At 41.5% G+C, this 144,179-nt stretch overlaps 5 protein-coding genes across 7 annotated transcripts in view; 2 read left to right on the top strand and 3 right to left on the bottom strand.

Moving 5' to 3' along the window:
* The first annotated feature begins 18,331 nt into the window (after positions 1–18,331).
* Positions 18,332–24,366, top strand: slc31a2 (solute carrier family 31 member 2). Of its 2 annotated transcripts, none has more exons than XM_071909682.2 (4): positions 18,332–18,979; positions 20,669–20,735; positions 21,960–22,215; positions 23,898–24,366. In XM_071909682.2, exons 1-4 carry the CDS (start codon positions 18,971–18,973, stop codon positions 24,067–24,069), a joined length of 504 nt encoding a protein of 167 aa, XP_071765783.1. In that variant the 5' UTR covers positions 18,332–18,970; the 3' UTR covers positions 24,070–24,366. The 2 variants fall into 2 exon arrangements, with proteins under 2 accessions (XP_071765783.1, XP_071765784.1); XM_071909683.2 differs by having other exon boundaries at positions 18,332–18,975.
* A 1,644-nt stretch (positions 24,367–26,010) lies between these two features.
* niban2a (niban apoptosis regulator 2a) lies at positions 26,011–64,742 on the bottom strand. Its single transcript, XM_071909678.2, has 14 exons — positions 64,406–64,742; positions 57,227–57,357; positions 54,572–54,700; positions 53,833–53,938; positions 52,917–53,084; positions 42,207–42,322; positions 36,087–36,191; positions 35,786–35,948; positions 33,449–33,636; positions 32,564–32,719; positions 32,122–32,235; positions 31,068–31,175; positions 30,490–30,601; positions 26,011–29,391 (listed from the first exon to the last, which is right to left on the bottom strand). The coding sequence occupies exons 1-14, from the start codon at positions 64,458–64,460 to the stop codon at positions 28,427–28,429; spliced, it is 2,616 nt and encodes an 871-aa protein (XP_071765779.2). The 5' UTR covers positions 64,461–64,742; the 3' UTR covers positions 26,011–28,426.
* A 1,219-nt stretch (positions 64,743–65,961) lies between these two features.
* stxbp1a (syntaxin binding protein 1a) lies at positions 65,962–100,411 on the top strand. 2 transcript variants are annotated; one of them, XM_071909670.2, is made up of 19 exons: positions 65,962–66,080; positions 79,255–79,304; positions 80,544–80,625; positions 81,150–81,226; positions 81,645–81,723; positions 82,745–82,848; positions 85,858–86,006; positions 87,626–87,710; positions 88,623–88,753; positions 89,674–89,781; positions 90,027–90,087; positions 90,763–90,828; positions 90,901–90,981; positions 91,336–91,474; positions 92,424–92,533; positions 92,883–92,984; positions 93,926–94,011; positions 95,460–95,614; positions 97,192–97,301. In XM_071909670.2, exons 1-19 carry the CDS (start codon positions 66,044–66,046, stop codon positions 97,299–97,301), a joined length of 1,812 nt encoding a protein of 603 aa, XP_071765771.1. In that variant the 5' UTR covers positions 65,962–66,043. The 2 variants fall into 2 exon arrangements, with proteins under 2 accessions (XP_071765771.1, XP_071765772.1); XM_071909671.2 differs by lacking the exons at positions 65,962–66,080; positions 97,192–97,301 and adding exons at positions 71,067–71,082; positions 100,302–100,411.
* Positions 100,412–102,101: 1,690 nt separating this feature from the next.
* On the bottom strand, positions 102,102–121,690 carry akna (AT-hook transcription factor). The gene is made up of 22 exons (XM_071909675.2): positions 121,276–121,690; positions 120,103–121,072; positions 119,638–119,941; positions 117,306–117,380; positions 113,132–113,297; positions 112,721–112,842; positions 112,183–112,242; positions 111,972–112,078; positions 111,675–111,846; positions 111,009–111,196; positions 110,578–110,742; positions 109,956–110,205; positions 109,391–109,497; positions 108,860–109,143; positions 108,287–108,443; positions 107,286–107,438; positions 106,744–106,889; positions 106,462–106,587; positions 105,362–105,478; positions 104,953–105,057; positions 104,492–104,654; positions 102,102–103,839 (listed from the first exon to the last, which is right to left on the bottom strand). Exons 1-22 carry the CDS (start codon positions 121,688–121,690, stop codon positions 103,557–103,559), a joined length of 4,635 nt encoding a protein of 1,544 aa, XP_071765776.2. The 3' UTR covers positions 102,102–103,556.
* A 13,458-nt stretch (positions 121,691–135,148) lies between these two features.
* The window catches only part of whrna (whirlin a), a 130,202-nt gene continuing 121,171 nt past the window's right edge, over positions 135,149–144,179 (bottom strand). Inside the window, exons 13-14 of the mRNA XM_078288759.1 lie at positions 143,431–143,553; positions 135,149–135,331 (exon numbers count right to left, since the gene is read on the bottom strand). Of these exons, the coding sequence (XP_078144885.1) occupies positions 135,149–135,331; positions 143,431–143,553 (306 nt within the window). The remainder of the gene's footprint in view (positions 135,332–143,430; positions 143,554–144,179) is intronic.

The following is a 144,179-nucleotide window of genomic DNA, read 5'->3' on the forward strand; positions in this document are numbered from 1 at the left end:
TTTTGTGGTATTGAGTTTTGTTAAATAGCTAGAGGCAGGTGTAGGCAGCCATGTTAGAATTCTACAGGGACAATGTCAGTTGTAAATACCAATCTGAAGTACCGTTTCTAGGTTTTCTTGGAGGTTTTTCCTTGTATGCGTTGAGGGTCTAAGGCTGGTGATGTCGGGTAGGTTTATGTAGGATAGGTGGGCTGTTATGTCTTGCTAAAATCTGCTTTTGTGTGTCTTGCCCTTTGTTCTGCATCCTTGTGTTTGCCCTTTATCATTCTGTTCTATGGTTGATCAGTTAGATCTAGTTAGGCTCATTTTCTGTAAAGTCCTTTGAGACATGCGTGTGATAAAGGGCTGTATAAATAAACACATTTGAAATTTGTTTCTAAAATGGCCACACTACATCAAATTTGAATATTGCTGTTGTTCTGCCATCCGATCCCTGACCAGCCTGCTGTGCATAAACAGTTCATCATAGCATCATATAGGCTACATCACACGTTAATATAGACGAAAATTGGTTCAAGTGTAAAACAGGGCCATCAAGCTGGGGAGCCAGCTTACCTACCTTAAACTTATACATCAAGCCAGACAAATCAGATGAAACATGGAGGAGAAGGAGCAACTAAGACACTAAGATGAAAGCTGTTGGACTTGTGATAGATTTTGTGAGATAATACAATGCAACCTTTATTCAGTTTATTACTCAGTTTATCTGTTTAAGCAGTGATAAGCAATGTGTGACACGAAACCAGCAATGCCCTGTTCTTTGTCAGTTTGATAGGCTTATATTTGTAATAATAGCTGAAAACATTATTATTTTGTCAAAACAATTTGAAATGGCATCATATTATCAAATCATTCGAGCTGTGAATAGGATTTTAATGGAGTTTTCCAGGGACAAGGTCTTCCTGCAGCAGGGGAGGTGGCAGGCAAACCTGGGAGTGGAGGGGGGCAAAAAAGCAAATGATGAATAATTGGACGCAGACCTCTAATTGGGGTACACAACTTCAAACAAGCACTGATCATTTTATAAATGATGCACAGGGACATTAGAGTTAACACCTTACGGTCGAGCTGAAGGCCTCTGTTCTAGGTTTACTTTGCTAAAATAAATAGTCTTGTTGTGGTTGAGATGCCGTCATATGAAGCTGTGTAGTCTAATGTGCTTTGACCCATAGTGTGTCTTCAAAATGTGGTGACTGCATATCAGGCAAATTCTCATCTTCTCTACTTTACATTTCAAAGAAGAATATAAATCTCCTTTTTTATTTGTTCACATCACAACTCTAGTATAGCAATGGCCTATGTTTAATGTGCTAAAAAGAATGCATTTTAAATGAAGGAGGTCTCCCAGTTTTCACAGGACAAGCTTTTAATAGTTCCATTCATGTTAGATTAAATGAATAGCAAAAAGAGGAAAATATAAGAGCAACAGAATGGCACAACATGCTGGGCATGGTATGACATATTCTCAGTAGAGGAAGGGAAAATCCCAAGAATGCACAGCAGTGACAAAAACAACTCTCTCTTAAATGACCACACAATCTTTCATTCAGGCAAGAAAAAGAAAACCACAAAATTGCAGTTCCATGTTTTTTTTCCCAGGCAGAAGCAATATTTACTTGGATCCTGATGAAGAAAGGCAAAACTACACAAACAAAACAAAGTCGCTGTCTTGGTGACGGAGTATCAAGAAAATATGGATGTGTAAAATAAAACAAGACTAGGTCAAAACCTAGTATATGGCTGGACCGTGTATGGGTGTGCCACGTGCCACGGCCGACCAATGGTGTAACTTCATCACTCAGTCAGTCAGTCAGTGAGTGACAGACATTCGTGTTTATAGGGCTGGCCCTGCTGTTGCGGTCCAGCCAACAACATATAAACTATGGTCAACTCCAAAAGACTGTGCAGGCCCCTTTGAACGGTTTGTAGGAGAGATGGAGCTCAAACCCCTTATACTGTCTCACTGCCTTTTATAAGATTTGAACTAGTTTGCTATTTTAGCTTTTTAAAACACAATACTCACAATCCAGGTTTTTAAAGTCTGGTGTGTTTTTAAATTACAGGAATGTATACCATAGCGATTTAACAAACAGCACAGAAAGGGAGTGAAAGTGGCAACAAGGCATATCCATAGTGAGCAGCTCAAATGAAAGCAAATTTGAATTGTTAAGTACAAATAGAAAGAAGAAAAAAACTCTGGTTGTGGTTCAAGGGACATTTTGTCATTTATGACATATCAACCTCTATCAAACAACCAAGGAACTACAACAGCATCAACAGCTCTGGCACAGTTTACAATGGTCTGTAATTGACATAAATAATAAAGTCAAATTGTCTCAGTAGAACAAGTAAGTGAGCTTATTAGACCAGAGATCCAATAGAAACGTCTAGTGAAGAGATAATGGTAACACTTTACAATAAGGGTCACTAAGTTAAGGGTTAGTTAATGCTTAATAAGCATTGACTAACCCTTAATTAACAGTTAACTAATGTGTCTGGTAATCATTTACTAATGGTGTTCATGTTAACTAAGGTATTAATTTATACATTATTTAATAGTCATCTTTATAAACTATTAAATAATGTATAAATTAATACCTTAGTTAACATGAACACCATTAGTAAATTACACATTAGTTAACTGTTAATTAAGGGTTAGTTGATGCTTATTAAGCATTAACTAACCTTATTAAGCATTAACGAACCCTTATTAAGCATTAACTAACCCTTAACTTAGTGACCCTTATTGTAAAGTGTTACCGAGATGATATATCACCATGCTAAATACTGCAGTAATAAGTTCAGAAAGTGAGTTTTTGAAAGCCAGAAATCTCAGCACCTGGCAAAGTAATGGTTGAGTCATTGGTATTGATCAACACCCTCAACTGTTCACTGTTACAGGGACAGGGAGCAGTAGAGAAAACAGTAGACTCTTCAGAACTTTAACAATAGATATGCACACTGGTGGGAGAGAGTCAAGGGGAAGACCAACACTTTCTAAAGGAAGAAAAAAACCAAAAGAAAAATAGACTCATGTTGGGAATGCAGAAGTGTCTATAGCACTATTTTAAACACACACAATATCTAGATGATTATTTACTGTATTTGGGTTTTGTGAGATGAGAAAAAGGTTAGAGTTTCTGAGAAGAAGGTCCACCAGCATATTGAGGCAGTGATGCAAAGCCGGGTAATGGAGCTGAATGTCGAGCTCAAGTAAACTAACAGGATCCTGGTGTGGGAGCCAGGAGTCTCTAAGCATTCCAAGTCTAGGCTCATGTTAACTGTGTAATCCACTAAGCACTTCATGCTTTGGCCTATAGGCAAACTGTAGGGGGTTGAAGAGTGGGTCAATAATCCATTCAACATCGGACAAAGACAGGTGACTCAGAGGGCTTCATCACTGCAGATGTTGGTGTCCCGCTAGCCTGAAGATACTGAGGCATGTAACTTTATCCTTCTTGGGAACAGAGACCAAAGTTCATGATTTGAACCACACTGGGTTTTGCAGCAGCTCAGTGCAGTATCTGACGGTTCAAGACTCTATCAGGCCCTGCCGATATGCCACATGTCTTTTGATCTTCTGGAGTTAGGTCCACTCACAAGAATCAGAGGCTGACCTTTGTGTAATCGTGTTTATTTGAACTTTTACACCCAAATGAGCATTATTTTGTATTATAAACAAGAGCACTGAACCAGAAAATGTGTCCATAACCACAGAAAATCGCGTCCAGAAAGTCTGTCGGTCATTCATCTAATTCACAACTCCTTCCTTTCCCTGTCCTGCACTGGCCTCTGCAGTGTCTACAAGCAGCCACAAGGTGTCACACCTGGACCTCTCCTGTTATCAGCTGAAAAACCTTTTCATCTGGATTGTCTGGATTTGGCATGTTGATGTAGACAGTGGTGGAAAGAGTACTAGACTGTCCTACTCAAATAAAAGTATTGTTACCTTGCTGAAATTTTACTTCAATAGAAGTAAAAGTATTGGTGTAAAAAATCTAAAATGTCCCCAGAGTAAGAGTTTCTTTTTTAGAAACGAGAACATTGTTACATTTGATCTTTTCCATGCAATTCTAAAAGGATGAGAGGACAAACTAGATTCTTTTAATAAAAAATAATAGAAAAAAAATAGAAATTACAAAACAAAGTCGACAAAGTAAAGCCAGATTACTCTTCTCTTCTTTGCTGACTGATTGTTCAATGTGAATGGCCCCACAATTGACCAATTTATGACAGTCCAGTTTCTGTTGCTTATGGAGAGCCACAAAATGTGTACTCTGTAATGGATGTGATGTAATGTAGCAGTAAAAACATACTTAAGTAAAAATTACTGACTCAATTACAGTAATGGCAGTAAATGTAATTAGTTACTTCCACCCATGTACTTGACCTTGCAATGTATGTTTTATCCTAAATTTTACAATTTTTAATTTGATCATATAATATCAAGCCACTCTCTATTGGATCTACTTCAAGGCTACAATGAAGGATGTGTGTGAAAGGGAGAAAAATGAGGCTCTAATGGATATTAAAAATCTGAATGAAATACACAATAGTGCAAACAGGACTGAGACAAGCTTGCCCATACAGGTTCAGCCTGTATGGGTCTATAGCCATATGAATAAATACTACACTATACTATAGTGAAAATACTAGGCTACTACATCATTCTACTCTACTACTTTTACTATAGAATGTGTAGTATAGTAGTATTCTATAGATTTTTAAAGCTTACATACAAAAATTATTGGATTACCATAAATTTTGTATGTTAAGCATGTTGTGTGTATTTTTTTTATTTTGTTTGCTTTGAAGCGATGTCCTTAAATCTCTCACTGGTGATGTTTTCTAAGTGTTTTTCTTGATTTAGGCTTCTGTACTCCTCCTTTTCTCTCTCTCAATGTAACTCCCTGTAGGAGACACATCCGACAACTTAGATAGCAGGATATGTAGTTGTTTCTTAAGGTTGTGGTGTAGCGGGTGTCAGGACAGGTGAGTGTACAGTTTCTTAATTATTCACTACCATCTCTCTGATACACAGCTGTGGAGTCTTATAAATTGCAGTCTGTTGGTGGTGAGTAAGTCTGTAATCCAGGACACCATGAGGGCATCCATTTGCAAGAGCTGCATACATGTTTTTGTACTGGAGAAATGAAGGAAAATATGACTCAAGCCCTATCCATGATAACATTAGCAATTTGGATGTGAGCCTGGTAGAAAACAGACAAATAACTAAAGTTGTAGAGTTGTTTCTATAATGTAAATACACCTTTTTAATTGGCATCTCTGTATTTTTTTTTAAACCAAAGTATTTGGCCCTATGGTGAAAGACATCAATCCTGTGAAAATCTCCATATGATTGCTGTTATATGGAAAATCGCTGTTGTGTGTAAGCCTTGGTCTCTCTAGTGGTTAATTTCTTTCTTTTGAAACTTTCATTAAATGGCTTGATTTGTATAGCTTGATGTCATAGGAGTTACATCAGCTTTTCTTTGTTAACAATCTCCACACAAGCAGTTTTCCCCTCCCCTTTTTTCCCCTCCCATTGTGCCAATTGCCAAACCTGCACAGTCTGGTCTGTCTTTCATAATGGCAAAAGGGGCAGGAAGTACGCTTCTTTATGCTGAGTGTGCAGTGGTGACCAATAGTCGACTAACCATCTGGAAGCACCAGCACAATTCCTGATGGGCAGGATGCTCCAAAGGCCAAAAACAAATCTTTGGCTTTTGAATCCAATGGGGAGAGAGTCCCTCTATCGCCCTCTACTGGCTAGCTGCTGCAGAAAAGCTTGAAACTACTCTCCTCAATATAAGCCAATGAGTGGGACAAGGCCCATCTTATGTAGAAATATGAAGTCTATACTTTTTACTACAAGAAGTTATAGTCGCAATACCTAATTTTATGCCTTCTAATGTCTACCCAAAGTTTGTTTTTCTTGAGTAATTGTGCCATTAGGAAGATATGTGCATGAATGTAAGTGCATGTAAGTGGACGTGTCTGTTTAATCCTGTCCTCTGCCAGCAGCATCAGCCTGGTGTCCTAGGAATTACCTCTGCTGGGTGTGTGGTTACCAATACTTGCCTGATCATCTGAAGCAACCATGAAAATATTACATTACTTTATATTAATACTTTATGGAAGTATTACATTACTTTATATTAGGCCTATTGTGTACAAATCACAGTGCACGTTAACACAGAAAAACAAACAACAACAAAAAAACATAATAAATATATATATATATTTTTTTTTTAAGTCAAGAAAATCCCTATATTGTCTTGTTTGGTCACTGATGACTTGGGAGAGTTTTAATGTATCATGACTGGATAAATCTGTGATTTTTTTTGTTTAATTAAAAATACCAAGCTTTGAGTGCATGCTGTTTCAGAAGCCAAGTACTGAGGTGAGAGGAGAGAGACAAATATAAATTCACAATGACACCACATTTTGAGAGCATCTTGTTTCTTTAAGTTAATGTGATGTATTTCTTGTTGAAACAGGATATTGGAGCGGGAGAAATTTTTCATTAATGATTCGTATTTTTTCATTTCAGTGTGACGAAATGCTAAAAACACTTGTAGCCTATTGTGATATTTGAGATACCTTCATGTTTGATAGCAAAATGCACTTGGCTTTTGAGGGTGACAGACTTCTCATAATTGTGTAATTTCACCTTTATTCTGAAGAAGACGGACCAAAGACACACTAATGTATTCAGATATGTGCAGGCAAATCCTCATGAGCAAGCAGATGTTCTGCTTACATGCAATGTTTCAAATAGGCCTAACACAAAAACACTTTTGTTCTTTGTTCATAATCAGTATAAACAAATGCAAATATAGGAGTGATAGTATGTTTGCAATAAGTTAAATCTGATTTTATGACTACAAATTGAACCAAACAGGAAAAGCTTTTATCTGTCTTTCCCTATACAAATACCTCCATTCTATTCAACCAAAACGAATGGCATATGGGCACAATATACTGTAAGTGCAATGTCATACAAGTAATTTATGTGTAAAGTCTGTCCGTGGAGCATATAGCCTTGCCTACCTGGTGAAGACAGATACACTGATATCCTCAAAATAAGTGACTAGGCCTACCTATCAGCAAATGAAATAAGAGAACATCACTTGACCTAAAGAATAGATAGCATTGACCTGTTGATTGATCATATATGCAAACTGTTCTTGTCATGATTCTTTCCAACTTCACTCACCACTTTTATAGCTTTTATATCATGGCGCTGTCATTTAAAAAAAAAAAGAAAATACATACACATAGAATGTAAACATATTATGTTTATTACTATTATCATTATTATTATTAGTAGTAGTAGGCTAATAATACAATCTAGCACAGTGCTCATGACTAGATGACTTCGTTTGACACAGGAAATTAAACAAACGCAAAGGTCAACATAGCACATGGATGGAGGGGCTCCTGATTCAAGTTGGATGTACCTGCGCCTTTAACTAGGCTACAATCAAATGTTATTATTAAATGTTATTCCTGTGAGAGCTTTTCTTTTATAAATTAATTGAAATGTACTTTAAGTGTCCTCATCACTGGTAAATTCTTAAGCTTGTACTAAATGAACATTGATTAGAATGTATACATTCAAATCAACTCAATTCAAATCAACAGCTCCTTATAAGGCTAGAAGACGAGAACGTCAATCGGGTAACGCTTGCTCATTTCACAAGTATTTTAGCTAAACGTTGGCTCGGCTACGCAAGGCAGGCTACTTAACATTAACAAAGCTACTTTAACTCACTTTTAGCTATTCAGTGTAACAATGTGCACTTTAGTTGGTGTAAAACGCCTCGGAAAATGCCAAACGTAGCGTTAAACGTTAACTAATGTTAGCACGCGCCATACACATGCTAGCAGCCTAACTTAATTAAATTGCTAACGTTAGCTAGGGACCATTGCTGCAGTTCTCAACAAGCAAGCTAACTATCTCAACTGTCGTCTAACTTGAGCACGCTACCTTTAATTAGCTACTTTTCGTTGGAACAACTGTGCGATCAACACTCAGCCAAGGTAACTGCTAATATGTGATATATGGTTGAATTAGTTGATATTGGTTAACTAAATAAAGCCTGTGATTTGATTTTTTCTTTTTGTTTGTCACTGGAATTATTCTCCCACCCTCCATTTTTTTTTCTAGCATGCAACCTCATTCATTACATTAAATGACATTACGTCATTTAGCAGACGCTTTTGTCCAAAGCATCTTACAGTAAGTGCATTTTGTAAACAGTAGTCAAACCAACCGTATATCACTCGACTTCATCAGCTAAGCCTTTAGTAGGAATAAGTAGCATTTCAACTAGCAACATGGGACGAAGGTTTGTTTTTGGCTGCGCTTCACCTAAAAGTATTTTCCCAGATGGGGCGACGGAGGTGGAGAGTATTCCTCCACAACCAAGTGTAGACTACAGTCCGCTGATGCTTCCTGCCCATACTTTACATTTCATTTGGAACATCAATACACAGAACAGATCACACTCTCTCCATGCCACTTCATGGTGTCTTTAATAACTTAAAGGCATACTGAGTAGGATTTTGCTGCTTGTAAACACAACTTTCAAAGTTGGCCCCTCCTCCCTGCGGTTGCCAGAACGGTAAAAACCGGTAAAAAAAAAATACAGTGAGGCAAAACGGCAAGCAGACAGGGTTTGCTTTCACCCGTTGGAGAATATTTAAAGAGAGGATGGGATGAAGAGCGACACGGAGTTGGCCTGTTTTCTGTTGGAAAGGTAGGTGCCGGTTAGCTTAGCTGCAGCTTTTCTACTACGCGGAAGCTACGCTAACGGTAGCTAGCTGCCAGCTCACGATACACACTAGCTCTGACCAGTTGCTCTGTTTTAGAGTTCGGACCGCTACCGCAGCCAGCGTGGCTTTTAGATATAAAAGGATTCAGCAGTGGTTTTGGTTGCAGCCGCACACACCTGCTGCCAAAAGGTTGACGCCCAGAAACGTCCCGAACATCCAGGCAGAAGGCAGGGTCTCTGCAAATGCACACACTGTCACAGACTACCAATGGACCACCACCCCCACCATCCAAAAATTATCTCCCATTAAAGTAATGATTGAGTAGGATAATTTTTGGATGAGTTTATGCTATTTCAAGGGGGGGGAAATCCTGCTCAGTATGCCTTTAATAAGAAGCTTTGCATTGTCTAAATGTTCTATTTCTTTCACCTTCTGTAATTCTCACTGTCATATCACCTTGTCACCTGGCGCTTCAACTGTTAGTGATTGCTTCCTACAGCCTTTCTTATTTGGTGGTCTTCTCGAAAACAGGAAAAACCTCGTCAGGCTGTCTGTATCTGAAAAGATTTACTCTGTTCCGCCATTTTTGCCGATTTGTTGGCGGTATTGTTTTCCCCCATGATGGGTGTGGCTTTCAAAGTATGATGTGCTCCGCAATGTCCCTATGCTAACATACGCTAGCTAGATAACTAACTGAGCACATTAAACTAATACCGGTAAGTGCAATTGTTGTGAATTTAGAATATTACAAGCAAATATAATTCATGTGCTTACCTTGCTATATTCGTGCCCAAAGTGGAGGCTAAGATTACTGTAGTCCACACTAAAAGGATAAGTCAAACTCAAATAACGACAAGAGCGATAGAAGCAGGTTTGCCAGGTCATACAAAATTTTCTAGCGCGAGTCACTGAAAACCCGCCCATAAAATTCCCAAACCAGACCAAAATACACTGCTAGCATTTATTTTATTTTTTGATTGAATGCCATTGCAAAAATGTTATTTAGTTAATTAAGTTATTTGAAATAATATTCATTAGCCTACTTAGAAGGGTTTTGTAAAAGAGAGATGAGAGATAAATCAGCATTTATCTTTGACGAGAAATATCAGCAAGGCCTAATTGTGTTTCAGAGCAACGTTGTTTCTCTGATCAATTTGTCATTGTGCCTGTAATTAACCTGTAGTTTGTAGTTTTACAATGTAGATTGTAAGTTTGTGTTGTGTTACAAATTATTGAACTTGTGCATTAATAATGCTTCCTAGGGCCAATAAGGAGCCAGTCTTAATAACAAATAATAACACTACTATGACTACTACCACTACTACTACTATGTCAATTTTGCATCAGCTCCAAAACACGTCCTCTTAAAGTAGGCCTGGTCACCCACACAATACCACAATTCTGGGTCCTAATGTGTCATGCCTGCACAACAAACAATTCAAAACACAAAAAGTATTTACAATAGATAGGCCAAAGGAGCCACTCTAATTCTGACCTTTTCTTTCGGACCTAGGTTTGTGATTGTTGCCTCAAAACTGCACCATGTTTTTCAGTGTTCTCATTTTTTTCTATTTTCATAGAACATTGGAGACAGCACATTTTGGCGCTGTCAGTTCTGTGACGAAATGGAGAAGGGTCCAGAAAAATTTAAATGAGCTGCAAACACCAGCAACTTCAACTCCAATCAACACTGAGATGGACACTGACTCCTACACAGACAGCCAAAAAGACAGGTTTAATGAACTGCCAGATGCCAGCGGCTACTACAATGTGGAGTGACCCAAAATGCTGTTGATGGCCTACTAACCATTCTCAGGAAATACATCCCCACCCTTCCAAAATGTGCAAGAACTTTGCTAAAACACATCGAATTCTGCATACAATTGTCAAAGAATTGATGGTGAAGAGTATGTACACTTTGATCATTTGTCACACAAACAAAAGGGACTACGGTCACAAAATTACACTGTCAATGTAGATGGACTGCCATTATTCAAAAGCTGTCACACAGCTATAGCCAATTCTGGGTAAATTTCGAAAGGAGCCTTTTTTAACTACCAGTTTTTGTGGAGACAGCAAACCACATGATGCCAATCAGTGCCCGAATGATTTTGTGTAAGAGGTTGCCCAGCTGGAACAAGGGTTCACTGTTGATGGAAGGTTGTTTCACTTATTTGTAGAATGTTTCATCTGTGACACACCAGCAATATTGTTCATGAAGCAAACCAAAGGGCATGGAGGGTACAATGGGTGTGATCATTGCACTCAGGAGGGATCGTACCTGAAACTAAAAATGTCTTCTGCAGAACAGTTTGATGAGGATCATCACAGAGGCCACTCTCAACTGAACATTTCAACCTTGGGAATGGTGACACAATTTGTTCTTGACTACATGCACTTAGTTTGTCTTGGTGTCACAAGGAAGCTGCTCAATTTCTGGGTCAAAGGGGACCTGAAGTACAGAATCGGGTATCAAAATATCAGAGTCATCTCAGAAAAACTGATAGGGATGTCAAGGTACATACTGTGTGCGTTTACACGACAGCCAGGAGCTCTCTGAGTTGGACCAATGGAAAGTGACTGAATTCTGTCAACTTCTTTTGCAACAATATGCAAACTTCCTTGCTCTTTCTATTGGCGTATAGGCTATTTGATACTGTGTCCTACCTTATATGCCCACTACTGAGACTATGCAGATGAAATTCTAATGAAATTCTTTGTGGACCAGTACAAAACTTTGTATGGGACTGAGGAGCTTGTGTATGTCCACTGTCTGTGCCATCTAGACCACCTTTAGAGTGTCTGCATTGAGAATTGCATGTTCCAGCTGAAGAGAAAGGTCAGAAAATCTCAACATATTCTCCAACAAATTGCAAATGCAAGACAAAGGCAATACAAATAAAATGTATGAGCCCAAATACAACAGGGACAAAGCTAAACTTGGTGGAATGCACTGCAGCGGACCAACAATTTCCATGATCTCAGGATACCTTATTTCTTCTCTGAGCAGGTCACACCGCCTCCAAGAGCGGAAGGCTGAAGGAAAAGATCTGGCGATGTGGCCAGCGCAAGCAGCCGTACTCTGGACTCTGAGGGGTTTGGTGTCTTGGGTCCAGTGTGACAACCGTCACAAGTGGTTTCATGTGGACTGGGGGAAGGAGGACGATGACGACAGATTTCTGGTGTTTTTAGACTAGTTCCTTTGGCTATTTATTTATGTTTGTTTAATCATTTTTATAAATAAATACAAATATTTCATTCTGGGTATAGTGTAATATGTAAATAAATAAGAATATTGCATTTTGGGTGTAGTGTAATTTTGTCATTGTGTTGGACATGGACATGGACGTCCTGCAGCTTAACAATTTGACAAACTTGTGACAAAGGTGTCTGGCTAACTTGCCATAAAAGTGCGTGTGTATATGTTTTCTAACTGTTGTTGTTGGGCATTCATGTCAAATTTCCTATGGATGCTGGTGGTTGTACATGTTCATTTTTTTTTTTATTTAAATCATACATATAGGCCTACAATCTTACACAATAATTGGACTATTGCAAATTATGTAAATCAAGCACTGCACAATGTGCATGTTGGCCTAGGATTTAATTTGTCACTGATGTTTTCTACTTTGCTCACGCTCATGTATGTGTGTGTTGTTTGTGTGTGTGTGTGTGTGTTATTTCTCACTGTATATTCAAAGCCTCATTACTGGCAAAAGCATAGGCAGAGGCAGGCCACAGGCAATTAAATTTGAGGACTGTTTGGCACTATTACTACTACTACCAATGATAATAATGTGATACTTTATTCATCCCTGTAGGAAAATTCTGTTTTCCCTTTGCCGCCTACACATGGAGGTCAGAGAACTGGGTCAGCTACAGAACAAAACCCCCTGGAGGTGGAGGGGACTATTGCTCCAGGACACTTCAGCAGAGTTGATGCTTGTTGACACAGGGGCCTGAACATCGGCCCTCTGACCCTCTCATCCACTTGTTTCAATGACAACGTGAGGAACTGAGGTTGTTCGGAAGTGTAGCAGGAGGGACCTCAGAGCAGGTTATGCATTTGAATCTCCGCCCGGTCCTTTTCTCCTCCTCTCCTTTTGGAGTTTGCATGTTTTTGCAGTATTCGTCTTCATTTCCCTTCCTATGTCTTGTTCCTGGATGTTCTTCAGGGTCCTGAGCTCCTTGGTAAACCACGACTTAGCATTGTGCCACTTCACAGCTTCTTCTTCAATACTCACTCACATGCCTCATAGGCCTTGTTATAGTTGTTGTCAGGTGAAAACTCAAATTTTGGTGATTTTCCTGTTTTAATTTAAATTGAAGGATTAATTACATTATTATTATTATCTACATGCTCCTCTATGGATTGAAAAAGTTCTATGACCCTTGGGTTTATAGCTCACCTTTTGAAAACTCATTGAATAAATACATGCAAAATGCATCGTCATCAAGCTAAAAGTAAGGCTGTTTTTCTTAATTCTTGAAAAGTTTACATTTTGGGGAATACCCGACAACAGTATTATGCTACCTGAAGTAGGCTATACCAGAAAAAAAGTTATGTGCAGTGTTTCAATGAAATGTTGGAACAAGCAAATACTGAACATATACGTGACATTATTGTACATAATGGAAAGAATGTTGTGGGTTTTTTTTCAACTTTGAAGCTACTTAGATTTAAGGGGAAAGTCGGGGTGCAAGGGGTTAAGACTGTGAGGTCAGACTAATGAGACAATCCACCAATCAAGGGGCTCTCAAAACAACCTGTAGCATTCCTAACATGAAGGTACCAGAATCAGAAAAGTTTTCCAATTTTTGTGCAAACCATGTAAATTAAAAAAAAAAAAATTAACACTAACCAAGAAACAGTAGTGGAACAATTTTATGCAGATAAAATATATAACCCTATCCCAACAGTAACATGAAAAAACAACTAGGGATGAGGGCAATACGAAGGCAACCTTAATAAAAATGAATTGTCTCCCTTGCCTGACAGGATCATTCTCTGTCAGCTGCAAGACATCGTTTCACCGAGGTCTCAATTTCATGATCCCCCCCAGGCAACATCCTGTCGGTGCTCAAGGAGGTTTTATACTAGCCATGAATGTACAGCCAAGGATTTATCATTTACTGTATTAAAAAAACAAAAAAACAAACCTTACACAGCAGAAAAATGGCAGCCAACATTGCAACATAAAGACAAGGACTTATCTGGGAATATGTGGCTGACAACGTCAATAAATAAGAGAGCCATAGATGCTAATCCAATAAAAGTACAAATTTAAACATAAGAAAAGGGGACTTGAATCATGAAATTTCAGTTGTGAAGCACAATGACCTCTGCTACAGTCCTCTGAAATGGCGCCAATTCAAGGCTAGCACTTATATATAAATATACAAGCATTTAACTTTGTTCCTAAAACCACGTTCACGTCACTTTGGAAGACTCGAAAGAATGGGATGACATCTGCTGCTACAACTTGGAAGAAGCGTTCACGTTTAACTCACTCAGCTGTTTAACAGCCGAACAGCTGCATTCAATATCATTTAAAATCATCCATAAATGAATTGCACCAGACATTATTTGCTTTTTAGACTTGATTGTATTACTGTGAATATGCTAATTTTGTTGTTGTTGTTTTTTTTATCACAGACTGCCGACATCAGTGGACTCACTGCAGTGTTTGCCACGTGTTGACACACAATTCACGACGCCAGTGGAAGATATTGGAGCCCACAAAAATGTCCACATTTCCTACTTGTTATTATGACTAGGAGGTTGACGTGAACCCCGGCCGTATTCTGACATGAACTGAATGCAGGGCAACATAAAGGCTTATGTCCTGTCTGTCAATGGTAATATAAATAAGCACAATACATTTAGCTACTGTCAGGTTTGTTGTTAGCAGTTGCTTGCAGTAGCTGGATAGCTGGCTAATTGAAACAAACTGACTGTTCACCTAGCTAAGTTAGCAGATTTCTTCATTAGCCAACTAGTTAGCTATAGCCTTAGCTTTTAGCTATAGACTTATTGCGGCAAATCCAAAATGCACAATATATCAACTTTCCAACACTTCAGAAAAATTATTTCTCCATCCCATACACCCAATGCTGATAATGACTGTTTGAATAGTATACTAAATTGCATTGTAACATACTGTATTTCATTATTGTCTTACCTTGGCTTGTGGAGAGACCGTGTTACAGACTGAAACCCTGCAGCTCATGTGAAGACCGCTGACCTGTCAGACATCACCAGCAGACCTGTATGGCTCTGATCATTGTTTTAAATATATTTTTTCTAACATTACATTGTAAAACTTTTTCAAAAATCCAAATTTCTGTTAACAGTTTTGTTCAGTGTTGGCTTGCTCAAGTAGACCCAGCTAACTTTTTTGCACATTGATTCATGTTCTTTATAACCTACAGATAGTATGATAAGACATGATGATGAAATGCTCTGTATTAATCAATTAGATTAACGCTGACTTTAAAAGCAACAAATATTTTTCAACAAACTTAAGTCAAATAATGGTATCACAAGACCCACCTTTGGGCTACTACAAAATATTACACTATAATTTGAAAATAACTTGTTTCCTGCTTAGACTGCTTGCTACAACTTTTTTCCCAGTGTCACGACCAGACCTTGTAAAGCAGGTTTACAAAGATAATCATGATGAAAACAAAATTGTCATAATCAGTGTTTTGCATGGGTGAGCTGGTAGGGTGGCGGTGATAGCATAGCTTACAATAAATGGCCCGTAATTTTCTAGAAAGTCCTGGGCCATATGTTGCACATCAATTGCTGCATCAAATTGAGCAAAACCTAGGCCATTTTTGGCCCATGTGAGACTTGCGATTGGTGACACTTGACCCAGAATTAAGCCTGATTTGACCCGACATCATCTGCTATCTGGGCATGCACTACACCTGCTTCGAACTTCCCTGGTATGCAACTATATGCTTGCATCATTGACTTGGATAGAATATTGTGTTTTGGAATACGTAACAAACATTACACCAACATCCCAACATTACAAACAACTAGTAATAACAAGTGCAAGGGATTGGGCCACATCATCATCATATGAATGGCTCAGCTGACTGAAAAAAGATGATAATGATCACCACTCCAGAATTTTGGTTGATCTTGGCACTATTAACATAGATTCTTGAATAGTTTGATTTGTAAACATATTTTTTGCCAACTTACAGGGGCCTATACTACGAAGCAGGATTTGGGGTTAGCGAGGTAACTTCAGGTTTAACCCTGGCTTTTCGGTCTCACGAAGGTGGTTCACTTCTAACCGGGGTAGATCACCATGGTAACTTCTGCTGCACGGCTAACCTGCTCCGGAGCAGGTTAAGTTCAGGGTATCGGATCAAAACGTATGAAAGGCCCGCCTTCTGACCAATCAGCTCTCTGGAAACAGGGAGTCACCATTCCTACAGGATCCCGATATGGACAAATATACAAATGAAAATCCCAGTAAAAAACTGAAACCTGTTATTTTTGAATGAACAGACGGTAAGAAGTGCTGTTTGCAGGGCGACGTGTTTACAGACCAGTAGAATCACGTTGTTTTCCATGATAACTTATTATATCGGAGATATAGCAGGTAGGCTACTTAATTGACCATATTATTAATGGATTAAAGTTACTGTGGCATATATTAATTGCGCTGACTTTATTTAATTGGATTCCCGACAGTGTTTGGTTCAATGTCGGCTATTCATTTTCCATTACCGCAGCCCTGAAGAACAAGAGACCGACTTTATGAATAGAAAATCTTTTTACAGCCTCAATGTGTCCACAAACTATTTTATCAATGAAAAATATGCCCACTGTGTCCTAATGACGGGGCAGTTCCTCCAGTAATCCTCTAGCCTTGGACGCAGAAACAACTTTTACTTTTCGCGGTTATGTTTTGTTATATATATATATATATATATATATATGTATGTATATATTCATTATAAGAATTTGTTCTTCTTGAGAGAAGAACCCAATGTTAGTAGCTATCCATTTCTTTCCGATACCCATGTTGAAAATGTCAGCAGGAAATATTAGGACTTATATCATCCTATAATTAGGTCTATTGTTTATGGCTTTTATTGTTTGATTAGCCTATTTTATTATTTTCGCCTATTTTTAGGCTATTACTTATTTTTATAGTTTTGCGCTTATATTCTATGTCCTTTTCCCCACTGAATCATATTACTTTTGCTGCACAACTATCTAATTTCCCCACGGGGATCAGTAGTTTCATTTTATCTTATCCGAATTGTCTGATCTGGATCTGTCTGTTGCATGTGATTGGCTATTTGTTACAAACCCCGCCTCTTTCATGTGAACGCGCTCATAGCTGGATAGGTAAATCCTGGGTTGACAGAGCCAGTTGATAACCAGCTACGTGAGACCGGTTATCAGGATCGCCAATGTTAGGTTTAGTGAAGCCGGCTAACTCAAACATACCATGACGTTGTTGAACTTGCTTCGTAGTATAGGCCCTTGACAGCAGTTTACAACAAACCTTACCTCTTCAAAATACATACAAACTAAGACTCATGTTTAGCTGTCCCGTAGACCTATTGTTAAAGTAGGTAGTTAAACTGCCAATCAATCTGAGAATGATTAAGACTTAAAAATGTAAACAAGCCTGTATGTTCTCCAACAGAATGGCGTATTGCAATTTGATTGCAATATCAAACAGTTGAAAACTGTTTATTTTATTTACTTATTTTACATGGTCTACCCCTCTCTTGCCTTTATTTTCACTCTCCCATTTCTATCTACCTACCTACTGGCCAAACGCCACATTAATCTACAAAAGGGCTTTTCACACAACATTCTTTAAATATGGTTATGAGACAAGTGTCTGTCGACAGTGTCTGAAGACAAAATTGACGTCAAAAAAACAAAAGTATGAGTCGTCCGACAGTGTCTTTGGGGGGGAAATTGCTGCAGGCCCCTCTCTCTCTCTCTCTCTCTCTCTCTCTCTCTCTCTCTCTCTCTCTCTCTCTCTCTCTCTCTCTCTCTCTCTCTCTCTCTCTCTCTCTCTCTCTCTCTCTCTCTCTCTCTCTCTCTCTCTCTCTCTCTCTCTCTCTCTCTCTCTCTCTCTCTCTATTTGAGACAGCTTGTGCAGACGTCTCCCGATACGTCGTTTGCGCATAAACCTAAAACCCTCTCAGGACAGAGTATAAATCAAGCTTAAATGGCTCAGTGTGGTCCTAACTTTTCGTAAGACACCTGTCGACACTTGTCTTATAACCATGTGAAATGGTGAAACCATGTGTGTGAAAAGCCCAAGATTCAGCGTTTGTTTGTAATTACTCCACTGATTGAATATCATTGCATTACCACCGTCGTACGACAGGTGTCGCAACTACACCGTCTGGCGTGAGGACTACAGAAATTATCCTGGCAAAGCAAGAGATTTCACTCCTGCGTACTTCCGTCTTCGTTCAATTCCCGTTATAGGGAGAACAAACCACTTGTGTTTTCGCTGGCAGTGTCTCAGAATCAGTCCAATAGGCCTATATATTTTGTCTGCGAGGACCATATTCGTTAAACATCGGAATGTAGTATTAGTAAGACACTAGCGGTTTGAGACCGCTTGAGACACTTGAAGTTAGTAAACAGTGCTTCTGCTCGCGCATGCGTACTATTTTAACGAATCCTTGGAAGTTCCTTGCATAAATTAGCTGCCGTGTACATTAGCTGGCTATCATGCTAGCTAACGCTTGAATAATGTGCTAATTTTCGTCCGTTGTACGCTATTCTAGTCTCGACAACGTTACGGTTTTCTTTGCGGCTGGAATAGGATATTAACTATCTTGGTTGTTTAGTTCACCGGGGTCTTTGAGCCCTAACGTTACTCCCACCCCTAGTGTAAAACAAACTTCATTTACCGTCAGCCCTCTGTTTATTGTGTAACGTCACGAGGTGGCGATGGTGGTTGCGGTCGCATTCCACTCCGTAACACTTTGTTTGTCGTCTTGCTGGAATAACTGGGTTACTGACTGACTGCTGCTGTGCAGTGTGCACTTCAGGATGCGTCGTGCTTGATTGAGTGCGCTCTCCACATCCAGCATAAATCGGACCGCTCGCCTATGATGGGGAAGCAGAGTCAGAGATAACCACTTAAATTCCCCTTGTTTGTCTGCGTGCTGCAAGTTCACCATGATGTCTGTAAGTCGTGTTTTTGTAATGCTAAAGTATTGCTTTGATTACGTATTTTTGCATTTGGCCGTAACTTTGCTTTATAGGCTTTCTCTCTGTGTGAGAGAGAGTGAAACAGTTTATGGAGCTATCCCCTAATGGAAAATCACAATTGTATTGTATTCCTAAGGGATAGCAGGCATTATTGATTCACATAGGTGGTGCATCCCGTTTTGAGAATATAACACAGCCAAAGATATGTCAAGTTTAGTTTTTGAAACCTATAGTGCACTGGGAATGCCCATAGTAGAAAGAGTTACGGTACTAATGTTTGCAGCCTCTGCACCTATACCTCACTGGCCTTGTTTGACACACACACACACACACACACACACACACACACACACCACACACTCTGCCAAGCAGGGCCTGTTTTTCCTCATTTTGCTTTTCCAGCTATCACTGTTGTGTGTCCCGCATGACAGGAAGGGAAAAGCACAACATGGTGGCATCACATGCTTATGTGTGAGTGCAGCTGGTGACAGACAGGCGTGCCGTGAAAAAGCAAAGACAGGTGGTGAATTCACAGGGAAGATGGAGAGAGACCGGCAGGGATCGGGCAGCTGACTCCCACACTCTCTCTCTGATACAAACACACATTCTCTCTCTCTCTCTCTCTCTCTCTCTCTCTCTCTCTCTCTCTCACACACACACACACACACAGTAAATTCCTCTGTCAGTCACACACCTACAGCAGGACTGCAGAACAGTGTGCGCTTTTGTGGGATGATACACCCTCTTATTAATGTTGGCATGATCAGCTGAATAGATTAGTTCTGCATTGCTTAAATTCAATTCTCTTTGCATTTATGGTATCCATGGCATCCAAAAAAACAAAAAACTAGGCTATATGTCAAGAGTATGTGCTGGATTTAGCATTGTATAGACAAGAGAGTGTAGAGGAAAATCTGCATGCACACTGCATAAAGAATTGCTGAATCAAAAGAAGTAGTATACTGCTTCTCTCATTCTTTGCTCCATCTTATGCTTCACCAGATTCACAAAGAGACATCCCATTTCCACAGAATAAAAGTGTGTAGCTACATCTATTGGGCTAGTAAGGACAAGTAGAAAAGTAAGCAAAGAGGCGGTTAGCTTAGATCCGTAATCAAGGTATTTCTAAGCCATTGCGCTAGAAAATAGTGGAGAAGAAGGGAGGGTGTGATGGACTGATCATCAGACCTCACAATGGCTCTCAGTCTCAGATCAGTGATCATGGAGGGAACAAGGATAAGGTCAGCATTGTTGTAACACCTGGGCCTGTATTAAGTTTCTCAGGAGGGGAATATTGCCTGATCAGATAATAATAACCTCATTTTTATAGCGTATTTTTGAAACAAGATCTTTACAGACATAATACATACAAGCCAGTAAGATAAACGATAAAAACAGCATACATGAATTGCGAAGCAGGGTTAAAGAAGTGTAAAACAAATATGAGAATAGGTAAAAACAAATTATGTAAAAAGCCTTTGCATTGCAGCGTGTTTGAAGAGGTGATGTAAAAGACGACACTGTTTCTGTCAGCCTAAGCAATTCAGGCAGGGTTGGTCCAAAGGTCATATGGTTACGAGCATCACTGGACATCACTTTTGACTTAATTACGACCATATGAACTCTGCTGTTTTAGTGTTTTAACTTTGCCCTGTCGTTGTCTAGATGACCTTCGAGGTGTCGAGCAGGGTGAAGCTGCTGTTTGACTTCTGGGATGTGCATGGGCCTGCAGGTAAGCTGCAGGGCGACGAGACAGCAGAGTCGACTCCTCAGGAGAATTAGTTCTGTCCTGCAAGATTTCTTCCAGTACCGATGACTCCTCCGAACCAGTTTATCTGGTTAAGACTTTCAGTAGTTCTGGGTTTGAACAGATTATTTCCACTTAGGCAACATCACATGACATTGCAGAAAGGTGTGACTTTGAGGTAGAGCGAGTGTTTTTTTTGAGTTGAAATCATACACAAGCACACATTTACAACATTACATTACCCTCACCACTGTTATGATCCAGGGGTCCCACACTCCTGGAAAGCCTGGATAAGTTATGAAAAATGGTAAAAAGGTGAAAAGTTTTGGATAAGACATGACATTTTATTTGTGAAGTTAATGATTTTTTTTTAATACTGTCAGATGTCACAGAAAGCTGTGGCTGGCTCCGAAACAGTCTACACCTCCCTGGTGAAGGAAAATATTGTTGGTTTACTGACAGAGTTTTTTTTATTGACAGAGTTAAAATATTATAATCCTTGATTTTAAAGTAGGACTGGGCCAAATGGTTGAAATTAATATGATAATCACAAGGATTTTTCTCAATATCGATACATATCACGATATGGCTCACGTATGCAAAATCACATGTTAAATAATCAAATTAATGTTCATCCCATTGACCTGATTGGTAACGTTGGTAAGGTGCAAGGTCAAAGAAAACTGAAATTTTCAAATGATATTCCTTAAAATGTTTCATACCTCATTTTCGTTTTAAATAACATTTGCTTGAAATTATCAATTTAGACAGCAGAATTGTATGACTCCACCAAAAGACGTTAAATAATAATACTGAATTAACGCCCAGCTCTATTTTAAAGTGAAAAACAAACTAATGCTTAAAGTTTGTGTAGTTGATGGTTACTTTTTAATTCATTCTCATTAAAAATTGGTCATGGAAATTGTAAACGAAAGTTGTGGGAACCCTGTATGATCTTACATGATTTTACAGTATTCCACTGCACCATAGCACCTTTAGCCTCCCAGGCTGAGTTACCTGTAAATCCCTATGATTACAGTCAGACATGTTGACCAAAGGCAGAAACATAAAGAAGGGGAGAAGCATGTTTGTTTGTTGCTATCCTTAGTGCCAGCCGGCATTAAGGGGATGAGTGAGTCAGTCAGTGGGATGCCAAATTCAGCTGTGTGAGGTCATCGCATGTGTGTGTGTGTGTCTTTGTGCCTCCAGGGATGGTGCTGTCGGTGCTTGTGGTCTTCCTGCTGACAGTCCTCTACGAGCTGCTCAAAGTGTGGCGGGTCTGGCTGGGGAGTCGCTCCAAGCTGGCCCAGCCTCAGTCTCCGTACTCCGTCCCCCCCTTCCCCTCGTTCAGCTCCTCTCCCTCGGTCCGCCACAGGGAGAGCCGCACCGTGCTGAACAGCAGTCCCTCCGAATCCTCTCTGGCCTCCATGGAACCGCTCCCAAACACTCCTACCACCAGGAACAGGTGAGGGTCCTCTTGTAAAATAATCTGGGTCAAGGCAGAATTTAGTTACAAATCATCAGGGAAATCAGAAGTGTCAAAAAAGAAAGAAAAATAAAATAAGAAGAAACAGAGTGCGGGCTATCTTTGTTTATTCCATATTGGCCGAAGCACCAAAAATAAATATCAGAATTCTGTTTTTTTTGCAGGGTTGGGTTGGGACTGTATGTTTTTTTTCCAACATAAAAATCTAGAAATAATATGTTGAGCTGGGCATCCCAGTTGCTCACCAACCGTGCTAAGCTGCGCTCATGATGACATGTTGTCACCTCCCCACTCACTCCCACACTTGCACTTTAAACTATCCAAAAGGCAGAATCACCACTTCAGTTTTGTCATTGACTAACCTGCTTGATATTTATTTAGTCAAACGAAGAGGGTTTCTTGATCCCACTCAGTGTCACAGTGAAGTGTGGGTTAGTGGGTTAGTGCTGTACTGCAACATAACTCCCGAGTTACATATTAGTCCCATTGTTGTCCGTTGTAGCTGTATGTGGATGTATATGTATATATGTGTCTGTGTATGTCTGTCTGTGTTCAGTGGAAAAAATAAGGCCCAAACCCCCCAAAACTAGATGTGTATGAGACTGAGCACCTACCTCCCTTTCTGTCTAGCTGTCCTTTGATTACAAAAAAATTACTGCGGCTCCTGTAAATAACGAATATATCGAATACATCGAATGCAAAACGTATGAAGAATATATGAAGAATTTCATTCCAACACAAGATATGTACCATTTGGAAAAAGTGTCACCTATTCTTTCATAATGGCTGATAAATAAAAACCAAAACCAAATAAAACCAAACCAGCTGCAAGCTACAACGGAAACAAATGATGGTACTTTTTAATGACACTATAACTTGAGTCCTAACTATTTGTTTTGTACAGTTTTTTACTTCATCCTTTTTACCACTGCTGCTTTTTTACGAGTGCTGTCAAACAGAATTTCGTTGTATGACTACAATGACAATAAAGTGTCTTATGTCTTTGTCCAAAACAAAATGGTAACACCTTTAAGAGACATTTTGGCTATACTGAATTAAGGACTTCAGGTAATGATTTTCACATATGGATGAAATGTGTTTACTAACTAATTAACCCTCCAATTATGTTAAAATTGACAAACGCCTTTTATGTTCGGGGTCAGATTGACCCCAGAAATTTAAACCTACAAAAAATGATTGTAATTGAAAGTGTTACCCAAGTTTACACTTCAGAACATCAGCAAGTAACACACAGCAGTTAGTCAATAATGAAAAAAAAAAATAATAATAAGTACATTAGTCACCAAAATAGTCTTTCAAAGAGCTGACAGGACAGAAAATCTTCAGGTGAGATAAAACTCAAAGAGAAATGGTGTGTGTGCATGTGTCTTATGTTATGGGCCCTAAAGCATGGGAACATTTTTGAAAGATCAAAAAATTGGATGGGAAAGTTCCCTCCGTATCAGTCAAAACAAAGAGAAAGAAAATATGTAAAACTTTTATATTTTCTCTGGTTTTATAATGTGTACAGGACCCTGAAAACGTATCATCATGTTAAGTTTTATGTTTACCTGTTTTCCAAATCCAAATCAGGTCAATGTAAGGGAGGGTTAATGTAATCCTCTCCCTCTCCTCCTCCTCTTCCTCCTCCTCCTCCTCAGCTGGTTGCTGCACGGCGTCCAGACGGCCCTCCACATGCTGCAGGTGACTCTGGGCTACATGCTGATGCTGTGCGTCATGTCCTACAACACCTGGATCTTCCTCGGCGTCATCATGGGCTCCGTCTTGGGGTACTTCATAGCGTTCCCGCTTCTGGGTCAGATGCAGATGTAACAGTCTGGAGAATTGAGAGACTGAGGAAAAGACAGAGACCGGCTCCTTTTTTTTTTCTCTTTTGTTTGGATTAAAGGGTGACGAACGGACTAGATGTTAAATTGGAAAACCACTCAGTTGGAATAATTCCTGCATGTTATTCCTCTGCTCCGGGTCAGTCCAGTTAGTATTTGTGAAAATGAATAACGTAGAGAATGAGTTGGGGAACGTGGTTCAGGTGACTGGGATAGAGCGCAGGGTGGGTTTCGGAGAAGCGTACACTGTCTGGTTAAGAACTGGCAATATGCACTACTATCGGAATAAAACTCGTTCGGATTTGAAAACTGAAACGTTCTTTGGGTGCGCAAAATCTTTGTTCCACTCATTGTCCGTCACAAGTTTCAGTCTTCGGACTCTGGCTTCTGGCTTCTGGCTTTGGGACACAGTTCTTCATTATCATAGATATTGTCTACACCAAATACATATTTCCTTGTAAGGACAACATGTTATTCAACAAGTAATTAAGTGGTTCCTCCTTTTAAAAAGGGACATCATGTCCTGTTCCTGGTGCTCAGTGGTAGAAGTCTTAGTAAAGGAAAAAAGAAAGATTTAATGTTCATATTAATGTTGCGGCCATATTGCCTTTGTATGAGCATTAAATCTTTCTTTACGGAGCTGTTTCTTTGAGTCTGTGGTATTTTTTTTTTTGGGCCTTTTCTATAGTCACTTTGCCACTACCAGCACCTCACTGGGACACAGAGGTGCGTTTGTTTTTCGTTCAAGAGGTCTTAAAACCTGGCAGCCTCCCCTGCAGGTAGTCTTGCTTCCCTTCTCAGAGCGTCTCAAACAGCAAACCTCTCAGTGAGCTGGTTAGACCTGAAGTAATGTATGTGAAAAATGGGTTTATAACTCTGTGGGGGGGGGGGGAGTACTGCTTACTTAAACTCTAATGTTTTTTTTGTGGAATTATCCTAAAGCAATATAGATTCAGAGAGAAGAGAAATGCATTTCAGTAATGCTCGGCACAGGCAGAACCCAACACTATATCATGATTGTTTCTGTCATTTTGTGTTTTTATGTTTGAAACCAAACACTTGGAGAACTTCTGTCATTGCTAGACTCAGTTCAGCCAATCTGCATCCCAAAGTGAGATGACTGCCTTCTAGAAAAAGTGATAGCTGGTAAAAAAAAAAAAAAAGATTGCTGACTTGAAAGTAAAACTCATCATGTTGACATATTTATGTTACTGGCTATTTATTGACCTTTGCCTACAAAATGGCAACATTTTTGAAGGTGGAATCATCTATGTAATTCAGTTATTGAGTAATGAATTTCAGTTTGTATGCTTTTTCTCAAAATGGATGTTCTGAAATGAAACCTAAAGTCGGCCTTTCAGAAGGAACAGAGATTTACAGTCGGAGATCATAAGGCAAGGCAATACACAGTTTGAGGAATTGCCACTTTGAAAAGAGTCAAGCATGTGATTTTAGTGTTGTAAACTCCTCCGATGTGTCATCTTGGTTAGCAAACAGATTGCTTACTCGCTCTCACATATATCAGGCGACAGTGAATGTGGGTCATGTGGGTCTGTGGCAATCATTTACAAAGCACAAACCTGCAAAGAAAAAAAAACAGTCCTTGTGCCTTAGAGTTGACATTTCATATTTGTTTTGTACTGAAATATGCCCTTCTTTCAGAGCAGTTTGACAGAAGTATTTTGACCTATATTTGAACTGATTTTGACCATGGAAACAAAAACGATATGAAAGTAAAAACTGTGTGCCTGAACACTCGAGGTTGTTTACTGTTGAATGAGTTCATATGAATATGTTCTTCTCACTAAGGTTTTCTGTCACTTTGAATAAAACTGAATTCTTGAATAACTTGATTATAATAATAAAGAGAAGAGTTGTTAAAATCATCTTATTTATTCATCCATACATATATATATATATATTTATATATTTAAGGAAGATAAAAGCACAAAAAATACAAATAGAAGAAGGTTGTTGACAATTGTGTGTGTATACACCACATATAGGTTTTATAATAAATAAACAGGAGAAGGGGACAGTCAACAGTCCTCCATTGTACGTAATGGATCTTAGGGAGGAATCTCTGACGGCTACAAACTCACAGCCCAGTCGAGACAATTGTGCCTCAAATATATACAATTCAAATTAAAAATAGGAAAGTGTGACTCACATAGAACCAAAGGGAGTTTTGTGTCTCTACAGTTGGGTATAAAACAGTGAAAACAATTAACCATTAAGAGTATAGTTTTGTGTATAGAGCTGCAAGGTGCTGGTGAAAAACTGTAGGTTTGCTGAACAGATAATCAGTCATAGACCAATGTATTTCAATATTTAGACCTATCATTTAAGAGTAATAATGCAAACATGAGAGCAAGCAGTATGTTTTTGATTCGTGATGAAGTCGATTCAATGACAAACCTCCAGTTTTTATAGAACACTTTACTGTCAGCATCCCTTTTATGAAAAACAGTAACAGTTACTGAAACCAAGATTATTATTCACTTTCCCTCATGAACAAATGGCGTGACAGAACAAGCCTTTGTCAGCAATACAGATTTTGTAAGGAGAGGAACTGACGACTAGCAGCTCTGCTGGTTGCATTCATTCCTGGGAAATTCCCCATTCATTTTCTCATTGACAAAGTCATTTTTATATAGATAAGGTTATAAACTAGTCTATAACCCATAACAAAAGTTCATTGCAATAAAACAGTATAAAATTTCAAATTCAAATGACAATAGGCTAAACAAAGGAAGATGTTTTTAAATAGAAATAAAGTCACTGTCATGTTTGACCCGATGTACTCTGCGTTAAGGTTGAATATAAAATTCTCTATAAGGAAGTCGAGTGTTTTCCCACAGAGGTTTGAATGCAACCACCAGGCACCGACATGAAGATTTTCCCTCCTCATACTCAATCATAAAGAGGACGTCTTCAGATTAAAGGTTCATGGAGACCTTATAGAGTAAAGAACAGTCATTTACTGTATCTTGGTCATCTCCACCCACAGGCAAAGCAGCAACAAACATGGAATTTTTCCCACAGATGTAAAAAAAAAAAAAAGATTGTATATAAAAATTAATGCGAAGGTGTCAAGCACTCCCTGACAGTTTGTACTCAAACAATCTAGTGTTGAAACATTAAGGCCATTTGCAATTATAAGAAATGATTCCAAAGTAAACAAATATCACATATTAAAAAAATAGATGTTTAAAAACATACATGGTAAAAGTAAAAATATACAAGCAAATCCCCATACAACTGTATGTTAAGGTTGACTATAGTACCCCCTACTGCCCAGTTAGAGGCTAGAAAGTGATCCCTGCACCTGCAGTTAAAGTAATAATCTGCAACTTTTTCATATAAATAAATTATCTGTCTTTTTGTTTTGCTACTCTGTATTGCCAATTGATACCATACAATAGTGATTCAACCCATATCCAGTTCATGAAAGCTTTTACATTTGCTGTTTTTAACACCTGGGGTCAGGTGGGAAAAATCCTCCGGCACACATGATGCATTTTAGTCTCTGGAAGCAACAACAGCGGTTTGTTTGGAATAAACAGAATAAGAACTGGATAGTTAGCATGAACAGCGATAGGCTGAACAGACAAAGAAAAGAGCGGTATCTACAGAAACTCAAAATTCATCAACAGAAAATTCAAGGAAAAAGAAACAGATGAATTGCTCAGTGGAAGGCAACTGTGCTTAGAAGGAAAGCCACTGTCTCCGAGCCAGAATTAGATATATCAGTATTGTCTTTCAAAGATGAAAAACACTCCAAGATGAGAAGAGACGATGAGGAGCGATATGCAGACATGGCTCTGTTTCTTTTGGACTGGCCACAGTCTACACTGAGTGTCTTATCATCACCAAAATCAAGAAAAAACACAATCTTGCGGATTATCACTTATAGATCTGTCATCATTGCGATGGACCCCCAGCCTTTCTATACAGGGGGGTTTGTAGTGTGAATATTTATACTTGACACAGTAGAGTTTCACTCAAATGATGTCTATAGCATAGTGAGCTATGGTTCCACCAGTAAACACACTGAATTAGAGTTCAGTGAATCAGATATGTTGAATTCAGTGTCATACACAAGATATGAAGAACATTTGCGATGAGATACTGCATAGAGAAAATATGAGACAAAACAATCACCAAAGAAATGTCACAATAAGTCCAAACAAGGATTACTAGGGAAAATCGGTAAATATGTAAATGAACTATAGTTGTGCAGTAGGCAATATCAACAACAAAACAACAATGGAGGATATGCAATGCTTCAAATTGAACCCTTGATTAAAATCCATAAAAATATTTATTCCCCTCTTCTCTCATTAAATCTCACAAGGAACATCTGATGCATACTGAGCCATCTTCTCACCAAAGTTTTCTCCAGTTTCAGAGCCACTGTGCAGAGTTTCGTCTCCCTGCTCTAAAACCACCTCCACTTCTGCCGGGTCGACCATTTTGTCCTCTCCCTTCAGACCATTTGTGATTGGCTGAGGCTCGCCTTCATCCAAACCCTCATTGGTCGGTGACTGAAAACCGCTGTCGTCATGGGGACTGGAGTCTTTCAGTCTTTCGGCGTCCGATTCTGTCGCAATCCGTTCGCGCTCATCCTCCTGTACTGCTATCTCTATTTCCTTGATGGCCGCCTCTTCCTGACGTTCCTTATCTGCTTCCTGCTTCCTGTTTCCTACCAGCCGCTGGACTATTTCCTGCGGGGACACCTTGTCTGACTTCTTGGGGGATCCCTCCACCAGAGTGGTGATGAGCGTCACCTCCTCCTGCACCCCGTCCTCCAGGGTGATGGTGCCCGATCCCGGCTCCGTCCCGTTGGTCAGGCTGGTCTGGTTCTCCTTTTCCGAGACCGGCACCTCCACCACCGGATTGATCAGGTGTCTGATCTCATCCACGCTGTCGGGGGACTTGGGTTCTTCATATGATCCGAGCTCCTCCTCCTCCTCCTCTACTCGGCTGACCCGTTTGACCTCAGAGACCTCGGGCTCCTCCTCGGGGATAAGCTCCACCCCCGGAACCTCCAGGCAGGACTCGTAGGGCAGCGGCAGCCCGTCCAGCTGGATCATGGACACCACCTGCCTGCGTCGTCGACTTGACCCTCCTCCTTCAACACGCATGCCCACAGAGCCCTCCGGCTCCGGCTCATCACCCCCAAATTTGGTGGCCCAGTCCACGGAGGGGTTTTCCCCCAGCAGGTGCAGGTTGGGGTCGCTGTTGGTCAGAACGATGCTGTCCCTGTAAAGGTTGTGTCTCCTCTGGACGGCTGCCTCCTTCACAGCTGGGGGAACAAAGGAACAAGAGGGTCATTCGTTGTGTTAGCATCTCTCAGATACGCTAGATAACATTCTACTTTGTACAAGTATGCACGTCAAATCTGAATGGTTCAAGGAAATGTGTACAGTATGCATGTGATGCTTGGGCTCCACAGTTAATTGGAAGACTACTGCAATTTCAAAATCCCAGAAAACTGCATTTTTTTTGTCAATGGGCTCCTGATAGTCTCCTGAACAAGAAACTCTGAAGCTTTGCAGAATCCCTGACCTACAAATCAAGTTATGATCAAAAGAAAGACACGCACATCCAAAAGATAGGTGCTGCATCAAAGAAAATATCAAGTGAAATACAACAGAAGATCCACACACAGAAATGCTCCCGTATGAAGAATTTAATAAAGCGGTGATGTTTCTTCCTCGGACTTACTAACAGAGAAAGTCACGTATCGCATGACTTTCTACTAGGGTTTATGGGTATTTAAGATGGGAATTCTCTGTTGTTTGTTGCTCGAAACGTGACCTCTTTATTAAATTCTTCATACGGGAGCATTTTTGTGTGTGGGTCTTCTGTTGTATTTCACTACAAATCAAGTTACACATCAAAAAACGTAATCTAGACAAAATCCTACAATATCATGCAGTGCCGTTGGTCCACTGCTACCAGTTCTGCTGTTAATGCCACTTAAATTCTAAAAACAGATCCACGGGGTGTGCCATGGGATATCTTATATAGAGAAGTAAAGCTTGTAAATGGAAGGCTGCTGGTTCAAATCGCCAGGCTGGATGGGAGAAGTAAATAAGAAAGCCTCGTCCTTCAGCTATTACAACTTAAGTTCCCTTGAGCAAGGCACTTAGCCCCAACTGCTCAGGACGAGGCACTCAGTACAAGACTGAAGCTGTACTCTGCAGCTCCACTGTGAACATAAATGTGAAATTAAACCTCCTCCCACTGGCTGAAACTATTCTCATTGGTGTAGTTAAGATTGTGTCCTTAGTCTACTTTCCTGGTTAAAATCAAAATTACTGCTGCTTATTCTCCTACTACCACTGCCACCACCATCATGACCACAGCCACTGCTACAACTTAATGTCTTGGCCCTCACCCATCATTATGTCCTTGGTGACAGACTGCAGCACCACCTCCTCAAAGATGTTTTCCACCAGCAGGAAACGGGAGAAGTCTTCAAAGATTAGCTCCTTGAAGCGAGGCAGCTCCTGAAGAAGGAAGAGATACTGATGAGCTTCAAAGTGCTTTCAACATCTAGGGGGGGGAGGGATGGGTCGTATGAGTGTGTGTGTTTGTGTGTGTGTGTGTGTGTGTGTGTGTGTCTAGAGAGGGGGGAAGGGTAGTCGAATCAAACGCACGTCGTCCATTGGCTAGACATACATGCTAATTAATAGGGGGCGAGTCTAGGGTTATTATTAGTAAGCAAGTCTGTAAACATTGATTTATATACATAGCATCGTTCAAAACAGTGACTTACAAAGTGCTTCACAAAATTAAAAGCATAGAAAACAGAAAACAACAAGGCTGCAAAGTGCGTTGCAACAGTATAAAGAAGGATAGAAGATTACAATAATGACAGAGCAAGTAAGGCAGATGATGTTAGTCAGAAACATTAAAGTTTAGGACAGAACAGGATGAAAAAGTGGTCAGAAAAATAATTTGAGTGCCACTCACGGTTGAGTAGGAGGGCGACAGCTGCTTCAGCATGTATGGGATGATGATCTGCAGCAGAGCCTCTCTGAAGAACTTCTTGCGCACCGTGCTGCTGTCGTAATCATATTTCTGACGAGAGACACACACGGCAGAGAGCTCAGTGACTCATATGGATTTTCTATTCATTGCACCCTGTTTACAAACAGTTTGCAATATCTTCCTGCATTTTATTCTGCTTCTGCTGATACTTCAATTTCCCTCCAGGGACTAATAAAGTAAGCAAGTATCCATCCAGATATCAAGTTATATAGCTGTCCATCTAAATCAAACTCATCTAGATTTCTGCTGGTGATTATTTGAGTCTGACCAGTCATCCAGTTTCTCTCCTGTCAGGTTTGTTTCCTGGCAGCATGATTGCATTTCAGACAGAGGAGAGAGTTTGACTGATTTCTTCAGTCTGTTACAAATCTGTTCGTCCCTCCATCCATCCATCCATCCATCCATTCATCCCTCCATTCCTTTAATCCATCCATCTTTCCAGCTATCTATCATCTATCTTATCTTCCTTCCTTCCATCCATCCATCCATCCATCATAACTTCATAACTATTCTTTCAATTCACTTCTTAAAAAGGCATCTAATTGTTTTTGTTTTTTTATTCCTGTTTGTCTGTTTTATGGTATTTTTATTCTTAAACCATTTATGTACAATACATACAGTATATGCTTTTGTTCTGTTGTTGGCTGAAGAACTGATGATGGTCTTTTGACCGAAATGTTTTCTGTTTGTGCACTTTTATTTTTTGCACCCTTTTTTCTCACCTTGTCTTTCATGTAAATACATTTGAGCATTTTTTGCACCAGCTGGCCTCTTTTTGTTTTTTTTACCTTTATAGTGTGCAAATTCTTTTTGATCTTCTATTAAAAATAGTCAATAAATTACATCATCAATACATTGAACCTCGTCAACTCTGTCTCATCCATCTTATCTATCTGTCTATCTTTCACACCTTCCTTCACGTTGTCTACTTTGTCACTTCTGTGTTTTTATCTATGTCATCAGTTCTCTATTTTACCTTGACGACTCTGTCCTGGCATCGCTGGATGGTTTTGCACAGGTCGTCTTCTCCCTGGGCCTCCAAAGACTGGTGCAGCAGCTGCTCAAACGTGTAAACTGCATTGTCCATTTGCTGTCACAATTGATAAGAGGGAAAACAAGCTATGGGTTATACAATGCCACAAGGAAAGGCCGGTCGTTTTGTCCAATCACTACAAACCCTAGCTCCTATTGCGTCTGCGGTTTGTGATCTTTCTATATTTTTGGGGGGAGAAAATGTAGTACTCTGTGTGTCCACCAGGTGGAAGTATAGACTTCACAAGAGACAGAGGTGGATGGTGTGTGTTGTTGTCTTTATTATGAACCAGCAATTCAGTGTTGTTTTCCACCATCCTGGCACTGCTGAGGTTTATGCTGAATATTTGTGTATTTGTACATAAAGAAGGGCTGCGGCACCTCACCTCCCTCATGAGGATCTGAGCCCTGTGGACGAACACGGAGGGGCTGGAGACGTCAAACCTCTGCTGCAGCCCCTCCAGGTTCAGCTGCTCCACCTTCTCATAGCAGCTCTGCATCTTCACCGGGTGGAAGGCGAGCATGGACATCCTCTCCATGTGCTGAGGAGCGAGGGGAACAGACGGAAAGGTTGTGGGCGATGGTGATCAAGGGGACAGAAGCATTATGTGAGGAGAATGAGAATAGATGGCGAGAGAGAGAGAGAGAGAGAGAGAGAGAGAGAGACAGGGGGCATTTGATCTCCCACAGAGAGTGCAGTCGATTCTATCGGTCACTGAGGGCACTTGAGGACACACCTTGACTTTTAATTAAAGGCTAGTGCTAATGTGGCTAATGCTTCCAAAGCATTTAATACAGAATGAAACAGTACAGTGATTTTCTAGCATTAAATATGGGCTAGATAAATAGATAGATAGATAGATAGATAGATAGATAGATAGATAGATAGATAGATAGATAGATACAACATTTTTCCCCCTCAAGTGACCTAGTGAAATTCCAAGGAATCTTCATTTGTGACGCTAGTGTCAACACCCAAAAGGTTACAACAGTCTTGAATATGCTTTCATGTAGAGCGAGCGAACCAATCACAAGACACTCTGGAGTGTCGTATTTCATTCTGCAACTTGCTCACAGCAGCATTTGTTTGGAGCGGGAGAGCTGAAAGTTTGAAAACTGGAGTGGTGAACAAATTTTTCTGTTTTCAAAAATGTCTGGAAATTGGATGGACTTCGAGAAAAAGGGAGCTATACTACCCATGGACAAGATATGCACATTAATAACAGTTGGAGAAACTGACAGAGAGACAGAGTTTTGATTCCCAGACTCACCTCTCCCAGTTTGTCCTTGCCCCCTCCGTTGAGCGAGTTCTTGCTGATCTCCACCATCTCCCTGAAGAAAACGTCCCGGACCTCGGAGAACCCTCGGCTGGTGGGCTCCATCAGGGCCTCCAGGATGGAGCTGAGGTACGGCTGGACGCTGCCCCGCAGGAGCTGCTCCGCCTTGGGCAACACCAGCGCTGCACGAGGACGGAGGAGAGTGTACGGTTACTCACTACAGTCTGTACACAACTCTACATGCCAGAAACCCTCTGGGCCACAACATGAATCGGTCAAGAATCAAAGAAAGAAAGAACCCTGACCAAAAGGCATGATGACTTACACTTACAGGAACAGTGCCAAAAAGTCATCACGCTGTAATTATGATGTTTATGCCTTCATTTACATGGTCGGTATGTGTGTGTGGTGATGAGTAATGTTTGAGTCAATACTTTTGAGGCAACATGAAAGCTGTAGGGCTTCCATGGAAACTGTCAGATACACCGAAGCACTAGAAAAACAGTTGTGACTTCTGTGCTGCAAGTGACCGACAAAGTTCAGGTGACGCACATGACAAAATCAAACGTACGACTAGGATTACGACTCTCAAATTGTTGCCCTGCGTACACCAGTGTAACATGAACCCCCATCATTATGTGCAGTGGACTTGAAGCGTCGAAGCCTTATCTGTGGGATAAAGTTAGAATCGGCCTATACAGTGCAGGCGATGGAATGCAGTTCTTCCACTTTAGTTCAATGGGAAACAATACGCAAGAAAAGAAAAAAGAAAAAAAAGAAAAAGAGCAGCCTGTGCCAAGTCACTTTTAAATGGAAAGGTGACGGGCTCAAAGGGTGGATGCTTTGGCGCTGTATAGAAAACAGCAAATCAAAGAGAAGGAGCGAGTGAGTGACAGAGGAAAGGTTTGAGGGGGAAATGAGAGACTTAAGTGATGATAGAGAGAGAGAGAGAGGGAGGGAGAGAGAGAGAGAGAGGATGGGCCGACACAAGAGAAAGTGGTGATAAGGAAGAGGGAGAGTAAAGAAGAGCGTCAGAGGAGAGAGGCGGTTGGAAGTGTGTGTGTGTGTGTGTGTGTATGAGAAAGAGGGAGAAAGAGAGGGAGAGGGAGAGAGAGAGAGAGAGGATGGGCCGACACAAGAGAAAGTGGTGCCAAGGAAGAGGGAGAGTAAAGAAGAGCGTCAGAGGAGAGAGGAGGTTGGAAATGTGTGTGTGTGTGTGTGTGAGTGAGATAGAGAGAGGGAGAGAGAGAGACAGAGAGAGAGAGAGAGAGGAGGATGGGTCAACACAAGAAAAAGTGGTGACAAGGAAGAGGGAGAGTAAAGAGGAGTGTCAGAGGAGAGAGGAGGTTGGAAATGTGTGTGAGCGAGAGAGGGAGCGAGAGAGAGAGAGGGAGAGAGAGAGAGAGGGAGAGAGACACAGAGAGAGAGGGAGGCTCAGTTACAGTGGAGAGGCCCTGTAGTGCCAAGTGTCCAAACAGACTCAGCCGAAACACGATGCCGTCGAGTAGCGTTGTGTTATTCAATGACCAGTCCGATGGCTTCTCCGTGCCAACAGGCCCTGAACCAGAGAAACCACAGCTACCGAGTTTGTCTCACCGAGGCAAACAGTAGGCAAACAAGACGAAAGCCTCCCTTTCAGGCCGGGCTAGCTCACGTTACACAGCACACACACAGAGAGAGAGATGATATTGCATGGCATAATGTTTGGACAGGTATTCAGATGGCGTTCGGTTTAAAAATAGATTCAAATGAGCCGTCATGAAAAACAACATGTCTCGAAACCGCTGAGGGTGTGTCAGAGTGGTTTGTGGTGTTTCTGCCTGCGAGTGTGTGTCTTTCTATGGGTGGGAATATCTTTCTTTCTTTCTTTCTGTCTTTCTTTCTTTCTTTCCCCTAATGAAAAAATACTGTAATGTTCCTATAATATCCATAAAGGGACTTAAAGCGTTATAGTTTTCTGTGGTACTTAATGGTGAGTTTATAGTGACCTGATCGTACTTTCTCCTATAATATTCTATAAGATTCCTATATGGACTTGTGATTTTGCTGTGATATTGATCATAGGATTACTGTACTTTTTCATAAGTATCTATCTATCTATCTATCTATCTACTGTATCTATCTACTGTATCTATCTATCTATCATTACACTATGTCATGACATAGCTCTTTAGATAGATAGGCAAGCATCATAAAACATTCTCCGTTACTTTGTCAGCTTAGTAGTAGTTCTGAATAATAATCTCTTTATCATGCTGTCAAAATTGCCTATTTTGTTAAACTCAAACAAAACTGCTGTAAGCCCTTGTTCCTTGCTGGGTCTTTCTGTACCTCGTATCTTGCTGCTGACGTGTTCTTTGGAAGTGATCATCTGGTCCATGTCGGTGCGCAGAGCGGCGTCCAGCGGCGGCCTCTCGGCCTCACAGGCTTGGACCAAGGCGTCGTACTGACCGGTGGTCTGCGCCAACACCTGCCTGTACACCGCATCGGAGATCTGGAGCGGGGAAAACACCATGCCAAAACAAAACTTAAATGTTATAATGGCTTGTTTAATTGTATTCTAAATTCCTGTATCTGCGGACCCATACGCATTATTCTGAACAATACATTGTAATGTTTAATAGGAACTCACCAGCATCCAGTTTCTCTGTCTCTGCTGCATCTTCCCCTTCAGACGAGGACCAATCAGGTTTCTCAGCTCTGGGTGGAGGGTTTCCATCACCAGATTAGCCAGGATCTGTACACACACACACACACACATTTACACACAGAGGAGGATATAGGTTGGCAACGAATGGTCACGAGACTTTATTAGCCCTTGTCTAAGCTACATGTGTGTTGACACAACAGAGAAAATCGTCTCCGTTTAAGGAACATCAAAGGTAGCAGCAACAAACATTGCAGTCAACTTTAAGCAACAATTTCAGAGATCTTTTACTTTGAATGTGTGTGAGGAACATGAAACATGTAAGGGATTTAAACACGCAAGAATACGCATGAATGAATAGCGTGTAGAGGATGACAAAATGGTTAAAATACCCATGAATATTAAAGTCCTTAGAGAGCAAATATCTTCAGATAAATAGCCTGATAGTCTCTCTAACCTCGGCTGATAGACACTCTCAGACAAAACATGAATGAAAAACTGGATTTTGCAAGAAGGCGAATTCTCCAATCTACCTCAGGTCATCAGCGGTCTTTCCTCTCTCTCTGTCTATTCTCGAGGACAGAAACACACAGACCTACTTTATTGCAAATATTTCAAAACAGAGCAGCACAATTTCAACTATTTACATGCGGCACACACACCTCTCTTGAACTTTTCTCACCCTTCCACAAGCTTCAGTTATCTGACTTTTGCATGACAGTAATTATTAACTTATGACTGCAATAAGGAGGTAACTGGTTGTAGTGGGATCTCCCAGTACGGCTGTAAGCAGTAGAAGTACGGCTCTTTAATCTCTGCTGACAGCCGGGGTTGGACAAAGAGGTCAATCACAAAACTAACATTGTTTTGGCCCCTTTGCGGCGGTTAAAACACGCCTCGCTCTTTACACCGCCGCTGCCTTGAAGTAAAGACATTGTGTTGGTTAGATGTTAGAGGAAAGGAGAAGCAGAAGGGCCGTCACAGACAAAAGCCCTGTTTGTTCAGGGCTGCAATTTTCTGGGCGGCTAATGCAGTTTAAAGGGACCAGACGCACTAAAACATGTTTTATTTTTAGATGTTAACCGATATCTAGGTGTTGTTTTTTGAAATACAAGACAATAACAACAGACATCACCTCCACATATAATCACATATCAAATATCAAAAGTAGGTGAACGTCACTGGATGTTTTGTAGTTTCTTACTTTATTTAGACTCTACATAATCCGAATGATTTCATAGTCAGATCAAATTTATGAGTCAAGTTTTATGGAGGCAAAATAATTAACAGGTTACCATGGGACCAGGACAGGCTGACTGACTGTTGAGAAAAAAACAAAAGACAAAATTAAACAGCATTTAATGTAGCATACTAATGTAACTATGACTTTATGAAACGGAGAGTACGTATTTTTTTCACATTGGGATGTTCATTTGATTGCTTATGTCGTGGTTCTCAAAGTGAGGTCAGGGGACCCCCAGGGATCCCTGAGGGGGCTCCAGGGGGTCCCGCAGCAAAATAAGGAATAGGTTGATTTCACTATAGTTTAATTCACAAGAAATGATCCCAGTTATAGGATGTATATAACTATCCTTATCATAGGTTTTACTCTCATCACTATTATCTCCCCATGTAGAGTGTAGACAGTTAGACAGTTCAATACTAAATTAGCAACAAACATTTTCCCATATGAGGTTACTGGGACAAAGATCCACTGATTAGTCCACTGATTGGGGATCAGTGGACTAATGTTTGTCTGTTTGCGGGTCTGTGATATGAAGAACCTTTGAGTTGATGTATGATATTTACATTCTAGCTTTTTGTGCTTGTAGTTTATTCATGGTATGTCTAATTTATCTTATACAAACATATTTTGTGTTAATATTTGTGAGCACTAATTGGATGCATGTACACGTGTAACCTGTAACTCTGGTTTGTGCTCTTCTTGCATAAGCTTAATAAAAATTGAATAAATGACAATCAATTGAATGCAAATAAATGGGATGGAAATCAATTCAGGGGTGGCGCCAAAGGGGTGGCACCCCAAACCCCCCAATCATTGGCTGTTTAACTCTGATTGACTCATTGAAATTGCCTGAAATGTAAGATTGCGTTGTGTTAAGTGACCAAGGAGCCCTTTTTGACAGAAAGAAGTGCTGAAGAGTAGGACAGGTGTTGATATGTTTATTATTTTTCCAGATTTTTCACAGTCCAGTGTCTATTTTTCACTTAAATAATCATTGGACAATACAAGTCAAATGAGTCCTTCCAGTAATAGAAACTTTGTCCTCCATGTAATAATTTGTTTCTGGACGTATTTAAACATATTTATTCATACCCATGTATAGCGGCAGGTAGGAGAAATAATATCCAGTACAGTGCTAATGATCCCTACAATTCATAGTGTGAGTTGGAGTTTTAAGTTCCAGCCTCGCACACCAGTTATGTTACAGTTTCTATGGCAACGTGACGGCTGGGGGTTGTGCGTAAAGGTGTGGGCAAAAACAACCCATACCCTCCGCCCCAAGAAAAACAGAAACAAGCCTGGCGAGAAAAAAAATAAAAAAATAAAATAAAATGTGCAACCTCTCTTTCCAGTGTGGCACACATGTGTGGAAACACTGGGGCAATTGAGACGATTTGCAGCTGGACACAGAGAGGCAGGAAGAGTTAGTGCCACTGCCCTTACTATACACACACACACACACACACACGCACACACACAGTTTCCTAATGCTCAATACTCCTTTATGTAGACCTCCACAGCACCTCTACTAGGCTTTCACTAAGCTAAACTAAATATTTGGAGAAACATGTTGCTGGGTAATTAATGACCACGACAAAAGCAGAGAGACGGACAGAAGGGCCTGACAAACAAGTATAGGGGCTTTGTCAGCACAAATAACACAACAAAATTAGTGAAGCGCTAAAGAAGTAGCATTGTGTCTATATTATTGTTGCATTAGTGACCATATGGGTCTCAATGTGCGTTCTCTCGCTTTTTATGGGAGAGGATGTCACCTGAAATTAAATAAAATTTATAGCCTAAATGTGCATTTGTCCAATGAGTCCATTTGTCATTTTTGCATTCCCCTTATCCACAAAAAACAGCACTTATATTGATTAAATTAACATTTTTAAACTGGTTCGCAGGTTATTCGTTCATCTTCTTCCAACAAAAGACATCATGGGAGATGATAGCAAGCAGGGAATATCAGATTTTTAAGCCAATATAGAAGTCAGTATAAAATGTAAACTTTAAATTGCACACACACACACACACACACACACACACCTACACACACCTATACACACATACACACAGTGTAAATACAATTCTTTATATATTAAGAACCCTTCCTGAAATCAAGCCTTGAGCAATAATCTTTTTCTATCTTGCTCTCGTTTTCTAACATGCTGCATTTGTAACACACCTACTGCTCTATTCTATAACACATCCATCCCTATCTGACAAAAAGAAAAAAAAAAACACTTCCAATTCCAATACTAAAATTGAATGAATCATAAACAGGACCTGAAAAAAAGTTGATACATCATATGTAACAATGTGAACGAAAGAAAAAGTACAGCGCTTCTACATCATTCATTGTGGTCTATAAAGAAGTTTTCAGGTAATTTTCAATTCAAATTTTCAGTCAAATTTTTTTACACCATCTGTGAAAATACACTCAGTAGTCTTGGCTCCATGTTCAAAGCCATAACTCAGAGTTTTAATATGCTCTGGCTTGGCCTCGGACTCTGCTTGGCACACTCTCAGGCACTTTGCCCGCTCTACTTTTAGGTAGAACTTGAATTATGTTCTCAGTAATGTTGCCCTGCGTGTGCGAGAATGTTCTCCTAAGGCAAGGCTGGTGTTTTGTTTTTCTTCTCCATAGATGTCCATACAGTCCCTCTGTCTGGCCTGTGTGGAGCGTGGGGCGCTGTGTGAACACAAGCCAGTCTTGGACATGGCATCTTAAAATCCCTCCCTTCCCTTCCGGAAACTTCTCATTATATTTATATTTACTGATATTTTTAGAACAATCGGCATGTCACACACAGTGGAATTTAGGGATTTTCTTTGCAGATCTGTATGAGAGACGAACATGTATGTATTTCGCTGTCTTGCTAAAAGACACTTTGACGGGGATGGAAACAGTGGCTGGTTGAAGGTATTAAAGCGTAATTCCAGTCATGGTGAATGTTGAGCCCATTTTCCAGAGTGCCGTCTCTCCCTTATGAAATTCCTGTGTGTTTTTGTTGTGGTAACATGTAGCTAGAGGGATTTCTTAGCTGTCCTGCATTTTACCAATATATTCTAAATTTTGAAACATGTCTCATAGTGGATAAGAAACACGTTTTTGGTTATCATTAGGTCCGACTGACTTGTGTAGATCTTGAAGAATGAAGAAAACCTGCTTACTGTGCACCTTATTCTAATCCATTTCATTTGAACAACTTTCAGGCAGATAAAACTTTCTTCCTTAGCTAATATGCTGGAAATGAGGCGGGATATGTTGGTGGGACTTCTGATATCAAGTGTAAGCAAAGATCATGGTGAAAGTTGTGGGTGAAACTGCCTGAGCTAATCACATTAGCATTTGGAGATGTATTTGTTATTGTTTATTGTCAGAATCAACATGAAACAGCTTCCAAAAAACAGTTCCAATGTTTACATTTTCGCCTAACGTCATAGGCACGCCAACTCTTGCCCCGTGGGTCCAGCGAGGGATTTCTGAATGTGTGCATTAATTAAAAAATGTATAAATATATTTGGATAGAAACTGCTTTTCATTCACAAAATGCTTTATCAGGCAAGGCCTGGCAAAAATTGTGTAGACGCACAAATCTCCTCCATGGATTACGTTACTACACTCGGTTTGCCATCTCAGAGATTTGGGTTCGATATAATTTGGAGTTGAATGAAAGTGAATGGCATCTAGAGGCAGGGGAATAACTGACAAGGTAACTGTTTGTCTGATAACAGCATGTACAAAATCCACAGGGAGTTTTAGATGGGAGACAGAGCATATTGAAAAAATGGCTTAACGTTCACTGCGGCTTGAATTATAATTTAAACCTGTGAATTTACAGTTAAAAGACCTGCTGCCCTGTATGTTCTGGTACTACAGATATTGATATAGTAAATTGATTACATGGTGCCTGTATTAAGCTAGTCTCTATTAGTATCTCAGCTCAATCAATCACCTCAGGAGAAACAGAGACTACTTCTTGACACTTTTATTTACCAGCTTCAAAAACACTCCTGTATCAACAAAAACACGGCCCCAGGGGACAATATTTCCCCTTTTTAACTTGTAAATGGCAAACAATAGCAAGGGAACTAGAGAGAAACTCAGATAAAGAGCGGGAACTTTTAGAAGAGGAAGAAGAGAGCCATAAACACACAGCACCACTCTGACGCTCTAGGAGGGGACTGAAAGAGACTCATTCAGAGGGGAGACCCCAGTCCAGAGGAACCTGGCCAAATTGTGTGTGTATGTTCATGTGTGTGTGTGTGTGTGTGTGTGTGTGCCTGTGCATTCTGGTATGCTGAGGGGTGGGGAATTGCTGCTTACAATCTCTTAAGATCTTGTACCGTGGCGAGGGGAGGGGGGAACTGCTTATGATGTAGAGAGATTAATTTCCCTATAGCTGCATGTAGAGAAAAGGCTCTTCTCATGCAAACGGCCCTGCCTCTAGAAAACACTGCCTGAAAGACATCCATCATCATCATGGCCTCTCAAGAGGTTGAACTATGGCTGTTTCTGTCCTGAAGTGCGACCCTGACCTGAACTTTGGACAGGTACATACATAAATTGTTAGGAAATGGTTGAGGAAAATCTACAACTTGTCTCCTGCAGCACAGGTGCACAAATACAACTGAATATACTATAATATTAGAAATCCTGATTTTTTTTTTCTCCATATAGAGAGTTGACAAAATGCAATTATTGTAAGTCACTTTGGACAAAAGCGTCTGCAAATGACGTAATGTAATGTAATGTAGAGAGTGAATTAATCTTTCTATCCTCAGTGTGAAGCGAACTCCCTGGAGTGAAATACAGTGTGATTAACAGACAGGAGATCCTGACTGGGTCCCACCTGCGGGGGCGCTCCACACATCATGTCCCAGGTCCCGAAGTGTCCCTTGGCCTGCCGGTGGAGTCGCACTGCGTCGGTGAAGGCCGGGGTCTGAACTCTGCACTCCTCTGACAGACCTGTTGGGGGCGGGAGAGAGCAGAGAAGACGCTTTACAGCAGCGACGGAGACGCAGGATCCGTTTCCCCCGTGACCCTCCAAGAGCTGAGACAGTGCTCTGGTTTACAGAGGAGCAGAGCTGTGATCAAGTCAACTTTCCTCGAGTCCCAAGTCTCAAGTCAAGTGCCAAGTCTAAATGTAGATTACCAAGTCAAGTCCAAGTCAAGTCCATGTCATTAATGTCAACTCTCAAGTCTAAATGTAGAACAGCAAGTCAAGTCAGAACAAATCAAGAGTCCAGTATCAATTTAATATCTTAAAGTCTTAAAATCTCAAAATATCTAGGACTTTTCAAAGCAATCTTTTTTTAATAGGATAAAAACCTGTAAGAGCATCATGAGTTTGATTTCTATAATCAGTTTCAACTTCAATAAATTCAATCATTTCATCTAAATTCAGAAAAAAGAATTGAAATTCAGTCGTCTGGTGGAACAAATCTCATCGCTTTCAATCTAAGTCATTTACACAAACACAAGATCTTTTGTCTTTAGAAACCTTTTCAAGCCATCAAAGCACAAGTCAAAGTCAAGTCCCAAGTCACCAGAACCCAAGTCAAGTCAAGTCTCAAGTATTCTCTTCATGTATCAAGTTAAGTCTTGGACTCGAGTCTGACTCAAGTCCAAACGTCTGCAGAGGAACAAAATCATCTTATTTGCAAGCCGGCTCTGGGAAACACAACCAGATGTAAGAGCTGTGATGATTTTTGGTCATGTATGTATGGCTTCTTTATATTGAAATGACAGAATGTTCATGCGCTGCGTTGTACCTAGGAAACATAATGAAGGAGACAGTGTCAGGTGATGATAATTACATGCTTAAAATACTGTTAGCAGCTATTACAAGGAGATGATATAAAATTAGACCCTCAAACTCAGGAACAATGGCTGGATACAGTACGAGAGATTTATGTAATGGAAGAATTAACACACACAGTTCAAGAGGTCAGATTTGAGGAAAAATGGGATAGCGTTTACATCTCAACAAAATGACACTAACAACATATAGGATGATTGATTACATAATACCTTATATATACATATATGAGAGTATTGGTATACAAGATAACAAGTTTTGTTTGTTTTTTTATTATTCTGATGTGTTTGGCTTGTGACTTAATTTGTTGTCGTTTTTTGTACTGTAAAATGAAAAAAACAACAACTCAGATTGCTCTACATGGAAGCGGTGGATGTTTATTTGCTATGCTGCACGCAAAGCCCTATGGAGTAAAGTGTATGGGCATTTCAGTGGCTTTTGCAAACTCCACCACATCCAGAGTGGTTTCCATAACATCTGAGTCACCTCTGGGGACGGTCATACAAATATAAAGGTTGGCCGGTGAGTATATTTAGCAACAGTTCCTGGAGTGTGGGACAACACCGGACCCACAGCCCCTATCACACACAGCTGTGTCATCCCTCAAAACAGGAAGGTGTTGGCTAGTCGGAGCACAGATTGTGCGTGGTTGCCACGGTAACCGACCCTCCCAGCCGACAGGACAATGGAAGCGGCTGAAAAGGGACCCGGCTTTGAGCGTGCGTTTTCAGGAAGTTGGCCCTCATCATGTGGCTCTCTGTTTACGTGATGAAAATACACCGCTAGCCAAGGTCAAGAGCTGTCTCCTGGTGTAAGGATGCTGATCTCTCTCTCTCTCTCTCTCTCTCTGTCTCTCTCTGTATCTCTCGCTCTTTCTCTCTCTCTCTCTGTCCCTGTCTCTCTCTGTCTCTCTCTCTCTCTCTCTGTCTTTCTCTCCATCTCTGTCTCTGTGCCCCCCGCCTCTCTCTCTCTCTCTCTCTGTCCCTGTCTCTCTCTCCAGCTCCCTGTCTCTCTCTCTCTGTCTCTGTCTCTCTGTCTTTCTCTCTCTCTCTCTCTCTCTCTCTCGCTCTCTCTCTGTCTCTCTCTCAAGGCCGCTGCACACGGGACACTGGGTGCTGAAAGGTATACGGCCGACACAAATGCATATAACCAGGTGTGCTTTTTAGATGTATGGAAAGAAACATCCCTACAGTTTGTAAACATTTTGTTTGGCCTTAAAGGGGAATACCGCCCATTTTCAGTAGTAAAATATTTCTGTCTCTATCCTTCGGTGAGTGCTGTGATCACAGGCAAAAAATTTGAACCAGTTCTTGAACCAGAATTGCTAGCTGGGTCAGGCCACGTGCAATATTTGCAAGAATAGAGAATACTGGTAGATCTTCGTGAAATACAATTGCTTTTTCTTTTGCAAAACAAATAGCACTTGAGAATTATTTGGCTCATTTGGATGGAGACACTCAAATAAGCTCTCATTGCATTCAAATCGCCAGGTTCACCTCTTAGATCCAAACTTCCATTGACATTGCCTTGCACTGAAAAGGGGGCAAATTAGCATCTGAGGTACGTAAGCTGCTCATGTGACCGGACCCAGCTGGGCCTGGCAAGTCTGGCACTGGAACCGATTCAGACTTTTTGCCTATAATCACAGTAGGCTGCTCCCCGAAGGGTAGAGACAGACATATTTTACTGGTGAAAATCCCCGTTAAGCAATCACTGTAGAGTTCTTCCCTTTGATATACAGTAGATGACTGTTTGCTTAGTTTTGTGGCAGCAATTAGAATGATTCAATTCTTCCGCCACACAAGTGAAGCCATAATGACTCCCATTTTTAAAAGAAATTCAGCATTACACGACTCAAAATCTAACATTAGCTGCATCAAATTTTGATTTTATTCTGTTGGACTCTTTGCTGTGGCTCTGTAAGAAGTCCATCCATCCCTTCTGGGTGACAGATGGCAAATTACAAACAGGGACATCGCAATACATTCAATCTTATGACGGGCTGGAGGGCAAATGACAGTGTGCACAAACAATGCGGGGAAGTTATATTTCTGTACTCGTTTAATTTGTAATGTGGTTTAAATTTTTATTGATATTGTCGAGACATGCTTCTGTAAGCCTGATGTGTTTTCAACTGGCCTACAGCCACAATAAAAAACCTTGAAACAAAGGTAATGGAAAAAGCAAGCCGATCTTTAAGCTTTTCTGGATATTGCAGAAGTATCAAGAGAGGACAAAAACTAAATAAAGAGGTTTCCCATGCCAAATCCATATTTGATAGACTGACACAATGTAGGCAATACATAATGGATGATAAGCAAAGGTAAGGCCGAGGCATGCATGAGTGAAAAGCTGTGTTGTTTCACAGTCATGCACAAGCACCAGTGTGTGTGTGTGTGTGTGTGTGTGTTATATAGTCTGTCTATCAGGGTGTTTTGTCTGTGAGTGTAAGTGTGTGACTCAGGACAGGCTGACAAAGACAGGAAGTGACCGAGGAGCGAGGGGGGAGGGGGGTGGAGTCGGACAGGAAGCCGTCCCTGCTAACTCTGGGATGACGGACGAGGGTCGGGGTGTTCGCTTGTCTTGGCACCAGGTTTCATGAGAATGCACTGGACACAAAAGTCAGAGGCACGGTGGGAAAATAACGCCGGCCAGCAGCCACTTTGGCAGGTGACCAAGCATCATTTGGAGGTCAAACACTGTGGAAGTGTCTGAAGCAGCGGGGCGGCCTGCGGCTCAGTGACGCTGTCCCAGAACCAGAAGGTCACAAGTTCAAAACACACATCTGAAAATGTGTCCGACAGCAGCCACATGTCCTGTCAAAGTGTCCTTGAGCAGGACACTAACCTTCTACCTGCACAAAGAACAGAATCAGCTAAATGCCTAAGAATGTAAATGCATTTTGGGAAGTTGGCAGCCTGGTTCCGGACTCCTGACTCGTGTCCCGCCCACTTTTCAGATTTTCTGGAGCGATTCAGAGAGTCTGGTGTTGCTCTAGTCAACGGCTTGTTCTCGCTCGGAGAAACAAGCGAGCCAATCAGTGCCTTTGCGGGCGGGACTAAAGTTTGGACCGTTCATTGGCATTTCAGCAGAATAGATTTGTTGAAATCACCCCACAACCAACATATTGTCTTTGCAAAGATGATATTTTTGTCAAAATCGAGACAGTGAAGGAGAAGCTCCTTTAAGGGACACTCACTCTTGCTGCTGTTACAAATTAATTAAGGAAAAAGTCTGAATGTTTGGTTTGTTGTATTTGTTTCTACAATTCAGTGTTTATCATCATCATGTCTCAAAACCCAAACAGTTCAGTGTCTGGTTCCATATTCAGGTGTACTTTGTGTATTGGGCATGAGTTAATTGATGCTAGTTATGATAATTACTATAATTAGTCTACACTCCATATAAACCAGATGTGTGTCTGATTTTGTGGCGGTAGCAATATGTTTGTGCACAATACCAATTTAATTTTTAAAACGTTTTTGCACAGTAAACTGCACATGTTTATAAAAGTTTTCTCTGTGATCTGAAGCCTTTTAGTGCTCAGTGTGTGGCCAGTAGTGTTGCAGACAGACATAAAGACAGATGGGGAAAGACAGAGAGGGAAAGGATCCAATTTTAAAACTGCACAACTTTCTGTCCCCTATTCACATCCCATTGTGAGATCCCATATGAAAAAGTTGGAAGTGATTTCTAGATTCTCAGCTTGTTGCTCAGTTGGAGAGAAATTTCCACTTGATGGCAACAGAAAATAGGAAAAGGGAAAGTAATTAAATTGTAAACCACCGCTCATTCTCCATGTGTCTGAACAAAGCTGGATCAAGGAACAGATTACAACCAGTGCTGAGGCTGACATTAGTCGGTTCTGTCCACTGTGTGTGTGTGTATGTGTGTACTCTGTGTATAAATAGAACATGTGGTAGCATTTACCACGGTCTCTTTATTTGAGGCATTTCCCTCTCTGCCTCGCTCTGCGCTGCGCTGTGGTTGGTGGGATTTTAGCAACAGCCAGGGACGAGTTCCCAGGCCTTCACTTCCACAAGTCTGTGTGTATTTGATTTTAATTAGATTTATTTGACATTAAAATCGCATTAAGCATAAATAAAATCACTGAGGATGTCAGAATATGGCCGTAGATTTATGGTCAGAGACTTCATCTTAGCTCCGCCTGCCTTCACCACGTCAAAGCCAATTCTGATCCCTTCTTTCTTCTTCCTAACCCTCTCACGACTCCTGCCCTTGTCAACATGCATGAGTAAGATTTCGCTATGGTGCAGCCCTATGCAACTGGTCAAACCAGGGCTAACCCACACTACAATAAACACTCACGGAAATATACCATGAATGAGCCAGAGACCAGGAACACACATGACTGAATAAGTTAGAATATGCTATTTTAAATGGGACAGGGGAATGGGAGAGCGGTACCCAAACAAGGAGCGGCTGAATTCAAATAAGTATGTAACATCCCTATGCTCTAAACCCTGTATGGGTATATTCTATTCATTATTTTTTTTAATTTAACCTTTATTTAACCAGGAAGTCCACTTGATATTCAGAATCTCTTTTGAAAGGGAGACCTGGCCAGGACAGCAGCAAATAAGGTAGTAGTAACAGAAGCAATTAAACATTATAAAATACAATAAAACAAAACAAAACAGCTAAATATACATAAAAATAATAAAACAGTGAGTTAAAACACATAACACATCTGACCCAGCAGAGAGACAGTCAGAGAGACAAGGAGCAGGGAGGAAACAACCTTTTGTATTATTATTTGTATATACTGTATATATATATTATATTATTTTGTATGTGAGTGTATTATTGCCTGGTGAGCTTGTTATCTTGCCAAAGTGAACATAAATTACAGTATTTTGAAACATAAAGAACGCCAGAAAGCACACTACTCTGCTACCGAGAAGCCACAAAAAGCTTGGGTGACATTTTTTTTTATCCTCCCTGCAACGTGCTGCTCGCAGGTCCCTACTGGCTGGGTGGAATTTGTCCAGGGTCTGTGGAGCCGAGCCGGGGGTTGGTGACTGGTGTAACAAGGCTGTGGGGGAGGGAGAGCCGGCTGTGATTGATGGCTCTCCGGTGGCCCAGCGGCCGACTCCCACTGCTGATGTGATGACCCAACCTGCATTAGACTACCAGGCTGCTGGGCTGCTGCTTTCAGACCGAGCGGCAAGGGCCGGAAAGACCGTAACTCGTCATCAGGTTCACCTGAAAAGTTAATTATAAACCTAACCTCAACCTCAACCAGGGTTGGGGTTAATTCATGAATGAACTCATCACTTGAACTGGGGAATTGGAATTAGAATTTGAAAAAAACCTACTGGAAACAGAATTAGAATTGAATCGGAATTTCAGGAAGTTGAATTTTAATTCTGTGAATTTCTGTGAAATTCCATGTTTTTTTTTGTTTGTTTTTACCACAAATTTGAGATTACACATAGTGTTATATATTATCAATACTGAATATCATAAAATGTTAACCTTTCAGGTGGTATTTGATGCATAACATGCAATCGTAATACAAACAATATGATTGAATGTGTGTTGGTTTAACTGTCTTTTATTTGATTCATAATGTTTGATTTATAATGTTTTTATAATGTTTAGCGAGTCGAACCTCTCTTAGAAGTGGAGTTTCATCGAATTTAATGGGATTAAATTCTGCTCCCTGTCATTCCAATTCAATTCACATTCTGTTTCCATAGAGCTGGGTGACATTCTAATTCCAATTCCAACTCCAGGAATTGAATTGAAATTGACCATGCATTTTCAATTCAGTTCATGAATGGCTCCAACCCTGACTTCAACACTAACCCTTCACTGGAGACTTTATGCTTAACCATTTTTGACTTTGTGACTTGGCTAAAAAGTCCAAACCATGTTAGTCTGATCCTGAGCAAACGTACGGACTGGCAGGTTGACCAATCATAATGGGCTGCGTCTTCGTCTTGTACAGAGCGCTGGGATTGGACAGGCTGGACATGGAGCTGATAACAGGATGCTTTTCAAATTGTCCTGTTAAGGCAATGCAAAGCAGCACTCATGGACAGCTACCCTGTTTTATTGGCCGGCGCTTTATGATAACAGCAAACGCAATGTATTCAGATAGGACCGCAGCATGTCAGCGTGTATATTTGACTTGTGGTTTAACTTATCTAAGCGGGCTGAACAGTGTCTCTGTGTTGGAGAGCCAGTATCGACTCCCAGGATCTTCTCAGTGTAAACACTCTGGAAGAACCGCTTTGCATGAAGCTCCTCTGCTCCTGTCAGTTTGTTCTTACAGTACCGCAACTCCAATTTCAACACCAATGACTAAAAACGTAACTCAGTGACGCAGAATGCAGTACTAATGCCTCACTTGAGTGAACTGGCAAAACATGAGCCAAGTCTCAGATACCTGTGCTGACAGAATTGCTAACAAAGGTGTCATATTTTTAAAAAAGTAGACAATTTCAACACTCAAAGCCTGTCATTGTAGAAAGACATTTTAAAAGGTGCCTTGTTAGAAACGGGTGCGTGCATGTATGTGTGTGTATGTGTGTGTTTGTGGTCTGTAAGGCCGGTGGGTAAGAGGAACTGCAGTGAGAGCGGGGGTCAGCCTGTAAAACCATTAGTCAGCTCCAGGAAAAGGGACTACCAGGTCTGGATTTCCTCAAAACACCAACATGACAGAGGTGAGACTGGGCAGGGCGACATCTAACACTAAGAGCTCAAGTGCTGCAGCCATAAAAAACAATATGAAGGCTGACGGCTGTATGTGCAAACAGGCAAAAATGTGAATGCCAATCCGCTCCATTGTTGACGGTAAAACAGCAACAAGCGCTCTCTCTCTCGCTCTCTCTCTCTCCCTCTCTCTCTCTCTCTCTCTCTCTCTCTCTCTCTCTCTCTGTCCCTCTCCCTCTCTCCCTTAAAGCATGTTCTTGCAGCCGAGCCTCACAGCTGGAATGTATGGCAGAGATACTGGAGTTTACTGAGCATGCCCCAACAGGTGAGGAGATAATGGGAGAGGCAGCAGACTGGATACAAAGAGAGGCTGCAGAGGGGTGAAGATACATGCACTACTTTGTCTTATAGTCAGAAATACCGTCCTCACTCACTGTGGGACAAAGCTGCTGCTTGAACTTATTTCCAGGCGTCCAACCCATTTTCCGCTGTGCTCAGTTGGCCAAAACAAAGCTTTACCCAGGAAATGAAGCCCCTATATTTGGCTCCTCTTGCTTTAATGTTTTGGGCTTCAGCAGACTTGCTTGCTATGTTGAATTGGATGCTCCTAAACAAAATGCTGGTGACAGAATGCTGCTAGCTGTGTGGTTAACCAGAATGCTTTGAATTCAAACCACAGAGTTGGTCGGAATAATAGTTGGCTTAGCTAGTTAAATGGAAAACAAGCTTGTTGAATCAGGTTGGGTAACTTCGTCAGTCTAGTGATGAGCCTAGGGCCAATGTTTTTTCAGTGGATACACGGCAGGAAATTCTGTTGTATTGCTTCCTTTAAGGTCCAGGCCCAAGTTTCTGGGTTTTGGCAAACAGTGGAAACTGTAGTGGACGATTGGACAAACTGTAGTGGATGGTTAGACAAACTGTAGTGGATGGTTGCCTGCATCTGCACTATTGTGCTTTCTGTCTATACACCTAAGTGCTAAGTGATTTGATGTGGCTGGCTTGAGGCTCACAATGACTGCCCATGCATGGCAATCCATCCATAACAATCACTTGAAGCATACAGGAATGGGTTGAGCCATATATTAGTTGTCACATTAGAGTAATGAGGAAAGTTCCTGAAGCCTAAAAGAACACAAACAGCATTATGTCAGCAGCTTGTGACTGCGTGTGTTAGTGATTGCCTTGTGTGTGAGTGTGTGTGTGTGTGTGTGTGTGTGTGCGTGTGTATGCATGTACTGTACATGCATGCAAATGTGTGTCATCTCAGGTAAAGTCACGTCTGTGTGGGTCAAATCATTACACGTCATTTTAATCAGAATTTAGTCTTGAATTCAGTCTTAAAATCTCCAGTGCCAATGGGCATAGATAATTTAATTTCCAATGCAGTTTTATTTGCTTCAAGAATTCAAGTGACAATATCTTGAAACAAGTGCAGTGACCTGACTTACTTCCAATTCTTGAAACAAGTGACACTGTTTTGAAAAACAAGTGAAATTATCATACTCCATTGGCTAGTTTTTCCATTTGTTTACATTAAAATCATTTTTTAGACTCAGTAAAGATTAATAACTTGTTCAGATATCATTTCTGTAGTGTATTTAATAACATAGTTTGTTTATTTAGAGGGCATAATGTGAAGGTTGGAGTAACTGTAACATAACAGAGCTGAGGGACTTTACAAAAATGTTTTTTGATTATATCTGAGATTCAAAGAATACCTTAAAAACTCTTTAAAAATATTTCTATAGAATTCATACACGGGACAGTTTGTTGACAATTTGTTTTAACTTTTGACATATAACAGAAAACGGAAAACGTGAGAATTAACATAACCAGCTAATTTCGCCGTTAAGGATTTGGTTGTAAGAACACAACTTGTGCATAAGAACCTTTTATAAAAATAACCTCCACCTTGATCTCCACCTCGCTGTTAACACTGCCTGCCTTTGTAGTCAGTGGGATCCAAACAAGCCTGATCTCGTTCACTTCAATTGCCTGTTGTACATCACTAAATGGATAAGCTCTATAGTTTTGTACTATTATCTAAACCACCCTGAGGCTCCTGCTCATTCTGATCCCCTTCTCCCAGTCTCAAGTCTAAAAAAGCGGAGTGAATGCGGGAACACACACACACACACCCACACACACGCAGACACACACACCCGCATCTGCAAAAATTCAACATCATTCCTCAAACTCAAAGGAGGGCAGCAAGGGGACTGCACACTTTGCACTGCAAACTTAAAATGTAAATATTCTGGATGATTAAAGCACGGTCTTTACTTTGCAATCATCATGCTGGAGTTGCCTCTCCGGATGTGTGGCAACTCATTTACACACACTGTTTATATTCTCCTAGACCGAGCCTGAAGGTGCCTCACAAAGCTGTCTTGCAAAATGATAACACTGTGGTAAGAAAAACTGGATTAAATTATGCTTGCGTATTGTCTGAAATGCTTCCTGCTTGTGTGACTTAACACAATACACATGTTTCATACCTGTTTCAAAAGATAAACTTAATTGCAGATGCAAATGAGTCATTGCTTATTTGGGGTTGTTGAAGAGCAGGTCCACACCCTCATATGAGCAGTGCGTACACACTTCCTGTCTCAGCTACTGGGTTGAATGAAATCCAACATGCACCAGAATGCAGAATTCACCACAATATCCTCCAAAACAATTCAAAGCAGCGCTCTCTGTTTGCTTCCACGCCCTCAAGTGGGCCGCGCAATCTGGAGCGCTGATTCAGAACACCAACAGGTCGCACTGTAACCAAGGCCAAACCTCAAAAAACATCATTCCTGACAGCATCTCGCCTTCGTTGATCGACCGGCTCATTCGGATGTCATGCAAAGGCTCTCGCTCTGTGACACATGCACATACTCGCACACGCCCTTGTCTGAGCCGCGAACAATGACGGAGGGGCAGAGAGAGGGAATAATTGTCACAGGGTGGAGCAGAGAGAGAGCTGCTCTTTTTCACTCGGTGTACATGTAATCTTTGGATATTAAAATCGTCATACAGGTGTGTGTGTGTGTGTGTTGTGTTGTGTTTCCTCACCATTGTTAGTATGCCTGACACAGTCCTGCAGCACAGCATGCCACTTCTTCTGTTCCTTTTCCGTCATCACACAGAAGTAGTGGTGGCGGGCGTACGGGTGCCACAGGATGAGGGGGAACTGGGTGGCATACTTGACAAACGGGCTGCTGCTCACTTTGGCTTTGATGCCTAAAGGTGACATGATAGAATGAGAATAAGAAACTTTATTTGTATAACAGACTTAGGAAAGTGATTTACAGATGACAAAAACAATAAAAAATGCCACACAAAAGTTAAATACAGGGTTAAAGAAGAACTGAACAAGCAGATACAATGGGGATAAAGCATGTAAAAACAAATTATATAAAAGTTTATCTGTTGATACATGTTTTAAGAAGTGAATTAAAAAACATCCTCAAGCAGTTATATTTGGTCTTTGGCATCAAATATTATTATATATTGTGCATGATGCACATGCACAATATATACAAATATTGGGGACAGGGGCAGATTTACAGGTCAAAGATGCCAATTTACTATATTCTTATCAATTTTAAGCCATTTTCAGAAATGTTTGGTCATATATGCATAATAGATCTCTCTATTCTCTCTTTACTTGCTCCTGTGCAGTCAAGGGTAGCAAGGAGATTTTGAATAGTGTTTGAGTAGTGTAATAATCTGCAAATCTCTAAATATCACTGTAAAGTATGTCAATCAATGTCAATATGTGTAGGTATTTCCAGAGTAACATATTTTTTATTGCTTTTTTATTGTTCTCTTACATTATCGCCCCTGGGGATGACTTAAGTATTTATTTACCTATTGATTTCTATCCATCATTCAGTTTCAACGACTTCTCCCACCTCCTCACCTCACCTCACTCCCCTCCTTTATCTCTCTCTTTCCTTTGTCTTTTTCAAAACCTTCTTCTTCTTACCTGGCAGACTGGTATTAATCAGGTCCATGTATTCCTCCATTGAAGTCAGGGCCTTGTACCCCGCACAGTTGATAGTTGATTTAGGGTGCAGGCCGCGATCGTGTGCCTGTCAGACAGTAAACACAGTGAGACAGATACACACAGGTGTCTCTTTAGCTGGATTACATTCACACCTCGGGTTAAAATACGTCTCATGCATCCACACTGGAATCAGATCTCTCTTTCCCTCCCAAAACACAAACTGTCACGCACGTCTCTTCCCCTCATACACCCTTCTTATTTTTCAAAACAGAGGAAGAGATCGTTTTAGACAATATGCAAATCGTGCGCAGCAGTGGAGGAGAGTTTACTTAGTTTACGTCCGTTTCAAGAAGAAGAAGACGTTTTTTTCTGTTTCCATAGCTCCTATGTGGATTGAATGTGGACGCGTTGCATTTACACTACTTCGGTAATGTGGTCAAAAGCGGCGCTGACACCTCATTGGATTTGGATGATCAGATATTCAGTGTGTCTTGAGTGCATTCACACTTGGACTTTATGTTTTATTTGGATCACAATCTGATCACCCAGGACGCATGTTAATGCCAGGTGAAAAGGAGGTCAAAAAGTCAAACACACAGGCACACCCCAGTACCTACCATTGCCCAAATCACAGAATTAATAGCATGTTAGTAAGATAACACAATGAAGAAATGTGAATGAGCAGCTCATGTCTGTGTATGAGAGTAACTGCACTCACTGTTTTGGTCTCATAGAGGCTGATGGTGTAGCTGTGAGCCACGAACACGAAGCGATTCCTCCATTTTCTGTTCTCTTCCAGGTACTGAAACAGATTCCCTGAGAAGATGCACCGTCCCGCAAGAGGATCCTAACACAGAGAAAAATCACAAAGAGAACAACAGACAATTAGCAATTGATAAAATCATAAAGAATATTTTTGTATGTGGGTTGTGATAGGGAAGCATAATCGGTGCATTCATCAGGTATTAACGAGAACTTTAGATTTAATTAAACTCTGAATTTCATTAATCTTCTGAAAACGTGATTGGCCGGGGTAAATCATTTATCCTGCACATGCATCAGTGTAATGAACCTTCGCTCAGTCAGCCTCTCCTCGATGCTGCCGGGGTCTTGAAGCTTAATTGGTGTTTCCAAACGTGTGGGGGCGGAGATTTCACCCAAGAACACACAAATGCTTACACGGCACTACACACCACCCACTTTGTTTTTAGATTTCCTGTCTTAGATCAAATAATACTGCAAGTCAAACAACTCGGCCCCAGTGAGGAAGGAAGGAACGAGGGTGGGGGAGAAAGGGGTGGGGGGTGGGGGCTGGAAAAGAAAGAGGCGCTTGTGTTTGAAAGCAGATTGGCTAACTAGATGGCTAATTAGCTGGAGAATGTGAATTTCTCAACTGTGTGTACAAATGTGCATGAGTGACTTTATCCCACCAATGTTCCCAACACCCCTGATGTCATTTATGTCAGGGAAGAGCAGAAAGAAGAGCTTATCCCTGAGATAGGTTGTCCATTTCCTGCACACGTCAGAGGTCCTGAGTATGTTTGTCGGCCGATAGTAGCTACTGGTTTTTGGCAGCTATGGACAGGTTACAGACTTATCCAAAAGGCAGAAACAACCAGCCACATTCTATAGAAAGCTGAGATATTAGCTCTAAGATTGAAAGTCTCCAGTGAGAAAAAAACGTAAATTCTTGAGCTGCATGCATAATGTCCAAGTCTCTAAATCCAGTAAAGAGGGAAGAGACTAAAAGCTTGAAATTTAAAAAGTCTTCATTAAGAGCTAGTATCTTAGTTTTCTGTAGATTTTAATCGTGTTCCCAATGAGCACCAATAAACCTAAGGCCTGCACTACGTTTTCTTAATCCACAAGAGTCCACCGAGTGTTACTTCTCTCAACCAGCAAAATTCTGTTCAGTCTCTCTGCAGGAACTGGTAGCCAGGCAAATAAAATGTTTAAAATGTGTGTGCCCATGTTGGTGCACATGCGCATGATTTTGCATTTGTGTCACAAGCGGCTCCCCGCTCTCCACATTCACAGTGAGGAGAACAGACGAGGGAATCGTCCATAACAGCGTTCCAAACAGCGTCACTGTTCATGTGTGAAATGTGCTCCACTTTCCCTCCAATGACTCGATGGTGGAAGCTGCAGCCGCTGCAGGAGCACAGAGCGCCGAACGGCAAGTCTGTATGGCAGCGTGCGTCCTAAAGGCTCAGACTGGTGAACTGAACATGACCCACTCATGTACTGTAAATGTTATGGGAGACACATAAATGAGGAGAAAAATAATGTGATGTTGTAAAATGAAAATGTGGCTAAACTGGGATATTGCAGTCAATGACCAAAAAGATGGGAAAAATAATATAGATAGGTAAAGATGGAGGCTAGCTTATTAGCCAGTATGTTAGCCAAGCCCAACATACTGGTAGGGAGATGCCAAGAATGAGCTCATTCATGCAAAGGACACAGCATGGCTTTCTGCCAGCTTAACGATGTCCACATCGATGAAGAGTGATGTGAAGAGTGTTCTATCTACTCTCTTAGTGTGTTTATTTATCTGATTGTTTTGGAAAACACTTTGTAACAGTTGATTTAAAAAGTGCTATGTAAGGCAAGGCAAGGCAAGTTTCTGTACACAAAGGCAATTCAAAGTGCTTTACACAAGGTATTTAAAACATTACATAAGAAATACAGGATAAGATAAATAAAACAAATAAAAAGTGATAAAGTGTATAAGAAGAGAGAATAAATAAGGAATTAAAATGCATAAAAAGAGAATAAAGATCAATTTAGTGCAGAATAAAAAAGTTTTGAGCATAGTTTTAAAAGTGGTCAAAGTTGGCTTTATATTAATAAAGTTTATTATTATTTTTATGCACAAATGGTCCTGGTACAAACAAGGGTGCAAAGTTGTGTATTGTGGCGATCAAGAATGCATAAAAAAAACTATTGTAAAGAAACAGAGAGGAAGTTGCCACTAGATTCATGTGAGAAAGTTTAAAAAGCTGTGGAGCAGATTGTGATCATTATAATAACATTTCAGATTGGCCAGTAAATCAATTTCCAAATGACATCAGGGAATATAAACAGTTGTTGTTTGGTAAGATATCTCATCTCTAACAGCAAGCTGCATCAGTGTGGACGGGAAGTTTCATATCCAAACATCTGTGACATTAAAGGCACCAAAACAAATATGTTTGTGGTTAAATCCTCCGCAAAATAAGTATACAGGAACATGCTGAAATGCAGTCACATGTTGAAGCCACATTGCACAGCTTGTTTACATCTCGCTTGTCATGCTGTTTGTAATAGTCAGGTTTATACTGGATGTGGCGTTCACTTTTCCTCTCTTTTGGAACAGAGTGGAGGAACTTGCCTTTCTGTGAAGGAGCTGCGACTGCGGCCCCCCTCCGCCTTCGATCTCAAAGCGGACGCTGTTGAAGAGGGCGACCGCATACTGCTGTTCATATATATCACCAAACTCTCTCATTACATCCCTGGTCCGAGCTGCAGAGTGAGGGAGACACACAGGCACACAGGCACACACACACACACACACACACACACACACACACACACACACACAAACATCAGGAAATATGCATGCTACAGAAAAACTCTGTGCCAATGATGACAGTAACAACACTATCAACACTGATAAAACTATATTTCTATAGCACTTTTATTAAAGTTACAATAGAATACATAAGTTCATAGTCTATGTATAGCTTTTCTAAAACAAGATGACATTCTTACTGAAAGATAAACACATTTCTTATGCGGAAATGAACGCAGTCCTGTAGTGAAACACATTAGTGAAGAAAGCTTATAAAAATTAGTAAAAGTTCAGTTTGGTTCTGACAATATAAGCCAAGAAGAGAACAAAACAAGTGTCTGAATTGCCCTTGCACACTCCTACATGAATGTTTGAGGACAATTTTATCACTTTTATTTTCAGCACTATGCTATCCAGAATTTGTTAGGATTATAATTTAGGTAACTTCATTGAATATTCACTGAGTGTAACTGAGAGGAAAACAGGTGGGGAGTAGTTAAGCACTGAAGGTTCACTCTTCTGTGACGACAAGATCTCACATATTAAGTCTCACACAAAAGCAAGGAAAGAGCCTAAAAGAAAGGACGTAACCTTCATAAGCTCTATCAGTTCTCTATGTAAAGTGCCGTGTAATAAAATGAAAATGTCTCGTCTTTTAGAAAGAAAAGATAACAAGTTGGGAGTTGCCTGTCAAGTTTTATCAGTACAATTACAACACACTCTATATCATGGCAGTCTGGAATGACTCTCTCATAAGGAAAACTTTTGGGATAGAGAGCTTTTGCATAGCTGCAGCACAGTCAAGTCAAACACTTTGTTCAAAGTTTGTTGAGAGGCACTTTGCTTAAAATGTATGTCAGACCTACTTCCGATAAAAGTAAACTTACAATTTAGTAGATCTTGAAACAAGGTGCACCACAATACTATATACAGACTATATTTATGGCATTTCCCCTTTTTTTTTTAGATAGTTTCAAAGTTGAGAGAGACTGGAGAGACTGGAGGAGAGAAGGGGGTAACATGCAACAAAGGTCCCGGGCCGGATTCAAACCAAAGACGTTGTGTTTACATGGTTCGCGCCTTAGATCATTTCCCCTTTTCTGAATAACATATCAACATGCTGCACAAAATCCCTGAAATCCCCAAAATGTCAGAATCCCCACCAGCTGCAGAAGCTCTGCTCTGTATCTGCCCCTGACCTCTGACCTACCTAGGGGGGGGGGGGGGGGGGGCAATCAAAAACAGAATTTCCCTATGTGGTTCAATAAAGTTACATCATTATTTCCCTGTATTACACACATCCTCTCTATCGCTTGACTCAGCGTTTCTTGCCCACCCAAGCCTGCAAGCTCCATGAATAACCCGAGAACCTGTGGGAGAAAACTGAGGTGTTTTTTCAGTGATGCAGTATGGGGGAAAGTGTCAGAGTGAGAGCGGATCAGTGTGTTTCGCTCAATCAGCAGCAGACGCTGTTGACTGTGAGCTGTTTATGGAAGAGGCAACACAGGAAGGAGGGAGCAGGCCGGCTGCAGGAGAGCAGGAAGGAAAGAGCTGACAAGACAGGATGGGAAAGGGAGAGAATGTGGAGGAGGTGGGACAGGGACAGAGACAGGACAACCACACACACACACACACACTGAGCTGAAAGCTATGCTCCCTAAAAGTTTCCATCTATTAAACACTCCAGCCGTATCCACTTTAGTCATGAAGGGGAGCTGATGACAATACAGGTTGAAGGAGAATTAATAACATCATTACAAATGCAGGTTGCACGACCAAGACTTGATCAAACCCACAGAACTTTATTTTAAAATCTAGTCAAGATCCCAAGGTTTCCAAAGATACCAAATATATCAGGCTGAATTACAGGGAAATGTGTATAAAATGATGCATCTAGGCATCTAGATATTTTCCATTTGATGTAAAGGTGCAGCCATAAAGAAAATGGCACCTTGGGTTTGAATATTTCACTCAGTATAAGCAGCTATAGCTTCATTGAAGTGTTGGAACCAGCAGATACAGAATATGTATGTGACAATGTTGTATAGTATGGAAAAAAAATGTTTAACTTTGATACTACTTAAGAGGAAATTTAAGGGGAAAGTCAGGGTGCAGGGGGTTTAAGTGGCAACAGGGCATGCAAGTCAGTAATAATAGGCCAATACTGTATAGTCAGTTGGCAATAGTCCTGCATGTATTGCAGTATGCACTTTGCACTTCATGTTGCTCCATGTCTGTATAGACTGTGAAACTCTTTAGGTCGTCATTACATCACTTCACCACAATCCACCTCAGTCGTGAAGAGGAGGTGATGAGGATACAGGTTGAAGAAGGATATGGAGGCAACTGGAACAAGGACTGTGAGACAACTCAGTAATAATAGGTCAATAGACACTAAGCCCATTGTTCATAAATATCCTGGCTATCATCCATGATGGTTTTACTCGTAAAATATGTCTTGTACCAGCATGCTGACGCTTGAACGCTTCGCTGAGTCAGTCACTGGTCTTCAAGCTCGCTAAGAGAGATGAGGGTGTCACATATCTCTTGCTAAATCTCGGACAGGTTTTGTCATCCATTACCTGCCTCCAAATTAAGGCTCCTACATCAACGAATATTCTTTCTGGGGGAAATAATAATCCCTAGTTATAATCTAACATTTTGCTTTCAATCATTTTGTAAGTATAGGTCTCAATTTTTGATAGACAGATATTGCATTTTGGAATGAAACTCTTCCTATCCTGTGTGAATTTCCACCAGATACCTGCTTCATGTCAGAGTGCGAGCTAGCGACACTTTCATTCACAACATGCAGAGAGTCTGTACTTTACACTGGACGACTTGCCGTGACGAAGCCAGCAGAATGGGCAACTACATAGACTTATACATACACACAGACACAGACAGACGACAAATAAAAGCAAATGCATAGACACACATATATAGATGCAGACACAGAAACACAGACACACACACATCTGCACTCACACACACAGATGAATGGAAGGAGCAGCAGGTCTTATTCCAATCTGCCACACTGTAAAGTGAGGTTTTGCTTGAAGACAGGTATAAAAAAGCTCAGACCCAAAGGCTAAACTTTTCTAATGTGATTGCAAACTAACTTGCGACTAGCTAGGTAGAGCAGCATTCACATTCACATTTACGCACATTTACGCAGCAGTAAAACAGAACAATAAGCTTAAAGCCACAGCAACTAGACAAGAGATATTCACAAATATTCACTTACGACGTATACGAAAGAAGTGCTAGATGATAATATAAGAACGAGACAGACATTTTCTTTTTACGTGACAGCAGCAAGATCAGCAGAAGAGGACAGTAGGAGGGAGAGGAGAGTGGGATTAAAGTTTGAGGAGGAGTCCAGTGACTGTACAGGTGTTGAGTCTCAGGTGCTGAGTCTTAGGAGAGCTGGTTGAGAAGGGCGACAGCTCTTGTGAAGGAGTTGCTACGGTGGCGGTGGGTGGTCTTGGGTCTATTTCACAGGGGAATGTTTTTGATCTTCCGGGTGTGCAGGGTTAGTGGCGGTCCTTGCTGCCCTTTTCTCCACCCTGGTGTCATGCAGCTCCTTCATGGAGGACAGCTGACAGCCAATCGACTGAAAATATGATAGTGTTGCCCTTAGAATAAGAGGAGGCCCTCACAGGAGATCCAAACTGTGATGGAGGATGTTATGTCAAAATTTGTTGAGATGTTGACAATTTTAATTTTTGAGTTTACCCAATTGGGTTTTGAAAGGGTTTTATCAGCCCAAGAGGTCAATTTTGAGAATTTTCTCAAGCCATACAGGACCATGTAACCCTTCAACTGAAGTAAAAACATGAATATCACCAACATTGGAGTTATGAGGTTTTCACACAACAACAGGGATACTGTATATCCCTGTGGTGCACCAGCTCTTACAGCAGGGGGGTTAGACCAGACTCAGGGTCCCAACCACACAAACTGTCCTGAATTTGTCAGGAAGTCAAACATCCACCCATAGACTGAGTTCAGTTGGTGCAGTTTGCAGTGGAGCACGTGTGGTACAACAGTGTTGAACGCAGAGCAAGCAGTAAGTAAACAGGATCCTGGTATAAGCCGGGGGCGTCCGAGTGGTGCAGGACACAGTGTGGACCCATGTTGACTGCATTATTCACTGATCGATTTGCCCTTTGAAGGCCGGGTCTGTGACACATTTGGGAATGGACAGTAAGATCTTCATTATTCGGTGTTGCTAGCCTGCAGACAAATAAGCAGATGACCTTTTCTCTATTGATCACAACAACAGTTATGGATGATTTGAAATTTATCGGGACTCTGCTTGTGAACTGGAAGCGAATGAAGATGCTGGCAAGGTTAAAAATGTCACTAATAACCAGACATAACATAACTATCTTGGTGTGCACACATATGATAATGTGTGTGTGTGTGTGTGTGTGTGTGCGTGCATGTGAGTATGTATGAATGTGTGAGAGTGTGTGTGTGTGTGTGTGTGTCATATTGTGTCTCTGTTGTGTCTGCTCATAAGGGAGGAGATCATTTTGTAAGAATTTGCTTTGACAGCAAGTGTGACGAAAGCACCTTGTTTGAGATACGAACTCTAAACAAGACTCCCAACGCAGAAACGCTGAATGGCTTGTCTTCCCACACACACAAACACACACACACACACACACACACACACACAAGACACACACATGTGCACCCGCTCAATATAGAACAACTGGATGAGTGAGAGCTGAATAGCACGGAAAAGACTGTTCTCACAGTGTTCAAATAAAAATGAAATGCCGAACACTAATCCTCCTTATTTGTATAATAGGTGTAAGTAAAGAGACAAGAACAAAATGAAAGACAAGGTAAAGACAAGCTACTGTCATTTCTACTGGAGACAGACAGACAGACAGATCCATAGAGAAAGACAGCAAGACATAACTAGAGAAAGAGACACATGTACGGACAGACAGAAAGAGAGAGAGAGACAGAGAGAGAGAGAGAGAGAGAGAGGGGTGGGGGGGGTGAGAACCAGGCAGCAGTTTTGCCTATTAATCCCGAGGCGTGTTGCTACCTGCTTTACTCCAGCAGCTTCACTCAATATCTTCTTCTCTCCCTCCTTCTCTGACTCACCTCTTTATACATATTCTCTCTTTCTCTCTCTCAACCAGACATACAGACAGAATATACAGTGAAAAAACAGGTAATTAGCTGTAAAGCTGATACAGTGGTTGATATGTTTAGCTCTATGAGTATAGAGGATGGGTTCAGTTCCCATTGGGGCGACCCATGGTAAGAATGCACTCATACCACTGTAAGGCATTTCGGATAAAGGTGTGCAGTGCGCAGCAAGTGGCACATGTGATGTTAAATGAATGCTTTTTAAAACATTGTTTCCCACAGCTTCATTTGTGTATCAGATAAACACCACAAATTGATTTCCCAAATACTTTTCTGACACAATTACACGTTAACAACACTCTTTGAGCTGTATGCACGGTACAAAAGTCTTTCCCACTGGTTCTGAATCTTCTTTTCTGCCACCAGTATAGAAAAACACAATAAATTGCGGGGAAACATTGGTTGTCCTATTCCTTAATACTCTCTGAACAGCTAATGACCGCTGTTTAGTGAGGATGACATGATGTGTCAGATATAGGGCCCAGTCCCTGCAGTGTGTCTTGGGACACACAGCAAATACAGTCATATATTTTCATGCATAACAGATGTAAACAGAGAAATAAATGCCAAAAGAGGCTCCTTCTTCTGCTAGAGTTACCTTCCTTCCTAGCAATTATTTTCTGCTTCTGGTTCACAAAAAATGCAGCACCAACGCACAGATATACTGTGAGTGTCTGGACATAATCTTTGGTTTCCAGAATTGGTTTCCACATGCATGCCAGCAAGCACACACACACACACACACACACGCACAATTCTGAGGTCGGAAGAACAACCTAACCCGACCTAAACTAACCCTAACCCAGACAACTGTTTGTGGAAAAGCACAAGTCTCAAGTATCAAACCACCAACTCAAAAATAAATGCGAATAAGGCTTCTTCATTTTCATAAGTTGTTTTCAACGCTGGACACATCGCTGCAGCTCTGCTACTTCTAAGAAAATGAGCATCTGATCTTCTGTCCCATCAAACTATTCCAGTGTTTCCTCCTCCGCTCACACTCTGTTCCCATGCTTTGTTGAAATCATCACATGAACCCACATAATTCTCAGTGGGAGGCAAGGGCAATCTGAGACTTAAATAGTAGTCAGTCCCAAACCTACACAAACATGCTCCCCGTTGGGAAACCTAGTTATTATCTCTGAGAAATGGGCCTGCAGACTTCTGGGGCACTCAGCAAGTGGAGCAGGCCGTCAGCAGCATGCAGAGGAAACATGCACTTGATATAAATAAAGAGCTTTGTCCCAAAATGAGATCCACCATTTGGAAATTTAAAAAAAAAAAAGTGTCACCAATACTCTTACAAATTAAATTAAATCAAATGATGGTACAGGCTACTTTTTAAATTGGTTTGGGAAACTTGGATGAGTTTACAAAATGAATTTACAGACTGGAACCTCTATATTTTATTGAATGATTCACATAAATAAACTTTTCAAATACACGTGTAAAAAAGAAAATGTGGATAAGGAAGAAATAGATTGGAAGCCAAACAAAGTACTTCCTCACGAATAAGAACAAGCAATCCTATAATACTATGATAAATTTTAGAGGGATACTCTACAAAAATATCACAGAAAAAAAACTCTTATAGTGAAACACAGGAGATACAAAAAAGAAAATCAATCCTAAAGCATCATAAAGTGATTATAAACTACATATTGTTATTAAATCCCTATTGGGGAAAAAATACAGTGATTTTTTTTGTTGTTGTTGTTAAATGACTTTCGAGGAACCTGTGGGATGCTGTCTAAGGATAAAAAGAAGAAGACAAACCGCCTGACGGGACTTTGTCTTAAATAGCTGCACACTCCTCTCTCTTACCTGTGATCATCTCTCGCTTGCTCTCATCCAGGTGAGAAGAAACGACGTCCCCCATGGTCAGAGCGACAGGTGAGCCTCGAGCCTCAGAGCCTCAGAAATGCTTCCCCAGGTGAAGGGGGGCTGACGGCGTCCAAGCAGCTTCCACTCAAATGTCTGAACTAAGCTGATAGCCTCAAAAAAAAAAAGCTTCCTAATCTTCCACTTCCTAAATGTGTCCTCCTCTTCTTGATGCACACAGTTACTGGCGCTGCTTGCCTGTGTGTGTGTTTTAATCCTGCAGAAGAAGAAGTCTCGAGGTGGTAACGTATAGCGGGCACGCAGCTCGAGACTGAGCTGGCGGTAACTCCTCTCCAGTCAGTGAGGAGGTTGAGGTGAACACTGGTCTGCTTCATGCCGACAGGAGGACACACCCACTGGGAGTCATCACTGGTCCAACGTGTTCAGTCGGGCCTGCCAAGGGTGTGGCCAGGGCCAGCCTAATAGTAACACGATAAATATTTCATATTTATGGGCTATTTTTATAGTGCAGCTTACCTGAGGTGAATTAGCACGCCTTTCAAATCTGAAATGTATGAAATGAAACGCCGAGCCTCATTTGTTTCTCACAGGAATCACCCAAAGGCTCTGTGGCTTGATTTTTCTTTTCTTTTTTCATTATCCTTTTACTCAATTTTCTACTCTACTCTGAGGGCTAATCAATATTTTGTAGCCCGAGACAGTTTTGCAGTGTGAGCAAAACCATTTTCCCCCTGACCCATGGGGGCGAGGTCGACGTTTCTCTCCGGGAAGAAAGACTCATACTGCCCCCGTGTGGAGAAAAAAACACTCGCACTCGTTACTGGTCGTGCTGCTAAACGGGCCTAGTATCCACTGCGGAGAACGTCACTCATATCCCCCATCACAGTGAACCTGTGATACATATCCGATTAATTATTAAAAGTGTTAAGCTTTGCTGTGGGATAATAGACAGAACAGACAGGTGTGCATTCATTGAACTTCATTCTGGAAATGTAGGCATATATACAATTTATTGGCTGGTTTATGATTAATTCCTATCACTATAATATTCCTGTAATATTCCTTAGCTGTAATATTAAATATCCCTAATTGTTACTAGTAGTGTTACTTTACTGAGGCATTTTAATCTCCTATGGTATCACTATAATATTCAGATGATACTCCTGTATGAATATTTAGTTTAGTTTTGCAGTGATATTTGCATGGCATATTTCTAAAATGTATTATAGCCTATGATTCTTTTTTCTTTTTTTCATAAGGGATTTGTTAATAATATTAGTCTAACTTCTATCGAGAGACAAATACATTCGGCTATTTTATAGAGACATAAATAAGGTTCAGTGTAGGCTATAAATGCAGGTAGATTGTAGTAAAAGTTGTATTATAAGACGCAGTTGTAGCCAAATGGCCAGCACTAATAAGGGATGATGCGGAAGGATACGCAGTGACGTTTCCAACTGGAGGCTCCTCCGCAGTCAGCAGCGATGTGAGGTGTACATACATATTGGCTGGAGCGAAGAGGCAGAGGAGGAATACTGTGAGGAGAGTGAGAGAGCGCGAGAGAGAGCGAGAGAGAGGGGAGGAAAAGGGTGAAAACTCGGTCCAACACTCAGCAGCATCATGGCACCTATTGGATTAAAGGCGGTGGTCGGCGAAAGTAAGAATGCGCTTTCTTATCCTCATTTGGGTTAGAATTGATGAGATGCTTCAGTGTGGCGATGGACTGTGTACGCACATGCGGCTGCGTTTTTTTTTTTTTACCCCCCTGCAGGATGCGGATGGCTGTTCGTTCATCTGGATGATGATGATGGTGGTGTTGGTACTCCATTGTATCCCGTTGCAAACCACAACCGCGTAGTGAGCGAGCTTTTAGATGGCCCGTGGAGGCTGAGCCATGTCTCCCAGGGCTCCAGCGATGCGGATGCGCAATTGTTGTATTGTCAGTAGAAGGACCTGAACGCGGCCATCGCATCCCCAGGCTTTTGCGGGCAGTGATTACTGATGTAGATCTAGGCTCCCTTTCTCTGGGAAGATGCGATCAGTCTGGAGGCAAATGTAGAAACGCCCTTACTCTCAAATCAGCAATTACTTCAGAAATAATCTGCGCTAGCTGCGTTGGAGCCGCATCATAAACTGCCATTCAGTGAATTCTACTGACAAATTGTGCCAAGTGACTGTGCAGCCTTCTCACGCCTTGGCTTACTAATTATATAGGCTAATGTAGCTTAATGTCGCTGATTATTAAAATGATCGAAAATGAACATCCTCCATCCAGGCGCTGGGATTCCCTGGTTTCAGCAACGCCTCACCCCAATGATGGATCACCAGATGAATTCGTTGCGTAAAACATCATCATTCAACCTGAGCGGTTAAGATTTACTTAACGGTATAAGCCAAAAAAAAAAAAAAGCTATTGCCAGCTCTAAGTTACACATTATGGGCTAATGGCGGATGTTGTATTCACGCCGAGAAAGTTGCCTACAAATAGGCCCTACGCAAGAAAATCCGCATTATATATGAGCTACGGCCATACACCGTCCAGAATCGCCTTGGATCAGTCGCCCCAATGTCCTTTCATCATCATGCCCTTTATTGGCTGTATGCCACTGATCAGATCCAGCCGGTGTAATCCCGCATCGTTAGGAGCCTGCAGACTTGACTGTCCAGCAGCGTCTCATTTTATAATCTGGCCAATTTATTTCGGGTGATTTTACAGCAGTCGCGGCGTGTGGTCGTGAAGCAGGCCTCAGTGTTGAGGCGCAGCCTGTAAGCGATTCTCCTGAGCAGGGTCAACTGGGTGCATGTGTTGGTGGTCGTGATAAGCCTTAGATGGCAAGTTAAAACTCACTATAGCGATCAATTATAATGTGAAGCGCGTTTTTCCAAATCAAACCAACGGCTGTGTTGTAGGCCTGTAATAGCTGCCTATATTTTCCGTTATTCCTTCAGATTTGCGTTATTCTATTTAAATATTGTTGGTAATGAACGTGCGTAAAGATTAACTGGTCAATTTGATTCTCTGCTGTACAGCCTATTGATTCGGTTTCACGTTTTACACACGCAAACCCACAGACAGGCTATATCATAGCTCATGAATTTAGACTGTAAAATTGCTGAATCTGTGAATTTGTATCGAGTGTATTGAGTTTCCCTGTGATGTGGCAGTTTCTATGGTTGTAAGCCCATCTGACTGAAATTTGATGATGGAGATGATTATCTTCCATGCACCTACATCATTATGCAACATGGCCAATGCAAACAGCCTGACATGCCAAATATCCTTGCATATCTTGCATTCTGTCATTATGTTAGCCCTAACTAACAGTTGCATAATGCTATTTGTAAAAGAAAAGACACATGCAGACTCCCAGTGTCAAGTGGGTAGTATTTTCCTAGAATAAAGCCTATAATGTAAACATTTGTGCACCTCTCCCTGTAGGTAAAGGCAGGGATGCACTAGGCAACACCTGTGCTCTGTTTGACTGAGGTGAAGCTGGGATGGGATTGTGGGATTGTGGGATTGGTGGGGGGGTGGGGGGGGGGGGGGGGGGGGAGGCAGGGAGGAAGGGCGACACCATGGGTCCTCTCTGCAGCACTAGCTCTATAGCAGCCAGGCTGAAGGGGGGATGGGCAGCAAGTAGTCCTTTCTCCCTCCCCGTCATGACTGTGTGAGCATCAATTCCAGAGAGCAATAGAAGGAAAATAAGGCCAATGAGGAGGATCACATCAGTCAGCAGCATCCTGAGCTGGCATTCACATAAAAAAAAAAAAAAAATGGTGCTTCGTGAAACTGAGGGAAGACCGTGATTCCTTTTGTAAATCACCACCCAGGGATTCAAAAGAACTGACTCTCTGTATTTGGCATATATCTGAAGATGAGGAGGCCAGTTGTGTTACAGCTCACAACCACCATCTTATGTCAAACCAGACAAGCAACCATGTGCCTACATTCATTCATTCGTTCATTCGTTCGTTCATTCATTTATTCATTGTCTTTCCCTGCTTATTCCTATTCAGGGTTATGAGGTATACACACACACACTACTGTAAAATTGAATAAGCATTCATCATCATCCTCTACTTACATAACAGGTATAAGTAATGGTCCATTAAGAAGACAAAATAAGCCCAGTTTGGATTTAGAGCGTGGCTGCATTTCACTATCATCTAACCCTAACCTCTAATAGTGTGTGTCCTTTGCTATCCCACTAGACAACTCAAACACTATAGTAAAATCAGTCAAAACCTTCACTCTATCTGAAAAACGTTGTTAGAAACATCTATTCAGATGATGTTTATGATTAGATGTGTCTGATCAAGGCCAAATAGGGAATGTGGCCCCACATTCATGTTGGTGATTACATTGTAATGGCAGTAGTGATTTGAAATGCAAAACGTAAAGCAGAAAACTGTCTTTGACCAAAATGCCTTGTCACAAGAAATTATATGATGGCATTAGGATCTGTGTGGCTGGAGAGAGAGAGAGGGAGAGAGCGAGGAGGGGGGGGGGGGGGGGGGGGGTGTAGTGAAGGCAATAGGCGAGTAAACACATGCCAGGCAGAGCTTCAGCCAAATTGGCGTAACAGATAGACTGAGAGAGGCGTGACATATACATACATATAGAGAGAGAAGGACAGAGGGAGAGAACGAAAGAGCAAGAAAGAAAAGATAGGAGAGAAAGTAAGAGAGAGAGAGAGAGATAGACTGCTCCCAAAAACAGTTCTTGCTCCCATGGTTTTGACAGCTGAAGGATTCTGAATAATCAGAAAATGTGTCTTCAGACTGGTTCATTTGGTATTTCCTTCTATCAAGAGACACTGACGAAGCTTTGCATCAGTGAAAACATTTCACCTTTAATGGCACAACAGACAGTTTTGATGCTCAAAGTCCAGCAATGTGTGATACAGGCCTGTATGGCTACTCTTAATATTCACCCAGACCAATTTCTTTAATGATAATCAAATGATTGACTTATCTAATGATTTTGACGCTTTTAAAGACCTAAACACTGTACTCTATTATTTTCTGTAAATTAGTCCTTTGAGAATATTCATGGAAATTCATGGATGCCACCCTGCATCAGAATTTACCTTTTAGCACAAGACAGGGAGTCGATATATAAAAAGGTGAGAGATGTAACCAGGCAACCGTATCCCTCAGTATTGTGACGTCTAGAGGATAAAAATGGCTTTTTGAATCATGATTTGCTGGTATTCTTCTATCACTGTGCATCCAGGTAACAGTGAAGACCTCCAACCAAAACTACAGAATCCCAAAATTCAAAGAGGGCAGCTGTAACTGCAAAAGGGATTTGGCTTTTTCTTTTACCACGATCGATAGCCAAGTGAGTGCAAACTGAGTGCGTTTGTAACACAGTAGGTAGGACATCAGGACTGAGAAGGACAGGGTGTCATCCAGGAGAGAGACAGGGAGAGGAGAGGTGTAGATATACAGAGGAGAGGCGGGGCTAAGCAGGAAAAAACCCAGGAAGATGCCAGCAGGGTGTGAACTTAAACCACACAGCTGTCAACTCCCAGTCAAACTATATGCATCTTTTGATTGCCAGTCAACAGAATCTCACTTGTTTTATATTTTTGTGAGGTTTTTTTTTGTGAGTATTTGTGTGAGAGATGTTAGGGTCCGCAATTTCCTAATAATTTTCTAGAAAGGAACTAGGGATGCACCGATACCACTTTTTCAATGCCAATACCAATTATGAGTATGAAAATTTAAGTATCAAATGATACGGAGTACCGATTCGATCCATTACTTTTACTGAACAGTGCAGGCTTACTTCCTTAGTTTGGGGTCAATAGGCAAAATTATTGAGATAAAATCCTTGTTTTCCCACTGTTTGAGAAATACAGGCTTCTATGTGCCACAAATGCATAAAATCAAGACAGTTTGCTTTTATTTCTTACATGTTACTCATGGCTTTGGGTATCGGATTTTAGTCTTCTTAGGAAGAACCATTACATTATGAACTAATTATAGGGAAAATAGGGAAAGAGTTCAATGGTTGGTAGTTGGTAAGTATCTGGTCATTTCTTTTGGAGTTTCAAAGACGGAACCATGACATTATTTAGTAGTTATATAGAAAATTTGAAACTAGAGGAAGTGTGGAAATGTTTTAAAAACATTAAGGAATTGTTAACTAATAGCGATTAGGAAGTTTGCTCTGCCCTGCAAATAATAATATGATGGCCGGTGTGTATTTACTGTGCAGAGGGGAGAGGGACAGAAACAGAGAGAGACAGAAAGAGAGAAAGACAGAAACAGAGAGAGACAGAAACAGAGACAGAAAGAGAGAAAGACAGAAACAAAGAGACACAGAAACAGAGAGACAGAAAGAGAGAAAGACAGAAACAGAGAGACAGAAAGAGAGAAAGACAGAAACAGAGAGACAGAAAGAGAGAAAGACAGAAAGAGAGAGACAGAAACAGAAAGAGACAACACAGAGAAGGGCTGTGGGTGGGAGGGTGTTACCGTAAAAAATCCTCCCACATCCACTAATAGCACCCCTCTATTGCAGTCCCACCTCAGACTACACACACACACACACACACACACACACACACACACACATACACGCATGCATTCACACACACATAGCCTTTCCACTTAGCTTCCACTGACCTTGGAAGCGCTGTTCAACCAGAGCATCACATACAGTACTTGTCTGGGCTCATTGTCTGACGCAGTGCCTGCCGCCCCTAGGCCTCTGTAAACACACACGCACACACACACACACACACGCATGCATGCACGCGCACACACAACACACAAATGAATCCACGCTGAAATGTCATGTCACCATGGCTACATAACCTAATGGGTCGACTAAAATAGACCTCTCCAATGCAAGGTTACACCGGCCGTAATGAATGGCTGGATCTTAATGAATTCCCATCCTCTCTCCCCATTGAGGAAGAGTGCTGTGTCAGAGAGTCCGTCCTCTTCCTCCCACTTCACGTCTCACGAGGGGAAACGTGCGTACGTGAACTCGCTCTCTCTCTCTCTCTCTCTCTCTCCCCGTCCCTCTTCTCTATCTGCCTCTCCCTTTCTCATGCACTCACTGCCTCTCTCTATCTCTCTCTTTCTCAATCCATCCTTTTTATCTTTCTCTTGCATATACATGCATGTACACACACACACACAATCTACAGTGGAGACATATTTTTTAACACACCGTCGTAAAAATATGTACGTAAAGAACATCGATTTGGGAGCCAAGTAACGTCGGCCAAGACACTCTCTCCGTCCTCCGGAAACAGAAATAGAGGAAATGCAGATTAAAGGAGAGAGAGAGAGAGAGAGAGAAAGAAAGAGGATGGCATGATGGCGTGGCGATGGTGATGTATCAGGGTGTTCTTGCCCCAAATGAAGGAGGATTTAATATGCAGGCGACATGCAGAGCTTAGCCAGGTGACAGTGATTGGGTCAGGCTTTCATAGGCCTACATCAACCAATGCAAACCCGGCTTCAGACGGAGCCGGAGACCTGCCTTCCCCTCCCAGGTTCCTGCAGCCTGCGGCATTACAATGCATCACTCGCCTCTCCAGGTCTATTTTACACCATTTTCAGCACACCGGTTTGGGCTTTTAACTCCCATAGTGAGCTGTGCTGCAGAGTGTTTTTTTTCAGCAGGAGAAAGTCAACGCACCTTGAATTCATGATTCGATAGAGGATCCCCTTTATAAAGGTGTAATCATTTTGTCAAACAAGGACTTTAGGTTACCTACTGTCCATTTAAAAGTACCATCATTTGTTTGGGTTTTTATTTTGTAAGAATAGATGTCACTTTTTTCAAATGTGACCATCTCATTTTTTTTTTTAATGAAACTCTTCACCTGTACTGCATGGAAATATTTGTCTCTGTCTTGGCGCATGTGTACCAGATAATTTCTAGCAGTTTCTTGCACTGTATAATAATCTGTATAATAAGTATGGCTATTTGTTAATATTTTTCAGCAGGTGCCCTTTTCCTCCTTGAACATTTCTCTAGTGGCACTTTAAGGGTTAAATCATAACCATGAGAATCAATAGTCTGCCTGCATCTGGCCTCGCTGCTGTGAGAAATAGCACTTAAAATAGCACTGCATTTACATGATGAAATATATTGGAAAATTTAAAAAAGAATAACTTGAGTGTCTTCTTATCTAACAAATTTGTGATTGCATTCCAGTTATGTTTTGCCAGATGAGAAGAAAAATGTAGTGGTACCTTGTTAAACTTTGTTGTTCCTAACCGCACGCGCTTTTTTAAAAATATCTTCAAATACATTTTTCATACCAAACATTTATACAATCTGCATGAGAATTGCATAACACAGTCGGCCAGGAAACAGGCACTTTGGACCCGCTCTTTGATTACAACACTGCATGTAAAGCTATGAAAAATAGATGGAGTCCGCTGCCCACACAGACACCAGAGAATAGCTCACTATTATTAATACATCTCTGGCAGGAAGATTTCTCGATTTACATTGTGTTGCTGCTCATGCTGTGAGAGTATCACTGTGCACAAGTCTTGTGACTCGGCTTTTTCTCTACTCCCATCCCCCCCCCCCCCCCCCCCCCCCCCCGCACCCGCTGGTATAAGCCATCATGTCTGTCCACTTCCTTGCTTTGGCTGAGTGACCTGCGTCTAGCCTCAGCCTGCACGACCTCTGACCTCAGATAAGATGGATGTTAACTTTTTCCCACTTATCCTGAGATCTGCCTGTGCTGTTTGGGGTTTGTGTTTTTTACAGGGTTGAGAGAGATGAGAGTCTTATGTAACTCGGGGCCGTCCTGACCGGCTGCAGACTGATACTGAGCGGCAGACCGGCTCTCTGAGTTTAGGTCGCAGATCGAGCTCGATGTTCTGATTCAGCGTTTTCACTGGCAGTGAACAGTTTAGATTCAATCCTTCAGTGAGAGTTGAATATATTTTGTGTAGATGTGTGGGAAAGAGATATGTTGTGTCGTAGTTTCATTGATGGACTATGATAAAGGCCTGGCTTCATGTTTTCTAGTTTCCTTGGTCACTTTTAAGTCGAGACCAAGTCACAACAAAATGAAAAATTACTTTTTCACCTTGTTTTCCATATCATACTATATACACCTATTTAACAATAATTGCCAAATAATTTATGCAAAAAATATGTTCTTGTATTTTTATAGCAAAATCCCATTACTTTCACTTAATGGAAAACAGTGTATCTTTAAAGTCACAATGAAGAAAAAAATGACTTTTTTTTTTTGCCTTGTTAGCTCATTCTAACTATCATACCATACACCTATTTATGCCCCAAAAAATGACAGAAAAAATATTTTATTGTGTTTTTATATCAAAATCTCATTACCTTTACTTCTTCGAAAACGGAAAATCTTTAATGGTGACATCATCGTGTACCAGGAGGCAACATACAAATTCCAGCCAATAAAACCATCACAGATTTTTGAACAGTCCCGCCCCTCCATCAAATAAAACTCTCTCTCCCTAACTGATCTCCCATTGGTTTACAGTTTTGAATGATCCCTCCTTCCAATATCCTGGAAATGCATCAAAGTAAGGAAGCAAGAAGCTCTCCAAATGCCGTTTCATCGTGACTTTAATGCTTTTCAACAGAGGCGATTAAACCTTGATGAGCCGAGGATGAACCCCCAGTGCACGGTGGGAGTTGTAGTTCGGTGTGCGCTCTGCTGAAATGTCTGCCTGTCTCTTTAAGATCGGCAGTGTCAGATTCTCTCGGGAGTGATGCTGCTGTGAAGCTGAGATTCAGAGAAAATGGGTCATGTACTCATAGGTGAAGTCCCTCCGGGGGGAAAACCACGAGGCGCAGGGAGAGACTGTCAGCGCTACACTGCTGGGTAATGTGTAGGGTCAAGGTTGCATGGCTGCTACTGGAGTGTATATATGTATACGCAATGAGCAATATGACATAACACATCAGACTGCCTCGTACTGCCGCTAATTGTTGCGTTGCGGATAAAAACGCTTACGGATCACGTTCACTTCGCTCACAGCTACAGCCGCCCATATTGTCAAAAAATCATACTTTTTAGTTTTTTTTTTAGCTAAATGTCTTCGCAATCCAATATGTATTGCAAAGTACTGCATGTGGGCAAAAGTTTTTCTACATATCTTTGTTCTTTCTTTCTTTCTTTCATTCATTAATTCATTCATTCATTCATTCATTTTCTCTTCTCGCGTAATCCTTTTCAGGGTTGCGGGGGGATTGGAGTCTATCCCAGCATACATTGGGAGGAATGTATGTCAGGGCTTAGAAATTAAAAAGAAATTGTGGAGACGGAGGTAAAATGACATGCTAATGCTCAGAGTTTGACATTTTAAAGTAATAAATGAATGGTTTTCTTCAACATGCAACCTGATTTGAGAGCACCAGAAGGGTCAAGTATTTGGGAAGCTGCCTGATCTGCACTTGGAATTTATAAATTGTAATAGTCAATATTGCAATTTGGGTATTTTTTTTAAGAATCTAGCAGCCCCATTCATAACACATATTACAGCCAACGGAAAGGGTATGAAATAACACCCTTGGGTGCCTTGGGTCTGTTAGATAGACTGTGCTGCTACGGTACATTGTCTATACTGCTGTATCATGAGGATGGGTGTCCTTTTAAACTGGATGTGACAGAGACAGATATTATGAGATGCTAAAGGTGTGTGTGTGTGTGTGTGTGTGTGTTTGTCACCCTGCCTGTTTGGTTGACACAGCTGTTGCAGTGTGTTTATTCAAATCCCTTCCCTTCTCTCTGACTGGTTTGTATTGTTGTGCCGCTCTCAGGAAGTCAAGACAGAACCATCCAGAGTGCGTCTACTAAAATGTTGAATTTTATTCTCAATCTTTAATTATGAGTGTGTGCAGCAGCCACAGCACTTCAATACTTTAGCTCAGACGGTCATACGGTATACCTGTATCTTAAAGTATACCAGTATGGAGCCATGGATGAACAAATGTTTACAATATGGTGATCAGAAAAAAAACATACAACTAAAATATTTCTTTTTCTACCGATCTATTTTGTTTTTTACTTACTTCTAAGCACATAATATCAAGAGTAAACAGTTTGGATGGAAGATAAACTTGCATGTTATCCTGGAGTCGCACAATATTTGTACAGAGTAAAATGTATTGGATGAACCAAATATCATAGAATATTGTTTCTATTAATACTGTTAAAAAATAAGAAAAAACATATCATGATGTGATATTTTGGTTCATAGCCAAGACATATTTGAAACCATGAGGTCTCACATGGATAATTTTTAAGCAAGTATATTACATCCATTTTTTTGTTTTGTTAAGATAATTTTTGGGCATTTATTGGAAAGTTTACAGTGAAGAGAGACAGGAAGGATTGGGGAGAGAGAGGAGATGATATGAGACAAAGGTCTTGGACCAGATTCAAACCCAGGATGTTGCAGTTTCATTCGCCTTAGCCATCTGAGCCACCAGGACGTCCCAATATTGGTGGTTTTAATCTTTTTCTTAAGGGACCATATCTTCAAAAGAGCACTTATGATGACACAAGCTTGCTTTGCTGAAAATTGTACTGGAAAATTAACCCAAAACGTACCTTGTTTACCAGCCCACAGTAATTTATTCAGCCTGCTTTACACTGCAAGAGCTTTGGGCAATTTAACACACTTATCTTACAGCAATCTTACAGCTCGCTATCTTTGATACATATTTCCTCTGATCTGGGGACCAATTTTATGCCTCCTGCGACCAACATGGATTACAACACAGTCTCTGTAAAACATGGCACTCGACCATTCAACCACAATGTTACTCAAATGTTTAGATCTTGAGTCAAAACAGAGGCACAAGTGTGGAAGTAGCCTTTTGCAATACTTCATTTTGTAATGTTTATATGTTTGGAAGAGCGTCTTTGCTGGAGAAAAAGAGGTTCCACGCTTTGAAAAAAATAAAGTGTATCAGTTAAGTGACAGGAGATTTCATTCTTGCAACATTCATTCGACCTCCGTCAGGAAAATGTTGCAGCAAAGAACAAGAGGAAACACATGAGCGGCGGCAGAGGAAAGGGAAAACGAGTGACGGATATCCCCGGTGCCCCTTTTGTTTTTCTAACTCTCTCATCCTGTGGCCTGCTGTTGCTGCTGGATGAAAAACACGCATCTTCAAAAAGTCAGGACTTCAGAAAACCAGCTTTGTTTTTAGAATGATAGCCATGGAGCTTGGAAATCTAGCAGGCTTCAAAAGCTCCAGGGTCACAAAACCTGCTCAACACACGAAATGTATAGGCCTTCCTTCAGTTTGAGGAAATGCATGGAAATCACCAAAATTTGAGGGTTTTTTTGTGTTTTCTCACACCAGTGCTGACATGGCAACTTAGAGAATATGGAGGAAAGCTGGAAATAGATCGGAGCTGAGTCGGGGAATCTCTCTCCTCTGTGAACTCAGTCATTCAGTCAGAATATACGTACTATTCCAAGATCCTCTTTCCCATAGGAGGTCAGTTACAGTTCCTCTGAGTCAGACGGTAGTGTGGCAGGTTGGAGTCTGGCACTCTTTTTGGATTGTCCCGGTCAAATTTCCAGCGTTACTTACTCTTAAAGCAATACTCCACTTAGTTTAAACATGGGGGTTATGCGGCACTGGACCGCCATGAAAACCAGAAGATAAACTAATCACCAAGATCGGATGCAGCTGGACGAGTTTGTAGTGTTTGTAGTGTTTGAATGAGGCCACGAAAATAGCCTGAAAACTTACATGTAACACTTTTGTGAACAGATTCAACAACATATCCTGCTTTTAAGACAATAAAGCAGTCCTTGGTCGGTCGTCATTTTGCATTTCTATTCTTGGTTTACACTAAAAGTAGTATTTAAGAATAAAAGTAGATCCGGTCTCCCAAACAGGAACTATCTCTCCTAAATGGTATCCCTCCGCTATGTTCTCTTCTATCAATAAAAATGCTATTTGGTGAAATTATGTTCTAAAACGTTGGACCAACACTCAATTGGAAATCACAGCAGCGGGATCTGTTGTTGAATCTGTTGACCAACGTGTTCAATGTCAGTTTTCAGGTTATTTTCATGGCCTCATTCAAATGAATGGGAAGTAAAAGTCTGAACGCTACAAACTCATCCAGCTGCATCAGACCTTGGTGATTAGTTTATATTCTGGTTTTCATGGCGGTCAAGTGCCAAATAACCCCCATGTTAAAACTAAGTGGAATATTGCTTTAAGTGCTTCTTTTTAAATATTTTCTATCTATCTATCTATCTATCTATCTATCTATCTATCTACCCATCCATCCATCCATCCATCCATCTATCTGGAAAGTACGAATTTTAGAGAATCTGAATGTTGCCTCCTCCTACAAGCCCCTCCCTCTTGATTTGAAAGGAACCAATCAGCAGCCTGTGTTTTCATCACCTGGAAAATATTGCTGGACGTTGTCTTGCATGTTGCGCACAAAACAAGCATTAGATGAACCAAACAAATCCCTGTTTTTTATTCGATGGCCCGGCACCACTCTTTTACACAAGTCCTTTTTAATCTGTCGTAATCCATCAGTATCTCTGCGGCCTCAGGTTTTAGCCCGGCTTAGCGGTTCATATACACAGTGATACAGCATGATGTTAAACAGTAATTCACCCTAAATGGATTTATCCTAATGCGACCGCCAGATGGCCGGCACACTGATCAGGCCAATATCAGCATCGTGGCACAAACATGGCCGTCACACCCTGACCCACACTGGATGGGATTATTCTCTTCAGGCCGCAACGCTGCCGTTGAGAATCGGAGGAGAATCTATTCTCATTCTGCTCCTTGAACAAACTCTGCTTTTTTTATTTGATCCTTATTCAACCTTGGAAATTATTTATTCTACCGGTACAGAAATGGGGTCGTTAACCTTGTTGCAGGCCGCATTTGACTTGTCTGTGTGTTTTATTGTCCTGCATTTTAGGAATTTGCAGTATCGGATTATCATTATGCTTTTTTAAAGAGCTTCTCCACAGTGACACAGTGCATGAAATAAAAATCTGACAGTCATTTAATCTTTAAAAACCCTTTTTTTATTCAAACAAATGTAAAAATATACCAGTAGGGTGGGATAATTTCACTTGTTTCAACTGCAGTTTCAGAAATTCTTAGTAGAAATGAATTGGAATAAAATAAATTTAGCAATTTAGCACCTTGTTAAAAATTGATATTTTCTGCAGTTGCTGTCTAATCGTCTATGTTATCATCCTTGTGGCTGCTTGTTCTTAATTGTACATGGCAGAAACAGAGTTTAGCCTCTCAACAGTTCATAATTATAATTTTTAGCAGCAATCACAGAAAGGTTGCCAATATCTATTTGTAGACACATCATCACATAACAAAACTCAGCTGTAAGTGTAGTTTACTAAAGATAAATGGAGCACATACTGTAATGTAAGACAGAGCCATATGTGAACACTTGGCAAAGAAATATACATGTGCGTGTGTCTGTGTGCATGCATGTGTGTGTCTGTGTTTTGACATGCACACACATGCATACACACTCTGTGGTTGGAGCTTAGCTCACCGTGGGGGAATAGATGCACCTGGACCTGCTGATACACAATGTGTGTGTGAGAGAGTGTAGGTATGTGTGTGTGTGTGTGTGTGTGTGTGTGAGAGAGAGAGAGAGAGAGAGTGAGAGAATAATGTTCTATTCTGTTCTATTCATGCACTTCTGCGCTCTGCTTTCAAATCTATGGGAGGAGGATGTACTGAAATGTTGAGTAGCATTAAAGAGTTTGTTCAACAGAGACTCTGTATCACTCAGATTGCTGAAACCTTTTATGTTTTTTCTCTTTTACAGAGATTATGAATGATGTAATCAAGAAGGTTAAGAAGAAGGGAGAATGGAAGGTAAGAGTCAGCACCAGAGTCAGACACTCACATCACTAAGATGAATTTGCAGGTATTTGTCATGATTAGAAAAAATGCCCGTTTGAGAAAAACTGCGTCTAATCCAGGGACGGGCAGCCATGGGTCATGGAGGCCGAGAGTCTGCAGGTTTTCATTTCAACTAAACACTACAGCAGCTGATTTCACTGATCAGCTCACCTTCCAGCAGAGAAGAGGAACTGATCAGTGACATCAGCTGCTGTAGTGTTTTGGTCTCGACCTTCCGTGGCTCATGGCTGCCTCTCCCTGGTCTAATCTGTTCAGTGACAGCTTGGCCGTTGGGCAGCGGTTGGTCCTCAGGTTTTCTACTCTATCTGGTAGTTGATTACCTGGTAGATTCACCTGGGCTGAATGAGACCTGAGTAATGAGTAATCAACTACCAGGTAAAATAGAAAACCAGCAGGACTCTGGCTCCTGAGCGACTGCGTAGGGTGTTGTCCTCTTTCAGACTTTGTCGATATACATCCAGGGAATGATAATTTACAAACCTGTTGGCCTGTGGCTACTAATTTTCTGCCTGGGCTGATGCTAAATTTTCCTCTCTGGTCGATATTTGAATGGGGGCCAATAGAGACATTATGAAGCTGACAATGAAATCGCCCCACTGGGCTTTAGCTCAACATCGTTCCATCCCTGTATAAATTATTTATCATTACTGCACCATGGTTACATATTATATATATATATATATATATAGCTTCAAAAGTTGGAAAGCAGAAGACACCATTCAATCTATATCTATATCTGGTGTCTGCGCCTAACACAGCTGTAACTGACTTCTCATTTTTAGAGTGAGTGTGTGAGCAACATGTAGCCAGATCTATTATTCTAATGTTTTTGGGGAGTTTAGATTAATCTGACATCATGGTTTAAGGGCTGAGCATGCTGCAGCTATCCTGCATCAGTACTGCAGGATTTTCCAAACAATGAAGACAGTTTATCCCAAATGAATTATTCATGGTTGCAGGCATGGAAATAAAACTCACTATTGACAATTACTGCTGAAGGTATCAGCAAACTAAAGACATTTTTCCTCAAAATTAAATAAATGAATATAATATTGAGTAATGCACATCAGGCAAAAGTTCTCAAAATGCATATATAGCTTTTTTGAATTAAACTTATTGTACAACATGTACAACATGTACTGTGTATAATAGCTATGTGTGTATATTTACTGGTTTCTTCCTTGTTGCCAGGCGCTGATCGTGGACCAGCTGAGCATGAGGATGTTGTCATCCTGCTGCAAGATGACAGACATCATGACAGAGGGAATCACCAGTAAGGGATAAAGTTGTACATTTCTGCCATTTCAGCTACTATGACATACACTACCAGTCAAACGTTTGGACACACCACATTTTTCTTTATTTTTACTATTTTCCACATTTTAGAATAATAGTAAAGACATCAAAACTATGAAATAACACAAATGGAATTATGCAGTGACCAAAAAAGTGTTTTAAGTGTCTTAAATCAAAACTATATATATATATTTACTTATATTTTAGGTTCTTTAAAGCTCTTCTTTTGGGAAGAAATTCATACATAGGCATCAACTTCACTATTTATATTTGTCTGAGAAACAAATTTCAAGCATTTAAACATAAGCCTTTAGATCAAAATGGCTTTAAGAGAATGAAAAACATAGTGACTTTTGACTGGTAGTGTACAATGGTCACATCACTAAGCATCTACTGTTTCTCTCTTCCCTTTCACAGTTTTGTTTGTTTGTTTGTTGGTTTGTTTGTTTGTTTATCTGTGTGTCTATCTAACTCTAAACCTGTATATCTGTTTCCTGATAGTTGTGGAAGACATAAACAAGCGACGAGAGCCTCTTCCCACCCTGGAGGCCATTTACCTGATTACCCCCACAGAGAAGGTAAACACACACACACACACACACACACACTGTCTCTCTCTCTTTCTCTCTCTCTCTCACTCTCTCTCTCTCTCACACACACACACACACACACACACACTCTTACTATATTCACAGTGTATATTTAGAGTGGTGTCTATGGCAGCCAGGTCTGTGCTGTTAGCACCCACAGGAGCCATATGCCATGGTGCTGATGGAGAAGGCGTTGCGTGGCCAAACACACTGTTGTTGACTTAGCCGAGGCAAACCGCACACACACACACTCCTTTGTTTCCATGGTGTCTCACTCGCTCTCTCTCTCTCTCTCTCTTTCTCTGTCTCTCTCTATCAATACACACACACACGTACACAAATGTAAACCAACGGCATACACACACGCGTGCAGACGTACTGATTGTCTCTGCCTCTCTCTCCTCAGTCTGTGCACACCCTGATTGCAGACTTCAAAGACCCTCATTCAGCTAAATACAAAGCAGCCCACGTCTTCTTCACTGACTGTGAGTATACCTGGGGACAGATGGGGAGTGTGGAGTGTGGGCTCACGATGATCAATGAATCTCCTGTGTTCAGAAAATAACAACAATAACAACTGAATACGTGTCGTTTTCTGCTGTAGGTCTGATTCGGTTTGTTTTTATTTTACTTGCTTGTGTTTTGTGCGTTTTGCTTTTGTTACACAGTTTTCTTCCTAGTTGAGTTTTGTTGTCGTTTCGTTTCTTGAATGTTTTTGTGTTAATGTTATGTTTTTTTTGTGTATTAATGATTTTTTTTTATAAGCCCCTTAGAGTTTTCTCCTTTTTATATTTGATCACTTTTTATATCTAAATAAATTAATTTTAACTCAAACTCCATTGCCAGAAAGGGTCTGATGATTTAATTAAGTAGATTTGATGGATTAATGGATTATTCACAAAGATCCTCACATTGTCCCTTTCTGTTGTTGTGATCTCTGTTGGAATATATCGTAAAATAACAGAGTTTTTTGTGTAGGCAATTGAAGTTACCTGTGATTCTGCAGTAGTTTTGTAGTTTGGAATTCCCTCATCATGGAAAAATAGATTGATTCACTGCACAAAGGTGTTAGATGGATGACCTTAATTGAATTGAATGTATGAAGCAGCTGTCATGTGACGATATTTTAATTTCAGTGTTACTGTAAAAGTTTAAAATGTTCTTCTAGGGTGAAGATAGTCTGGGCAATTTTTGAGGCAATGTAGCTGATAAAAAATTGGCCAAAAGTTTAACAAATGTTTCCTGGCAGCACAATGTGATTACAGAAACAATGCTGACTCTTTACACACTGTTGTGTTTCAGAGTTGCCCCATAAGTTGCCCACTGTATCACTGCCTTAATGTTCTAGGTTAGTTTCAGGAAACCCATTCAGAATCCCTTGCACCATGTAAAAAAGCTGATAATTAGAAGAAAGTCTGTTTTTCTCAGTTCCACCTTATTGAGATGCAAGTTTTTAATCTGACAATAATATGACGAGTTGCTGTTTGGTTGTCTCCCCCCTCCCAGCCTGCCCCGACCCCCTGTTCAATGAATTGGTGAAGAGCCGTGCTTCCAAAACCATCAAGACTCTGACGGAGATCAACATCGCCTTCTTGCCCTATGAGTCTCAGGTAAGCATTTAGAAGAAGGAAGGCCAAGCGACAAGGAGAAGGAGGCAGATAATGTTTGTGTTTGTGTGCTCATGTGTATGTATAAGAGCGAATCAGCACTAAATGTAGCACTGAGCTCAGCTGTAAACATGGTTATATATAGTGAACAGCATTAATCCTGTAATTTCAACATTCTTCTTTAATTAAGTCCTGCATCCGCTTCTAAAGGCAGAAAATAGTTGTTACACTTCTCTGTATGGGCTGAAACTTCTGGCCACACCTCAGTCAGTGTTGTCAAGGCAGGTATTTCATCTTTGGCAGCATCAAATGCTTTGCGATCAGAAAATTGTTTCCCCCTCCAAGTAGAGATGGCTGATCTGTTATCACAGACACACACTTCTATTGGCTCTCGCTCCCCAGACCCTGTTGACGCTGGAGGTCTACAGCCAGACCCTGTTGGGGTTTTCTCACCTTTCAAAATTGTGTGCTAGGTGGAGACTGGCGGTGTGTTTACGCACTCTTTAAATAGATAGATGGCATGTAACAGTGTGTGTGACAACGATGTGAAAAATACATTTCACTTCTGGTACTTCAGTTTTATTTTCTGCTTGCGAGTATATTAGCAGTTATATGCAATTTTCTGCTCTTATACAAAAGGCTAAATTGAATTAAATTAAGGCTAAATTGATTGTTAACTCTTTTGGTGACAGTTTCGTCTTGCTAGCAGCAGCCTTCTTTCTATCTTGTTGTTAACGTTAAGTAAAAACTAAGTTGTTGTCACCAGTGTTTAGTTGCAGAATGAGTTGTGTAATGGCAGAGTTATTTCTGAGTCATTTCCACCTTTATTTTCACCACTCTCACTGCTCTCCAACTCTCTTCACTCCTCCCAGAAGACAATGCATGACATCGGTTTACTTTGCTGTTGTTGGTCACTGGTCTGTGAAAACTAAGCACAAGGGAGAGAGAGAGAGAGAGAGAGAGAGAGAGAGAGAGAGAGAGAGCGAGAGAGAGAGAGAGAGACAGAAAGCTCCAGCCGCAGCAGTAAGAGATCGATTAAGATGGAAAGCCAGGTTGAAGGAGAGTGATACTGGAAAGGACATGGACAGAAACACTAATGGAGAGGTTATCCGTTATTAGGATCAGAGACAGATAAAAAGTGACGGAGGGAGGAGGGCGGAGGGAGAGAATTCAGAGATTACAGCAGAGTACATGCACACACACTGACACACACACAGACAGCACACACACACACTGACACACACAGACAGCACACACACACACACACACACACACACACACACACACACACACAGACACACACACATTCAGGTGGTCGTTGGCCCAATGCTTGTGACTCACCAGTCACTCTGTTTACTGGCAGACTGTTCCAGAAGGACTCACATTGTCACATCACTTTCCCTTCCTTCTCCCTTCTTTCCTACCATCCCTCACTTTCTAAATCCCTGCCTCCTTCCATCTCTCCTCTACGGTTCTCTACCTCCCTCACTCTGTTTCTCCATTTTTACGCCCCTCCATACCTCTTTTCTTGCCGTCGCACATACTGCTCTATACTGCTGTATCTGTATTTATTCCTACTTACCTCTCCCTTTTCTCCAGAAATTTGCCTCTTCCTACATTTCTTCCTCACCACTCTCTCCCTCCCTCCTTCCCTCCATACCACTCCTCCTCCCTCTGTCTATCCCTTGCTCTCTCACTGGCTGAAGATGCTGGCTGGCCCACAATGCCTTGCTCTCCCCTGTCTACAACGATTAATTCAGAGTCAGGGGGTTTTTCTGCTCCAGGCAAAAGTGCTGCCTCATGAGCCCGCCCATCCGCCCGCACTCTTGCTCTCATTGGACGAGTCGGGATCCACACAGCGGACGGCGGCGAATGGGAGCCGGGCTAGCATAGGGACCCATCTGCAGAGCAGAAGGACGGTCATGTGACCATGGACAGATGGGGTGGGAGGAGGGAGCGGGCTGCGAGGAGGATGCAGGAGAGGAGAGGAGAGGTATAGAGTCAAGGAGAGGAGAGAGGAGAGAGGAGAGGAGGAAAGGGAACGGTAAATGTAGGAAAGGGAGAAGAGAGCATGATAGGATAGGAAGGATAGGAAGGACACAGAGTAAGAGAGTGCTTTTAACAAGGCAGATTTGAACAGGGTTTTACGGAGCAGTAAAGGACACTAATACAGATAAAAACAAGAGACCAAAACACCTTGTGTGTGTGTGTGTGTGTGTGTGTGTGTGTGTTTTGGGGGGAGAAAGGAGCAGAATGTGATCAAGACTGAGCAAGGAAAGATGTTAAATAGGAGGCAGAAAGGAGAGTGGAAGTAGAGAGGGAAGGACGGTCAGTGATGGACAGGGAGGAGAAGAGCGCCAATCAAGAAAAGCAGGGAAACAACGCCCCCTTCATTGTCTTGTCACTCTGTATCTCTGTGTTGCTGCTTGACACAGTAGCCAGGAGGCCGAGCTTTGCCCTTTTCAGTGGCGTGCGACAGAAATACTAGATAGAAAAGAAGAAGAGGGCCGTATGTGTGATGTGATGCAGTAGTACTTTCTAACAGTAAATGAAGCCATTGTTGTCTGACACTGTACACACTGCAAAAACTGACTTGTTGTCTTGTATCCAGAGTTATTAACCTTATTTTAGCATTTTTTTGGTGAAATCATCTTACTGCACTGGTAGATAATTTTACCGTTTCAGGACAGAACGTGAAAAAAAGATTTTCTTCATTGTTTTATGACGATTTCTTGAAAGAAGTCATACTAGCATGTATCAAGTGAAATTTATTGAAACCAGCAAGATTATCTGCCAGTGCAGTGAGATAATTTGACTAAAAATATCACAAAATAAGCTTGATAAGTCTGAAAATAAGTTAAAAGTTTTTGCAGTGCACTGCTGAATATTGATTCCCATTATGAAACTGACATCCATAATCTGGAAGCTGCGGGCACTGCTATTTTCATTATTGGATAGGACATTATGGACGTGTGATTTAATGTGTGTGTGTGTGTGTGTGTGTGTGTGCAGGTGTACTCTCTGGACAACCCAGATGCCTTCCAGAGTTTCTACAGCCCCCACAAGACCCAGCTGAAGAACCCAGTGATGGAGAGGCTGGCGGAGCAGCTGGCCACTTTGTGTGCCACCCTGAAGGAGTATCCCGCCGTCAGATACCGAGGGTGAGCAGCAGTAGAGGGCGCTAACCTGAACCCACACACACCCGTGGGTGGAGTCTGGCTTCCCAAAGGCTTCTTAGCATTCAAGGAAACAGCAGAATTTGACAGAGAAGGTCTTTTGTCGACCCAGGCGCTGTGTGATGACGATGAGAAGCTTGTTGTTGCCATTTTCACTGTGTATTTTGAGTTTATAGTTTGCTCCAGTTCCTATGCTAACGCTTTAGGACAGGGAAGAGAAACTGTGTGCCATGGAGGGCCGAGAGTCTGCAGGCTTTCACTCCAACTAAACACTACAGCAGCTGATTTCACTGATTAACACACCTGCAACCAGAGAGGAGGAACTGATCAGTGAAATTACCTGTGTAGTGTTTGGTTGGAGTGAAAACCTGCACACTCTATCCTGCCTCTGCTTCAGGACACTGTGAATTCAGTGGATGGTACTGGCTCACATCATCTCAAAAATGACATTTAAAGGTGCAGTAAGTAAGGTTTTTACTGTCTCACAGCACAAAATGACCATAATATAGGCTATCTGCCGGGTATTCATCAATAATGAATGATTACCTGAGATTTCTGGCTTTCAAAATTCACTTTGTGGCCTGTAATCTCTGATTTGGAACAAAAACTTCCCAACCTTTTGAATTTCAAGACACTTTGATCACATCTCCTCCTCCACCTACTCGCATTTTCACCCACTGAACAATGGAGGACGGTGCTACAAGCGAGCGACCAGTGTAACCGGTGCTAACATTTCAGCTACGAAGGCTAAAAAGCCTCATTCTCAAACGATAAAGCAGTATTAGTATTACAGTATTTAGCTTTGTGATATATTATCTCCTCACTAGACATCTCTGTTGGATCTCTGCTCTAATTATCTAGCTTAGTCGTCTCTATTGTGAAAATGTGACTTCATTATGTGTGTCAGTTGCGAGCAATTGCATATGGTCAGCAATAGAGGGTGGATAGGGGTCATAGATTACTTAATGCCCCTTTAAAAAAATAATAAAATACAATTCTTACAGCGCTGATTCAGCATATTTTCCTGAATGTCAGTGTATCCCATGAGATCAGTATTTGTCCTTAGATTTTAGTTCCTGTGGAAACTGGGGCAGACTTGTCTCTTCACTACAACCCAGCTGACAGTTTCACACGATCTATCATAGAAATGCATTCAGAATATATTATGGACATATTTTTTTGGAGATTTTCATCAACATGTATTTCTGTTTTTGGAGATTTTCCTCTTGCGTGTCTTGTTCTGTCTCATCTGTCTGTCTGCCTGTCTGAATGTCTATCTTTGACCCATTTGTCTGTGTGTCTCTCGCTGTCTGCCTCCCTTCTTCCCTACATATTCATGTCTCCCTGTCTCTCTCTCTTCATCTGTCTTTCTATCTATCTATTCCATACGTTTCCATCGTCGGTCTCCCTGTCTGTCTGTCCGTTCATCTGTCTGTTCTTCCGTCTGTCTTTCTATTTCCATACGTTTCCATCCATCTGTCTGTCTGTCTATCTGTTCACCCGTTTGTCTTTCTGTCTGTCTACTTCCATATCTTTCCATCTGTCTAACTTATCTGCCTGTCTGTCTGTCCCTCCATCTGTCCGCCTGTCTGTCTGTCTGTCAGGGAGTACAAGGACAACGCCACCCTGGCCCAGCTGGTTCAGGACAAGCTGGACGCCTACAAGGCAGATGACCCCACCATGGGAGAGGTGAGCTCGCTGTTTTCTTTTTATTTTCCCCCCAATTCTGCTGTCATTTATTGTCTCCTATCCAATTCAGATGTGTTTTTGTTTGCCTTTTGTTTTGTAAGTAATCTCAGCAAACAATAAAATCTGCACAGTGTCCAATGCTCCCACGGTGTATTTATTAACACCTACACTGCTGTAACATTTCACCGGCTGTAGGTGTTAATAAATACACAGTGGGAGCATTACACAGTGCGCATTATCGTTTATTGTTTGCTTTGATTTACTTCATTTTGCTTTATCCAGCACCTGTGACTGAGGATTGGGATGTACGTTTTTTTAATCTCACCTCCACAATTTGAATATTTTCTCTTCTCTCTGTCTTTTATCATCTTATGTGCAAATTAATCTTTTCTACTGTACCTCAAATCACTGAATTACAATGTATGGCCTTTATAATATTCAAGGCTGCAGAATGTATAATTAATTTATCTTACAGTTGCTGCAGTTTATATGGTTGAACTGCAGAAGAATGATATTGCATGTTTATCTTATTGCTCCTTTCATTCCTCATATTTCTCATATTTTCATTTCCCATCCCTCCAATCTTCTCTCTTGTTCTGCCTCCACGTCTCTCTCTCCTTTTAACATTCTATCTATTTTATCTATCTTCATTTTTTTTAAATGTATTTTATGTATTCTGTGTATTTTGTGTGTGGTCTATCATCTTAAGAGTTGCACTGAGGCAAATTCCTATCAACTTTGTTACAAGGCAATAAATTATTGAATCTTGAATCTTGTCTTTCCTTCTCTCTCACTGCATCTCTGTTTCTCCGTCTGTCTTTCTCTTTCTTTCTTTTCTTGTCTATCTCACTTTCTCCTCTCTGTCTCTCTCTCTCTCTTTCTCTCTCTCTCTCTCTCCCTCTCTCTCTGTAGGGTCCAGATAAGGCTCGCTCCCAGCTGATCATCCTGGACCGGGCCTTTGACCCCGTGTCCCCTGTCCTCCATGAGCTCACCTTCCAGGCCATGGGCTACGACCTGCTGCCCATCGAAAACGATGTTTACAAGTACGTGTTCCTGTTTGTCCTCTATTTTTCAGCGGCCAAATGTCTACTGTAAAGAACAATAACCAGAAAGGTGGTTACTTGTGAGGATTGTTTTTCAGACTTAATTGAGAAAAAGGTAGGCAAGACTTCCATGGAAAAATAGACCTGTCTTGACTCTCGCCTGACTCTAATTTGCCCTGCAACAGTGAAGAGCGTCCCAGTACCACTAATTGAGACGCTATAAATTCGCCCTGTTTGCCCAAATTAAATTCTGGTTCTGGGTATGAACACTGGCAGAAAATCCTGTTGGCACACAAGAAGTGACAAATCAAAACTTGAGAACAAAATACATACACCTGCTGTGACAATATTGATTTTTTTTAACCATTTTCACCCCTACGAGTCACTAATAAAGGAAGAAATTTAGGACCGAGGACTGAGACACATTACATCATTTCTGGACAATGAGGGCCGTCAGACTTGAAGAAATTCAAACAGTTCAGTTTTCCTTCGCTGCAACTTGGGCCTGCCTAAGTGTGAAATTGTGAAATGCAGCTTTAATTTTAGGGTTAGGATGTTGAGTTAGAATGAGAGTTAGATTAAGGTTAAAGGTTAAGGTAAAAGTCAAGATAAGATAGCTGGCAGTGGTGAGGGTTATTATTCATGTTTTTATCATACTTAATCTTATTCTTATTATATGTGTTATTATTATTAGTGGGATTAGTATAAGAATTAATGTTTGTGCAATTAGGATTATGAGTAGTGCTATTATAGAAGTTTTTGCCTTCAGGTTTTTTGAGTTCCTTTCCGCTACTTGTCTGTCTCCCCTTCTGTCTATCCTTCTCTTGTTTCATCTGATCGCCGATCTGTCTGTCTCCCTGTTTGTGTCTTTTTGTCCACATGCGACTGATTGCTTCTCTTTTTCTTTCCTCCGGCTGCAGGTATGAGACCAGCGGCATGGGAGACTCTCGTGAGAAGGAGGTTCTTCTGCATGAAGACGATGACCTGTGGGTCGGCCTGAGACACAAACACATAGCCGAGGTTTCCCAGTGAGTATACCCTCTTTTTTATTTATCCTTTCTCTTACTCTTTTGCCGCTCTGTCTGATGACTAACATGGTGGCTTTGTGGAAAATGTGACTTAAACTTTGTGTAATGCCTTATTGCTCTTATGTTTCCCTTCTTGCTTGAAACTAGAGGAATTTAACTTAATCACTATTGAATAACTGATCAGTAAGCCAGTTAGGCTCCATTACATTTTACCTAATGCTGCTTTTTTGTGTGTTTGCCATTAGGGAAGTGACACGCCAGCTGAAGGAATTTTCTTCAAGCAAGCGGATGAACACTGGGGAGAAGGTGAGGAGGAAGGGCTGCTAAGAGAAATATATATATATTATAATCTGAACATAACCAGGATATTGGCTGCTGACTGGATACAGCCTGGATATAGTCTGTTAGCACGGGTGATGACTTGCTTTATTCATGAGAAATTCTTGTTGTAGCCATCATGAATGAAAGGCTAAATGAATATAGTTAATTAGGTAATAAATGTTTCCAAATAACCATTAGAGAAATGAATGCATACTGGCTCACATCTTAAATTAACCAACATGCACACACTGTCTAAGTGTGTTCAGTCTAAGTTCATTCTAAGTGTCTTCAAGTGAAGAGATCTATTCCAAAATGCTATCCATTTTTGAAAAAATTATTACCTAAAGTTCATCATTCAGTATCAGTCTCAGTTTGTCAAACAGGGCTGAAGTTACATGCTATCCTTTGAAATAAACTGTAACTATATTTTCTTTTTTGGTTTTGTGGCATCGATCATTTTGTAGGAGTAGGTGTTTCTATTTTCCAATGGCAGAAATTTCATTTTGGACGTAAACTGGTTTGTTTCAGATTAGACCCAAGTCTACCATGGATATAGTGTGTTACCGTGAATATTGTCCTTTTTTTTTCATCAGATCAATTGATATCATCATCCATTTATTCTGCATAATTTATATGAGTGTATGTTGCTTTTTCCAACAGACCACAATGAGGGATCTCTCCCAGATGTTGAAGAAGATGCCTCAGTACCAGAAGGAGCTCAGCAAGGTGTGTGTGTGTGTGTGTGTGTGTGTGTGTGTGTGTATGTGTATATTGACTCTGTTTCCTTCTCTTTTTCAGTACTCCACTCACCTGCAGCTGGCTGAGGACTGTATGAAGCATTACCAGGGAACAGTGGACAAGCTGTGCCGTGTGGAACAGGTAAGATAACAGTAATAGAGTAGAGGAGAGGAGAGTAGATTACAGTAGAAGAGTAGAAGAGTAGTGTAGAAGAAGAGAAGAGAAGGTCATATATGCTGTATTTATACACTAGAGGATGAATTTTAATTGTCAAAAATAAATAAATTGTTTGAATGGCACAAGATTTTGACAATCAATTCCTCAATTGTTTACAAAACCTTTCCATAACTAGGTCTGTGAAAATAAAATGTTTTTTCGCAGCCCCTGGAAGTGTGAATTTGAGGGTTTTCAGGAAGAAACCTGGTTCTCAAAACATTTTAAAGAACAAATGTGTATGCGGTCTGAGGTCTGAGTCCTGTGTGCCTGTCTCTGTAGGATCTGGCTATGGGCACAGATGCTGAGGGAGAGAAGATCAAGGACCCCATGAGGGCCATCGTGCCCATCCTGCTGGATGCCAACGTCACCACATATGACAAGATCCGCATCATCCTGCTCTACATCTTCCTCAAGAACGGTAAGGAAGAGCTACGGACTGCATGAAGAATCCATATCCAAAGTCTATATAGCCTCTGTGCTGCTGCCCTATGCTACTGTTCCATAATTTGTTTTACTGTAATTACATTCTGCACTATTTTGGTAATTTGGTAATTTTCAGCTCTTGCTCCATTGCCTTTTTTAATGTCAATGCAGACTTAGGCTACTACACATAGAACCACTGAAATGTAAGGCTTACAGTGCAGAGGAATTCACTTTGCAATTAACTTCACAATCCATCTGCATATGGATGTCATGAGTACAGGCTGTCAACTGAAAGTAATAATAACACCTGGTGTTGTATGTCACTTTTCTCTACATATTTGTAAATCACTTTTCTTTACAAAGGTTACAAAGTGTTGTAAAATAAACAAAAAAAACAAATTTGTCAACCAGCAATCAACTCTAAGAAAGGGACAACTAGCACTGCTGGTGCCAGTAAAGCCTGTCACTCGTTAAGACTCACTCAGGAAACCATACTGGACTCCCAACAAACCAATTAACAAAACTACTACAGCCAAATTAGAGCTATAAGTTAGCAGTTCAGTTCAAGCCCATTAAAAATGATGTTCCAGTAATGTGCCTTAAAAGAAGATAGAGATACAGAAGATACAGGAAAAGAAAGAAAGAAAGAAAAGCAGCCTGTGAAATGCAGATGGTTTCCCAGGTTAGAGTGGAATAACCTGCTAGGCCTCAAATTCAACAGAATTATTACAGGTTATTATATTTTAAGCAATAACATACGAGAGAGAGTGCTATATCGTAGACAGGATACTGTTTGAGTCAACTTACGGTTATAAGCACTGATGAAACACCTTGTCCAATCACAATGCATGGTCAAAAGTAAATGATTCTTATGACCTTGGTGTGTGTCTTACTGTGTGTGTGTGTGTGTGTGTGTGTGTGTGTGTGTGTGTGTGTGTGTTCAGGCATAACGGAGGAGAACCTGAACAAGCTGATCCAGCACGCTCAGATCCCTCCTGAGGACAGTGAGATCATCACCAACATGGCCCACCTGGGCGTGCCCATTATCACAGACGTAAGATGCAACTTCTGTGTCTTTGCTCCTCTCTTTCTTATTCCCTTTTATCTTTTTATTCTTATTATTTATGCAAAGTGTCCTCTCCTTTTTCACTGTCTCGCTTTCTTTCACATATTCATTGTCTAATCCTGTCTAATTGCCTAATGTTTTATTTGTTTTGAGAAATTCTATTGGCCTATGTAAGTCTTTTAGTGTTGTTGGAATGAATATGGACCAATCAACGTGGACAAATTCCTGGTAGATGTAAATGAGTGACATGATTCTGATTATTCTTTCTCTGTATATTCTCCTTTCCTTTTCACTGTCTCTCTCTCTCTTTCTCTTCATTCCTCCTCTCCTTCACCAGTCCACTCTCCGCCGAGGAAAGAAACTGGACAGGAAGGAGCGCGTGAGCGAGCAGACCTACCAGCTGTCCCGCTGGACACCACTGGTCAAGGACATCATGGAGGTGTGTATGTGTGTGTGTGTTTACAGGGGTTAAATCATCTGCACCTGTACTATTTATATCATCTTGTATATGCTATATTAAAAAAAAAGCAGAATAGAGGGCTTTCAGGTGACGTAACGCTCCATCTGGCGGCCATATTGGAGGTCCTCAGCTGGGCAGCAATAGCTGAGAGCAGCTGATTGCGTTTTTAAACATACAACTTCATCACAACAGAAATCAATAGTTAATTTCTGTGCTGATTTTAAATGGGAACTGATCAATTTCCCAACTGACTGAATTTTGTGTTCAGATAATGTCAGCTTGTTAGCTAGTTAACTGTAGTATCAGCTAACCGTCATGGTCTTGTTGTTAACACATCTGGCTTGCACACTAGCTAGTAGATGCTAGCTTTTAGTATGGTTAGTAGTCGCATGTTATTATCAACATTAGTTTCTTTGCTAAATTAGTCTGCTGGCTAGTTTGTGAGCTAACACTAAAGCTAAAGCTAAACCGGTTAAGGTTAAGCTGACAATTCTCAAGCTACAACTCAGAGTGTTTTGGAGCAGAGACTAGGGCTAAAGACAAGACAGTTTACTGTGTCACTGTAACCTAAATTTGGAAACTAATCTACCTCATCAGTCTATTCATGTTTCCTCATAACATACTGACTTGACCTATACCCACAACACAGTCTTTTTCAGGCCTCTCTCCTTTCTAGCCTGATTGTTATATATTTAGCCAATTCTCCACTGGACCTCCATGATGGCGCCAGACCTGGTTGCTAGGAGATCTGTGACGCAGCTCCAAAGCCTCTATTCGAGTGTGTGTGTGTGTGTGTGTGTGTGTGTGTGTGTGTGTGTGTGTGTGTGTGTGTGGTTGTGCATACATACGTCAGTGACATTATGGAGGTAGACAATATTGCTGACGAAGATCTTTTTTGTCTTCCCCCCTCCCCCCTGCAGGATGCTATTGATGATAAACTGGACACCAAGCATTACCCCTACATCTCCACCCGCTCCTCTGCTTCCTTCAGCACCACTGCAGTCAGGTACGCACACACACACACACATATGCACACATTAGGGTATTTATTGCATTGTAGTAGCCCTATCTCGATTACAAAGACAGAAAGGGTGGGTCATAGATCAATAGTAATTTGCGCTCAGAGGGGAGGGGGATGGGTCGGACAGATCAATACTCTGAAAAATGGGGAACGGGGAGGTGTTAACTAATGACTGACAGAGAGAGAGAGCCATACACAGATCCCACTGCAAGGACAGAGCAATGACAAAAGCTCAGATTCACCAATACATGGGATTTTATGTAGATATTCCTGTTCATATTAAATACGTTGCAAAAGGAAAGATCATCAACACAGGAGATAACACAAAAAAATAGCATATAGATATATACTGTATATATATATCAATGCTGTCGGGTAGGAACATCTCTGAAATATATTTTTGCATTGATGACCATGCATTTTTAAAATTATTGTTTGGGATTTTTGAAGGGTCATAAAATTTTCTCCACCGATACAGGCCCATGTACTTCTTCAATTTAGGTAAAAAATCAACAAAATTACAGTTACAGTTAGTTACAGGGTTTTTACTTGCCAACAGCATTGTACTTAAACAAAGAGGAAAAAACAAGAGTCTTTAAAAGTCTTAAAACAAGATACAAACAGGAAAACTGTAAAACAAAATATTTTTTTTAACTATCTTCAAGATCCTTCTAATCTGTGTTATGCACTGAGTATCTTACTAAGAAATTAAATATTGCACTAAGATGATGAAACTAATTAAGTCTAATAGATATCAATTCAAATCAGTGTCACTATTCCAAAATGTATTCAATCTGGCCCGCGCGCTAGCTTATTGACCCATGTTAATTCTTACGCCCCAGTCGGTGCGGTGGTGGTGGATGGTGCTGGTCTGTATTGATTTGACACCCGATCCTCTCCCGTTAGAAACTGAGCTGGACGCCCCTCCCCCAGAGTTATCGGCTCAATCCTGCACTGACAATCAACCACATTAGGATAGTTGAGTCAACATCTAGCCCACTTATAGGTGCATAGATGCAACTCAATTCATATTCACTTTCACTTCTGATACGCTGATACGCTGTAAAACCCTTTCACTTGTCTTGCCTCGCCTCTTTCTTTGGAGCCTGGTCTCTATTTATCTATTGGGGTCTTGAACTGGTGACCCACATGACAAAACAGCCTGGTCTCCTGTAATTCCATGAAATGAGCACGAAAATCCTGATAACTCTGTGCAGGAAAAGTGGAGAGAAATATGTTTCCCCACTACAGAAGGATTATGTGAAGGAGAAACAACTAGAAACAGGCAGTGATTTGGCATTACAGTTAAAAAAAGCACCGTGGAAAAGTAAAAAAAAAATGATTTGGGTGTCAGGTTCAAAAGACGAAGCCCTACTTCATAAAGTGTCTCTGTCTAAAAAACGTGACCCTGGTTCTCCCTCCTGTCCCGGCAGCGCCCGGTACGGACACTGGCACAAGAACAAGACACCTGGAGAGTACCGCACCGGGCCACGGGTCATGGTCTTCATCATCGGGGGCGCGGCCTTCAGCGAGATGCGCTGCGCTTATGAGGTCACACAGGCCAATGGGAAGTGGGAAGCCATCATTGGTGAGTGTTGCAACAGGGGGCGCCACTGAGCGCAGGCCGAGAGAAAGAGGGAGGGAGGGAGGGAGGGAGGGAGAGAAGGAGGGAGTCAACCACAGGGAGTGAGAGCTGATTGGACAGTCGCACCCTGTGAAGAGGCACTGAGGTAGAGATGGACATACAGTGCAAAAACAAATAAAAATAGATAATCTTCATGGGACATTTAAGCTTATAGAATCTTATTTTTCTTAAAGCAAGTGAAAAAAAACTGCCAATGGGGTGAGATTAATTTGCTTTTTTTCAATGCAACAGAATTTTTTTTTTACAGAATTTTCTGGAATTAAGTAACATTATGTTGAAGCAAGTGGAGACATCAGCAACAAGTTCAAGGTGATATTGCCTTTTTCAAGAAAATTATTGAATTAAGTTGAAATGCATTGGGAAAAAGTGTAATTATCTTACCCCACTGGCAAATTATTTCACTTACTTTAAGAAAAGTAAGGCTTCAAGACTGAAAACAAGGTTAAATGACTTGTTAAGATGCCTATATTTGCAGTGTGGTTTGACATAGATGTAAGGTTTGCATTTAATTTTACACTGACTGTGAGACAGAATGAGCGACTGACGGACGGACAGACGGAGTTAAATACTGACTTACTGTGCAACACTTTTTGAATTTGTTTTCACTGATTCTGGTCAGCGTGCACGGACATGAGAACAACGCAATTATTGTGCTAAAATTGTACTTTTTTCTCAATGTTGACTAGAGTGAATTAAGAATGACAATCAGGGGAGAAGCCATCAAATAGTTTTTGTTGTTCTGAAAATACCCTTAATCAATCATAGACACCAACATAGCACAGCCCATGTACATAGGACATAATTTGCTTTTTTACTTTGATGCACCCAGATCATGAATCCCACTTAGTCCAGAGTCATGCAGGCCTAAATATAATTTCCACACCGGTTTAGTTATCACAGCAAAGTGGCCGACACTCACTGTGTTTGAGAAATATTACGTAACCTACAGTACGTGGAAGGTGTAGCTACAGACAGAGCAGCAAATGATCGCTCCGACCTGCCTATTGTGTGTAATGTGTTATGTAAAAATAGCCCTTTTTGTTACTATGCCCCTGTGTAGTCTATCTGTTTATTCAGTGTCTTCAGCCTAGCCAGCCAGTCTGTGTCTGTATTATAAATGGGAAACAGTTTGTCTTGTTAGTTTTTGTTGTGCTCTGCTTCCGCTTGAAACCTGTTGTCTTTTTAAAAAAAAACTGTTGTCTTTAAATTGCAGCTACGCCATGTCTTTTTCTGTGTCTGTACGTCCCAGTTTTGTGTTTGTGTGACAAAGTGAGTGTGTGAGCAGTCAGTGGACGAGTGTGTCTCTGTGCCTGTGTGTGTGTGTGTGTGTGTGACAGTGTGTGTGTGTGTGTCTGCACGTACGCTCGGGTGCTGTGGGTGGCTTGTTTTAACCCTTTTTTTTTCATGATGCCAGAGAGGTGGAGGAAGAGAGAGAGAGAGAGAGAGAGAGAGAGAGTGGGGAAGGGGGCGTGGCATGTGCTGAGAAAATGAGTGGTGAAGCCGCCTCTGTTCCTCCACAGGTTCCACCCACACGCTCACCCCCACCAAATTCTTAACGGACCTGCAGCACCCCGACTTCCGAGAGTCCACTAGGGTGTCCTTTGAGGACCCAGACCCCTCAGACGAGTGAGGCAGAGACAGATTGGGAGGGAGGGAGAGAGAAATCACACTGAAAAAAGTAAAGGCAGCCGCACAAAGAAGCCCTTTCTGAACCTCCACAGCACAAGGGCTTTCTTCTCGTTCCTTCTTATGACACTCAGTACTGTTTTATGTAACTCCACCCCCCCCCTCCTTCTTACCTTCAGGGATGGGCACCCACCCCCCCACCCACCCCCCCGCCTTTCCTCACCGCATGGACCACTCCCTCAGGTTCCACTCCCTACAGGCCGAGAGTTGGCCAATCAGAGCTGGAATTGCGATCACCACAACCAATAGTGTGTGTCCGTGCCATTCAGGCAGGTTTTCTGGGCGTGTGCCTATAGGAAGTGAAGTCTGTGCGGAAGAGTGGCCATGCCTCAGGGGGTCGTGACCCCATCCCTGCTGCCTCCTCCTCCCATCATCTCAGCTGGGTGGATTAAATCGCCCCTCGATGCCCACCCAAGGGCCCTTTTGAGCTTGTTGCACTCTCACTCCCGCTCCCAAAAATTAATCTCGTTTTTTGGCGCAGATTTAATCTACCCCCGAGATCCATCCTTATTAGTTTTTTACTGTCTAATTATTTTTATTTTTTTCTAATTAACCCTTCCCAAAGACAATCACCTTGATTTTTATTTTTAATGGTTTCTTTCAGGATAGGTCCTTGAGTTGATGTTGGATTTCAAAGAAGGATTCTCTCTCTTTTTTTTTTCCTTCTTTTTTCGCTCCCAGTCCTCTGACCTCCTCCCCCTCTCCTCCACGTCACTCTCTCTCAGCCCATCACATGCTCACATGGCTCATGGCTCGTCTGCAGAGAGCACTGGATATTAGCAAAACGATTATCTCCATCACAGTAATATATTTCGGGGTGGTGATATACTACGCAATTTTTGGGGCAATGTAGATGGGCAAGACTCCCAGGATCAGGCAACAAAGTGCGGAAAAACCGATTCAGATGTTCCTCGGCAGCAAGATGCTCCTATGTGATTAGAGCAGCAATGCTGAGGCAACTCTCTCATCGGAGTTGCCCAAAAAGTTGCCCTGTGTATCGCTGCCTTTATACTGTTGGCAACTGTGCCTCTGCAATGCCTCTCTGCTGACACAGAGTCTGGGAATGTAGCAATGTTCCACCTGATATGCTTTAGCACCTAGAAGACCGATGCCACACATCCCAAACAGCTGCCACTAATTTCCCCTCACTCTCCTCCCCCTCAAGTTGGAGAAGCTCCATCTTTACCTTAGCTCATCCTCTGCATCGGTCAGTATGAGACAATTAGGTTTCAGTATGTTGGGGCAGGACCACAAAAGCACATACTACAGAATCCCTGGAAACCTGTGCAAAACGTACGCTCATTCGCAAAAAATACCCATGACCACTGCCTGATTTGGTAATTACACACATTGTCATTTGAAAGTTGGATTTTTTACCCTGTTAAAGGCAGATTTCCATAGCAGTCAAGGGCATCCATCTCATTCTCAACTAATCTGCTAAAGCTATATCGTTTATGAACCAACATTTGGTTTTATGGTTTTGGATTTTCTCAGTAAGCAACTCTCACCATGCGCAGTATGGATGCTCCCCCACATACTGCCACATCCAACACTTCCCGAACAAAATGGCCATTACTTACTAAAACAAGTGTTTGTTTTTGTTCTGCTATTTTGGTCTGAACCTACTCATGTACAATATACTTTGGCGTTGGAGATCAACGTCGCTGTGTTGTGTTTCTGGGCCGACGAGGCCCACAAAGCTGTGTGTTTGGGCCTGGGAGGGGACAGGAGAGAACCAGGCGAGGCCAGTCCGAAGTTGACTTCTGTGACTAGTGCTCTCACCCACACCCAACCCCACCCACCTCCCTCACACCCACGACCCCTGCATCGCCATAGTGACCCAACTTGAGATGGACTTGCCTCTTTCTCTTCTGTGCCTGTTTGTACCGTGAAGCACTCGCACTTCTCGTTTCGAGGATCAAGTTTAGTTTTAGTGCGAATATATTTTGAACGTAAGCAACTCCGGTAAGCCAAATTGGAAGAAACACGCAGCTTTGCAACAGAAACAAACCAATGAAGATGAAATGCTGTGAATAATGTTGAACAGGTGTGTGGAGTAAATCAAAACTTTGGTCTGTCTGTTTGCCCTCTTTATTACCAAGGGTCCCGGTTTTGTTCAGGATGGGGGTAAGCCATCTACAGATTTGAAAATGTAGCCCGGCGACAAACGAGCTCGACAAATGTTTGGTTTACTCCGGTCCTGCACCTTTCAAGTTTTACAATGTCTGAAATGTGTCTTCAGCTGTCAAAACAGCCTCAGCTCATCCATATGTTATCAGGGTTAATCAATTTTGCATTTTTCATTCATATTTACGGTAGAGCATAGACTTAAATTTGGGAGGGTTCGGGATTTGACGATCGCACTGAACTAGAGGATATCTGCTTTTGTCTTTTTTGCAGTGTTTCATTGTTTTGAGCCGTATTTATCGGCCGTTTGCATGCCGTTTGATTGGGGGCCTTCGAGGTCACATTTTGCTAACACCTGATTTGCTGTGTTGTGGTAGAGGTTTGATGTGGCAGGATTTGTATTAACTGCTTTCAGCTCACAGAATGCTGACAGTGTTGTGGTGTCATCACTGATCCGTGTGCTTCCATATGTCAATGTTCAGCTGCATGTAATATAACGTCAAGCTTTATGAATTTTTATCAGGCTGTATGACTGTAAAGTGAATATTTTGGGGGAGGAATAGCTTTGATACACGATCCATTTTTCAAGTGCTGGCTATTGATTATGATTTCTCCACTTTGGTTGCTCAATGTTTCTACCTTTTTACTTTCATTCGCATTATGTGAGAATGCTCTCATCCAGGCATTCATAGCAAGAGCTGAAAACACATTTTCCCCTCTGGTGCCGTGTGTATACGGGCCGATCTAATGCCGTGTGTGTTTGTGTGTGTGTCGTGTGTGTGTGCGTGTGTATACGTGCGTGTGTGCTCTTCCCCAGGATCGACCCACATCTTCACCCCCACCAGTCTCCTGGAACAGCTCAAGGCCATGAACAAACCAGACGAGGAAGTGACAAGCTAAAATCTTCCAATCACATCTCTTCCCTCTTACCCCCCCCCCCCCCGAATCCTACATTGTGTATGCATCTTGCTCGAGAAGTAAAAAAAAACAAAAAAAAACAATGACATCTTAGATGAAAAAAAATATATATGTTGTAACAAAGAATAAAATCATTGCAAGTATTCTCATGTTTTACAATGGATGCAACTAAATAAACTTATTTAAAACGGTTTAAATATCAACAAAAGGCCATTTAAAACTGAAAGTACCAAATGTAATATTGTATGCTATGATACCTGCTAGAATGTGTAAAAGGTAGAGATTTTCTCTGTTTGTTCCTTTGGTTTCTCTTCTTGGTGTGAATTTTATTGGTAGTGGGTGGAGGAGGGATGTGTAGTTTGAAGGGTTGATGTAGTAAAAATCATCTCACTCAACATGCAATATATTTCATCCAAGGACTATAGAGGAGTACCCTATTTGAGATGTTCGTATCAGTAGCATGCTTGGACTCGTGTGGACTGTTCCTGTGTATGTATTCGGTGTGGATGTTCTGGGAAAAATCGCAGAATTAACATTGCTTTTACTAGGAAGTAGCGCTTAAAAAACACATTCTGTGTGTGACGACGGCCGAACTGATTTCAGATCAGAAGCTCGAACTCGTGAGAAACAGCTCTGTAAAAAGCCAGAATCATCCCTCCTCCAGCCGCAAGACTGGAAGTATTTACTCGCCACAACCTTTTCCTTTCTCTGGAGAAATTTCACGTTTGTGTCAAAAAGGCCATTGCTTGCAGATATTTAAAGAATAATCTTAAAAAGGGCCAATTGTATTTCAGTATTGTATCCTGTCAGATTAAGTCTTATCATTGGTTAGTAACGATGTTTAATCGGGCCATGCACTGAGTAGTGTTGTGTATATGCCATATGTTGCTGTTTTAGCGTCTCACTGTTGACTGGTGATATTTCTGACTGTGAAGTAGTGAAACATTTCCTTTCAAAAAAAAGCCAATGTGAAGCCACTGTGTTTGTGATGTTTTAGCTGTAGCTGTTAGTGGTCAACTGGGAAAAAGAACTAATATCTATATTTTCTTTGTCTGTCCGATAGTTTCTCTCCTCTGGTGCAATGTAAAATCCTCCAATGGTGAATGGCTTTGCAAAGAACTTTAACCCCACTTTTTTGAATTTCATTTCCTCTCTCTGTTCCCTCCCCTTCCCTCTTTCCTGGCCAAACAAGTTGTATATTGCACTATGCGTTTTCTGTGATGCAAACGCTTGATTTTGTGTTTATTTTTTCTATTATCATTTGCTGTTGTATAGGGTTCACTCTGTCGATTCAATTGATTTATATCGAAGTTATTTATCAGAGAGAAAAATATTAATAAATGAAACATTAGTCTGTCCTAAACCTGTTTAACTTATTGGGATTCTATGTTTGCGAGTGTTGAAGCACAAACAATACTTCCATGTGTACCTATGTACTAAGGCTGTCTAATAAATTGGCTTCCATTACAAGAGCACAGACTTAACTCTTCCTTATACTTTTCTCTCTCTGCTTTTGCCTAGCAAGCAATTAGTCTATGTTGCTTTAGTTTCTAAAATAAACTTAAAGGAGGGTGACACTAAACATTTATCAATACACAGGATTTTATGTTGCAATGTTAAAACAGGGTGCCACTAAAACAATTTCTATTTCAACCTTTATTTGGCTCCCAAGGGACAATAGAAATTATTTCCTGCAAAATATTCATAAAGACATTATGAGAAAATCAACAATGGTACAAAAGTACAAAAGGATCAGCAATAATAATTTTTTTTTAAATGCAACGAAACAATAATTACAGCACCCACAGTTCTACAGTATGTGTTAAACAAAAAAATAAAAAAAATAAAAAATCACTACTTCATCTAAAAAAATAGTCTTATTCCTCTGTTCCCATTAGCCATTCCCACCCATGTAAAAAGATGCATCCACACTAGCTTTGAAGCTTAATATATAGGCCTAATATAGCTTAATATAAGTTTTACTGCTGAGGTGTGTGAATGTATGATGTACATCCACATAATTGGTTGTCTATAGTGAGATATGGAAGGCATTATAAGCTATTCACATAGCTTTGTAGGTCTGGTTCGTGAAGTCTTGAAAGGTTATTAAAGAATACTGTACAAAGTTTCATTCCAAAATGATATCCACTGTTTGTAAAAAAAAAAGTGACACCTACAGACACAAAACGATTGATATGACAAAATGAAAACAGTTTAACAAGCTTTTTAAGGAGAGCATCTTAGTATCTTAAACTAGACCTTGATGGCTAAATGATAACACTACAGACTGAATTCATTATGTTTTAGAGATATGGAGTGATGAACTGATATCACCATTTACAAAAGGTATATACGGTTGTTTAGAAACTCCTCACTTCCAGCCATGCTAGTATTACAGTCCAAAACTGTGTTCATCTCAACAGGTGCAATGAGAGGGAGTGCATTTCATTCACAGCATCACATGCTACTGAAGCACCAATTAGAAAAGGTGTACGCCAACTAAAATAACACTGAAAATCATATTCATATTTATACAAACAAGAAAACATCAAAAACAAAAGCACAACTGAATGATCAATAAATAATAGCTCAAAATAATTATGAGGCCTATCAGTATTACCTCATGTTTATAAGACAGCATAGCAGCGATTCTCGTTTTTTTCCTTCATTTGTTTTCATTGGTTAAGCTAAGATCAACATTTTCAATCAAACTGATCTACAGTACTACATGCTACAAAGTTAGTCTGTCATTGCAATGTACATCAGTGCATTTTTTAAAAGTAAATATAATGTCTGCTAGAGAAAGAACATCATGTTTGGACACCTGAGACAGACTTTTGTCAAAAAACTATGAATTTATATAAAAAAGTAGGGGAAAAGAAACCTTTGCCAAGAGTCTTCTCTCTTTACTTATGGGCCAAGGAAAAGTTACAAAGAAAGAAGGATTGCGGAAAACTCCACCTTACCTGGCTCTGTTCTGTCAGTAGATAGGTGTGGGAGCTTTCATACACTGTCACACAAGACTTGAGAGGTTTGGTGTTTTGTATTGTCTGGGTGCTGTGGCAGGTAATTTTGACAATCTAGAAATATATGCTCATTTGCTCAAAAAGAAGGTGTCTAAGATGTGAACGCAGGGTAAAAGGGAAACGTGAGTCTAGTAGATGCAGGATTGTGACAGCGACTCCTGGTAGTGCAGCCCAGTAGCCAGAGAGCGGGCCATGCGTCCGGAGGTGTGTTTCATGTCTCTAGCCGCCTTGATGGCGCTGTTCAGAGAGCTGTCCAGGCAGCGCTGCTCGTCAGCGGACACGGAGTGGCCCGTGTGACCCCTCACCTCCCCACGACCCCTGACCCCCGAGGACGCGCCCACACCACTGCCTAAAGACACACAGAAGGGCTGCGGGTAGGAGTCCATCTTCGTCACAGGACTGGAGTAGAGCCTGAAAAGAGAAAATATGGTTGATGTGCTGAAATCTTGTTATCAGGTGAAGCAACTCACAATCCAAAATAACACACAGTTGTTTATGTCCTGACAGTTAAAGTGAAATTCTAAATCAACTTGTAGTTTGCTAATCTGCAGGAGACATTTTCTAAAAATCGGATTGTTTTGTGTTTCTGTTCCTCTTGTACCTATAATAAGTATCTACTTTTTCATAATTTTGGAGGTTTAATACAGATACATGAACCGTCCCTAAAATTTGTTTTCACCCATCTAAGCAATTTGATGACATCATAGGTTTTAATTTGCCTCGATCTTGACAGCTTGTAACTCCTAAAGAAAAAATCCAAAGGAAAGAAAAAGTCCAAAAATATGTATAATTCTTCTTCAAGATGGTTGTTAAATGTCTCTACATCAACTCCCGACCTCGAATGAAATGCGTCTTTTTCATCCTTATCGTTACAGATCAGCAAAAGTTGATTCCTCTGTAAAAGTGTGCCTGCTCACATAATTTGTGTTTGCAAATCATCAGTGAGGAGAGTGCAAAAGTCTCTGCAGTGAGAGAAATTTAATTTAGATTGGAGAGAGGTTGTGGATGAAATTAACCTAATGGGCCGTTCACCATGTGTCTGGGGAGTGGGCGGGTTACTCACAGGACGGGTGGCGGACACACCGGCACGCACTGCACCAGCGGCACGCTGCCCAGCACAGGCGGGGCCGGCGCTGCCAAGTAGCCGCCCCTCCCGCCTCTGTCAAGGGACGCGGTTGGTTGGCAGCTTCTGTGTGCGGGGTCCGACTCTCGCTCTCTCCTACGCGCTGTGAACCAGAGAGCGGGTCAAGACTGCTGCCACCAAAGACAACAATACTTAACTCCAGAGCCAGTAATACTCGTTTCATTTATGGGGATCAGAATTGCATTATTTGTAGAGTAAATTAAATGTACAGGAAGGACACATAAGGACACACGTTACAATGTCAACAGAACCTCACATACAATGAAAAGGGTTAGTAGAAGAAAAAATGTACTGTATTTATCACTGTACACGTGCAAAATTCAATATTATGCAACGACATGCAGTATTAATTAAACAGCGTTCATCACACAGGCTCTAACCTGGCTCAGTGTTTGTACTCCTGCACGGCTCCGGACGCCCACAGAGCGGACAGTGACGAGAGTGAGAGGAGGTGTGGACCGGCTCGCTGTCGCCACCCACTGGCCCTGATGAAAAAGACAGACAGACGGAGGACTGAAGAAAGCTACTCAACAATTCAAGCAAGTCTGTGAATGATGAGATAACAGCTGCACTGGTTTCAAATCAAATAAAATCAAATTTATTTGAAGTGCATTTGTGTCGCAAATGGCCTTTACAAAAACACTGTGAACAATATAGAAAGCAAAGAGGTTGAAGTAATAACATTTAACAAAGCCTAACAAAGCATACAGCAAGAATTATAACAAGCAGCATACAGAAAAAAACAGACAAAGCACTATTTCTGCCCCAGAATGACAGGAGCCCTCTTACGTTCGGAGTGTCCATGGTGACGTGAGGAACACTGCGGACAAACTGGGGCTCGACTTCCTCTGCTGTCAGGTTCATCTGCTGCTTCAGACACACGCTCAGACAGGCCAGGATGCTGCCCTGCAACACACACACACACACACACACACACACACACACACACACAGGGGTGAGGCCAAGTGAAAAAATAGCAAAAAACAAACAACCCCCCCCCACACACACACACACACTAGTGTTACACACATATCCCATGCTTGTAGATTCCAATTCAAACCACATAGGTAATCTTATACATCTATTTTGTATTTTTTGTTGGCCTGCCATGATGTCAGCCATGTCAACTTTTATATATTTAGCTAAAAGAGTGTAAAATAGCAAAATAACTGTAACTCTAATATAAAGGCATAAAAGAGAGACTGGGGTCATTTCTAGCAATTAATTGTATGCCGCAAGAAGTCAGAAGGCCCTGTGTGTATCATAATACATTACAGTGTTGCACACATTTTCTGAGACTATTTGTGGTGTTAGCACTCTGACGCCAGCAATAAAAAGTCTTGTTATGAGCAATGCAAGAAGTGCTGCTAATATGTTGTCGTCAGTTTGGGAAATCTACTTGTGCCGTGTCTGTTTAATATAGCAGTGGCCGACCACAAGTAATTACATAAGGGAAAACACTGCATTACAATAGAGACATAGAATACAGTTTTCAATTCTCCAAGAATTAGACACACACCGGCACACCATGTGGAACATGGAAGAACTGCTTTTTAATTCAGGGCTCTCAGTTAATTTAATAGACAATCACGTACATTTGTATTTAATAGACAATCACGTACATTTGTATTTTAAATTGTATCAATAGGGTGTTGGGTTGGCCTAGTGGTTAGAGAAACTGCCCCATGACTGAAAGGTCACAGGTTCAATTCCTGTAACAGCGACACTGTCACGTGTCCATGAGCAAGACACAAAACCCCAACCTGCTCACTCAATGTAGGACCATCAGCCAAAATCTCTAAAGTTTCCTAAAAATGGTAAATGGATTTCTGTATGCTGGTAAAAAGTCTACCAAAAAACCCCTGAACTGGATGGATCGATATTCTTACTGGTGGGCGCTCTCCTGCTCCGGACAGTATCTGAACTGCGGCAATTATCTGGTGCTGCAGGGGATGTTGGGATACGTCTGGAGAGCCGAGGTTGGTGTGTGGAGTGATCATGCTCTGAATCTGTAGCTGGAAATGAGACACAAATATTGAACATTATATGATGAACGTTATATTACTGTACATACCTATTGTGTATTGTTAAAATCACATGCACAATCAATTTTCACATTTAGGTTTAATGTATGTTGCATGTCTTTAATAAATCAAATAAAATGAACTTACTGATGTCCAGCTCTGGTCTCTGTCTGGGTCCAGAAGCCGATCTCTTCCTGGGGGCTGGCCTTGGAGCGCATTCCTCCTCCAACTCATCAACGATCCTTCTCTCCCTTCTTTCCCCTCTACTACCATCCCTCCTTCGCTGCCCAGACCTGAGCAAAAGACAGAAGACCAAATTAACTACAGGCAGAGTTGTAAAAGCAGATATCAAGCAATGTGCACAGATGTATATACAGATTTAGCCAATGTGAAAGTTTAACTTTTCACTGCAAGCTTGCTGAACTATTTCTTTACTATTGCTCCAGTCTGGAGAGAAATCGTATGGACAATTCAAATTCTCTTCAATTTTCAGTTGAGAGAAAACACAAGGAAGGCATAAGAATCTGGCAAGCAGTTGTTTGAGGGAAACGATTTCTATTACTGTGTGTCTGTTCTTTCTTGCTTACAAAACTGAACAAAGAATAGGTTGTAGTGGCCTCTGCAGCACTAATGCAGGACAGATGCATGATGAAGGACTGTACTGTTACCACTGGAAGATAAATACCAACCTGATGCGAGGAGTAGAGGTGTTGCGGTGCGTGTGGTTCCCCTGTGCTGACGGGGCGGCTCTGACTGAGCTGAGAGGCCTTGACTTTCTCAGACTGCTTTCTAGTCTCTCCTTTAGTCTCGTCACCTCGGCCTGCAGGTTCTGGATAGCCTCACTAAACACACACACACACACACACACACACACAAACACACACGTGCACAAACACACGATAGACAAAGACGGTTAATATCACATACTAAAATCCAAGATGGGGTCCTTTCTTGCCTAATACACATGCTTGTTTTGTTATGTTATCACCACATGGTATGCAGGATCTGCTTAGTGCATTTCAACAAACCATAGGTCATACACTAGGCTTAGCTGCCAAGTCCAGGACCCACAACTGCACAAGTGTTGCACTGCAAAAACATTCGAGCGAGCAATTCGCCCAGTGATTCACAACATCCAGACATGTGTCAGACCAAACGTACACCCACTCTTTGAAAAGTAATCCATATTAATATTCAGATCTGACTCATGCAACACCACACCATGCAGGAAACAAGACAGAGTACCTCCTATATGCAAGCACTAGCAGCCGTTTCTGTAATAAAATACATAGAAGAGAATATGATAATATAAACATTAAAGAGGGTTCTGCATTTCACAAGATGTGCAGTCCAATTTTACAAGGTAAGCATCGAGGAAATAAAACGTCGACTCAAATTCAGGGTATATCTTCTGAAATGATTAATCTCATCCAACAGAAATCATTGCTACGCACTGATATAAAACACATACAGTCGTTTTTTTCTGCCAGACTCATCAGAGAGCAGCTATAGGAAGTGTAGCTCTCAGATGTGGCGGTGTGTTTGCTGGAACATTCTGCCCTCTTATCGTACTGTAATGCAGCAGTAGCTCGTTCACTCCTAGTCCCAGCCCATGATCTCTGAAGGGAGACATAAACCTGGCCGTGTTTGCACAACTATCGCCATGGCAGCTGCTGCTAGAGACACTCACTTGCGATTTGTCACCTGACCGGAGCTCAGTGCTCTGAGAGGATCGCCATGGTGATACGGTGCAGCGGGGGAGGGGCTTGGGCGGTAGCTGTGCTGAGAATTGGTGGATTCGGCGTATTGGTCATTCTGTCCCTCTTCCTCCTCTGACACAGTGTGGGCTGAGGACAGAGGAAGGGAGTAGCGTAAACACTTAATGAAAGGAAACACCATGGAATAAAGAGGTCATGAATGAGAAAAAGGGACAAAGATATAAAAAATATAAATTAGACAGAGAAAGTTGGTGACTATATTTTGTTGTGGCATTACTAAAGACAGGCCTACAGGCCATGGTGTTGATTTCATGGATGAAAAACATTCTCTTGAAATTATTTCAAATAACTTATATATACACATGTAACTTGAGAGACATGAGAACCTCAACTGATGGCCAAAAGGGATTTAATCTAGCTGAAAAAATAATAATATATTCACTGTGAGTAAGAGTAGTGTGAGGTTATGTTGCTTAAATTTCTAGTTGCACCTCGACTCACTACCGGTGGATATGCATCTTTATTCAGAAGCTGTTTGGACTCACTGTGGTCACTGTCCAGCCCAAACTCACTGGTCCCACTGTCAGCCCTGGTTTGGGGTGTCTGACGGGCCCAGCGCTCTTGAGAGCTGGAGGTTGAGGTGCGTCTCCTCTCCCCCCTCCTGCTTCTCCTTGTTTGTCCCTGTATCTGCCTGGGGTTGCTGAGCTGGGAGCCATCACTGTGCTCCAAGGATGTGCGTCTATCTGATGGTGAGGAGGCAGGGAGAGGCGGACCTGAGCCTGGACCTGCCTGGGGTTTCCCTGGGTTCCCTTCCTGAGGGAGCGACACGCTACGACACCAGGGAGGAAGATGAGGGAGACAAAGACAGAAAGCACACCGATAAGATTAAAAAGGGGAGAAGGAAGCTGTCTGTTTTGAGGGAAATAACAGCAAAACAGCTAGTCATGGGGTTTAGAGAGGTGTGGAATCAGAGATCAGCTCATTGTGTGTGTGTCAGGGGTGGGGGATGTGATATGAGGTGAGATTTACAGTGCAGTAAACATGGGCGGAGGGAGAGTTGTTCTACAGCTTCTTACCTCGCTGAAGCCCTCTGGTGGATGGGGCTGGGAACTGCAGCAAGAGTCAGACGGCTGCTCTCCGAGCCGACAAAACCGCTGTCTGTCTCTGGAGAGATGATCCCATCCTGGAGAACATAACACAGAACAGGGATTATGCAAAATCTGTCTACACTGCTATGTGGACATAACAGTGTTTCTCAAAACTACATAGTTCTATTTGTTGCATCCCACCACCACAAAGCAACAGAGTGCACATCACATATAAACATCACCAATGAACATACAGGCAATTTTACCACAGCCGACACATAATTTGATCAGGGTCACACAGGACAACATACATTATCTACATTATGCATGATTAATTGTGCAACCCAAGGTATGAGCACCGCAAAAACCTAAAGTAAAACCCTCTGAGGCCTGGACTCTGCACACGTGCAAACGATGAGCACTGTCTCACCTAATTACGCCCGTTTTAAGTGCAACAGTGGCCAAGAGGCTACTGTGAGTGTGTCTGTGCCCGAGGCCTTGGTGAATCAATAAAACAACGTTATTCACACTGGCAGCGTACAATATAACTGACCTGAGAAAGCACTCTCCTGCTCCCAGGTTGTAGTTTGGAGCCCCTCCTCTCCGACGCGGCGCTCTCCCCTAGACTGGTCAGGCTGCTGCTGTGGGACTTCCCCACCTCCAACCTCCTACTGCCGCTGGGAAGACGACTGGGAAGGGCTGGGGACCGGCTGGGGCCTCTAGGAGAAGGAGGATCTGACTTGTTGGTCCTCTGTTTGCCGGTTGAAACAGGAGGAGAGTCCTGATGACCTGATTTGGCTTGTCTGTCAACAGAAAAGCACAGAAAAACTGGTACAATGGAGCTAAGGGAATTTGCTTGTGGATCAAAAGAAGACACTGGTCTGTGTGTATTTGTGTATTTATTGTATTTATTCATTTCTAATCCCTTATTTACCAAGCAAATTGACTGGGAACCCAATCTTCTTTTTAATGCAGGTTGATTAAGAACAAATGTAACCAGGCAAGTTTACATTCTTAGAGCACTTTGTTATTTACAGCAACAGCCTCAGGGTGTTGTAGGGGGAAGGGAGGGCACGCACGCACACAACCTAGGAGCTGTCCAGTACAAGAACACTATTGTACTGTTTGATCACAGTGCAACTCCACTTGTCTTGCCCACTGGTCTTGAGACTAACCTCTGTGGGAGACTGTTCTGAACTTCTACATTTCCAGTTCCTTGGTACAGTCCCTCCTTCCCTTCTTCCCCATGCTGCATGCCATTTCCTGTACCAGGAGAGAGGGGGACTCCTTCCCTCAGACCATGGTCTAAGAGGTTGGGAAGCTCCTTGAAGCTTTGGTAACTAGACAGAAGGATGAAAAACAGGGACAGTTCAGCGTTTGTCTGATATGCAAAATAAGTAAAAAGCAAGGCTGCTGGCTGAGCTCAGTATTTTCCAGATCCCCTTCCGCCAGTGGGGCAAATAATAGGAAACATTTCTTCTCAGGTTGAGGGGAAAAAGCCTTCCACAGTACAGACACTGATGGTCACTCTTTTATTGATGATTCATACGCAACGGTTGACGTGCTGAAGACTACTATCAAAATTAAAAATAATATTGCGACTCACTGGTCCATTAGCATGCTGAAGTCTTGTTCTACCAGTCTGTGTTTGCGGTGGAGGGGCCTGAGGAAGAGAGATGGCAGAGCCTCCTCATCCTCCATCTCTGCCTCGTCTCCATCACTCTCTCCGCTGGCTGAGCTCACCTCCACCCCCACCACCCCTCCTGATTCAACTGCCACAGGCAACAGTGGGCTCTGGAAGGAAGGAAAGAGGGAGAAAGAGAGACAGATCAACTTTAATGATACCAATATTAATTTTAATGAAGTCTTTTTAAAAGGAGCTAACTAAAACTTGAATTATAATAAAAAAAATGATAAATAAAAGTACAAAATAAATAAATATATATATATATATATATATATATATATATATATATATATATATATATATATATATATATATATATATATATATATATATATACACACACATGTAAAAACACATAAAGTCTTGTCTGTAAAAATATGTTTTAGGAGTGAGTCATTTTGTCAGCTTAATCTCCTCAGGCAGGGTGTGAGGGACATGAGATCACTGCCTATGTCTTACTGAGCGATTATGGGGTTCAAAGGGACAGTGGAAGACTATACTATGGACAAGAGACTATACTGTATGTTCATACATCAAACATTCTACAGCTCTGTACATTTAGATGTAGCAGAGCTATGGTGTTACCTCAGGGTGTGGCATGGGTTCTCCGCCCTCTGCAGGCACAGATAAAGGGGTTGGGTGGGGGGGTGGGGAGGGAGGGGCCTCTTGAGTGGGCTGGTCCTGTCCCATCTGTTCCACCTGCTCCTTCAGCTCCTCCACACGCATCCCACACTGGAAGATGAGCCCCTCCAACTCCCTGACACACACACACACACACAAGCACACACATACATGCACACAGCACAAAAAATATTATTTGAGTCCACTTGAATCAGGCCCATACAAAAAGAAATCTCCAATTATCTTGGACATCACCCTCACCTATTGGGGTCGAAGGGGCCTATTTCTGCCGCCAGTCTGTGCTCGTCTCTTGCTAACAGGTAACCCCTTTCTAAAGAGTCAAGTCCCTGGACAAGCTGGGAAAGACCCTGGAGGACAACATGAGTTCATTAGTTAGGATGTGAGGTGGCCACTTGGAGGGGCCCTTCTGAAGGATTACAGATCTCAGCTCAAGTCAATTTGCTGTAATTACCTTCATTTGTTCAAAAGGTTTGAGTTTCCCGCTCTTTAGGAGGTCCTCAAATGTCTGCACCTGGACGAAAAACACAAACAGCTTAATTCCTGGCTGCTTGACTATATAAGAAGAGGAATTATCAAACCCAAATTGCCCCCTTTACAAATACTTATTCTTTTTTTTTTTTTGCTCCTTTTTTTTTTACTTTCTTGTACTTTTCTTTCTTTTCGTGTTTATTAGATTTTCTGAACAAGTTATGTACAACGTTATCAAGCATACATACAATTTGTGTAACATGTTCAGTATACATCACTGTTCACTTATTGGTGTGACAACAACAAAACAAAAATTAATAGATACATAAGAGTTCAATTAAAACACAGACCAGTCAAAACAGGACAGACCTAAATGCCATCCACTTTCAGTCCTTTCTTGTGCTTTTCTAATAGTTGCACCAAAAAGCTAATCAAAAAGACAGTATATTGTGACAGACTGATATTTACAATATCTATAACAATCTTCAGCACATCCCTTATAGTTTTGATAGGGCAGTTACCTGCTGGAGAAACTTGTCGGCCTGTTTGGAGAGAGTCCTGGTCAACTGCTGTCCCACCTGAGGACCCAAACTTCTTCTGGATGAGATGGATGTCGCCGAAGAGGGACGAGCGGGAGAGTCTCCTGTTAAATTGACAGACAGGTGCTTAGGGAAGAAAAACAATCCAACTGATCTAAGAGCGCTGCAAGTTATATGCTGAAAAGACGAGCAGCAGCTGAATGATGGATGAAGGCAAGATGATGTGATTGTATGTAAATTAGATACGATTTTGACACATTTAACTGTCAAGTGGTGAATGTGCCATCAGAACAGCAGTGATGGCTGATGGTAAGTTGATTCACTGATACATTATATGATATGATATATTGGAAATTTAGAATTTGACAGTGAAGTGGCAAATGCTGGGAAAGCTGAATGTACTTTGACTGGTGCCGGGTCCATTCGGGTAAACAGAACTTGAGCTGATCTCTGCTCTCTGTGCCTGGGGAAAATTCAGCGTCATGAACTTTGAACCCTCATGGATCACTCCTGATTGGACGGAGTGGCTGGGCTTTGGGGGGTCCGAGTAGAGGTTCACCTGGTGGAAATGTGAAAAATAGGAACACGCATGAGCATTTCATGATCTAGAATATCCATTTTTCATGCATGTGCTTTTTTTTTTTTTTTAAAGAATTGTCAAAGTAGAAAGATGGGGAGTTCTTTTCCAAAATGCAATATTTTCATTGGAAAAAAATAGCTGACTATTTTCAAAAAGATGAAAAATATCCTCAGATGAATGGGACTCATTTTAACGTGCAGACACAGTAGACATAGCCTGCATCCCCATCTAGTGTCCTAAAGTCGAAGGTCTTGCCTCTCTCTTCCTTGGGTGTATATATAGTATATGATGCAGCAGAAAGTGGAGCCATTACATCAAACTGCAGCCCAGATCGAGACAAAAGAAGACCATGGAGCTCATTTCAGTGCAGAAAAGACACTAATCGAATGTGAACTGGACTGTGTGATAAAGGGGTTAACCGCATACATTGGGTGTAATTTGATCACATTAATATGCATTTTGTGCAGACACTGGTGACGCCCCCCTCTTCCCTCTTCCGACATACTGAATGGATGAAGGTGACTTGGGAGAATGCCCCTCCCTGATGAACCCTATAGGCAGTAAATCACAATGACCTGATACTGACCTCTACAGTGCCACACAGTACCACACACACATTTTCCCCTCTAGCTGGGGCGTTCAACCACTTCGCAACAAGAAACAGTCCAATGCAGCCAATCCTTTTTTGTATTAAAGACGTTTTAAAAAAGATAATTTTAAGCATTCTTGCTTTACTAGATAAAACCCAGTGGAGAACATAGAGAGAGAGCGGAAAGATGAGAGAGAGAGAAAGAGAGAGAGAGAGAGAGAGAGAGAGAGAGAGAGAGAGAGAGATAGATAATAAACGACATAAAAAAAAAGGTCATGAGCTGTACCCTATCCAATGAGCCATTTAGGACGTCCAAGATCTTTTTTTTATTTCAAAGATTATTTTTAGGGTGTTTCTCTTTTATAAGATAGTTTAGAGAGGCGAGAGACTGGAAAATGGGGGAGAAAATGGGGATGGCACCAAAGGTCATGAATCAGACTCCCACAATCTCTGGAGTACATCCTATACCAAGCTGCCAGAAGAACACTCTACAGTAGTGTAACGGATTTAAGGTGAAGTCTACTGCAATTTATTGTTTGCTTGTTATTCTGAAAAAGTAAGTGAAAGATTTTTTTTTCAGTTGTTTTTGTGTTATGAGTTCTCAAGATCAAGAAAAAATGCAACCTCATTACATCAAATTCGCTGGTTGAAATTGCATAAAGAAAATGTTGTCATTCATTTATTCATTCAGGTATAAGATGACTCATTGTGAAATTTTCTGTCAGCTATCTCAGACAGTGCAATTTAATGATGTCATAGCATTTTATTTTCTTTCATCCCAAGAACTCATTATTCAAGACTCATAAAACAACAAAATGTTATGAGTATGTCTACCTTGGCAAAACAACAATCTGAAAGTCAATTTTGGTGTAATTCCACTATAAGCCTGGCCATAACCCCCCGCCCCCCATGCATTTGTGCAGAATGGGTGAGAGACAGATGGCTGTTTAGTATTGTGGTGAAGGAGATGGAGAAGAGGAGGGGGGCAGAGTAAGCGGATTTTAATTGGTGCCGATTGTGGAGCACTGCAATACGGCCAGAATAGAAATGGGCCAATACTTGTTTAAAGGGGGCAACTTCAACAACCATTAAAACACTGTATACTGAACAAAAATAGACTTATGCTATATTAAGAAAAAAAGACTCTTATCATTCTTGGTGTCTCTCTTCACTTCCTTGTTATCTCACTTTTCTGAGATATTCCATTATTTGTTATGAAACATTGCATCTGTCTGTAAATAAATGTGCTGATACTGTCTTGGCCTGGGCTGCTTGATCTCAACTGGACTGTACTGGAGAAATTAAGTTTAAAATAAAAAATAGGCTAATAAATATTTGAATAAAGAAATAGGCCAATAAAAACTGTGATTAAGAAATGAACATCTGTGACTGTCCATCTTGTTGCTAGAACTCCATTAGGTGCGACTATGCCATCTCTTCCTTTTTTTGTCCTGTATGTGGTGACTGCATCTAATTTAACCTTTATTTGACTATAATTTTACCAGGAAGTCTAAATATTACACATATCTGTCATGGAATGCTGTCATGTAATTTTCGTCATATCACAAGGCCATCATACTGCCGAAGGTCAGAGAAAACAATGACCAGAAGTCAATTAAGTGATTTATAGCCTATATAAACCCTCCTTAAATGTAAATGGGAGTTCTCAACAATCTTGATACAGACGCAATAATGGATTTCAGGTCTCTGGTTAATGTTTGTAGCACAGACCAACTGCACCAGATAAACAACTGGTGCCATTCACGACTAAACACGCCAGCTCCACTGCCAGTGCACAATTTGTGAACCAGAGAGAGTTGCATTTTTTATTCTAACCACTAGTTCATAAAGCAGGGGCACCTAAAATAGCATCGACCACATGCAGAAACACAAACAAAGACACAATTGTATGTCCTCATTCGCAGGTCACATGGAGACTGGGTGCATGAATTATTATGGGCATCCCCCCTATAGCTAACTGCTCATTTTCTAGTCATTTCATGTGCATATTGTGGCCTTAGTTAATCTTGGAGGGGGCCTCTCTGTGGGTTCCCCAGCATCCTAAGCCCAGGTGTGGTTACACTCTCTGCACCCCCTGTTTTATACTCTGGTCTTGACTGGACAGTGCGCTGTACATGGTGCCCTGTTTACCCAGCTATTATTGCATGGACTAGGGAAGAGCCTCTGCCCCTCCACAGCATCTGCTTGCTGTTCGGTCTTTTCATGCAGCCTGTGTTTGCACGCAGAACAGTGGCGAACTAAAAATAAACCTTCTCACAGAAAAACACCACATCAGAGACAAGATGGATGGTTTAATCTTAGACTGTGAAAACCCGCAGGGGGAATTTCACACAGGAATTTATAATTGGACTTTCTCAAGATGTCACTTTTAAAATGTCAATTCAGTGCTCCTCAGTTTAGTCTTAAATGGTAAAATCTAGGGATCCCAGATTAGTGTGGAAAAAACTGTCGTCAACAACTGCCAGTGCTTTACTGAACAATTCTAATTATGTATGAAGCACATGTCTATCAGTGTGTTGACACATGCAGAATATTACCTGCAAACAGAACTAAAACAAATCACAAAAACCAACACTAAAAGGGATGATGTTTTTACATGCCTTAGTATCACAGCTAATTATGGCATATCACAGCTAACGTATCGCTGTTGTAGTGTGAAAACCCTGCTGATTTTCATGTTTTAAATTCAATTGAATGATTACATGGTCTTCTATCAGTTAAAGAAATTATACAACCCTTGGGCTTATGAAACCCTGTCAAAACACCATCTGATAAACTCAAACATGCATGGTGGTCAATCTGAAAACAATGCTGTTTTTCTTAGTTCCTGAAAAAGATACAAGGTTTTCTTCCGACTGCAACGATATTCTGGTTTCTCATTATCAGGATATTAGTTTATCTGAACTACTGTAAATGTGATATTATGTTTACAGGCACTAACTGTTAATTGTTGATTAATACTGTTATGGTAATATACATATAAACACATTCAATGATATGTTGCAATTATATGTGTTGTTCACTGGTTCTAAAATGCTAGTGTTTTCATTACTTTTCCTTTGTTGAATGAAAGCATTTACGCAAGTGAGTTACTTTCTGTTTAACCATTATATATACCTTCTGCCTTTCTAAACAGAATCCAGCATAATTAATTTGCTCAATAAAAAGGCCCATAACTGAGGAAAACTTGAATTCTCCTTGTGAGAAGCCATTATTCTGAAGCTTTCTGATGACTTCTGATGTTATAGGGCCTTAAAATTGAGATCGATACCAAAAATAAATCTGCATGGCACCAACAGGTACCATTTTTTGAATCCCAGCTCTACAGCACACCGTTGAATGGTGATAAATTAGATACTGATGCCCAGATTAACTACCTTGGCTTCCAAACGTAGACGATCAATGGTGTTCTCCGCCTCTGCATACTTAGTCAGCAGTCTGTTGTAGTCCTCCTATAAAGAGAGGGGGGAGAGGGAGGGGAGAAAGTAAGAGGGAGGGGAGAGGAGAAAGAGAGAAAGAAAGAGGGAAAAGAGAGTCAAAGGGTTAGCAAGCAACACACAACATATTTCTCAGTATTCAAAGGGAAAACCAATGGGTAATAATTCTGTATCACACCCATACTAAGCCTAGTGTGGGTGTACCATGAAACTTGTACAATGGCAAAACTTTTCCAAATCAATGGGGTGGTAGCTAAGAAGGGAAGACCAGAGTCGGGCTGGGAGTTGTCGATATATAAAAGGTCATTGTGAAAAGTAAGGCTTATCCCTCTTGGAAGAGTAATTCACACAACCTTATCGCTATATTATGACTGCCAGCAAAAAAATGTAGGTCTTCTCAAGGACGGTGATCTGCCAACCCTACAGCACTTTCCACTTTCAATCAAAATCTCCATTCTTTAACCAGTAGTATAAGCCAAAGTCTCATATCTACATGATGCCATGACTCAGCGCAGAGGATTGATTATTTTCTGAGCATAAGGCAAAAGGGCTAGGATACTGAAATACAGGCCAAATCACATAAGGACAGGGTTAAACTGATAAACAGACTTATAGGGTCTCTAGACCATCCAAGCCCTAACTGCAGAAAGAATTCTGCCATTATTCAACCTGAGATGAATCGGCTGGAATCTTGTTACCATGGTTACAGTGTGGTCTAGTTGATCTTCAAAATAAAGTAAAAAGGCAACTGAATGAAGTAGACCTAAATTACATTCTTCTTTTGATTGTTTTGATAGTAATTTATATCTACAGTGCATACCAAGTGCTTTGACTGATACAGCAGTCAAAGCAACTCGGCTAGAAAGCACACACCTTTGAGCTCCAAGCCCAAAGTAATTGGACTTTTTATCACATAAAGCTATTCAAACAAACTTGCACAAATGATTAAACAGTAAGAATAGACTCAAATTTGGGAATATGTGGGCAATGTCTATGCTGTCCTGAGGCAGATAGACTCACAATCCAACCATATTATATCAGCTGTAATCCAAGGGCACTTTCTCATTTTCTCTTTCAACTTCTACTTAATTTAGTTCTGTCTATGTTTAGTGGTTATTAGACCGTGTTGGTTCAATTACGTATCAATCAGATCCCTTCAGTTCCTCTCAAATCAAACTTTCAATGGAGGACAGGGTCACACGGGCCAGACTATAACAAAAGTCCAATGTATTTTGCTCTAAGATATGTTACTGCCACAGAATACTTGCTGCTCTGTGGTTGTTGAACACAAGTGGAAACTAAAAAACTAACTGGGATTGAAATATGACTTGCAAAGGAGCTCCGAAATGTAATTTGTATCTGTTGCATGATGTGAGGCTGTGTGCAAGATAAGATAGCACTTTATTGATCCCCTGGGGGAAATTCAAAATTTGTGTTGTGCTTGACAGAAACAGGGAGGAGGTGAAGTGGGACCATTTTATAGACTAGATGGACTACTGCTGCATCTGTGAATGATCAAGGATGGCAGTCAAATGCTTGCATGTTAAAATAACAAGTGGTATCTTGTAGAATTTTGGATATGAGGGCTCAATCTGAAATTTACCTGAGTGGGTGACAATAAAGGCTACCTTTTCAGGGTTCAGAACACTGACAGAGGAGATTCTTTTAGTTAAAGGGGAATACTGTTCACTTTAAAAACCCATGATACCCATTGAGTACCACGATTTATAACTGTGTTTTCATTTCTGCCATTAAGCCTTGAGCTGGTCCATGAACAATAAAAGGGAGGATAACTTTGTGCACTCATAAAATGTTTGTCTGCTCTTTTACAAGTCAGCTTATGCTAAGAATGTGCAATTAGTCCCATATCAAATTATGTACCCATATCCCCAGAGAATAACTCAATAATAATGACATCACATTCATTAAAAATTCAACCAAAAATTTTTAGTGTATAGTGTGTAGAAATTTGAAAAAGGTGCAAATATTTTTACATTTTAGGAGCACAAAAAAAATTTTTTGGGAGCTTGTGAAAATATTTTCAAATGCTAATTCTGACTTTGAGTGTTATGTTGCACACATGCTCCTTTTTCAAATTTCCACAAAGCATCAATTCATTTTAGGAGCTTATGTCAATAAGATGTTTGCACTGTTGCACCCTGCTAGGGCATAGAGGCTAGGACATAACATTCCAAAGCTGAAATTCAACTCCTTAAAGGGATTATGCCAAGTCTGCTAAACCAGTCCAACATATTTCAGTCTCTACTGGTACCTGCAGCTGCTCGATCAGTGTGGTAGCCTGCTGAGGGCATCTGAAGTCCTCGGGCACAGTAGAGTTGGGGACACAGGTTGTTGGTGTATTAGAGTCTGATGAGGGTGAAGGTCCATCAGTACTGCTCAATAGGACCTCTCTCACAATGTCAGCAGGGGACTTAAACACCAGGGGGGGCTCAGCTGACGGGGACTTCGTCTTGGAAGAGCCTCTGCTCTTGGGGGGCTTGTAGCCACTTTTGGGGAAACGGACCCTGGGTTCTACCTTGGAGAAGTCTGGGGTGGGGTAACTCAGAGGCCCTCTTCTGTAAATGCAATAACATTCACGTTTAGTGCTTTTCATGAAAATATTACCAACCTGATGCAACAAAAATGAAATACAAGAAAAATGGTGGCTGGAGGATAAGAAAGTTACAGCATTAAAATTGGTTAATGTTTGGTTGGTGGTTGAGGGAGTGAGCTTTACCTGGCCTCATCCACTTCAGCATCAATGGTCCTGGCTTGGGTCTTGCAGTGGCTCTCTCTGGGTGTCCTCTCTGGACTAGTGTTCTGATAGGTGGACTTCGAGGAGCCTGCCCAGACTTTGCTAAGGGAACGAGTCCTCGAATATGTGGCTTCGGGAGAGTGCTGCCTCATCTTTCTTGGTGAGGGAGTCGGCCGCTTACGATGGTTACTATTTGACTTTCCTGATCCTCCCGTAGGCCCATTACTTACTCCATTCTGATGATTTGACATCCCTTGTTCAGGAGAGATGGCTGCCGGCTTAGGAGAAGTCCTGGAATTTAGCTCCTCCCTTTCTGATTCATGTGGCCAATGAGGCTTGGGGTGGTGGGTTAGACGGCTGCTGTAGGATTCTGGAAGGCTTTCTGTGAAGCCCATCTCTGGGAACGTTTCGGCTTCAATCCCCGGGACATCGGCTATTTCCTCAGAGGAGAAGTAGAGGAGGTGGGGAAAAGTGGGAGCTCTGGGAGGTGAGGGAGACTGTGATACTGGGTGGAGAAGGTTGGATGGAGAGGAGGGTGAGATGTTGCCAGATCCACACACAACTGAGTCAGGTGTTCTATTTTCAGAACTTCTCTTGGAGGGTCCAGCAACTTCTAAAGTTAGCAGGTCAGCGCTGTACCTTGCTGTTGAGCTGATCTTCCTGTTGTTCCCTTTGGCAATATGGCTCTCAACTAAACCATGCATAGTTCCAAGCCCAGTTGCACTTGATCCTGAAATGCTAGTGTGTTCATCTCTCTTTCTCTTGCTGTCACTCCTCTTCCCCTCTTCCTCTCCATCTTTCTCCTCCTCGGTCATGTCCAGCTGTTCGTCCCTCTCAGGGAGGTGGTCTGCGCTGTGTCTGTGGGCCGGCCATCTCTGCTCCTCCTCTTCCTCCCTCTGCCTCACCTCCTCATCCTCTGTCCATACCTCTAAGCTACCCGCCATGTCATCATCTGCAAAATACATTAAGGGATGGAGAATGGGAAGAAAAAGGTTTCAAGTTTAGATTAGCACAGGCATGAATCGCCTCAACCAAACAAAACACTAGACTAGTCAAGCTTTAAGTGCACTGGAAAAGAACTAGATTGTCTAAAGTTGCTCAGAAAGACTTCGGCCAACTAAAAGGAAATATATCAGAACATAATGAGAGACTCACAGAGTGTCAGGATGTGTTTATCCTCCTCGAGTGGCTCAGAGTGGGACAGAGATTCAGAGTCCTGCAGTTCACTCAGGTTGTAACTCAGCTCATCTGGAGGCATATCTAGCTCCTGGGCTAAGCTAAACCCATCGTGCCCGTTGGCTCCGGCAGACCAGGGTGGGTTACATTCTTCATCTACATCACCATCACCATCATTTCCCCCCAGTTCCACATCCTCCAACGCCTCCTTCAGTCCAATGATGCCATTCTCATCCATCTGGCTGTGGAAGTCCTCCTCTTTCTCCGCCTTCATCTCTTCATTCGCATCCTCCCATCCGTCCTCAGATGCTACAGAGCTGGTGGGTGAGATGCGTACTGGGGCAGGGGTCCAGAACAAAACCCCCGCTGTGGTGCTCTTCTGTCTCGTCTCCATTCGCTCTTGGTCTATCACTGACTCTCTCTGATTCAGGTCTGACCTCAGGCACTCTTCTAGCCAGGTACAGGAACTTTCACCATCTTTTCTTGCTGCTTTGGCTCTGCACTTAGGCCCACTTCCAAAGCCATGGCAAAAAAAAAAGGTTTACAGATTGCAGGGCATGTCAGTCAGCTAATAAGGAATGGATAACTCATTGGTCAGTCTTCAGTTCCGGCTGAGGAGCAGTCTGCTGGGTAGATCTCTTTGGATACATTTCCTGAAACAGACGAGTTAGTAACTAGGGCTGTGTATTGAAAAATTGGAATGATACCAATTTTTTGGTATGGGTATCAATTTCAAGGCATCAAAAGGTTAGATGGAAAGTTGTCAGAGATTCACTGGTGGATCTTAAAATGAGAACTCAACTTTTTTTTGTATGGAGGAAATCAATTCAGCAAGGTCTGAATGTATTAAGTAAATCAGATGGCATGTACAATGACATGTTAATAATTCACTCTAATTTGATGCACTGGAACCGGTATCAATATTGAAAAATTTCCTACACTACCAACCCCTAGTAGTAAACATCATAACTGTGTCTCTACCTATAGGATTAAAAGTTGATAAATTGTGTTGTAATAACACAGTATCAGAGAGACAGTAATTAGCTACAGAATGGATACCAAAAAGGAAAAGACAAGCACACACACACACATAAGCTTCTTGTGTTTTCGAAAGACACATGCGACTACACCCCAATAAAGTATTTAAAGCAATTGTTCATTTTATGCAGTCCAGCCCAGCTCTGATGGAGCGTGATTAAAGGACCAAAGAAATGATCAGTCTGTCTTTTTGCTCACACACAGCTGTTCCCCTCTGTAAACATCCACACTGCATAAATCATTTCATAACCATGTGTCCCACAGCACACTTAATCTCTCATTAATAATGTTTATCATTCTCCTACAGGAGGAATAGTCGCTGTGTGAAATTCCTAGTGGGGCTCTCAGAAGGATTAATTGCTACAATAAGGAAAAGCAACTAATTTTGTACAAATTATTGTCAACGCCATGCTTAGCAATCAAACCATAACATGTCAATTTTGTCATCCTGTAACTACAAGAAAACAAGATGGTTCATATAAGATCACAGAAGTTATCTAATTGTTTGAGGTAGATTGAAGCCTGGCCTAGTCAAAAACATACCTGCTTTCCATTTGGAAACTTTTATCTCAACAGTACACCATTCCCTTGTGACAGATGTTTCCTGACTTCTATCTTGTCATGTAGGCCTATACTGTGTATACAAGGTGCTGCGTGGCAACCAAATTTCCTGTCACAAATCAAGTATCTAATCTATTCTATTACAGACAAAATACACCATTTCAACTTTACACTATATACAGGATATCTTGGTATTTTATTAAAACTTTTGTTTTTTAATAAATTAATAACATATTTTGTTTTATTTTTGACAACCTATTATTTCAAGGTTGTCTGTAATCTCATTGACATGGAACAAACTAAAAACTAAAAAGATTACTTTATGCATTAAAGACCACATGAAAAAAGACTTTGGATGTATTCAATAATGCCCCTGACCATATATTTCTCTGAGGATATTATACAGGATAGAAAATTCACAAAAAAATGTGCCTATGAAATGTGCACTAAAAAAGCCAATAAATTATTTTTTCCTGTGAACTGTTCTGTGAAGGTTAGCCAATTTATCCTGCACTTGGGTGTGTAACATTTTGACTGACCTCTAAGCAAGGCTGAGGTGCTGCACTAAGGACTTGTTTCCAAGGTAACATACTATGTTAGTTTGTCTATACCACAGATTAGCATTCTTTTTATTGCCCCCTCCTCGAGTAATCAGTAATGTAATCAGTTGTTGCCACTGAGCATTCACCAATGCAATCTACCACTTTTTAACTCAACACAAATCTTCATCATTCATATATCCCTATTATAGAGGAAGACATCATGAACCAAGCTCAGATTACCAGTTCTCCATGTCTTTATTCTTGTAGGTTAAGGAGGCTACACATTATCAAGTCCCTCAAGTCCTTGCCTAGAGCTCCCACGCTCACTATGGCAACTCCACAACATGAACACGATCTGTGCTTTGAGCCTCCGCAATAAAACATCTGACAAGTCTTAGACAACGTGTTAAAGCTATACCTCCTGGGCCAAAAAAAAAAACAGGCAGAAACCTTGCCCAAATTATACAGTCTGCCTCGAAGCTTAAAATGGGAGCACCTCTTAATTTAAAAAACAGTACAAGCTTCTCTCTTCTAAACCTGTAGACCAGAATTATGATGTTATCAAAATATAGGCCAAAAATGTTAAGCTACTCCATTAAACAATAAATTCATCCATCCATCAATCTATCCATCCATCCAAAAACTTTCTTTTATGTATTTCAAAGTGTTTCAACCATGCCATGTTGCCATGCTACATTGCGTAATTAGGAGCTTATGCCACTATAATTTTATTCTCAGCATATCCCACTGACACACATATATGTACACGTCAGCTGCAAGGGTGACTCTGTAGTATAGATTGACTTTCTTCTAGGGGACTGCAGCAGTATCAACACCATTAGCAACAGACTAGTCAAAAAACTGGTTCCGCAAGAGAACTCTAATATTATAGGCCTAAACCCACATTATAGGCCTTCACCAGCTTCACTATTCAGAGAAATGGGCTAGCAGCTTCACACAAGGAAACAATTCTTAAAGAAAGCAGCTGAGAAAGTGAAGGAGCAGGCATAGCATTGGGAGACTCATTAAGAAAAGTGGTCGTTGTGCATCTTTGCTACTTTCATCAATATCCCAGATTACCACAAGAAGATTATTAGCGTAGTGCTACTTACTCCTTATCTGACACACAAACCTAACAGACAAACCCATCAGCAGTGTACTTTTTTTTTTTGCAGAGAATACATGCACACTCACATACATTCACGCAAGCTTGTTTGTGGTGAAACATAAAGAACCCTCAGTGTGTGGGACGAACAACAGACTCATGCTCTTCTCTGCAACCCTTTCATACTCAAATCAATGGAAAGTCTCCATTAGGCTGGGGACACAGCAAACTCACCATGCATTTAAACTAGACCGCAAGGAATGAGAGCACACAGCTCCTCAGATACAAACAACTTCAGAAACAGATAAAAAACTTCAGTACAGAAGCTTCATAGAGCACACAACATAATTATAAATTTGTTTAATTTCCTTCTTCCTCCTCTGAGACACAACTATTTCAAAAAGGGGGCTAAAGACTAGGAATAAACCCCTACCAGGAGCAGCACTCTTGGAGGAGGTAGGGGATTAAAGTCTTGCTGGAGGACACATATTAGCTGTTGTTGGGATCAAACTTGTGACCGGTTGTGGGGCGGTGTCTCTAAACACCAAGACACTCTGTCTCCCCTTTTCAATACCATTTCAGCTTTGGATAGTACTGCGTTATTTATTCTGTCTCATGTAGAGACATGTTGGGCAGTAAAGCGTGGCAAATGGTAACTTGGCCTAGATTTAGAGGAAATCCAGAAGGGTAGTAGTATCAAGTTTAAAGTTGAAAATCAAGACTACGCACACCTCATCAACATCTATATGTTCAATGAGATATAGCATGATTTCCATCACCAATACTTGCTAGCCTCTATGTCCAAATGATACATTTTTTGGTAATTAATGTACATTCTTGATTTGACTGACTACAACTACAGTATGTGATATGAAAATTATTATTATTATTATTATTCCTTCAAAGTTAACTGGATCAACCAGCGGCCAAGCTTGAAGTTGAACACTTGACTGGGTGAAGAAAAAATCTCTGAACAAATTTCCAACTTTTTGGTCATGTGTCATTTTCAAACTCCACAACTCTCCAGGTTTTACAGGACCACTGGAATGCTGGACTTCTCTACAGTAAGAATAAAGCAAACAAACAACTCACCTGTTGCTTTGCTCGTGCAGCCTGCCCTCCCAGCCCTGGGGGAACTGAGGATTTATCTCAGCGGTCAGACAGGGGGAATTAAGCTGCCCTAAACCCCTTAGGGGGCTTCACACATTGTAAACAGACAATGATCATCAGTGTACATCCAGTACAGTAGGATAGCTGGGCTCCATCACCACAGGAGCTCCGCAGACAGACAGCAGGCCCTAATCGCCTGACTGCCAGGCAGGCTAACGCTGCATCTAGGATTGACAGGTGGGGTGGGGTGGGATTTAGAGAGCGAGGGAGTGAGAAAGAGAGAGAGAGAGAGAGAAAGAGTGGAGAGAAAGAGAGAATGCCAGAGTGAAATAGAGAGGGAAAGACAGGATGGAGAGCATAGATACAGAGAACAAGAGAGAGAAGACGAAGAATGAAAGAGAGAGGAGAGAAGAAGGGAGTATGCAAGGCTAATCAACATTTCTGCCAGGCTCTCCTGTCATTCCCTGCCCCACCAAAGCTGTCTGAACACACACGTCAACCCAACCAAAAGGGACAATGCACATTTTTTCACAGGGTGACACCCAGAGAATTTTGAGTAAACTGAACAGTGGTGTATTTGGAAGAGTCCCAGTGCTGGCAGAGCTGCGGCAGGCTGTTTAGGATGGCCTAGTGACTAACAAATGGCAGCTAATCTTCTTAGGAGGCATGAGGATAGGCCAGGACACAGGCATATCATTATTACGCATGAGGATACTGGTGAAGAGTAATGAAGTAAGGCTGCACAATTATTCAAAATTACAAGAGCCTGGATTTTTTTTTTTTTCCCCCAGCGGGAGGGGTGCTTCACACAACCTTCTATTCTAGGGCAGTGCAGACTCTGTGGCCTGCAGATCCAGCTGAATCTTGGGGAAAATCTTTAATTTTATTCAAACTGACTGACCAAATCCTAAGCTTTCACAACTCATTTTCTCTCCCTGCAATTTTTAAACATTTCCCCATGTACTGCCATGCATATTGCAATTGCAATACTCAACAAATAAAATTGTCAATATCATGCAGCCTTGTAATGAACTGCCATTTACTCAACAGGTTATAGAACCTTTGAGCTAAATATATGCCATGAAACAACTATTATAAGTGTAGAATTAATAAGAAAACAGACTGATACACAATTATAAGATTAGCCTAATGAACAGCAGGACAACTAAACTATACTAGAGTATTCAGTTCCAGCCACTAAATTTGGCAAGTTTTGTTCTACTCTACCAGGATACCAACTATCCATCAGAGGCCCTATTCTATTCTAAAACTGGCTGGTGAAAGTGGATTTATGAGCCACTGTGACTTGTGGAGAAAAGGTTAGTTTCCTGCCCTGGGAACCAGGTATGGAAACATATTATTACTTCAACAATCTGTTTCTGATCCATAGTTTCAGAAACCAGGCATCAGGGGGAACTGCAGCAGCATAGTCCAAACACAGACCCCCTGCTTTGAAACAACTACAAGCTTCAGTAGGCTATTGCCCAACTCACGTAAGACTTGCTCAACAACATCCAAGCTACAACAGGTCTAGCTGGTGAGTTGAAGCAGCAGAGGAAAAACGAGAACAATGTGATTTTTTTTCTCCCTTTCTGAAGACACCATACACACAGAGGAGGAAAATCCAATACAACACACACACTGGTGAGAAGTCCATACACTTGCTGTACAGGGAGAGAGGAACTAGTTCAATACACTTATTTTCTCCTACCAGTTACCAGATTTCACGGCATGGCAAGCCATGGCATGCAAACTCACCTTATTGTAGTGGTGGAGATACATTTTTTTTTTCTTTCAGTACAGCAGGCAGGCAGGATTTTCAAAGACGTTGAGATTTGCACTGGCAGACTTCACAGCAACAGGGTTTGGTTGCCTTGAGAACCGCACACAAACTAAAAAGAAGACCCAGCCCAGTGTCACCAGGCGACCATGGCACACATGGCAACAAACCGACACAAATTAGCTTAACTGCGGGCTAGAATCAGTCTAGGTACGCGTTAACTAACCTTACCTTATTTGTGAACTTTACAAATTCGTTTCATATACACTGCTAAGTAAAGAAGTTTGAGTTAACGTTAGCTTCAGTTGGAACCGTTGATACTGGAACGCATACGTTAACAGTCCTTGCCAATCAATCCGAAAGTCAGTTACCATCACTTTCTACTAACTTCGATATCAAAACAAAAGTAAAAACACTACATTAAGCGCTCTTCGTATTGGTACCTTCATTTGGACGTGATACCACTGGTTAATTTCTCCCAGAAAAACGGGGGAGGGGAGTCTTGCTTGTTGTTATAAAGCCAATTATCAGCCTTTGGAGTGTGGCACTGATTTACGCTAGTTAGCTGGCGGAAAAGTTGCCTGAGACAAAACAAAGCGTGACGCCAAAGACCGAGTGGTGATTGGTTACTGACGCTGCGTAGGGGCGGGACTTAGCTTGGATTGACACTTCTGGATAGAGAGTGCACTGTAGAGGGGCAGGCTCTGCAGCAGCCACTGCTGTCCCACACCAGTTTTATTCAGCTATTCAAAACTGCTGCTTAAATCGAGTTAACAATATAACTGAAAAATTGAAAGGGGGTGTGGAGAAAAACCTTCAGTTGGGCCAGATGTCTTCAGGTCCTCAACCACACTTCTTCATTACCATTAATTAAATAATTCAGACATATTCAGTAGAGTTCAATATAATATAGGTTTACTGCAAAATCACAAAGGGTACATGTAAACCGAGCTGATCCATGGAGCAACTGAACTTTATTCTTTAACGCATCCTTTTTTATGCTATTCTGCATACTCCTCCTATTGTGGGTCTTATGGTAAGCTACCTCCTACCGGCCTTCCCCTAAACTTTCCTTCTTCTTTGATACACCATTGTTTACCTGTCCCAAGGTCTTTCTTCCATTCCCCGTAATTAATGGTGTCTACTCCCTCATCCCTTGCCCGTCTACTCCCTTACAGATATGCTTTTGATCCAAACTAGTGTGTGTCAACATGACCTCACATTCATGCTTGGAGCAGACCATATTCTTTAATTGGGACACCATTATTTCCTACAGTGCTACTATGCTGATAAAAAAATAATAACTTTAATAAATGAGTATGTGCTTAACGTAGATACTAACAGATTCACATGTTGGATATTATACTGACTATTCATTCACTTAACAATTTCAGGTGAATAAAAATTTCCCACAGGGGACAGTTCAACTTTCCACCATATTATGCATGGAAGGGAACGTATCCGCATGAGGGCAGCATTTCCTTACTTTTATCTTGAAACCACATGGAAGATACCTGTGTAAATGATTTCCCTCTAGGTGGCACCATTCGATAAAGAAACGGCAAAAATGTATTTCTTGTGGGTTTTTTTTTGTTTTTTTTCTATTCAATTCTATTTTGGCTCAACAGCTATTTTGGCTGGACAACATGTTAAGCCTCAGCAGCATCCAATTTTCATAGAACTGTCCATTAATGTTAGTGATATGACGAGAGAGAGAGAGAGGGAGAGAGAGGTGTATGTGTGTGTGTGTGTGTGTGTGAGAGAGAGAGAGAGAGAGAGAGAGAGAAAGAGAGAGAGAGAAAGAGAGAGAGATGAGAAGCTGACATCAATCAACCCTCTCATATCTCAGGACAGCCCTAACAACCCTAACACAATCTGGCTTGTTTGAACTTTAACCCTCACAAAAGGAAAATTGCATTCCCTCTTGGAGAGACTCAACAAAAAAAAAAGCCAAAGTAAACTATAGTCTGCTATTTGGCAATAAATAGTGAGCACACAATGACAGACTCTCTGGCCACTGGCACTGACCCAAGACATTGTCTGTGTGACTCGGTGATCGCAGCCTGGCAGTAGAACCCGGCTATCGTAGGCAGATCTGGCCGCTCAGGGAGGACAGAGCATGCTCACTGCTTTCAGGGAAATGCAAAGACAGAGCTGTACTCAATATTGAACTCTGAAAAAGACATAAATGTCAGATCACTTTATTCCCCAGGATTGCAAATAAAGAAAAAGAACACAAATAAATCCAATCCAGAGTCAGTACCTTATAATGAACATCACTTGAGAGGCAGCCAGTGGAGAGACAAGTCATTGATGTGATAACTTTCATACAAAATATCACTCAAAACCTGTAGGTGTAGGTTCCACTTAAAAGTTAGAGATGTTTCCAAGCTAAAGTATTGTTAAATTTAATTGATAACATCTCTCATATTCTCTGTGTTGTTATTGCTTTTTGTTGCTGCTTTTGTGTCTTTTCTTTGGCAATAAAAGGCAATTTTGTAACAGCAATATAACAGCGCTCTTTGAATCAAATTGAAAGAGAAACAGACAGGACACTGAATTTCAAATGGAAAGGGAAATAAATAATAAATCAGGATATGCACAATGCATGTGTGTGTGGAAAATGTGTGGGTTTTCTGTGCCATTCACTGGAAGAAACTGTATGTATTTAAGTATTTTCTATCCATGGCATTACCCCACTGCATTGTCGTCCTCCGTGCAGCATTGTCTGCCTGCGCACAAAAGCTTCAAAATAAACGGTAACAGACAGCCTGCCAGTTTTTGTGCAGTTATCTTTATTGGAAAATTAAACACACTTTCTGTATAAATAGCATGTCATTGTACAACACTCCTCATTAAAATGTGCAGGAAGCAGGCAAAAAAAACAGACGGACGGACTGACTGACAGGCAAACAAAGGCGGAGGGAGGCGGCCGGAGAGCGTCACAGGGCAGAAAGGAACACCAACAAAATCAACTTGTGCAGCTAATAATGGGGGAGGCACACGCAGTGAAACATAAATAAACATGAACGATTATCGATAGGGGAGTCAACAGGTGGCATCGGGTTCATGTGTTCTGACCTTTGTGGGGAAGCTGTGGAGACAGAAAGGTGGTGGTGGTGGTGGGGGGGGCAAACCGTCGCACCTTGGTGTAGCAACAGCAAGCAAGTCAAAGTCTCAGCCGTGTCTCATGTCTCAGCCAAGGCCGGCACCTCACTGTCTTGTCGCCTGATTAATGAGACTGTCACCGCATGCCACCGATTCCCTCCATCATCCGCTCTCCTGGATGGCCCTTTAATATTGGGTCAAACAGAAGGGCCAAGCAGCTATTGACATCCCTCTACCCTCTGCCGTTTGTGACTCGACCCGCAAAGAAGTTCCTGTAACTTTATGATTTTTTAAGAGCGGGCGATTCAGAGGGCGGCTCAAGTCAAATTTGGTCTGTAAATGTGAAGGGAATAAACGTAGGGCTAAGATGATGATTTGAGACTTTAAGATGGCCGTATTTCTTTTCTTGTAGATCACTTCGCTCGTCATTTTTTCAGAGAGCGTTGTTGGGAATTTGACTGTCCCTCGCTCAGACAGGTTTACATGTAGACATATCACCTGAGCGGAGTTTAACAGGAGCAGCCAGGGAGCAGATAGGGGTTCAACAGTCGGTAAAATTCAAAATAGAAGTCCGCACACATAAATCTTGGTGGATTATCTTTGTCCTGCACCAGATTTGCGTGTGTGTGTTTTTGAATGAGGGGGTTCGGTCAGTGTCTTGCTCAAACACACTTTGGCAGAGATGGACACAACAGCTGCTGTGGAGATCGAACCAGTGGCATTCTGGTCACTAAATTGTTTACCTCAGTTGATGTGACTGTAAAAAAGAATGCATCAACAACGCCTTTCATTGTGTCACATCTGTTATGCACAAATCTCTCTCTCTCTCTCCCCCTCTCTTATCTGTCTGTGCACCAGCTCTAACATTTCCATCTGAAGGTCGATCTTACAGTTTCACCCCTGTTTTTACTCTCCTCACTTTCAGCAAGACAACAGACAAATAGGGTTTGACAATGCACGCACTCTTTCCCCTTCTTCTCTCCTCTCCTCTCCCCTTCTCCTCCCCTCCCCCTCCTCCTCTGCTCTGCTCTCCCTCCGTCTCTCTGAACGGAGGTGTCATGTATGACGGGTAAAAGCTCGACTCGGTGAACAAAAGCATTCATCTCTGCAGCGGTGTGATTCCTTCGAGATTAGATTGTTTAATGGTGAGTAATTCCAGAGAGGACACATTCCAGCTCTCATTTATCTGTATCTCTTCTCTTCCCTCTCTCTCTCTCTCTCTCTCTCTCTCTCTCTCTCTCTCTCTCTCTCTCTCTCTCTCACACACACACACACACACATATACTGTATACATGCACCCTGAATTTTAAGTGTCTGAAGTGGCAGGAATGAGGACAGAGTCTTTTCCGATACTGATACTGTGTGCATCATGTCCTGAATATGCATACAGATAACGTTTCTCCAAATCAAATTAAAGGATGCACTCAAAAGCCTCAGTAATCACAGAGACAGCAGAGAGAGAGAGAGAGAGAGAGAGAGAGAGAGAGAGAGAGAGAGAGAGAAAGAGAGAGGACTGCTGCACGGGAAAGAACACTGCATTAGCTTTGATTAAGCTGACTGTGTGAAATTAATGTAACAATGAATTGTTTGGGAAAGCGTTGCTTTTCAAAGTTTCCCTCAAACAATAACTGTATTGAGCAATTCTGGCGCGTAACAGCGACTCTGTTTCCATCCAGCCTGTTTACTTATTAATAGCCCACTGCAAATAAAACAACCGTCTCATATAAACCCTTCAATAGCACTAAAGTAACTCCGTAAACCTCAACGATTGAAATCTCAATACGGTTTACAGACCTGGGTTCCACTCCTGCAGATTTATTCAGCAGCAGTCACACAGTGGATTTATCTCATCATGATCCACTTCCTCGCTTGTATCATATCACTGCTTTTATGTGAAAACCTCTTAACTCCTTGTCCCCAGCGAGGCAGGGGAAAAGCTTTTGTGAGATTCCATCTGGCTCGCAAGGCTGCTATCTCCGACTCGTAGTTTTTCAACTTTACAGGGTCTTTCATATAAATATGTTTCACGGCCCTATAGGCCCCATAAAACACATTCGGAAACAAACTGTATAGATTGAAAGTGGGAGGATGTCAGTTGGAAAATTAACCTTTTTAAAATCAATTTCTGGAAAGGTTTTTTTTTATGGAGACAAGGTTTTCATCAGCAGTGATATTCAATCATATGTGTGTGATTGAATAATTACAACTTTCTATTGTTCAATTATCTTTGTTATTATTGCTACTTTTTCTTGATTATCACTGTTTTGCTTTGGCAACAGATACTGTTGTATTTAATGCCAATAAAGCTCATTTGAATTGAATTGAATTGATATTCTTATACATTACCGTCCTTAGATGTTTATCCCATCCAAATTCCCATGTCAATTAGTGCAAATTCTAGTTAATGTATAAGGTGAATGTTAAGTGAAAACCTAACAACTCCAATTTTAATTTTCATATTTTTACATGAACTGAAGGGATTACATGGTCCTCTATGGGTGCAGAAAGGTTAATGAGCCTTGGGCTAGTGAAACCCTTTCCCAACCCCTTCCATGATGTCGAAAATACTCGGCTGTCGCTCTGATAGCATGTTTGTTTTCCCTGAAAAGCTGACATTTTGAAGATGCAAGGTTTTCACACCGCAGCAGGGATGTGCTGCTGTACAAACAAAGTGTACGTTAGCTGTGAACGTGGCGCTCTCTTCTCTGGTTGTCACTGGAAAGCTACAGGAGTGTTTGATAGCGTTTGCTCGCATAGTTGCACTGTTGGCATTCTTCATAAAGCCAAGACTATCGCTTCATTGCCTTCTGTGTGTCTCTACCGCTCGTACAAAAACTCCCTTGATGACATATTCATTTGTCTTTATTAAAAACACACTTTGCTGTCTCCTTGTTTTGCGCATTGTCTGTCTCTATTAATCCATTATCGGGCAGACAGACACACACACGCGCCACACACATTAAACACATGTATACAAACACTTAACACACATCCGCACACAGACACCTAGAATAATTACTCCAATTACTCCAGATTTCTACTTCCAGTCTAACTCAACTCTCTTGAATGACACATGGAGGATTTGCATGTCCCCGTCGCACTCTCACTCTTCCTGAGAGGAAACAAATCATCTCCACAACAACAATCACTTCTCATTTGTTACTTTGGTTGGTGTCTCATTCTCTTTCTCCCTCTCTCTTTCTCTCTCTCTCTCTCCCCCTCTACCTGATTGCTTATCTCCTAATTGCTTTTCTATAAATGGATAAAACGTGTGCGTGTTTGAGTCTGTGCGTGTGTCTGTGTGCGTGTTTGCGACTGTGTGCACGCTCATGTGCATGTCTGTGTGTGTGATAAGTGTGTGTTTATGTGTGTGAGAGAGCATGTGCTGAGAGTATTTCTGAGATCTTTGGCAGTGTCGTCCTCTAAATGTCTCATTACCCCCCTCTTGGGTGTAATTGCTGCACCATGCGTGGCTACGGCAAGCCCCCCTGGATGAACAAAATTAACACTATGAAATTACAAAACAAATTCATCCATTGCTGTTCACTGGGGGAAACAGCAGAGGAAAAAGCTGAGCGGTGTAAAGGGATATTTCATCCCTTCTAAACAATACAGATACACATCGAGAACTGGAAAGAAAACAGAAAATAACACGCTAGCGGGGTACCTGCTTGTGGATTCCCGTCACTCCCATGTATTTTTAGATCATGGATGAACCAAATCAAGCATTGTATTTTGCATTTGAGTTAACCTGACATTATATTTTCCATTTCCAAGGGTAGAAATACGCTGACAGGCAATAAAAAGACTGGTAGCATTGCTAGGAAGTTTGTAGTACCCCGTAAGCAGCAAGATGGCCTTGAAATATATTGTATGTTGAGGATGTAACATATTAGGTTTTATAATTCATATATCTACGCATCTTTATGTATACAGTATATATTTGTATCTACATTTGTTCATTTGTACATACACAAATCCAAGGTTTGGAAAGTCGATTTTGCAAGCCACATGTTTCTCTGCTGGAGAGTGGGTGTGTGTCAGTCTCAGGTGTGCTGTTATCTCTCAGACAGAAGCAGAAGAAAGAAACCATGGGATGTGGTAGTGCTACTAGAAGTTCCAATGGTTTTCAAATGGTCTGGTCCATTTCAGATCCAAAAGGATGCAACACTGAGAGAACAAACAAAAGGGTTTTAGGTCGCCTTGGACATTTAACACTATTTTCCATTATAGTGCGTTAGGTCTCACAATGGGGAGGTAACACGTTGAAGAAGAGAGAGTGTCCTAAACAGAGTATCCTAAAGGAAGTCCACGGTGGAAGTAAAACCTTGTAACTTTTCAGTAAATTAGTATCATGTGTCCAGATTCATGGGCTGATGTATGGAGAAGGACAAGGACAGAGACATCAGGTGGATAGCATCAGAGACATCTATCTAAAAGAGTTGTGCCATTTTTTTTTTTAGATAGATGTTTGTGTTCAGGATAGTATACCAAAAATATAGTTCTCAGTTGGACGTCAGATGCAGTCCTTTTCCCCTTATGCTGTCCTTTAACTCCTCTTCTCTTGGTATTGCCCTCCTCACCCTCCTCTCTCCTCCTCCTCCTGAATTATAGCGCCACATTGAACTCAGTCACCAGGAAGTCCACGTGGTCCCTCTCTTTGGTCTTGAAGGCCTCGGCGATGATGCGGGCGGCGTCCCTGTGCTCCCGGCCCCTCAGGGAAACCCCATTTACCTCCAGGATCACCTGACCCACCTTCAGCTGGCCGCAGTTATGAGCTGAACCACCCCTCTGAGAGAGAGAGAGAGCGAGAGAGAGAGAGAGAGAGAGAGAGAGAGAGAGAGAGAGAAGACAATTCAAATTTTGACGCACCTTTATTGTTTTCATTTGAAAACAAGTAGCAATACACAGCACAATAAAACCACAATAAAGTCTATCTACCCCAAAGCCATACAGAAACCAGAGGGGGAAAAACACATATCATACTCATTGAATTAAAAAATTCAGCCCCAGCATCCCATTCCCATCCCTCCACTCATCCACCCAACCCACACAGCAGCAAACTGAGGTGCATTTCTTATCAACTTGTAATAGGAAAATTCCCCCTGAAGCCTTTCACTACAAGTCCCAGCATTACCCTCTGTGGATATATTGATCTTGACCCTAACATTTTATTTTTCCTAGTCTTCCAAGTGTCTTTTTTGGCCTGCCTTGCAGTTTTTGCAGTTGTATCCTTTTCATTGCCGCTATGTACTTTAACCCCGTAAAGTAAGGCTCCTTAGAGAAAGTGTTTCCCAAATCTACATTACCCGCAGCAAGCCTCTCAACCCAATCCAGCACCATCTTAAAAACAGGTGTTCTACCATATTGGGTGCCAGAGGAGAAGACAGCCCTCCCCTACAATTTGATAAATTCGTGCCACATGTCTGTTAGTTGCGATAGCTCCATGAATAATCCTCCACTGCAAATTAGCAGAGTAATTCTCTTTGGGAGGATTAAACAGGGTGTGCCAACATCATCTCAGCTATGAGCTAGGCCCAAGTTCCCCCATCCACCTTGATGACAGGGGTGCTGCTAGAAATTCTGGGTCCCCTGGCAAGATGTGACACTGGGCCCCCCCCCCCCCCCTCTAACTTAGTACAGTATCACCTCTCTTCTCCAAAGAGCCCCCGCAGCAGCTCAACTAACAGCATCTCTGTGACACTCCCCCGTGCCCCCAAACCTCCACCTGAGACAGTCCTGATGATGAACTTTAACTGACACCAGGTACAGCACCTTCTTACTGAACTGCAGAATTCCCTTAACTGTTGAGTGTTTAAAGACAGCGCAGTATAATCTTGCTGCAGCAGACAATCAACAGCCACTGCCACAGTTAACGATGGCAGTTCATCCTCCTCAGCTTCATTAGGCCAGCCCCACTGCAGCAAACCCTACACACCCTCTTGTAAAGAGCCTGGAAGGGCAGTAAACTTTCTCCACTGCCTGCTGTGCCAGTTGTTGGGACCAATCTTTGCTGCAAATTCAGCTGGTGAGCCCCATTTCCCACGACATCTACCAGATCACCTAGGTTGGTGACACCATGTTCAAATCAGCCCAGCCTGCAAACTGATGAATTTCAGTAGTTTAGCCAGCATCAACAGGTTATGAAACAAGACTAAGAGTGTAACAGCCCCGCAACATTGCTTTATTGAAGAAGTGTCCCTGCTGGGAATCGAACTCGGGTCTCCCGATTGAGAGTCTGCAATCTAACGCCCTGTGGCACACTTTCACCCACGTGACCAAAAGTGGTGAACAGAGCGACCGACTTAACGACCATCAATGCGATCCATAGAGCGCCTGCTGTCGCGGGGCTAAAAATGGTCCTGCAACACTCTTGTCACATAGGTAGGACAGGCTGATAGAAGGCAGACTGCGGACAGGTCAATCTCCCCAGATCTTCTCTAGATGGCCGAAGCGGCACCCCTCCAATGGGGCCTAAGATGGAACAGCAGTCTGGAGCTGCTAGTAAACAGGTGCAGGAGACTGTATGCTCTGTAAGTTCACCAGCACTTGGTCCCTCAGCTGTATTGAGAGATACAACACCGCAGCTCTGGTCCAATGCTAGCCTACCCAGAAGAAGAGTGTTGAAGCAGCCAGGTTATTGGCAGACATTCAGAACTGTACAAAATGGCACTAGACAACTTAGCAACCACCTTGTCCACTATGTCATCCCAATTCTTAGTCACTGCCTCTCCTGACCCAAGGTAGACCCCTAAAACCGTCATGACCCCCTTTTCCACTGCAACTCCCCTGGTAGCTTCAGTGGCCCTGCCTTCCCTTCCCTTCCCCCACTCATGGTCTAGTTCATCCTTATATCCTCTTATATCTCGCAGTGCCTCACGTAAAACCTCAACATCCTGCCTTATGAGCGACATAAGCCATAAACATGATGCCCTCAAAGCACAGAGCGAAGGCTCAGTAGCACATGCATGCAGCCTCATGGCTTCAGATTTGTGTGATTAACACAACCAAATGCTTTCTTTTTTTCCTGGCCACGCTCCATCCTCACTGCTCCATCCTCACGTTCAGATATGTCTGTGATTAGAAAAGTGTCGTCCATTATTGACCTCCCTGGCACAAAATAAGATTGGTCCTCATGCACAAGACAGTCTAAAAAAGAAAAAAAGTCTTCAGTCTATCCACAAGACACAAATCCTCGGGTCTCAGTTCTTAAAGAGTGGTAAGTCTCCCTTTTAGGTACCAGTAAAAACACTGCCCTCTTACTGCTCCTTGGCAGCAAATTCTCCTGGAAAGAGTCCTGAAAGAAACAGATCTCCTTCCAACAAGTCCCAGAAGTGTCTGTACAACTCGTCTGGAACTCCTTCAATCCCAGGATCCTAGCCCAGGGTCAACTGCTGAACTGTGGTGGGTAGCTTCTGTGTGAAGTAAGCATCTAAGGCCTCCCTCTGGTCTCAGCTTGGGCAGTCCAAAAAGATCCTCAGCACACTCTTTGCCACTACTGCTTCCCACAGAGACACACTTGAATAGAAACTCATTTTTAGTTCCCTCGTCCGCTTCTACTCCAAGGTCACATCCCCCGAGGAAAGCCGTAGGTGACGCTGTCATGTTCGCTGCCCGTTCCTCATGTTTGCTGCCCATTACTCCTCGCGAGACTGAAGTAGAAAGCGCGAGTAGCATCCACCTCCTTAAATTGTGGCGGTTTGCGCACGTATTAGAGCCCCCTAGACCTGGTCCTGCAAGGTCGGCCTTATTTCCACTCTGAGCCCACTGCGGCCCAGAGTCTGAGCTCCTTCTAGCCGGCAACTCATTCTCAGCCTGTTATGTCCTGCTGCAATTTGAGAACGGTACCTTCCCTGATGCATTAAGAGAAAAGTTCTGACCCACACCATTGCTAGAATTTCTAATAGTCCCCTTTGCCCTTCCACCATTTATCCTGGAACAAAAGTCAAAAAAAAGTCAAAAAAACAAAAACAGAAATAAAATCAAAACTATTCAAAATTCTAACTCATGTTCAGACACAAATTGACAAACTAGTCTTGCTGCACCCAGTTACCTACCACCCACCATGTGCATCACCTTGCTGCCTCTTTACTTATCCTCCCCACATACCAGTTCATACTGCCTCACTATATGCAAAAGAGCATCTACTGACTGACAGTGAGGTCCCGCCCCCCCCACCCCCACCCCCCACCCCAGCCCTTTCCACTGTGAAATCTACTGTACAGTTTCAATCCCTGTCATTACCGCAGGGATTTCACTATAATACTGCTCCTCTCCCTATTCTCTGGAATAGTCTCCTCTCCAATTAGGAGCTGATACATCAACAAGTAGGAAACTAAACCTTGAATTGGCAGGTTCTGAGATAGATAGACATATAGACAGATAGACAGATAGATAGACAGATAGATAGATAGATGGATAGAGAGAGAGAGAGAGAGAGAGAGAGAGAGAGAGAGAGAGAGAGAGAGAGAGAGAGAGAGTGTGTGAGTGAGAAAGTGTCTGACTGACTGACTGAATGAATGACTGGTTGACTGTGCAGTTCTATTAATATCAGATTTGCACTCCAAACACACTGCCATTACTAGCAGTGCAATGAAGTTAAAGCCCCAGGAAAGAGGATTTGAATAGCTTTTATTTTCCCCTGTTGTCACAGTTGAGTATCTTTTTACCCATTCACCACAGTTTGAAAGACATGAAAGGCCATTTAGTAGATATAAACCTGATGTTTGGAGAGGTAGCTGAAGTGTACTTAGCTCTAAATGAGACTGGGGAGAGTGTGGATTTGCAGTTTTATCCAGAATAACTTATTTGCATAGATTAATCTGTACTACACTTTACGTCACAGGTAAATGATCCATTGTGGATGCTCTTACGAGTAAAAAAACAAAAAACCCCACATCTAGTTTAAAAAAAAATAAAAATAAAAATGTGGATTTGTCTCAAAAGGAGTCCTCCACAGAAAATTTTGCCTGCGGCCTCCAGCAGTTTAGAGCCCGCTCTGCATTTTGATGTCTCTTTAGTAATAAACTACTGTTGCTAAACCTTTCAGTGACCACCGCAGAGTCAAAATGCTATGGCACTGTCCACCAGACTTTTTTTTGGTTGAAATTGGTGAAACTCTCTTAGGGGAAGTGGGCAATGTGAAGTTTTACTTCAGTGGCAATTGCAGTGCCTATAAGGGTGGCTCTTGAGAAAGTCAAACCATTTCTTGCACGTCAGGATTTTTCAGAAATGCAAAAAGCACTTTTCCTTCAGATGTGTATCCAGGGATGACACAATGCCTTGGTACACAATGTTTTGTTACATCAATGCTGGTTAGTGCAGCTAGCAAGAGCAGTCACAGGAGCTGGTAAATTGTCAGTCTAGTCAGCAGTTTACTGCACATGAAAAGAAAGGAGCGGTAATTGTCAATCAATATTTAATGAAGGAGAACATTTATATCTGCATTTCAGACTGTATTACGTGTGTTTGCGCTGGAGTAATCTCACCTAGTGAAGACCTGAGATGGGGTTTAGGGGAATCACCTTTCCCTATAGCAGTACTGCTTCTCTTTTAAACTGTCACAATCTTCATTAAGTACAAAAAGATAACAAGACAACACAATTGTAGAAAAATCACACATTTCAGTGTCACACAAGTGTCCTTTCTTCCTGCCAGCCTCATCTCCCTGACGTTATTACGTAAGTCCAGGAGGGTAAAGACCAGCCATGCCTGCCAGACGAGGACTGCATTATCACCTCTCTTATTCACTGAGCCCACAACAATTACCCTGAGCCAGTGAAGCAGTCGGCCATCACGATGGGGGAGATGGCGGTGATAGGGGCTGTCGCTCCAGGAGACGTGATGTGGATTGATAGCGGCAGGCCGGCACACAGCAGCTTACTCATCTGTACTCATCCTCAGTGGCAATGATTGAGATGACCAGGGGCGAGAGTCCTTGTGCCCAGAGAGATAGGAAACACCGAAACCAGTGGTTTGCTCTATCTTTGCAACTCCTGTATGATTCCACTATGCTTGCTTCCAATGCTGCAGTGAGACGGTATAGTGTAGGGCAAGGACTTAGATGTCACCGGGATACAACTGATGTCCATCGGAGGGATAGAGGTGAAGATAATGGATTATTTCTTGGCTTGTTTTAAAAACAGAAATTTGTCATTTTGCTGCTTGGCGCTGACTGGGAGAAGCACTGAGGCACGGCAAGGATTATGTGCCTTGCTCAAGGGCCCTAATAACATCGAGTTAGTGTTATAACCGTCCCCCAGGTGACACAGCAAAGTTTTCCAGGTGTACTTTTCAACTGAACCTGCAACAAAATCTCGCTCCCTTTTCTGTCACTGTGACCTCGAGGCTCCCATGTTGTAAATGTCTCTAAATATCTGTAAGGCGGTACAGTATTATTGTTCAGGGACGTAGCAGCGGTTTCATGTAACTTGTGGCATGTCTTACTCATGATTGATAGGGTGTGTACCTCAGTGACCCAACGGTTGGATGAATTCCACCCCATTAGAAACCTGATTAACTTTTTAATCTACTCTCCTAAATAGCTGAAATGAACTTTAACCTAGTGAGACAGAGCCCTTGAACTGAGCTTTAACCTTTATCCTCTCCAAAAACTAATGCCACAGTGGGAAAGCACTGATATCCTCTGCTATTATCCCTCGCAATCCATGCCATTCTTATTTTTATTAGCTCACCAAAGCATCTCGGAGGCTGAGAGAGAGCTTAATATATAGGTTGGGGGCTGTGGTCGTAGCATTTCACTGGTGTCATCTCTAAAACACAACTCCCTCTCTCTGTGCTTATGAAATGATCCATATCACAGGCAGTCCTGAGCTGATGCAAGACTTTGTTTACTTGCATATTAGTATGGTAATCAGATCCATGTACAGTGCAGTGATGGCCTTTTTTAAAGGTGACAAGCCAATCATTTCTTCTGTTAGTCTTTAAATGGTTAGTTTGACTGCACACTGCACAACCCGGTTATCATATGCAGTGTCAATCCTTTTTGAGATAAATAGGATGCTTTAATTAAAAACCCTGCAAGAAACTTGAGCTGGTTAACTCTTTAATCTACAGAGTGGAAGAACCAGACGCTGCCTGATAATAATGCCATGAGGTCTTCATTAGCAGGCTGGGCAACCATCAGCCAATTACGACGCTGATGAGGCCTGGTGTATTGTGACTGATTGGCTGATTGGGGCACATGTAATATTGCTGGAAGTGTAACAGAGTTAGAAATAACCTCTATTATGAATTTCTTACATATGTATAGTTTTAGAGCCACCTGGTGGGTTAATAGCGCAACTGCATAGATAGGGTTCCTTCTCGCGCACCGCACGTGCCTCAGCAAAGAAAAATACTTCCAAGCTGGAGGTGGGTACACGTGAGCAATGTTGCAACCAATATTTCTATGTTGCATGCTACAAATTGTTTTGCAACAATCAGTAGCATGCATTTTGACTGTAAGCACTACTAGCATAATTGGTAAGTTACAGACATTTATGTGCAGGAATAGTAACTTTATCCACGAGTAGCACTTTTGGTTGCATGTTGAGCTAATGCTAGTTAGCTAGCCATGCACTTGCTGGCTTGCTCCTGGCCGTAATGTTTAGTAATTATTTTAGATAGTAATTTTTCTACTCTTTGTTACACAGATCTGAATGCTTGCAGTTGCATAACACACTGTTGATGACGATTGTGTGTTGCTGATTGTGTGTTGCTGATTTTTGTACCCCCCCCCCCCCCCCCCCCCATGCAGCCACCAAATGTCCAATAACCCATCCATCCACACCACCTGTCCTTAACTTTTCCATCAGTACAAATCCTCCTCCTCCCTCTTTTCCTTATTAACATAGCTCATTCGTCTTTTGCATTCTTCACCCTCTCTCCGTCCTTTCTTCCCGTATACTCTTTGATTCTGAATGTGCTGATTTCCTATCCTTTTATCCCTCCCCTCGCAATCAGCACCCTTTTTTATTTCAATCAGCACCTCTTTGGAGTTGGGAGGCTGAGAGACAGCTTTATATATGGGGTGTGGACTGTGGTCGTAGCTTTTCAGTGCTCTGATCTCTAAAATTTAACTCCCTGGTTCTCAGTGCGACAGACAGTCGTGGGCTGATGCAAGGCTTTGTTGACTTGCATATTACTATGGCAGATACATGCACACTCAGATGCAGTGCTGGCCTTCTTCAAAAGGTGACAAACCTCTCATTTCCTCTGTTAATCATTCAATGTTTTGATTGCACACTGCATAACCAAGCATCTAATGAAGTGCCTATATTTTTCAATATAAACGTGACCCTGTATTTAAAACCTGGTGGACTCTTTAATCTATAATCTACTCATCCGAATAGTTGAACTAAACATTAACGGACATTAACGTTAACTTTGAACTGAGCCCTTGAGTTGAACTTTAACCTTTTTTCAAAAGGTACTGGACGGTCTCCACTAGATGATGCTGCTGATTTTACCTTTGTCCCAAAATACCGATACCACACCATAGCAATTGCCACAGAGTGAAAAGACTAATTGCCATGCATTGTCAGAGTCTCTAGGCAGTCAAGCTTTTTGATGGAGGCCATTAAAGGTTGTAATCATCCTTGTAAAAGCCCCCAAAGAGATGGAAAATAGCAGGATTCTCAGTGTGAGTTCAGCTCCAGTGTGAATCCATAAAGGCTTGAAGGAAATCAAATCCCACCTGGAAAGTGGGGATTTGGTACCATGGAAAAGAACCAAAAAGTCACCAGGGATAATAAACACAGCTAACAATATGAGGAAAATATTCACCATTTTGACAAATGGAGCTGATTGCATGGTAATTAGGATACTGGATTAAGTAGAGGTTAGAAGCAGCTTTGTGGGAGAATTATATTGTATTCTTCATGACCCACCTGTATTGTGACAATACGTGGCAGAGGCTGGCGAGTGTTGGCCCCCCCTTCAATGGCAATACCCAGGGTGCTGGCACTCTTTGCCACCCTCACTAGTGTGGAGGTGGGCTCCAAGAGCCCCGGCTATGGTAAAGGAGAGAGAGAGAGGAGCATAAGTTATTGTGACTGTATTATTTGTGTGTATATACATACCTAACATATGAATGCATTGACAATATTTCATAACCACCCTTTCTTTGTCTGCTCCCCATTCGTCCCACTATTTTTTTTAACCTTTATCCGGGGAAGGTTTTTTTTTTCACTGAGCGCACATGCTCAACAGTCTTTGCAAGTACATTCATAAATGTCATGACTATATGTTTACAGGTACATATTCTGGTGACATATTCATGAATGAACAATCATGTTTAACAGCTTCATTGAGTGTTACAGTTTCGCAGCTCACAGAACAAAAGAAACATAACCATTTTAATTTGTATTTTTACCCACTTATGGGTAGTTTTGAAGAGCACATTTGCTCTTTACAGCACACTCTCACTTCATATTCACGCTTGAACAACTGAATATTAAATGCCTTGCTCAAGGGCAATAAACGTCTTCTCAGCTGGTCCGGGCAATAAAACCATCAGCCCTCTGGTCACAAGCCTGCGTCTCTAGACTTCACCCCCACCCTTGCTTCAACAATGTGGCAACCCTTATTCTCTTCCACCAATCACTAAGAACCAGGGAGGCATTTGAGAGTCTTTCCT

This window comes from Centroberyx gerrardi, chromosome 2 (assembly GCF_048128805.1).
Source record: "Centroberyx gerrardi isolate f3 chromosome 2, fCenGer3.hap1.cur.20231027, whole genome shotgun sequence".
Classification (NCBI taxonomy): Eukaryota; Metazoa; Chordata; class Actinopteri; order Beryciformes; family Berycidae; genus Centroberyx; species Centroberyx gerrardi.

Excerpts from the sequence above, each read along its gene's own strand:
- slc31a2 (XM_071909682.2), top strand. Across the intron at positions 20,736-21,959 it reads GGATGTGCATGGGCCTGCAG|GGATGGTGCTGTCGGTGCTT; the intron begins GTAAGCTGCAGG and ends TTGTGCCTCCAG. Across the intron at positions 22,216-23,897 it reads ACTCCTACCACCAGGAACAG|CTGGTTGCTGCACGGCGTCC; the intron begins GTGAGGGTCCTC and ends CCTCCTCCTCAG.
- akna (XM_071909675.2), bottom strand. The coding sequence starts at position 121,690 with ATGGAGACGAGACAGAAGAGCACCACAGCGGGGGTTTTGTTCTGGACC. Across the intron at positions 111,197-111,674 it reads AACCCATGCCACACCCTGAG|AGCCCACTGTTGCCTGTGGC; the intron begins GTAACACCATAG and ends CCTTCCTTCCAG. Across the intron at positions 107,439-108,286 it reads GGTCAGGTGACAAATCGCAA|TGAGGCTATCCAGAACCTGC; the intron begins GTGAGTGTCTCT and ends GTGTGTGTTTAG.
- niban2a (XM_071909678.2), bottom strand. The coding sequence starts at position 64,460 with ATGGGGGACGTCGTTTCTTCTCACCTGGATGAGAGCAAGCGAGAGATG. Across the intron at positions 33,637-35,785 it reads CGTCAGCAGCAAGATACGAG|CGCTGGTGTTGCCCAAGGCG; the intron begins GTACAGAAAGAC and ends GTCCTCGTGCAG. Across the intron at positions 32,236-32,563 it reads CTCAGATCCTCATGAGGGAG|CAAATGGACAATGCAGTTTA; the intron begins GTGAGGTGCCGC and ends CAATTGTGACAG.
- stxbp1a (XM_071909670.2), top strand. The coding sequence starts at position 66,044 with ATGGCACCTATTGGATTAAAGGCGGTGGTCGGCGAAA. Across the intron at positions 86,007-87,625 it reads CCCGCCGTCAGATACCGAGG|GGAGTACAAGGACAACGCCA; the intron begins GTGAGCAGCAGT and ends TCTGTCTGTCAG. Across the intron at positions 88,754-89,673 it reads ATCGAAAACGATGTTTACAA|GTATGAGACCAGCGGCATGG; the intron begins GTACGTGTTCCT and ends CTCCGGCTGCAG.